This window comes from Bubalus bubalis, chromosome 24 (assembly GCF_019923935.1).
Source record: "Bubalus bubalis isolate 160015118507 breed Murrah chromosome 24, NDDB_SH_1, whole genome shotgun sequence".
Classification (NCBI taxonomy): domain Eukaryota; kingdom Metazoa; phylum Chordata; class Mammalia; order Artiodactyla; family Bovidae; genus Bubalus; species Bubalus bubalis.
In genome coordinates this window covers 7952190-8073177 of record NC_059180.1, presented here as the reverse complement: position 1 = coordinate 8073177, position 120988 = coordinate 7952190, and the positions used below count along the sequence as shown (strand labels likewise).

The 120988-nt window shown below is 53.0% G+C and overlaps 3 protein-coding genes and 1 long non-coding RNA gene across 11 annotated transcripts; 2 read left to right on the top strand and 2 right to left on the bottom strand.

The window, feature by feature from the left end:
• Positions 1-2716: 2716 nt before the first annotated feature.
• Positions 2717-35527, bottom strand: STYXL1 (serine/threonine/tyrosine interacting like 1). 7 transcript variants are annotated; one of them, XM_006057127.4, is made up of 9 exons: positions 35276-35527; positions 26569-26672; positions 25598-25659; positions 24756-24900; positions 21776-21921; positions 12923-13068; positions 10083-10180; positions 9417-9529; positions 2717-2958 (listed from the first exon to the last, which is right to left on the bottom strand). In XM_006057127.4, the coding sequence occupies exons 2-9, from the start codon at positions 26669-26671 to the stop codon at positions 2827-2829; spliced, it is 945 nt and encodes a 314-aa protein (XP_006057189.2). In that variant the 5' UTR covers position 26672; positions 35276-35527; the 3' UTR covers positions 2717-2826. The 7 variants fall into 7 exon arrangements, with proteins under 7 accessions (XP_006057189.2, XP_006057188.2, XP_006057187.2 ...); XM_006057126.4 differs by having other exon boundaries at positions 35302-35527; XM_006057125.4 differs by lacking the exon at positions 35276-35527 and adding an exon at positions 34524-34747.
• MDH2 (malate dehydrogenase 2) lies at positions 34883-47215 on the top strand. Its single transcript, NM_001290884.1, is given in 9 exon segments — positions 34883-34948; positions 38324-38492; positions 39985-40068; positions 40530-40639; positions 42044-42169; positions 44388-44465; positions 45289-45388; positions 45729-45880; positions 47084-47215. Coding segments are annotated over 9 exon segments (1017 nt in total).
• A 3080-nt stretch (positions 47216-50295) lies between these two features.
• LOC123331580 lies at positions 50296-52627 on the bottom strand. The gene is made up of 3 exons (XR_006548295.2): positions 52210-52627; positions 50837-51052; positions 50296-50352 (listed from the first exon to the last, which is right to left on the bottom strand). It is a non-coding gene; the product is annotated as an uncharacterized LOC123331580 (long non-coding RNA).
• An 11973-nt stretch (positions 52628-64600) lies between these two features.
• On the top strand, positions 64601-118500 carry SRRM3 (serine/arginine repetitive matrix 3). 2 transcript variants are annotated; one of them, XM_025275630.3, is made up of 16 exons: positions 64601-64850; positions 87088-87352; positions 92465-92566; positions 99188-99316; positions 99427-99507; positions 99983-100012; positions 100479-100541; positions 100645-100680; positions 102736-102786; positions 103343-103447; positions 104020-104197; positions 113955-114310; positions 114947-115162; positions 115253-115390; positions 115721-115800; positions 116975-117186. In XM_025275630.3, the coding sequence occupies exons 1-16, from the start codon at positions 64655-64657 to the stop codon at positions 117034-117036; spliced, it is 2088 nt and encodes a 695-aa protein (XP_025131415.2). In that variant the 5' UTR covers positions 64601-64654; the 3' UTR covers positions 117037-117186. The 2 variants fall into 2 exon arrangements, with proteins under 2 accessions (XP_025131415.2, XP_025131414.3); XM_025275629.3 differs by lacking the exon at positions 115721-115800 and having other exon boundaries at positions 64604-64850; positions 116975-118500.
• The last annotated feature ends 2488 nt before the right edge of the window (positions 118501-120988 follow it).

Here is a 120988-nt window from a genome sequence, read left to right as displayed (position 1 = left end):
CTGCCTGAAAAGCCCTTCAGTTCAGTTCAGTCGCTCAGTCGTGTCCGACTCTTCGCGACCCCATGAATCGCAGCACGCCAGGCCTCCCTGTCCATCACCAACTCCCGGAGTTCACTCAGACTCATGTCCATCGAGTCAGTGATGCCATCCAGCCATCTCATCCTCTGTCGGCCCCTTCTCCTCCTGCCCCCAATCCCTCCCAGGATTACAGTCTTTTCCAATGAGTCAACTCTTCGCATGAGGTGGCCAAAGTACTGGAGTTTCAGCTTCAGCATCATTCCTTCCAAAGAAATCCCAGGGCTGATCTCCTTCAGAATGGACTGGTTGGATCTCCTTGCAGTCCAAGGGACTCTCAAGAGTCTTCTCCAACACCACAGTTCAAAAGCATCAACTCTTCGGCGCTCAGCCCTCTTCACAGTCCAACTCTCACATCCATACATGACCACTGGAAAAACCATAGCCTTGACTAGATGGACCTTTGTTGGCAAAGTAATGTCTCTGCTTTTCCATATGCTATCTAGGTTGGTCATAACTTTCCTTCCAAGGAGTGTCTTTTAATTTCATGGCTGCAGTCACCATCTGCAGTGATTTTGGAGCCCAGAAAAATAAAGTCTGACACTGTTTCCGCTATTTCCCCATCTATTTCCCATGAAGTGATGGGACCAGATGCCATGATCTTCGTTTTCTGAATGTTGAGCTTTAAGCCAACTTTCTCACTCTCCACTTTTCACCTTCATCAAGAGGCTTTTTAGTTCCTCTTCACTTTCTGCCATAAGGGTGGTGTCATCTGCATATCTGAGGTTATTGATATTTCTCCCGGCAATCTTGATTCCAGCTTGTGCTTCTTCCAGCCCAGCATTTCTCATGATGTACTCTGCATATAAGTTAAATAAGCAGGGTGACAATATACAGCCTTGACATACTCCTTTTCCTATTTGGAACCAGTCTGCTGTTCCATGTCCAGTTCTAACTGTTGCTTCCTGACTTGCATACAGATTTCTCAAGAAGCAGGTCAGGTGGTCTGGTACTCCCATCTCTTTCAGAATTTTCATAGTTTATTGTGATCCACACAGTCAAAGGCTTTGGCATAGTCAATAAAGCAGAAATAGATGTTTCTCTGGAACTCTCTTGCTTTTTCCATGATCCAGCGGATGTTGGCAATTTGATCTCTGGTTCCTCTGCCTTTTCTAAAACCAGCTTGAACATCAGGAAGTTCATGGTTCACGTATTGCTGAAGCCTGGCTTGGAGAATTTTGAGCATTACTTTACTAGCATGTGAGTTACCCCTGGGCAAAAAGCCACTGCTTGAGGGCATAGGCTTCTGTTGGGGTGGAGGGGGGAGGGGGTGCGGGGGCACTCCTCCAACCCTCTGTAGAGTCCTAGCAGGCAACATGGCGTTCACCTGTATGCCTCGACCCTGTCCAGGTGGTGGAAACATTTGCTGAACGAACGTGGACAGACATGTTAAAATTCTCCATCAGTCCCCTTGTCCCTTGACTCCAGGCTTTTTTGGTGGGTGCTGCTGCCCTCACTTAGAAGCACATTTCTGAGGAAAACTCCCTTTAAGACCTGAGGAATTTCTAGAAACCCTGGCATGGGGTTGGAATGGAAACAGTGAGAGACTTTATTTTGGGGGGCTTCAAAATCACTGCAGATGGTGACTGCAGCTATGAAATTAAAAGACGCTTGCTCCTTGGAAGAAAAGCTATGACCAACCTAGATAGCATATTAAAAAGCAGAGAGATTACTTTGCCAACAAAGGTCCATCTAGTCAAAGCTATGGTTTTTCCAATAGTCATGTATGGATGTGAGAGTTGGACTATAAAGAAAGCTGAGCACAAAACTGATGCTTTTGAACTGTGGTGTTGGAGAAAACTCTTGAGAGTCCCTTGGCCTACAGGGAGATCCAACCAGTCAATCCTAAAGGAAATCAGTCCTGAATATTCACTGGAATGACTGATGCTGAAGCTGAAGTTCTAATATTTTGGCCACCTGATGCGAAGAACTGACTCATTTGAAAAGACCCTGTTGCTGGGAAAGATTGAAGGCAGGAGGAGAAGGGAACAACAGAGGATGAGATGGTTGGATGGCCTTACCGACTCAATGGTCAGGAGTTTGAACAAGCTCTGGGAGTTGGTGATGGACAGAGAAAGCTGGCGTGTTGCAGTCCACAGAGTCGCAAAGAGTTGGACAGGACAGAGCGACTGAACTGAACTGGCATGGGGGATGGGAGGGTGGGAATCTCTTCGTGGTAAACACAGCCAGGCAAAAATGAGTGGGGAGCAACAAAAGGAAAGATCCAGCCCACAAGCAATGGACCAGTGGGAGCACCGAGGAGCACTGGAGATGAGGCAAGGAGATGCCCTTGTTCCATGAGTCTCTCAAAGCTATGAAGCCTAGCACCTGAGCCAAGGCTGGGCTTGGCATCTCTGGGGCTGGGGATCTCCGCCAGTGGGTGGGCATTTTGACACCCCCTGTGGAGCAACACGAGGCTGGAGGAAGACTTGGAGCTCCCCCGGGGCAGCCTCCCAAGGGACCACATTATAGGAGACAGGCGGGGCGGCTGCTCTGGCAGCCAGATGCTCCTCCCAAGGCAGCCTCGGGAGTGCAGTGGGCGTGATCTGGACGCCCAAGGGATGGGTTCTTGATGAGTCTGAACACCTGCTATGTCGCACCAATGAGGAACCCCGGAAGAACCACGGCAGGAGGCTGGCACGAGGCTCCAGGCAGCAAAGGCCTTCTTATTCCTCGGTTACACACCCTGGCCCACTACCCACAAAAAGCCCCCAAGTCAGGTTCTTCTGGCCCCATAGCTGGACCACAGAATCAGTAGGGTGGATTCTGGATGTCCGTGACGATGTCTCCGAGGACAACCTTCTCCCACTCTGACAGCTGAGCCACCAAAGCGCGATTTGGACGCATGTTGTTTTTACACTTCTTGAGGTAGGCCCAGGACCTCTGTGAACCAAGGAGAGAAAAGCAGACTTCAGGGTTGGACCTGGGCCCCTTCCACTTTGAAGAGAGCCAGCTCAGGGGGGACAAGAGACACTTGCCCAGGTGCCAGCAGCAGAGCTTAAGGGCAGGACAAAGAAACAGCAGCAGCCTGCAGTTAACAGACTAGGGTGAAGGAGTCAAAGAGCTGGCTCCGCCTTGGGCAAGCCCCTCTGCACCTCTGCTACTGAACACAGAGACAGAAGTCACTCTTCTGTCAGATGGCTCCTGTGAAGGCTGAGAAAACATGGGAAACCTACTGTGGACAAGGAAGCACCATGCCCATGCCTGCCACTCAGCACTGCCTCAAAAAGATTTGCACTGGATTTCCCTGGTGGTCCAGTAGTTAAGAATCCTCCTGCCAAGGCAGGGTCATGGGTTTGACCTCTGGTCCCAGAAGATTCCACATGCCTCAAAGCAACAAAGCCAGCGCACCACGGCTCCTGAAGCCTGTGTGCCCCAGAGCCCAACTGCAGTGACATAAGAAGCCTCCGCAGTGAGAAGCCCACCCATGCACCACAACCAAGAGTGAGCCCCACTCGCCACATGTAGAGAAGGCCCTCAGGTAGCAACAAAGATCCAGCACGGCCAGAAAGAATCAGATCAGATCAGTCACTCAGTCGTGTCTGACTCTTTGCAACCCCATGAATCGCAGTACGCCAGGCCTCCCTGTCCATCACCAACTCCCGGAGTTCACTCAGACTCATGTCCATCGAGTCAGTGATGCCATCCAGCCATCTCATCCTCTGTCGGCCCCTTCTCCTCCTGCCCCCAATCCCTCCCAGCATCACAGTCTTTTCCAATGAGTCAGCTCTTCGCATGAGGTGGCCAAAGTACTGGAGTTTCAGCTTTAGCATCATTCCTTCCAAAGAAATCCCAGGGCTGATCTCCTTCAGAATGGACTGGTTGGATCTCCTTGCAGTCCAAGGGACTCTCAAGAGTCTTCTCCAACACCACGGTTCAAAAGCATCAATTCTTCGGCGCTCAGCCTTCTTCACAGTCCAACTCTCACATCCATACATGACCACTGGAAAAACCATAGCCTTGACTAGACGAACCTTTGTTGGCAAAGTAATGTCTCTGCTTTTCCATATGCTATCTAGGTTGGTCATAACTTTCCTTCCAAGGAGTGAGCGTCTTTTAATTTCATGGCTGCAGTCACCATCTGCAGTGATTTTGGAGCCCAGAAAAATAAAGTCTGACACTGTTTCCGCTATTTCCCCATCTATTTCCCATGAAGTGATGGGACCAGATGCCATGATCTTCGTTTTCTGAATGTTGAGCTTTAAGCCAACTTTCTCACTCTCCACTTTCACCTTCATCAAGAGGCTTTTAGTTCCTCTTCACTTTCTGCCATAAGGGTGGTGTCATCTGCATATCTGAAGTTATTGATATTTCTCCTGGCAATCTTGATTCCAGATTGTGCTTCTTCCAGTCCAGCATTTCTCATGATGTACCCTGCATAGAAGTTAAACAAACAGGGTGACAACATATAGCCTTGACATACTCCTTTTCCTATTTGGAACCAGTCTGCTGTTCCATGTCCAGTTCTAACTGTTGCTTCCTGACCTGCATACAAATTTCTCAAGAGGCAGGTCAGGCGGTCTGGTATTCCCATCTCTTTCAGAATTTCCCACAGTTTATTGTGATCCACACAGTCAAAGGCTTTGGCATAGTCAATAAAGCAGAAATAGATGTTTCTCTGGAACTCTCTTGCTTTTTCCATGATCCAGCGGATGTTGGCAATTTGATCTCTGGTTCCTATGCCTTTTCTAAAACCAGCTTGAACATCAGGAATTTCACGGTTCACATATTGCTGAAGCCTGGCTTGGAGAATTTTGAGCATTACTTTACTAGCGTGTGAGATGAGTGCAATTGTGCGGTAGTTTGAGCATCCTTTGGCATTGCCTTTCTTTGGGATCGGAATGAAAACTGACCTTTTCCAGTCCTGTGGCCACTGCTGAGTTTTCCAAATTTGCTGGCATATTGAGTGCAGTACTTTCACAGCATCATCTTTCAGGATTTGGAATAGCTCAACTGGAATTCTATCACCTCCACTAGCTTTGTTCGTAGTGATGCTTTCTAAGGCCCACTTGACTTCACAGTCCAGGATGTCTGGCTCTAGGTCAGTGATCACACCATAGTGATTATCTGGGTCGTGAAGATCTTATTTGTACAGTTCTTCTGTGTATTCTTGCCATCTCTTCTTAATATCTTCTGCTTCTGTTAGGTCCACACCATTTCTATCCTTTATTGAGCCCATCTTTGCATGAAATGTTCCTTTGGTATCTCTGATTTTCTTGAAGAGATCTCTAGTCTTTCCCATTCTGTTGTTTTCCTCTATTTCTTTGCATTGATTGCTGAAGAAGGCTTTCTTATCTTTTCTTGCTATTTTTTGGAACTTTGCATTCAGATGTTTATATCTTTCCTTTTCTCCTTTGCTTTTCGCAGAGAGAATATAAATAAATAAAAACAAAGGTTTGCATCGGAAGTGGGTAAATGAATGGAAAGAGGAAGAGAACTTGGGCAAATTCTCTGAAGAAGGAAAACTGAAGCTGCCTTCATTCACGTGCCCATCCCCAAATACAGGAAAGGTTATCACATGAAGGAAGGTCATCAGCTCGTCTCCATCTGATGGGGGAAAAAGGAAAAAGCGGTGCCTCAGCAGACTGTGGAACAGAAGGAAACTATCTCAACATAACAAAGGTCACATATTAAACAGTTCACATCATACTCAGTGGTCAAAGACTGAAAGCTTTTCCTGTGAGACTAAGGGGAACAAGGCAAGGATGCCCACTTCCACCACTTCTATTCAACATTGTACTGGAAGTCCTCGCTGGGGCAATTAGGAAAAAAGAAAAGAAAAGGCATCCAAATTGGAAAATATGAAGTTTTGCAGCTGTTTGCAGCTGATATGAACTTAAGGATCTCATATGTAGAAAACCTTAAAGAGTAAATACAAAAAAAAAAAAAAAAAAAACTACAACTGTTAGGATGTAACAAAGTCGCAGGATACAAAATCAGTTGTGTATCTAACAATGAACAATCTGAAAAGGAAGTTAGGAAAATTTCACTTATGCTAGCATCAAAAGAATAAAATTCTTAGGAACAGGGACCAAAATGAGCAGGGGGTGGAAGAAAGGAAGAAGCTTCCAGAAGGTTGGGTAGTGGGGAGTCAGTGAGTGAGTGGGCTTCAAAGCAGAGTGGAAGGCTTTGTGGCAGAAGTTACTACGGGGAAATGTTGAGAAAATATGAGGAAGGTGGGAGAAAACAGAATAAGGTGTTCTCATCACAAGTAGAGAGATGAGTGCTGTTCTGGTATGAAGTGCAGACTTGGGGAAGTGGAATCCCTAATCTGCCACAGGGCCAAAATTAACCTTTTAGAAGCCAGATGGCCCAGGGCAAAGTTGTACAAATAGTAACCATGTGTTAACATATCTGGAGAACCTGGAAATAAAAAGCATGTTCACACAGTTTGCATTTGCCTCTTAAAAAAAAAAAAAACTCTCAAAAATGTGTGTATCAAGGGGATGTACCTCAACATAATAAAGACCACACATGACAAGCTGACAGCTAACATCATACTCAACAGTGAAAAGCTGAAAGCTTTTCTCTAAGATCAGAAACAAGACAAGGATGCCTACTCTTACCACGTTTATTCAACATAGTTTTGCAAGTCCTAGACAGAGTAAGAAAAAGACATCTAAATTGGAAAGGAAGAAGCAAAACTGTCTCTCTTGGCATACAACATATTATATATAAAAACCCCAAAGACTTCACAAAGACACTGTTAGAATGAATAAACAAAGCAGCAAAGTTATAGGATACAAAATCAATATATAAAAATCAGCTATGTTTCAACATGCTGATAAAAAACTATCAGAAAGAGAAATTAAGAAAATACTTCCAGTTGTGTCAAAAGGGTAAAATACCTAGAAATAAATTTAACCAAGGAGATGAACAACTTGCACACTAAAAACTATGACAATGATGAAAGAAATTAAAGACACCAGTAAACAGAAAGATATCCCACGCTCATGGATTGGAGGAATACTGTTAGAATGCCCATACCCCCAAAGCAATCTACAAACTGAACACAAACCCTATCAAAATCCCAATGGTATCTTTCAGAGAAATAGAACAAACAATCCTAAAATTTGTATGGAACAAGACTTCAAATAGCCAGGGCAATCTTGAGGAAGAAGAACAAAGCTGGAGGCATCATACGTCCTGGTTTCAAACTATATTGCAAAGCTATAGTAATAAAAACAGTATGGTATTGGCATAAAATATAGACACATATATCAGTGGATCAGAAGAGAAACCCCAGAAATAAGCCCATACATATATGGTCAATTTAGGATAAAGAAGCTAATAATATACAATGATGAAAGAATGGTCTCTTCAATAAGTAGTGCTGGAAAACTGGACAGCCACATGCAAAAGAATGAAACTGATGGGAATTCCCTTGCAGTCCAGTGGTTAGGACTCTTTGCTTCCATTGCCGGGGGCCCAAATTCAATCCCTGGTCAGGGAACTAAGATCCTGCAAGACATGCAGCCAAAGGAAAAAAAAAAAAAGAATGAAATGGGACGATTATCTTACACCATACACAAAAGTCAATTCAAAGTGGATTAAAGGCTCGAATAGAAGACCTGAAACCATTAAACTCCTAGAAGAAAACATAGGCAGTAAACTCCTTGACATCAGTTTGGTGGTGACTTTTAGGAATTGACACCCAAAGCAAACAAAAGCAAAAATAAACAAGTGGGACTACATCAAACTAAAAAGCTTCTGCACAGCAAAGAAAACCATCAACAAATTAAAAAGGCAATCTGGACTTCCTTAGTGGTCCAGTGGTTAAGGCTCCACACTTTCATTGCAGGTAGGCACAGGTTCAATCCCTGGTTGGGGAACTGAGATCCTGCATGCCGTGCAGTGCAGTCAGAAAAAAAAAAAAAGATTACAAAGAAGCCTGTATATTGTCACCTTGCTTATTTAACTTATATGCAGAGTACATCATGAGAAATGCTGGACTGGATGAAGCACAAGCTGGAATCAAGATTGCAGGGAGAAATATCAATAACATCAGATATGCAGATGACACCACCCTTATGGCAGAAAGCAAAGAGGAACTAAAGAGCTTCTTAATGAAAGTGAAACAGGAGAGTGAAAAACTGGCTTAAAACTCAACATTCAAACAACTAAGATCATGGCATCCAGTCCCATCACTTCATGGCAAATAGATGGGGAAACAATGGAAGCAGTGACAGACTTTATTTGGGGGGCTCCCAAATCACTGCAGATGGTGACTGCAGCTATGAAATTAAAAGATGCTTGCTCCTTGGAAGAAAACTTATGACCAACCTAGACAGCATATTAAAAAGCAGAGACATTACTTTACTGACAAAGATCTGTCTAGTCAAAGTTATGGTTTTTCCAGTAGTCACATGTGGATGTGAGAATTGGACCATAAAGAAAGTTGAGCACCAAAGAATTGATGCTTTTGAACTGTGGTGTTGGAGAAAACTCTTGAGAGTCCCTTGGACTGCAAGGAGATCCAACCAGTCCATCCCAAAGGAAATCAGTCTTGAAAATTCATTGGAATGACTGATGCTGAAGTTAAGTTCTAATACTTTGGCCACCTGATGCGAAGAACTGACTCATTTGAAAAGACCCTGATGCTGGGAAAGGTTGAAGGCAGGAGGAAAAGGGGACAACAGAGGATGAGATGATTGGATGGCATCACTGACTCGATGGACATGAGTTTGAGCAAGCTCCGGGAGTTGGTGATGGACAGGGAGGCCTGGTGTGCTGTGGTTCGTGGGGTCTCAAAGAGTCAGACACGACTGAGTGACTGAACTGAACAGAGAAGGAAAAGGCAACCTAAGAAGTGGGAGAAAATATTTGCAAATCATATAACTGATAATGGGTTAATACTCAAAGTACATAAAGAAGTCATACAACTCAACAGCAAAAAAAAAAAAAAAAAAAAGAAAGAAAGAAAGAAACTAACAAAAAAAGTCCAAAGAATCTGATTTTTAAAAAGGCTAAGATTCTGAATAGATATTTTTCCAAAGAAGACATACAGATGGCCAATAGATACATTGCAGCAGCCAAAACACACCTCCCTTGGAGAGCCCTGAGCAAACACTAGCAGAGAGCTGGGCAGCACTGGGGGCCGTGCAGGTGGTCCTGATGGCCACAGCCCTGCCCAGCCTGTATCCCAGGCCTGCCCCAGGTGCCCAGCCTCAGGCCTCTAGCCCAGATCTTGGCACCCTGTCCTTGGGTGTGGTATGTTAGGTAAAGCCCTTGGCCCTTCCCTCTCAACTCCTCACCGTCAGGTAAGGTCCCGAGGCAGTGTTGGGGAGCCATTCCTTTGAGGTGCAGTTCTGACCTCACCTCCTGGACCAGGGAATACGTACCTTCAGGGTCTGCCCATTCCAATGCATAAGGTAGGCCAGGATGGCTGCACAGCTGCGGCTGATGCCCAAGGTGGAAAAGACTAGGATGACGGAGTTGAGCTCCAGGTGAATATCTGGAGAGAGAAGGAAAGGTGGAAGGCTGTGCGTGGCTTCCTTCCCTGAGGATCCAGAAGACGCCTGGCCTCAGTGGATCCAAGAGGAGGTTCAGAACCAGCACACCATGGTTTAGGCAGGTCACGTGACAGCTCTCGGATACTGTTTCATTGCCTGGCAAATGATGTGTTTAGCATCATCATAGAAAGGCCTTCTCTGAGCTATCCGTGCTTCCTTCCCAGGAAGGTCGGCCACTGGCTGACTTCCCCAGGTGGGGATGGAGGGACCATACCCCTCAGGCACCTGGGTGCTGACAGAGGCTGTGTAGCCTGATGTGAACCACAACCAGTGAGCGCTGGCTGTGGGGCTTGGGCACGCAAAGCCACCGTTTCCTCATCTGGAACATGTGCTAGCGGTACACTGCCTGCCTCATGAGGTCTTGCACCATGCTTAGCCCTGCCCCTTTTCTCCTGCGAGCTGGGAGTCACCGTCAGTAATAGGTACAAGGTGCCATGGCCCCCTCTGCTCCCTAGGCACAGGCCAGTTGGGGCCTGGTTGAAGAATGCCCCTTACCAATGAAGTGACAGAGGTGGCGTAAAAAGGGTGTAATGTTTGCTTCCAGGGAATCTTCTATCTGGATGTGCAGAAGCTTGTCGGCGTCACCTACAAAACTAAACAGAAGAAAAGCATGTAATCGGGCAGACTTGCCCAGAGCCTGGCTGTAGTGTCCTTCATCCACAGCAACAGGACCATAAGGGGAGGATGCTGAGCAGGGAGATGGGGGTAGATAAATGATCCCCTCTCAGAAGAAGAGCACCTGCCTCAGAGGGGTGTTGTGTAGATTAAATCAACTCATCTATGTACGGCATTTAGCGATCTGCCTGGCACATGACAGTACTCAATAAATGGGATATTATTATTATCAACCAAACCTGGTGCTTTCCTGGAACACAGTGCAGACGGTGAGGATGGAAATATGTAATGAGTCTGCTATGTTAAATGGAGGAAGCAAGATTGACAGAGAGTCAATTGACAAGACTGACAGAGAGTGAAGGGGCTCCTGTTTTAGATAGGGTGGTCAGGGAAGGCTTTCCTGAGGAGGTGATATTGGGAAGAGGTTTAAAGGAGGTGACGGGACAAGCCAGGCGGTTATCTGAGCAAAGAGTGTTCCAGGTAGAGGGGAATCCAAATGCAAAGGCTCCAAGGGCCAGGATATTTAGTATGCTTGAGAAACATCAGGGAGATCAGAGTGGCTAAAGCTTTATGAACAAGGGAGAGAGAAGAGGGAGATGAGGCATGAGGCACATTCCATGAGAAGATGCCTGCACGGAGCTTGGCACAATGCCCGGTGTGCAGTGAGCACTTGGTAAATGTTATTTATGAAGAATACAGCCTGCTGGGCATTCGCCGTGACATGCAGAAAGGTGCAGTAGATTCAAGAATGAAAATATTCTGGTTTAGTTTCTTCATGAGCATTTGCTGTGACAAATACAAGCACGATTCACCATGCATGCATGCATTCATTCATTCTGTCCCTCCATCCTTCCCTTCCCCTTCCTCTCTCGCTCCCTCCCCACCCGACCACCCACCCACCATCCACTCATCCATCTATCCCCAATCATCCATTCTTTCCCCAGACACTCGCTCAATGCCTATAGTGTACCAGACCTTGAGCTGGACCCTAGTGGACACAAGATGAATCAAATAGGGCCTCTCCCGGCTTCAAGGAGCTCTCACCCTGATGGGAGAGGTATACACACAAACACATGGCTAATCCAATCGGCTAGGCTTTAGGATAAAGACCTACACATGCTGCTGAAGAGGAGGGGCAGGGAGCTGGGGAAAGCCTAACATGGAGGAGACATCTGGATGGAGGAGGTTGAAGGATACAAGGTTAACATATAAAAATCAACTGGATTTCCATATACTAGCAACAATCAGAAATTTAAATGTTACTTATTTATTTGGCTGCACCGTGTAGCCTGCGAGATAGTTCCCTCACCAGGGACTGAGCCCAGGCCCTAGGAATGAAAGTGCCCCGTCCTACCCGCTGGGCCACCGGGAAATTCACATGACTGTTGGCAGGATTCAGTTTCTCACGGGCTCTTGGACTGAGGGCCTCGGCTCATCACTAGCTCTTGGCTGAAAGCCATCAGGCCCTTGCCATGCAGACCTGTCTCCAGAGGACAGCTGGTGGCATGGTAGCTGACTCCCTTCAGGGTGAGCGAGCACAATGCGGTAAGACAGACGCCACGGTCTTTCTGTGACCCGATTTCAGAAGTGCCAGCCCATCACTTTTGCTTTAGTCCATCCATTAGTGCACCTCAGTAAGTCCAGCCCAAATGCTGTGAACGGTAGGTGGTGGGGGGATCACCAGGAAGACTGCAAAGACATATTCCATATTCCCCTTTCGTTGATTTCTGTTGAGTCAGTCATCAGTCTGATTACTGTTCCTTTGAAAGTCATGTCTTACTTATCTGCTTCTTTTCACTTCTCTCTCTCTCTTGTTCTCAGCAGTCTCATTAAGTACCTTGATGTGATTTTCTTTAGATTTATTGATTTTCATATAGTAATTTTTATTACCAGATGCCTCACCGAATTCTTGTGTTATATAAATTCCCTCTGAGCTGAATTTTATTAGCTTTTGATTAGGAACTAGGGGAAGTAGAGGCCTTGGTGATCATGACTGGACATAGCTGGGAAAACACAGGCTGACAAGCAAGGCTGTAAAGAACTTTCCTGCTCCATGAACAATGGTGAGTGTGTGTGTGTCCGTGTGTGTCCCTAGCACCGGGAAAATCTGACGCATAACAGTTGCTGTATCCAATGTTTGTGTCTTCCCAAAATTTATATGTTGAACCCTGCCCTTGTAAAAGGGACCCCTAGAGAGCTTTGCCCCTTCTGCCAGGTGAGGACACAGCAAGAAGAGTCCATCTGTGAACCAACAGCAAGCCTTTGTCAGACACGGAATCTGCCAGTGCCTCCATCTTGGACTTCCCAGCCTCCATACCATGAGAAATCCCGTTGTTCATAAGCCACTGGTCTGCAGTATTCTGTTACAGCAGCCCAGATGGACTAAGGGAGGGGTCACTTCTCAGAGGGCCTGAGACAAGAAAAGCAGGGTAAAACAGGATTATTTTGCATCAGAATGTCAAAGCACCAAAAAAGCATTACTTTTGGTGAGATTTAAGTATGGGGTGTGGGGCAAGTGTAGGGTCTCAGTCTGGGGCAGAGGATGCTATGCGCATGCCGGGAAGTCAAGAGCAGGCTAGGAATAGATGAAAACAATGCAGATCCCATTCCAGTGTGTACTGGCTTCTAAAAGCCCTTTCAATCCTATCAGTGCATGACACTAGAAGGCTGATATAAATAAATAATACTAATATAAAAAAATCAGTGGTATTTCTACTTACAATGGCCCTGTCTCCATGGAGATGTTGACATGTGCGTTGATTTTCAAATCCTTTTGAATTTTAGGGTCGCAGGCTTGCTTGAAATTTCCCAGGTAGATCCTGCCTGGCATTATCTCAATAGGGTATGGCTGGAAGGCATCCAGTTCCTGAGGAGGGGATGGAGAAAAGTCTGCTGTGATAATAATCCCCAGAGAAGAAGCTGTTTTTGTTTTGTCTCTTGAGATGCAGCTCAGCAAACAAGCTTAGAAAGGCAAACTGGGATAGTGAATGAGACTAACCAAATGTTCATTGCAGCCCTATTTACATAGCCAGGACGTGGAAGCAACCTAACCGTCCAATATCAGGGGAATGGATAAAGAAGATGTGGTACATATATACAATGGAATGTTACTCAGCCATACAAAAGAATGAAGTAACGCTGTTTGCAGCAACAATGGATGGACCTAGAAATTATTATAACTAAGTGAAATAAGTCAGACAGAGACAGACAGACACTGTATGGTATCATTTATATGTGGGATCTTAAAAATATGATACAAAAAAAACACAAAAGAAAAAAGAAAACACACACACAAAAAAACATATGATACAAATGAACTTACTTACAAGACAAAAACAGACCCACAGACTTTGAAAACAAACTTATGGTTATCAAAAGGGAAAGATGTAGGGGGAGGGATAAATTAGGAGTTTGGGATTAACATACACACACTACAATATATAAAATAGATCATCAACAAGGACCTACTGAATAGCACAGGGAACTCTACTCAGTATTCTATAATAACCTATACGGGAAAGACTCTGAAAACGAGTGGATCTATGTATACACACAGCTGAGCCACTTTGCTGTACCCCTTTAACTAACACCACATTGTAAAGCAACTATATCCCAATATAAAATAAAATTTAATTTTAAAAAATTATGTCAAAAAAATTAAAAACAAAACTACCATTTGATCCAGCAATCCCACTTTTGGTATATATCTGAAGGAAATGAAATGACCATTTTGAAGATATATCTGCATCCCACATGATCATTTGAGCATTATTCACAAAAGATACAGAAATGACCTAGAAGTCCATCAATGGATGAATGGATAAAGAAAATATGGCATGTATATACAATGGAATGCTGTTCAGCCATAAAAAAAAAAGGAAATCTTGTCATTTGTGACCACATGAATGGAATTTGAGGGCACTATCCTGAGTGAATAACTAAAAAAAAAAAAAACATTGCATGATCTCATTCACATGTGAAACTCTGAAAAAGCAAATCTCATGGTATTTCCAGGGGCTGAGTGAGTGGGGAAAATGGGGAGACATTCAGTCAGTTCAGTTCAGTCGCTCAGTTGTATCCGACTCTTTGCGACCCCATAAATCACAGCATACCAGGCCTCCCTGTCCATCACCAACTCCCGGAGTTCACTCAGACTCACGCCCATCGAGTCAGTGATCTCATCCTCTGTCGTCCCCTTCTCCTCCTGCCCCCAATCTCTCCCAGCATCACAGTCTTTTCCAATGAGTCAACTCTTCGCATGAGGTGGCCAAAGTACTGGAGTTTCAGCTTTAGCATCATTCCTTCCAAAGAAATCCCAGGGCTGATCTCCTTCAGAATGGACTGGTTGGATCTCCTTGCAGTCCAAGGGACTCTCAAGAGTCTTCTCCAACACCACAGTTCAAAAGCAGCAATTCTTCGGTGCTCAGCCTTCTTCACAGTCCAACTCTCACATCCATACATGACCACTGGAAAAACCATAGCCTTGACTAGACAAACCTTTGTTGGCAAAGTAATGTCTCTGCTTTTCCATATGCTATCTAGGTTGGTCATAACTTTCCTTCCAAGGAGTGAGCGTCTTTTAATTTCATGGCTGCAGTCACCATCTGCAGTGATTTTGGAGCCCAGAAAAATAAAGTCTGACACTGTTTCCGCTGTTTCCCCATCTATTTCCCATGAAGTGGTAGGACCAGATGCCATGTTCTTCATTTTCTGAATGTTGAGCTTTAAGCCAACTTTCTCACTCTCCACTTTCACCTTCATCAAGAGGCTTTTTAGTTCCTCTTCACTTTCTGCCATAAGGGTGGTGTCATCTGCATATCTGAGGTTATTGATATTTCTCCCGGCAATCTTGATTCCAGCTTGTGTTTCTTCCAGTCCAGCATTTCTCATTATGTACCCTGCATAGAAGTTAAATAAGCAGGGTGACAATATACAGCCTTGACATACTCCTTTTCCTATTTGGAACCAGTCTGTTGTTCCATGTCCAGTTCTAACTGTTGCTTCCTGACCTGCACACAAATTTCTCAAGAGGCAGGTCAGGCGGTCTGGTATTCCCATCTCTTTCAGAATTTCCCACAGTTTATTGTGATCCACACAGTCAAAGGCTTTGGCATAGTCAATAAAGCAGAAATAGATGTTTCTCTGGAACTCTCTTGCTTTTTCCATGATCCAGAGGATGTTGGCAATTTGATCTCTGGTTCCTATGCCTTTTCTAAAACCAGCTTGAACATCAGGAAGTTCACGGTTCACATACTGCTGAAGCCTGGCTTGGAGAATTTTGAGCATTACTTTACTAGCGTGTGAGATGAGTGCAATTGTGCAGTAGTTTGAGCATTCTTTGGCATTGCCTTTCTTTGGGATCGGAATGAAAACTGACCTTTTCCAGTCCTGTGGCCACTGCTGAGTTTTCCAAATTTGCTGGCATATTGAGTGCAGCACTTTCATAGCATCATCTTTTAGGATTTGAAATAGCTCCACTGGAATTCCATAACCTCCACTAGCTTTCGTAGAGATGCTTTCTAAGGCCCACTTGACTTCACATTCCAGGATATCTGGCTCTAGGTGAGTGATCACACCATCGTGATTATCTGGGTCGTGAAGATCTTTTTTGTACAGTTCTGTGTATTCCTGCCACCTCTTCTTAATATCTTCTGCTTCTGTTAGGTCCATACCATTTCTGTCCTTTATCGAGCCCATCTTTGCATGAAATGTTCCCTTGGTATCTCTAATTTTCTTGAAGAAATCTCTAGTCTTTCCCATTCTGTTGTTTTCCTCTATTTCTTTGCATTGATCACTGAGGAAGGCTTTCTTATCTCTTCTTGCTTTTCTTTGGAACTCAGCATTCAGATGCTTATATCTTTCCTTTTCTCCTTTGCTTTTCGCTTCTCTTCTTTTCACAGCTATTTGTAAGGCCTCCCCAGACAGCCATTTTGCTTTTTTGCATTTCTTTCCCATGGGGATGGTCTTGATCCCTGTCTCCTGTACAATGTCACGAACCTCATTCCATAGTTCATCAGGCACTCTATCCATCAGATCTAGTCCCTTAAATCTATTTCTCACTTCCACTGTATAATCATAAGGGATTTGATTTAGGTCATACCTGAATGGTCTAGTGGTTTTCCCTACTTTCTTCAATTTAATTCTGAATTTGACAATAAGGAGTTCATGGTCTGAGCCACAGTCAGCTCCCAGTCTTGTTTTTGCTGACTGTATAGAGCTTCTCCATCTTTGGCTGCAAAGCATATAATCAATCTGATTTTGGTGTTGACCATCTGGTGATGTCCATGTGTAGAGTCTTCTCTTGTGTTGTTGGAAGAGGGTGTTTGCTATGACCAGTGCATTTTCCTGGCAAAACTCTATTAGTCTTTGCCCTGCTTCATTCCGTATTCCAAGGCCAAATTTGCCTGTTACTCCAGGTGTTTCTTGACTTCCTACTTTTGCATTCCAGTCCCCTATAATGAAAAGGACATCTTTTTTGGGTGTTAGTTCTAAAAGGTCTTGTAGGTCTTCATAGAACTGTTCAACTGCAGCTTCTTCAGCATTACTGGTTAGGGCATAGACTTGGATTACTGTGATATTGAATGGTTTGCCTTGGAAACAAACAGAGATCATTCTGTCGTTTTTGAGATTTCATCCAAGTACTGCATTTTGAACTCTTGTTGACCATGATGGCTACTCCATTTCTTCTGAGGGATTCCTGCCTGCAATGGTAGATATAATGGTCATCTGAGTTAAATTCACCCATTCCAGTCCATTTTAGTTCGCTGATTCCTAGAATGTCGAAGTTCACTCTCACCATCTCTTGTGGATGTGACTGGTGATAGAAGCAAGGTCCGATGCTGTTCTGGGGATCTAATGTACAGCATGGCGACTACAGTTAACAACACAGCATTATATACTTGAAATTTTAAGAAAATTTCTGGAAAGTACATCTTAAATGTTCTCATCGCTCACACACACATAAATGGTAATTGTGTGAGGTGATGGATGTGATCATTTTACTATGGTAATCATCTTGCAACATATGAAGTGAAAGTGTTAGTTGCTCAGTCCTGTCTGACTCTGTGGGACCCCATGGACTGCAGCCCTCCAGGCTCCTTTGTCCATGGGATTCTCCAGGCAAGAATACTGGAGTGGGTAGCCATTCTCTTCTCCAGGAGATCTCCCCGACCCAGAGATCAAACCCGGGTATCCTGCATGTCAGGCAGATTCTTTACCATCTGAGCCACCAGGGAAGCGGCAACATATATGCGTATCAAATCATGTTGTATGCCTTAAACTTACACAGTCTTATATGTCAATTATACCTCAATAAAGCTGGGGGGTTGGATCACAAAATTTGAGTGTTTCCAAGGAAAGATTATTAGAGCACCCATCAGGTGATTAGAAACAATTATTAATAAAAATAATTATTAAACAATTGTTAATGAGACTTATAAACAAGCCAGAGAAGCACACCAGTCCAAGATTGTTCTCAAAGCATGCCTCCAGAACTAATGAAAATTCCCCTAATGGTTCCTTGGGTGACCTCTTGTAGTTCAGATGTCTGTAATAAAACAGTGGATACTTGTTTATTGTTGGCATAGACTGAAAATTTACTTGTTATATTTAGTAATATAAAACCTAGGCATAATCTCACAAGAAAAAAAGAAAAAGAAATCCACTAGCATTGAATAAATTGATGTTTATTGAATATGATCTGGTGGTGGTGGTGGTTGTTCAGTCGCTGAATTGTGTCTGACTCTTTTCGACCCCATAGACTGTATGTAGCATGCCAGGCTTCCCTGTCCTTCACTGTCTCCCAGAGTTTGCTCAGACTCATGTCCATTGAGTCAGTGATGCTATCTAGCCATCTCATCCTCAGCTGCCCTCTTCTCCTTTTGCCTTCAATCTTTCTCAGCATCAGGGTATTTTCCAATGAGTTGGCTTTTTGCATCATTGGCCAAAGTTATTGGAGCTTCTGCTTCAGCATCAAATTTGGAAAACTCAGCTGTGGCCACAGGACTGAAAAAAGGTCAGTTTTCATTCCAATCCCAAAGCAGGGCAATGCCAAAGAATGTTCAAACTATCTAGAAACCCCCTTTTTTTCACCAGTTTTCCATAGTAAATGCTAACCAATATAATGTTAAAGGTTAAACCAGTTCTAAACCACCTGTGGCTCCAAGTTGGACTCAGAAACAACATCTTAAGACCTCAAGCTAGTGTGCAGTCCACCTGTGCCTTTCAGAGCCTTCTGGCTTCAGCACACCTCCCCTTCCAGTGACCCCACCACCAGCCCACATTCCTCCGAAACGTCAACCTCAAAAGCTTTTTTATCAATGAGCAGACACCACTCCGAGTCAACCCCTAAGTCTGTGAGACACTCGGCCCTTCCACATGTGGGCAGGCAGGCCCACCACCTGCAAATGTGACCCAAAGCGCTCCCCAGGGTTCAGGGTGACCACCCCCTCAGGACGCTCGCTCTCTGGGGCCAAGTGGACTCCTCCTGGTTTCACGTGGAAAATCTCACTCAGTCTCACCACAAATCTGTCAAGGATCTTCCTGATGCTTTCGAACCAGCCTACGTTCCCAGTAGTTTTAAGGGCCGTGGGGGAGCGGGTGTGACATGGATAAAAAAATGCTCTGCTCTAAACAGCCACTGCCTGTTAATTCTAGAGGACACAGTTTTGACAACCACGTCAACAAATGTAAGAGAAACCAGTATCACAAACTAACGTGTCCAAATTGAGCCCACTGCCTTCCCCCAACACAGCTATAGTCCATGGGGTCACAAATAGTCGGACATGACTTAGTGACTAGACAACAACATATAAAACAGGAAATTAGAAGTCACTCTGTGTAAAGTAGAGGGGCCATCTCAGAGTCTAAACTCCGTGCCTCCATCCCCCTGGTAGGAGTTCCCTGGGGAGCAGCAGAGACACGTCTGCTTCACAATGTGTCAAAACACATAACAGGAAGGGAGTGGGGCTTTCGTTCTTGCCCCTGAATTAGTAACAAAAGTCCTGAAGTAGGGAGAAGCCAATCTAGGAAGGTACATCCTACGAGGGCCTCGAACAAGCAGCATAGAACTCACCTGTCCAGGCCCTGCTAGATACCACCCCCATCCCTCTTCCCAAACTACCTAAGAAGACTGGGGCAAGGACCAGTCTCAGCGGTATACACGTCAGAACTGATCGAACTGTACATTCTAAATATGTGCTGTTTTAACCTACGCCAATTCCACCTTCCTAAAGCTTTAAAAGAAAATAAAGGGGCTTTCCTGGTGATCCAGTGGTTAAGAATCTGCCTGCCAATGGCAAGGACAAGGGTTTGATCCCTGATCTGGGAAGATCCCACGTGCCACAGGGTAACTAAGCCCATGCACTGCAACTACTGAAGCCCGTGCTCCGCAAAAAGAGAAGCCCCTGCAACGAGAGGCCCGAGCACCGCAACAAGAGCAGCCCCTGCTCTCCGCCCATGCACAGCAGCAAAGACCACTGCAGCCAAAAGTGAATATTAAAAAAAAGAAAAAGAAAGAAGGTGAGTTATGAGCATGTCATGTTTGCAGACAAGAAAGGCCCTCTCTTTTCCCTGCAAAGCCAGTAAGGACGCTCCTCTGGGAGAAAAGAGGGGTGCCTGGGGGGGCCCGGGAAGACTGGCTGCACAGCTGCTGAGCTAAGAATCACAGCTCAGTGGAAGGTGAGGAAGTGCCCTGGAGAGCGTCACACGCATACCCTGCGTTTGGGAACAGGTATGACCCCAGGCGTGGGTCCCCGCCTTTTCACACGGGTTGGCTGGAGCAGCCAGGCTGGCTGGAACAGCTGCACCAGCAAGGCCAGGAGCAGCCTCATTCCCATCATCACACCCTCCGGGGGCTCATTCTGGGCTTCAGGTGAAGGAATGTGGATGGGGTGGGAGGTCGTGAGCTGCCAAGGGAAGGGAAGGGACCTGGGGGCATTCCTGTCAGGAATTCTCAGCTGGCTCTCTCTGAAGGATCCTAGGTAACAGATGGAAAGGAAACCAGTCTCAAAGGCCATCATCCGTGGCACACAGAACCAGGCGGGGCAAAATGAGAAGAAAGCATGTCCCCACCACTGATATGCAGCCAGTCACACAAGACAGGGCCCACCCGGACCCCCAGCACCAAAGGGACCAGGACCGGAAGAGGGGAAGTAAGGAGGTATCCCTGAAGCTACCATAACTCCTCCCCATTCCCAGTCCCCAGCCCACAGACAATGGAAGGCTGCCCAGCTCCGGGAAGGGAGAAGAAAGAAGACCTGGGTTGAGGCTAAACTAGTCTAGCCTGTACTGGACTATTTTATTCCCTTTTAAAAAATTATTTCAAAAGTAGAGAGAATAATGTAACAAACCCCTGGATCTCTCACCCTTCAGCAAACATTCATTATCAACTAATGGCCCATTTCGTTTCATATGTACCTCCAACTTCCCGACCCTCCCCAGATTATTTTGAAGGACATTCTAGACATCATGTTATTTTAATTATAAATATCTCATTATGTATCTCTAAAAGATAGAGACTCCCGTTTTCAGAAACATAGCCATAATAATGTCATCACAACCTAAAAAAATATATAACAATAATTCCTTGTTGTTCAGTCGCTCAGTCGTGTCCGACTCTTTGTGACCCCATGGACTGCAGCACACCAGGCTCCCCTGTCCATCACCAACTCCCAGAGCTTGCTCAGACTCATGTCCATCGAGTCGGTGATGCCATCCAACCCTCTCATCCTCTGTCGTCCCCTTCTCCTCTTGCCCTTAATCTTTCCCAGCATCAGGGTCTTTTCCAATGAGTCAGCTCTTCGCATCAGGTGGAACTCCTTACTATCACCAAATTCCAGTTCCTAGGCACACTTCTCCAGTTGTTTTATAATATGATGAAACTGAAATTTTTCATAACCGAGAGTGGTTTGAAAGTATGGTATCGGCCCACGGTGAGTGAGAGCACGGCTGAAGTAATCGCTAGAAAGAATGAGACCCCTGCAGGTCCACATTCCACTTCACTCCTGACTCTTCAAGAAACCGGATGCTATGAAATCCCCCCAGGGAGCGCCCCTGTCTGCCTGTCACTGCCCCCCAGTGCTCACCTTATTCACCCTGTGGTTTGGCTCCGGACACCTTGTGTTAACACCTGGGCCACACCTTGTCACAACCCTGGTCTCCCCCACTAGACAAAGGAATCCTTGTAGGCAGGGGCTGCTCTCTCACCCTTTCGTTGTATCTTCTGGACCCAGCCAGGGTTCATGAGGCCACACGGCTAAGGATGGCCCCGCCTGTGTGGCTTTGACCACGGCCCATCACCCAGAACCCCCGCCGCGGATCCCTGCTCTCTAAACCGGCCTCATCGATGAAACGCCACACTGGCTCTGCCTCCATCTGGCACTTATAAATTCATCACCCTGGACTGGACTGGACCTCCTGGCTGCCTGAGTTCATTCCCAAGTCACCGTCAACACCTCTTCCACCTTTTCCATGTCGTCTGCCTCCTGCTTCTCCAGCCCTGCTCTCGACCCCTTCGGCCCCCAGGGAAAGGCCCCGCTCCCGCCCGAGCCTGGTGTGCTCAGTGCGCAGCTTGCCTGAGGCATCCAGATGATCTTCTGTGTCCGGAAGAAGTGATACATGGCCGAGAAGAGCTTGTAGCCTCCTCTCAGGATAAGGATGGGGTGGCGCGTGAGGTGGGTCAGGGCTCTGCCACACTCAACAGCCGCTCCAAGCACTAGTCCTAAGAGCAGAGACCAAAGAGATGACTGTCCCCTCTGTGCTCACCGTGTGCCTAGAGGCCCAGTGGGCAGGCACTCCACTCTGGAAAAAATTATCGAAGAAACTGAAGCGAATATAAATAGAGATGAGAGTTACAATTAAAATTTAAAAAGCGATTCACCACCAAGTAAGCTGATCTTTGTCTGTAAACTCCAAGATTTCCTTTTCGTTTCCATATTGTTGCAGGAAGGACGATCCAACACAAGTGAAATGTGCACGTGCCTATGTGAGTGACAGTCGCTCGGTCGAGTCCGACTCTGTGACCGCACGGACTATACACCTCATGGAATTCTCCAGGCCAACACACCGGTGTGGGCAGCCTTTCCCTTCTCCGGGGGATCTTCCCAACCCAGGGATCAAACCCAGGTCTCCCACATTTCAGGTGGATTCTTTACCAGCTGAGCCACGTATGTGTATATACAATACCATAAATGATATACCACACAATTCATCCATTTAAAGTATATAAGTTAATGTTTTTAATGTATTCCCAGTTGTGTAACCATCGCTGCAGTCAATTTCAGAGCATTTTAATCACCTCCAAAAGAAACCATGTACCATTTAGGGGGTTTCATTTCTCACTTCCCTGCAAACACTCAGCTCTAAGCAACCACTAACCTAATTTCTTGCGGCTTGACCTATTTTGGACATTTTATAGAAATGGAACTGAATAAATGTGGCGCTCTGTGTCTGGTTTCTTTCGCTGGGCACGATGTTGTCAAAGTTCATCTACGTTGCAGAGAGTGTCAGCACCCCATCCTTTTTCACAGCTGAATAATATTCCTCTGTGTGGCTCTCCATCTCTGGCTTATCCACTGATCTGTTGATGAATATTTCAGGTGTTCCCATTTTGTGGCTATTATCAGACTGCCAGGAACACCCATGTACAAGGTTTTGTGTGCACCTGTTTAACTTCTCTCTAGTATATACTGTGGACAAAGAATGTTGCTCGCCATATCAGTAAACAAAGAACACTGTGGCCGTCAAGCCACTGGCCACTGCACTTGTCCCTGACTGCGCAAGCTTCCCCGAGTAAGCAAATCATCAGTGTGTGGTTTTGGGTTTTGTTGTTCTGTGATTGTGATTTCTTACTGAGTAAGGATGGCGACTGCATAGTGCTAAAGTGAGGTCAGGTACAGAGTGTAGAGGGGATTGTTTTCACTGACCACCATTTCCTAGGACTTCGACAATCCTAGGATAGCAGACCAGGGATGAGTGTAGCGAAGAGGGGACAATTTCCTGGCTAAGGGCCTCCTGGGAAAACTGGAGTTATTACAGGCGGAAGCCTAACGCCACCCAGTGGCCACTGGTATGAGTGCCCAGCTCATGGAACTCATCCACCCCTATCGGTCACTGAGCCGGCAAGCAGCAGCAACGCGTGGTCGGCCCAAAGCAGGGGCTGAATGGAGAATGCAACGGAGCCTCAGTGAAGCAGACTGGAACTGGCCGAGGTCCGGCTCGAGGATGAAGTGACTGTTCTCCAGGATCACCATTCAAGCCGTGGGAGACCAGACAGAGCCAGACTGCCCAGGTTTGAATCCTGGCCCCACCACTTACTAGGTGTGGTGGTTTAAAAACTCTTCCCACAAACGCTTTCAAATGCTTCCCTTTAGTTTAATTCCCCTCTTCTGTAGGGGTTGGAGAAGGAAATGGCAACCCGCTCCAGTGTTCTTGCCTGGAGAATCCCAGGGACAGGGGAGCTTGGTGGGCTGCCAGCTATGGGGTCACACAGAGTCGGACACGACTGAAGCAACTTAGCAGCAGCAGCAGCAGCCTGTAGGGGTGGGCTGTACTCAGTGATTTGCTTCTAATGAACAGAATGTGACCTAGTATTTCCATCTCAAGACCAGGTCACAAATAGGCGCGTGCCTGTCCCCTTCTCTCCCTCTGTCTTGGCCCATTCCCTCTGGGGAAACCAGCTGTCCTGTCGTGAGGCCGTCTAAGCAGCCCTCTGCATAAGTTCGTGCAATGAGGAACAGAGGACTCCTGGCTATTCCCACGGGAGTGACCATCTCGGAGGCATGTCATCCTGACCCCATCTCACCTCGGGACAGCAGCCTGGCTGACGTCATGTCTACAGCCTCAGGATAGGCAAGGACCTCCCAGCTAAGTACTCCCGAATGCCACAGAAACAGACAGACAACTAACGATTATGGTATTAAACTACTGAGTTTGGGGTTAATTTGTTACACAGCAGTAGAAATCCACGGTCCCAAACATGGGGAACGAGTTATTTCACCTTCCTGGACTCCAATTTCCTCCTCTATAAAACAGAGACGTTACTTACTAGGAGACAACTCTCCACGGCCTTTCGTGTTTCTACGTGTCCTCTGAACAAAGGCGCTGGCTTTTCAAGGATATCTGTGTAATAAACAGCCTTGGATGATAGAGACAGTTCCTCCCTCCAGAGTCAAGGGCAGGCAGGCTTTCTGCATGTTTGTTAGAAAAGATCTAGGCCCCCTAAGCTCAGAGCTCTCTAACACCACCACCCACTGCCTTCTGGCTTTTATTGCTCTGAGAAATAAAGTCTTTTATCTCTGAGCCAGGAGCCTCAGGTCTTGCGCCAGCATCCATGAAACCACAGCAGGCTTGCCTGTCACCTTGCAAAGAAGGAAGCATCCCAGACCCTCCCCAGGTTCTGACACTGCCATGCCCACAGGGCTGCCCTGTAGAGGTGGCCCAGGCGGAGCTCCCGGCATGTGGCAAAGGTGCTCAGTAGCTAAGTCTCCTTCCTGTGGCCCTGGTAAAAAGGCGCTCAGTAGCTAAGTCTCCTTCCTGCTGCTGGTAAAGACTCACTGTGCTTGCGGTCGTCAGCGCTGCCGTCATCCCTGCTGTCGTCTTCCAGCATTAGCTCCAGGGAGATGGTGCTGCTATCGTATACCACACAGTATTCCACACACTCCAGATCCACAGACTCCGGGATTAGATATTTGCCTGCCCTCTAAAGAAACCACCGGAGAAGCCTGTTGGCAGGTGGTGGGTTAGGCTGAGCCCACATGCCCTGCACACCAGCACTGGGAGAAGCCCAGGTGAGACAGCTCCCCCTTCCTTGACTACACACAGGCCCGGAAGCCCTGAGAGTGGACCAGAGAGGCTGCCACGTTCCAAGAGTCTTCCACACCCATGGTCCCTCCTGGGAGAAGCTGTCCACGGCTGATTGGACCAGAGATGATAGCCTGGCCAAAGAACAATGGTCTAGTGACCAGCCCACAGCCGATTAGGAGCCCTGGCACAGGGGCTGAGAGAGCAGCTGCGGCCACTGGAACTACTGACATCCTCTGGAGAAGGGTGTGGGCGATGGAGACCAAATCCAAAATCTGCCGTGAAGAGGGAAGTAAGCAGACAGGCTTGAATGGACACAAGTCACAACCCCAGGGTCCGTAACATTGCCTGGCACATCAAAGAATTAAATAAACATTTGCTTAATGAAGCTGTTGACCATGGGGGACAGGGAGAGGCCTCAGGGAGTATGTGACAGTGTCAGAGACCCTTGTGGTGGACACACGGGGTCCTGCCCCTGCCTCCCACAGTGTCCAGTAGGAGGTGCCCCCTCCTGGACCTCGGATAAAATCTCCCATTCTTCCGGCCCTCCAGTAAGGTAGCCCATGCGCCCCACATTTGGACTCTTGTCAGTATACCTTCTTCACAAGGAGTGCTGTAATCACGTGGCTTTCATCATACTCCCGTTTGGACCGCACATCTGAAAAGGAAAAGCCTCGAATGAGTAACTGCTTTTGCAAAAGAACACGTGACCAATGAGAGCACTAAAATACAACGTTAAAGTAAAACAATGAGCCAGAAACAGAGATAATAGCTCTAATACAAATAACTAACAAAATCTTGTATCCAGAATTTGTAAAGAACTTAGAAATCAATGGGGGAAAAAAACTACACCTGAAGACATCTTTACCTTCAGAAACAGCTCAAGAGTACCTCCAAGGCTGACTCCAGCCCTTGTGAAGTGTCTGCCTGAGGACACTCAAGGCCGCCAAAGAACTTACTGCTTGCTCCAGCTGGCACCTGAAGACAGGGCCCCTGTCCCCCGCCTCTGAGGAGGGTAGAGCCTAACTTCGATAAGCACCAGTTAGCAAGCCCCCTTGGGTCTCATATGGTCCAACTCCCACCCAGTTTGTAGTTTTCACTTCCCTGACTCTGAGCCCCACGTTCCCCTTCTCTACTCCCTCATTCTCCATCGCAAAGGCCTCTGTGCAAACTGGAGTCCTGTTCACTCTGGGCTCCTCCCTTTTGCAATAGTACACTACCAATTAAATTAGATCATTAAATCAGAATTTAATGATCTAATAACAAAAATGAACTAATTACACTCTAGCTCCATGCAACAACATAAGTGAATCTTCATCGCATAGTCTTGAGCAAAGGTCAGAGACATGGTCTATCTGGCTTAAAAACAAGTGAAACTGGGATTTCCCTGGTGGTCCAGTGGTTAAGAAGCCCTCTTCCAAAGCAAGGGGTGCAGGTTCAATCCCTAAGATTCCACATGCTGTGGAACCACTAAGCCCACACACTACAACTAGAGAGTCTGCCCACCACAACGGAAGATCCCACCTGCCACAGCTAAGACCTACACACCCATAAATAAAGTACTTACCCAATAAACAGAGGTAGTTGGGTTCAGTTAATCTGGATAGTTTTGTGACTTGATTCAAGATGTTATAAAGCTCTGTTGGTTCACACAAAACCAAACCGGTCATCCTACAGGAAAGAATCGATAACGTATTAATAAAAGCTCAGTGAAGTGAAAGTCACTCAGTTGTGTCCAACTCTTTGTGACCCCATGGACTATTCAGTCTATGGAATTCTCCAGGCCAGAATATTATTGAGTGGGTAGCCTTTCCCTTCCCCAGGGGATATTCCCAACCCAGGGATCGAACCCAGGTCTCCTGCATTTCAGGTGGATTCTTTAGCAGCTGAGCCACAAGGGAAGCCCAAGAATACTGGTGTGGGTAGCCTATTTCTTCTCCAAGGGATCTTCCCAACCCAGGAATCGAACCATGGTCTCCTGCATTTCAGGCAAATTCTTTACCAACTGAGCTATCAGGGAAGCCCAAAAGCTTAGTACATCTTTCTATTTTAGATGAATGACTACCAAGTAAGATAATTAAACTTTCTTAACATGTGTTCAAACAAAGGTGAAAATAAGCTCCAAAGTGATCAAGGAAACTTCAAAAACTTAAAGTGAAATGTGTGTAGGGGAGATAAACATTGCACACAACATATCTGAATAAAATAGGTTGTAAAACAGTCACCAATTCATTTCTTCTTTCAGTAAATCATCACTGAACACCTACTACATGCCAGGCACTGGAAATAACTGTGGTTAACTACACCCACCCTCATGAAGATTACAGTCTAGCGTGGAATGCAGACATTGGACCGAAAAATACTTCGTTAAGCAGGGAAAGCATTATAAAAGGGTCAGCATCCAGTGTCACAGGAGGTGCCAACAGGAGGGCCTCACCTGGTCAGGGGATGGGTGGTCAGAGAAGGGCTGTCTGAGATGTGATTGCTGAGACAGGAGGTTAGGCAAGACTTAGGCAGGTGGAGGAGGGAGAGAGGATGAAGGAGGTGGGGACACTCCTGAGAGCAGGAGGGAACTTAGCACCTGAGGTTTCCAAAGGAGCCTGGGGTGACGACAGTGGGAAGAGAGTGATGATGAAGACCCTGGGGAGGCTGGTGCAGGTCCCTTGTGAGGGGCCTTGTGGGCTTATTGTAAAGATCGTGGTGCTTCGTGGAAGGTGGCGCATCGCTCACTGGCACTGACAGAACTGCCCGGCCAGCCTGGGCTGTGGCTCCTGCTCACAGGGCTGCTCTTGGTTCCTGGGCACGACGGTCTCTGCTGCCCCCTGGACACTGAGAGGGGAAGGCCTGTGCAGAAGCTTCCTGCAAGGAGGTTACCTTTTAGCCGGGGTGGGAGCAACCAGGAGCAGCCAGCAGACCTCTGCAGGCCAGTCAAGTCCAGGGACAGTCTTGCTCAAGTGGACAGTTAGGGTCCACTTCAGAATTATCAATACGATGCTCCCCAGAAAGGCTAACCGCTCGTCTTGGGCCCTGGAACCTTCTCGCCTCCTCCAGCACCTCAGTTCTCAGCCTCCCCTCCAACATCATCAGTTTCGGTCTCCATGTAGGTCATTGCCAGTGGCTCGCCAGCATCCTCCGTGCCTATCTCTGTTCCCTTTGTCAGCTGAGACCTTTCAAAAGGGATATGTCTACACAGCCTCCACTTCCTCACCTCTGAACTCTAGTCTGAACCCCTGTTGTGCCACTTATTCTTGGCTGCCTGACCTCAGGGAATAATTAGCCTTTTTGTGCCTCAGTTTCTGCCTCTGTTAAATGGGGGTAAAAATAATATTGCCATTTCTGTAGAACAAGGATAATAGTACTTGTTGTGTGTGGATCAATGAAATTACACACGGAAGACATTCTGAGCAGGGAGGAAGGGCTTGGTAACTGTTAGCTATTGGTACAAATTTCTCCCCTGGAACTTCTAACCCCAAACCACAGAAACTGCTCTTATCAAGGTCATCACAAATACTACTCCTGCCTAATCCATTTAGTCATTCCTCTGTAACCCACTTGAATGCCTCCTTCCACAAACACTCTCCGCTCCCAGGACCCACCACTCTCTAGGCTTCCCGCTTCCCTCTCAGATGGCTCCAACTCTTCCCACGAGCACACCCTCAGACACAGTCATCTCCTCTCTTCTCTACCTACACTCTCACTCTGGGACAGAGCTTCTCGGCCTTGGCACCACTGACATGTGAGGCCAGGTAATTCTTGGTGGTGGGGCTGACCTGTGCACCACGGGATGTTTAGCAGGATCCCCAGCCCCTTCCAGGAGAAGCAAGTACCAACTCCCACCCTCCAATTACAAGTGTTTCCAGACGTCACCAAATGTCCCCTGCAAGAAGGGCAAAGTCACCGTTAGTTGACAACCACCACTCCCCTAGAGTCTAGGGGATTCATCCAGTCCCTGGAATACCCCCTGTATACCAATGACTCCCAAATCATAGCCTCTACTTGACCTCTCCACTGAGCTCCAGGCTCCATGTGGATGCCTGATAGGTAGCTCAAGTATAATGTAGCCAGAAAAGAAGGTTTAAATTACACAAGCCCACATCTCCAATATCTTCTTGTCTTTTAGTCTTCCCTGTCTCAATAAACAGCACCATTATCCACCAAGTTACTCGAGGTCACATGTCTAATCCCTCATTTCCCTCCCATTAGCTCCCATCTATTAGCTCTACAACCTTAATATATTGGGCTTCCCAGGTGGCTTCGTAGTAAAGAATCTGCCTGCCAATGTAGGAGACGCAGGTTTGAGCCCTGGGTCGGGAAGATCCCCTGGCGAAGGAAATGCCAAGCCACTCCAGTATTCTTGCCTGGAAAAGCCATGGACAGAGGAGCCTGGTGGGTTATGGTCCATGGGGTCCCAAAAGAGTCGGACATGACTTACTGACTAAGCAACAACACCTAAATATATATATTCCAAGCCCATCTCCAGGGGGCTAGCAAAGTACTAGCATTCTAGGCCAAAGTACTAGCATCTCTCTCCCAAGGACGCAGTACATGCCAATTGGGCTTCTTGCTTCTGCTTTCTCCCTATAGTCTAAACTTCACATGGCAGTCAGGGTAATCTTTGTGAAGTATGAGTTCATTGTCTTCACCTGTACTCACTCATTTGCTTATTTTTATCATCAGTCTCCTCATAGTGGAACGTATGGCTCATAAGAGTGGGGACCTTGCCCTTCTGGTTCACTGCAGTATCCCCACACGGTGCCCAGGATTTCTGATGCAGACCAATGCTCAGTCAGCATGTGTTTAACCAATACATTATTACTAGTCACCATTCCTGCCTTCACCACTGGGCCCATCCTGACCTAATGCCATACACCTAGATGCCACACACAGATCCCTCCTAAAGGACCTCCCAACTCATCCCCCCAGGTCCTCCGCCTCTGAAAGTCCTGATCTCAGGCCATTTTGGAGGTGGTGAGCATCAGGGAAAGGGGATGGACTCTGTGTCCAGTCCCCAAACTTTACGAAGCCAACCTAAAAGCGGGCTCCTAACATACCTGGTTGATCACTCAGAGTCCACCCTCACCCTCCTACCTGCTTCTCCCCACGACAACCTCCATCTCTTCATTCATTAGCTAACAGACTGTCTCTGGGCTTTCAGGTAAAAGCCTAGTCTAGCCCCAGGAGTCAACTCCTTCTGACAACTCTCCTTCCCAAAGGGTGCACTCCCACTTGTCAGGCAAGATCTGCCTCACCTGCTGGCAGACCTCAGGAGGGTGTGCACCGTCCTGCCCCTAACAGCACACTCCTGGGGGAAGACGAAGCCCTGTGAGCCACAGTGAGGAGCGCCACTGGACTGGGCAGGCAGAGGACTGGACACAGCTAACAGCCCTTCCAGCGCAACTCCACACTTGTTTTTGTTTCTTTTTTTTGGCTACACTGAGCGTCAGGAGGCATCGTAGGTCCCTGACTCAGGATCAAACCTGTGCCCCCGCCAGTGGAAACATGGAGTCCTAGTCACTGGACCACCAAGGAATTCCTGCTCCAAACTCTGAAGGGTATGAGAGGTTCTTGGCTCCACCATTTAGGTCCTAAGAATAATTTGATATCAAACTTTGATATAGAACCATAAAACAAATACTGATGAGGTGCTGTGCTCAGCCAGGCTTGTGCCCCACCTTCTGCTCCTGACATTGGTTCCTGGATATGCCCAAGCTCTGGACCCAGCTTTGTTTTCATTTCCCTGACCTCTGCAGCCAGAGGGGGACTGGAGCCTTTTTTCCCAACTCAGAACTGCCACCATCAGCATCTCAGCTCTTGGGAGCTCCTGGCCAGCAGCTTTAGGCTGCCTCTGCAGTCACCAGTCCACCACCTCCTAGCTGCTCTGCTGGCATGTAACTTGGAAAGCCAAGTCCTTTGATGCCCAGCAGGGATGGGCCACAACTGAAAATTAAGCTATATAAACATAGTTCTGTTTTAAAATGTATGTCCCCAATTTCCAATATTCCAGGGTCCCTAGAAGAAAATAAAACTCTCATACAGGTTGGACAATAAACATCTTTCTAATTCTTCATTTTAGCTCCAAGGATATGAAAGATTTAAAATACTTCACTTGAGTAAAATACTTCACTTGTGGTACAATTTTAGGGTTGAAGAGAAGATAAGTTAGCACAGAATATGTGCACCTAAGAGCAAAACTTTGATAGCTCATGACTGTGGTCCAAAGCCTATTGCAAGGAACAAAATGGTCAGTATACGTGCATATGCGTGGCTCGTGTGTGGGTGCAGCAAGGAGGGTATCAGTGTGTTTCCTACATTGTGCATAAAGATATACAATGAAGAACTAGAAAAATTAATCCATAGTGATAGAAATCAGGAAGTCAGGTATTTCTATTTTCTGGGGGACTGGGACATAAGGGAACTGTCTGGAATAAAGAAAATGTTCCTATAGCTTGCTTTGGGTGGTGGTTACAAGACTACAAACTGTCAAAACTATCAAACTGCACACTTAAGATCTGGACACTGTATCGTATGTAAACTATATGGCAATTTTTGTAATCCCCTGAAATATGAGGACACTTCTCTACTTTGGGTGGGGATGGCCCGATAGAGAATTTGGGAGGTAGGGGTTCCCTGCCCTGGAGATGCTGACAGGAGCTGACTGACTTGGCAGGGATGGGGAGAAGTCCCACCCCCAGATGTAGCAGTGAACATGAGACTCTGACTCAAGTTCCTCTCCTGCGGCCTCAACTCTCCCCTCTACAGGGACAACTTCAGCCCTGGCCTCTCTCAGGGGTTTCAATCCCGTACTTCCTCTTGGAGTAATCCCCCAAGTGTCCACTGATATTTTTATGTGGACAATTCATCACCACTTCCAATTCAGCCCATCTAAAATAGAGTTCTTTTTCTCCACACAGCTCTCCTTCCACACAACTTTTCTCAGGCTGAGTTCTCACAGCACTTTTATTTAAATCCAGATAGGCACAAACAATTCTTATCAATTCTTTCCTCTCCCTCATTGGCCCCACTTCCCCATTTCTAAAACTACCATCAAAACTCAGATTATTTATCATCTCCTAAGACTCTTGCTGGAGAAGGCAATTGCACCCCACTCCAGTACTCTTGCCTGGAAAATCCCATGGATGGAGGAGCCTGGTGGGCTGCAGTCCATGAGGTCGCTAGGAGTCGGACACGACTGAGCAACTTCACTTTCACTTTTCACTTTCATGAATTGGAGAAGGAAATGGCAACCCACTCCAGTGTTCTTGCCTGGAGAATCCCAGGGATGGGGGAGCCTGGTGGGCTGCCGTCTCTGGGGTCGCACAGAGTTGGACATGACTGAAGACTCTTGCAGCACAGAAGCTGCAAGAAGAACAAGGTTAGTCTCTCAAAATACTATGGAAGATAAGCCTCCTGAACAACCTCCCTACCTTGCACATTTTCCCCTTGGAATCTTTGACATACCAAGGTCAGTCTAATCTTCCTCAAACACAGTTCTGGTGGCATCACAAAAGCCTCTGATAAACACTTGCTTCCCAAGGAATAAAACACAAACTTCTCAGCTAACATGCGTAAACCCTGCACAATCTGGGGTTTCCAGTCTTGTATCTAAAACCACTTGACTCTCCCCAAATTCAGAAACCCACTCTCAACCTGGTCAGGTGCTGGACAATAAAGAGATAAAAGTACCTGACTGCATGATGCTTTCAGTTCCAGTGGTAAGATACAGGGGTAAACAATTAACAAGAGAACACAGTCAGTGATACAATAAAGGACACTGTTCTCATGTCCCAACTCCCAGCAGAAATGATCTGTTCACTGTCCCCTCCTCCAGGTTTTCCTTTGGGCTCTTTTCCCTTTCTTTCTCATCTGAACACTTTCTATTGTTAAATGCCCAACTCCCAGTGCCCCTCCTTTGGGAACTCCAAAGCCCATGAGCAAGGATCTCTCCCTCCTGTGGTGCTGAATGGTCTAACTCTTGTTCTTCCTTTACATCTCAGCTTAGATGTTTCATCCTCCAAAGTCCTCTCTCACATGGCCCCCACCTCCACCCCAAATCTGAGTTAGATAGACCTCCTTTTTGAAGGAAAGCTACAGGGCTCAAAATAGCCTGGAGTTAAAACTCCCCTCCAATGGTGGGGTCTCCCCCACCATTCTATACAGAACAAAGAACTCCCCGACCCCCCCTCGCCCCCCGAAGGAAGGAATGGACATTAAGATTGATTACGTCCAGCTCCCAGCCAGTCCCAGTCTCCAGCCAGTCGCAGGAATTCCTTGCCCTTGTTGTTAAAAGTTAACTAATCCAAACAATCTTGAAGAAAAACAGCCCCCTCGAGACAATGTATTTCTGCATCTATGTTGCCTATATATACCTCCTCTTTTCTCCACTTAGGGCAGCAGCTCACTCATCTGACTGCTGCCCCTTCTCACCTCATTAAAGGTGATCTGTTCCTGTAGAACCTCACTTTCTCTGACTCCCTTAACGTACACTTTGTGTTCCCACAGCCCCTCATAATTCTCTAGTGTAGCCCGTATCATGCTGCTTGCAATGTACCTGTCTCACTAGACTGTGAGCTCCTTAAAGGCAGAAAATGTGTGGATCCTTGCTCATCTGTGAAGCAAGTGATCTTAGTAGCTCAATGAACAAATGGAAAGGAGGCAGGCAAGAGTAAGCCGGTCATCACGCGCACCCTCCTACTTGTATGTTCGTCAGTACTTGGGCTAACTGTTCTTTTTCACCCCCTGCTTCCCCATTCCCAGGTAGGCTGTCATCGGTTCCCCCTCACTGGGTTTGCACACTTCTCCAAGGTAACAACCTGCAACACACCGATCTGCCCCACTTGACCCTGAACTTTTGAAGGGCAAGGAGGTCTCTGCACCCCCAGAAAATAACAGCAGGACAAATGAGCTTCTAAGTATACTGATACATTTGAATGGTAAGCTTCCAGTGAGCAAAAACCATGTCTTCACTTTCTCTGTGGTGGACTCTGAACAAACCCACTTTAACTCTGCTCAACATGGTTTCTTGGCTCCTAAAGCTGAAACGATGTGGCCAGGTTGACAGCATTGCTGGGCCGACCAGAGGTGAAGGGACGGCGTGACTTTGCAAGTTTTATCACCTGGATATCTGTTACCGCATCTATAAACTCTAGCGATGAGTCAGTGCTCAGGGTCTGTCATTCTCGGGAGTGGTGTCCCTAAAGCTTTGTAAACTTAATAGAAGGTACTGGGCATCAGGAGGAACGACAAGTGGACGGACTGTGTGTGATCAGGGGTGGTGCACAGGACTGACAGATTAGAGGAGCCCCCATCCTCCACCTCAATCCCGGGGCTCTCTGCCTCCCCTCCCCCATTTCCTTTCCAGAGTTTTCCAGAGCTCGGAACCCCTCCAGTCCCCAGGGACAACAAGATGGGTGGGTTTGGCAGAGCTGGCGGAGGGGAAGAGCGGCTCCGATCGCACCCATTCCGTCGGGCCTCCGACCTGACCTCGGCCGGTCGCCCTGTCAGAGCCTCTGTCTGGGGCCCCACCTGCAAAATGGCTCCTCTAAGGCTCTCCAAGCCTACAGCCCGTCTTCTTCCACCTCTCGAGTGCGGACTCTCCCTCCCACTCTGGCCGCGTCTCCCTCACAGGCCGCACGCAACACGACCAGCGCTATGACCCAGCCCAGGACTGCGCTCCGGGAAGCACCCTTCTACGGGCCTCCTAGAAAGCCCGGATGTGCCGAGATACCGCGAGAGCTGGGACGTGGGGGCGCCGGAAGCAGCGCCGCTCTCGCGAGACAAGGCGGAGCAGAGCCGGGAGGTCTTGTGCAGTGTGGAGGTCGTTGGAGTCACTTGTCTGGTGACAGCTCCTTTGCCCGCCTGTCCGCGCCCCGCCCGTCCCAGCCATGCTTTCCGCCCTCGCCCGGCCTGCCGGCGCCGCTCTCCGCCGCAGCTTCAGCACCTCGGCCCAGGTAGGCCCCGCGAGGGGCGGCCTGCAGGTGGAGGCTCCCCGGCCTAGGCCACGTGTGTTCCTGGCTCGCGAGCAGCCTTGTCCCCGGGTCAGTCGGCTTGGACCGCAGGGCCGCCTGGTGCAGACCCGCAGTTGTGTCGGCTGGGTCGGCCCTGATACTGGGCGGGAGGTGCGCGGGAGAAAGTCCCGGAATCAGGGAGGTGGGAAATAGTCCAGCTCCAGTACCGGGGCGCTTCTCCGAGCCTGCCAGTTCACCCCCAGAGTCTGCTCTTGACCTGTGCTCCTTCAAGCTTGAGAAGCCAGGGCTGTAGGGCTTAAAGTAACTTACCTTCCGTAGTATTTTGAGAGACTAACCTTGTTGTTGCAGCTTCCGTACAAGCATTGTGTAATTTTTAACTTGATAGTGCAGACGGAGCTACCCAGGGTAGAACACTGGTCCAAGGTTACACAGTCGTTTGGCCAGAGGATTAAAATTCCCCTCTCCTGACCACTGTGATTTTTTTCTTTTCGAATCACCAAGCCTTCCCTCTAAGAACCCGAAGACTCTGCTTCCTCTTAAGGATCTTTTGAAGGCTGCTGCCTGCCGTGGGCCGCCTGGGACTTGGCCTGGGACTGCTTAAGCCTAAGCTATTTTTAGCCGTCTCGGGCAGCGATTCCTAAACTCGAGTGTGTATCAGAATCACCAGAATACTGATAAAGATCAGAGACAGAGAGTCAGTGAAGGAGGTAGGACCTGCTGGGCCTCTGTTTTTACCAAGTGCCCCAGGTGATTCTAATACACCCCAAGTAAGAGAACCCTGGAATGCCCACATCGCCTCTTAAGTACCTTGCCCTAAAAGGGAGGTGATTGTTAAATGAGGTTCTGCATTTCTTAGCCTCCACCTTTCAGACCCGTCTCCTGTGTGTTCAGTTCATTTGGAAAATAAATACACACATAAGTACCTTTGAGTATCTACTTGTCCAGAACTGTGTTGGGTGCTGCAGGTGATACTGGGATGAGTGAGAAGCAGCACTTACGCCAAAAGTGAGTAAGCTTAGGACCCTAGGACCTGAGGGGGTGTTGAAGAGTGACACTGAGGAGTGGGGGAAGGGACCTAACTGAAGATAAGACCCATATTTGCTGCTATGATTTCATGAGGGGTATTGAGAGAAGAAGGAACATGGAGAAAACCAAGGCTTTGGATTTTGCAGTTGAGTTGCTAAGGTAGGAAAAACTGCTCGGAAAGAGTGATGGGAGTTGGGGGTGGTATTGATATCGGGAGCTCAGGTTTGGATATGCTGAGTTTAAAATTCCTACTGGACATACAGACAGAGTCGTTGAGAAGGCAGGTGTAGAAGTCAGAAAGATGAGCTTGAGCCAGATGGTGCATTGGCCTAGAGACTTTAGATCCCGTGTCATTAACCGGAAAAATGGAGTGAGCATTCAACCTGCGTGTATTTATGTCTCTGTATGTACTAATGTTCTAATATATAAACACAAGAAATAAATTTAAAAACAAGCTGTTAAATAAAGTTTGTTATACAGACTTTAAAAAGCAAACTTGTGAAGGAAGTGTTACTATATATCCATTTTCAATGCCCATTGCTAAACAGTGTGCCAAACACTGGGAAAGGATGTGAAATCTGGCAACAGCTTGTCAGGAAGAGATCAAGCGCTGTCCTGCAATACCAGAGATTCATCTCACTGTAAAGATTCCACCATTTACAAGTTATGTTTTTATAAATATTAGCCGAGCTGATGAAACCTTATACAAAAAGTAACATGGCCTCATTCCACTGAGAGTGTGTTGCATTCATCTTGTTTGTCACACGGGACTGATTGATCCAAGGACCCTAGTTGAGGACACCAGGTCTGTCTGTTTCTTGGTAGATATGAATTTTTTAACTGTTAGATAAAAATGAAGACATAATCTTTGACATTTCATCCCGCACACCAAGGGGACTGTGTTGTGCTCCCCGTGTCGGAACCCTGGTCAGTCGTGGGAGCCAGGCTGAGAAATCTGGGCATGAGGAACTTGAAAGGATTTTTGAGCAAGGCAATGATGAAACCTTTGAATTTGGGGGAGGATGGTCGAGAGGTAGAGCTGAGGACCTAAGTTAGACAGTGGAATCACAATGGAAATCAGGGGCAGGTTAGGAAGATGTTTGAGATACCAGCTCCTTCTTGTCTTAACTGGGTGTCTCCAGTAAGGAAAGAGGCAGAAGATAGGAATAAAGGTTTGAATGTGGATGAACACAGGTGCCATTTGGGGACAGGGATGGGAGAGGTAGCGAGGATAAATTTATTTACACATCTGGGTTAGTGGGACCAGTGGAATGCCTAACAGAACTGGAGATGTGGAGTTGGAATCTGGGAGTCCCTGGGATTCAGGACAAGGTGTGAGGGTGATCATTGAAGCTCCAGAGGTGGGTGAGATTCCAGACTTGAGGTTCTGGGTGGTTGGTCCAGCTACTTTTCTGTGAAGTCAGGGGTACAACTTTAAAAAAAAACACGTGAATTTGAATCTAACTTGTAGTATATCCCCTTTCGAGTTTTAATTTCTTCAAGCAGATCACACTGTGTGTGAGGTGGTTTTTTGAGGGCTTTTTTTTGGTTTGGTTTGTTGGGTTTGCTTTTGTTGACAGAAGTCCGGTATTGTGGCTTCGGTTGCTAAGGAACACGACGTGCAGCCTTAGTGTAGACGCTGCCCTCCAGGACTGTGTACTGGCCTTCGAACTCCTGCGGAGGCTCTTTTCTCAGTTTGTCTTCTTCCTGGCCTGCTTGCCAGGATAGGCTCCCCTTCTCGTTTGTGAGTTTAGGCTGGAAGCAGCCTCCCTGAGGATGGCTGGGGTTTGGGTTAGGCCCTGCGTGAGACCTAGAGGGGAGAGTGCCTCTTGTGTAAGGGGAGTGAGCTTTAGGGCAGGACTTCGCTTCAGGACAGTTCTTTGCCCTCAGCTCCTGGGCATCTCACTGCCTGGCTACTCGGGAGCTGGCCAAGGTCTGTTTCACTCCTACAGCCCCCAGGTCCAAGCACTGGCCCATTGGTAGGATTTCAGAAATATTTGTTTATAGTTTTTAAAACTGCACGTTGCAGGCGAGGCTTCTGTTAGCAGTCCAGCAGCCGCGTGAGTAGTCTGCTTGTCTCTCGAGGGCACGGGAGAAGTGTGCCCTGACGCTCACAGCACCTGAAGGCACAGGTTGTCCCCCGTTTTCCTGAGGCATGCCTCTGAACTTCCGGAAAGAAACAGGGCTTTGGGGTGGTAGGAATACCTTCGCCTCTTCGTTTGGGACCACTGCAGTAAAAGAGGCCAGGGGCCGTAGTCTGCAGTTTTTAACGTGTGAATCCTTTTAATGCTGATTCCGTCTTCAGAGTCCTCTCTCTGTGCCTTTTTCTAGAACAATGCTAAAGTAGCCGTGCTGGGGGCCTCCGGAGGAATTGGGCAGCCACTTTCGCTTCTTCTGAAGAACAGCCCGTTGGTGAGCCGCCTGACCCTCTACGATATCGCTCACACGCCCGGAGTGGCCGCCGACCTGAGCCACATCGAGACCAGAGCGACCGTGAAAGGTACTGGGCCCGCTGACCCCACAGACCTTTCATCTCTTCTCTCCAGGAGACCAGGATCCAGGTTTAGAGGGAGATTCTTGGGTGGAACTAGGTGTTCAGAGACTTGGGATTTCCGTGTCCATTTTAGAATTAACTTTTATGAATTATTGCAGCTTTTTGCACTTGTCTCTAAAAATGTAACTAGTGTCTTTCAGAAAAACAACAGTGGCCTGATCTTCCCATTTAAAATTTTTTATGATTTAAAATAATAGGAGGGTAGGGGTAGGGGGAGCCTCCTGCAGGGACGTGGGGGCAGTAAGCGGTGCTGCCCCTGGTGTGCTGCCGGTGCCTTCCGGGCTGGGCCATCCCTCCACCCCAGGGTTTCCTCCGCCAGCTTCTTCAAAGCACGGCCGCCTTAGGGAAATCTGAAATGAATATAGGTATATTATCCAAGAAGTCATTCATAATCACGTACAGTTATGTATAGCCTGCTCATTATAGCAGCGTTTATCCACGTCACCAAATTCTTGGTAAAATCATTTTTAAAGAGGTATTGTAAGTTACAGTTTATTTATTGTTATACCCATGCTGTTGGCCATTGAGCTGTTGTGTTGCGCTGTGCTATAAATATTTATGTAAGCATAAGCGTCTTGTTATCTTTACATTTTGTTTAGGATCGTAAAAGTAGAATGAGTAAGTACGGCTGCTTTACAGCTTTTACCGTAGAATGTCAGATTGCTGTGCAGGAACCTCGTACTGCTTCCTGTCTCCACTGATGGTGTGAGGCTGCCGATGGTGTTTGCACGTGTCTTCAGTGGGTGTAGACAGTACAGAAGGTTGACTTGTCAGGTCACATGCTTGTGTGCCTTCCAAGGTCCCTGTGCATTAGTTGGCTTACTTTCTCTTGGGCTGTATATTTTAGAGTTTCCAGAAGCTCACACAATAGGGACAAGTCAAATCAAAGCAGATTTTGGTCTTTGGAGCCAATTCCCCTGAGATGTTTGAAAGTGAACCTTCTTCTCCTCAGGTGATAGGAGTAAACAAAGCCGGTGCTAATGTGTAGAGTCCCTGTGTGTCGTGGATTCTCTCTCCTGGCCTCCAGTGCACCTTCTGGTCTCACCCCAAAGTCGAGCTTTTGTTAGGATGACCGTGATATGGAATAAGCAGCTCTTAGCAGGAGCTGAGCAGGACTCCGAGGTGCTGGCAAGTCGCGTCAGATAAGGCCAAGTGGCTGAGTTGGATGGTTATGCCGTTCTGTAGGGGGGCTGGGCCATAGAGGCTCTGGAAAGTGGAGTGAAAGGGACTGTCCTGCCAGCCGGAGTCGTCCAGACCATGGCGGTAGTTCTCAAGGAGAGGAACCCCTTCACAGATAGCCCTTCCATCCTGTCTTGAGGCCTGTGGTCAGATTTGGACCTGGGTGGGGCTGTCCTCCTGGGCTCTGTCTCTGTAGATGTGCTGGCCTTTGCGGGTCGAAAACTGTGAAATTGCTCACTTGCGTGTTTTTTTTTTCCAGGCTATCTCGGACCTGAGCAGCTGCCAGACTGCCTGAAGGGCTGCGATGTGGTGGTCATTCCGGCGGGAGTCCCAAGAAAACCAGGTGTGTGTTGAAAGCCTTGCCTAGTGTCTCCCTGAAAGTCAGCTAAGGATGTGGTTTTCCATGAAAAGCGGAGCTGGTTTTTTCTCTGCTGCAGAAAAGATTCCAGGCTCCCAGATGCCTGTGGGGTGCAGACAGAGCCCTGCACGGGTCACTGGGTCCCCTTGCCCAGTCTCTTGGGTTTTCTGCACGGAACGCCCTTTCTCCACGCATCTCTGCCTTGGAAGGCTTACTGATCCTCCTCGGGTATAACCCCCTATCTCCCGTCCCTACACTCGATCCACACCGACCTCTGTCTTGGCACTTGTCACACTGGGCCGTTTTCCCTACAAGACGGATTTACTTGACAGGGACCCTGTGTCACTCACATTTGAACTTCTTTAACAACAAGCACACAGCACTTGGCGCGTGTTTGGAAATTCGTCCTGTGCTCTGTGAACAATATTGAATTGGATCATTCTCAGGTATGACCCGAGATGACTTGTTCAATACCAACGCCACGATCGTGGCCACCCTGACCGCTGCCTGTGCCCAGCACTGCCCGGAAGCCATGATCTGCATCATCTCAAATCCGGTAAGTGCCTGCCGCTGGCAGGTGGGCGGCCGCAAGTGCCGCCTGAAAGCTCAATGTGCGGCTGTGCTTAGAGTGGAGAATGAGCAGGTTGATGTGCTGAAGTGGATAAAGGGGATGCATGCTAAGAGGCCTTAAATTTATTTCCTAAGGATTCTTTCTGGCCTACACCATGTGAGTGGTAACCTGAATTTCCCATCAAGCATGTGCCTTTGGGCAGGTCACTTCCCCTCTCGGTGTCTTAGTCCTTCCACCCGGAAGGCAGGTCCGCTCCTCAGGCTGCCCGTAGCCGAGATTGCAAGAGCCTGTCAGCTCCTTTCACTGTGCTCCACTCAGGCTCTGCAGTTCCCGCCACTCCGGCCTCTCCCTCCTCACACTCACACCTGATCACGTACACGGCCACCCCCACTTGCCCCTCCCCAGGCCCTGCTCGCTGGTTTTTGCAGGAAGATTGTTCCTCAGTTCAGAAACTCCGGGTCGGGAGCTGTGTCCCCCTGAGAAGTCAGCTAGGGCGCGCATGCCCACCCCAGCAGGGCCCCTGGTTGCATTTGACAGCAGCCTCCTCCGTCCCTCCCTCCTGATTGAATCTGGACTCTGGTCTCCGAGTACGAGAAGGACCCGGGTGAAGGGTGGGGACAGTGCTGTTGACTGAGGGACATGGCCACAGGTGAACACCCCGAGCTTGAGGCCAGGGCCTTTTAGAAGGGGGTCCTGCCCTTTCCAAGCAGCTCCCCTTTCCTCAGGGGCCACTGGTCAGAAGTTGTTGGGGAGCTGATTAACCGGTACCTGATATAAATCTTGCTGGTTTTGTCTTATTTCTTTCCATGTACCAGGTAATATGTTAAGCATTTGCCGTACATTAAGATACTTAACCTTCATAGTAACCTCATGAGGTCGTTGTCTTCCATCTTTACAGACAAAGAAACTGAGTCCCAGGGAGTTGATGTAATTTGCCCAGAGTTAAGATGCAGAGTGCCAGAGCTGGAACTTGGCCCTGGGCCATCTGAGCTTGAAGCCCTGTACTAGGCTGGTTTTTTTTTTTTAAGAATGGTCTTTAGGGCCTAAGGCCCAGCTGGAGCAGAACCTGGCCTGCGGAGCCTTCGTTACATTTTTAAGTTGACTGTTGAAGGGTCACGTGCATATGTGAACTTTGGGGTCGGAGGTCACCAAGGGGAAGAGTGCCCGCAGCAGTGAAGGGCTTCTTCTTTCACATGGCAGGGTGGGGGGCGAGGGCACGAAACAGTCTTTTAGAGTAGGGGGCCTTCCATGGTGAGGCTCAGTTACCAGACAGGGCAACTTAATGTGACACCTTCGGGCTTGCTAATAGTCGGATGAGATTTTTCTTTTTGTCGCATGGCTCTGCTCTCAAAATGCAGGTGAATTCTGCCTTTCTCTTGGATTTACTAGGTTAACTCCACCATCCCAATCACAGCAGAAGTTTTCAAGAAACATGGAGTGTACAACCCCAATAAAATCTTCGGGGTGACAACCCTGGACATTGTCCGAGCCAACGCTTTCGTTGCAGAGCTGAAGGTAAGAGCTGCATCGGGCGTCTTTCATGTGGCCTTTCTGATCCTCCATGTCCATCCTTGGCTCACTGATGGGCGTGGAAGACACCAGGGCCCCGATAGGCCACGTGTAACCGGAGGGTAGTGTTAAATGTCTTCAAAGCTCACCGCCTTCATGGGCGGCAGCTCTCACGTTTTCGTGGGGAATGCAGATGGGCGCCTGCGGGCTGAGACTGGCCAGCGCCTGCGTTGACCAGCTCGGTCTCCTCCCCGCGGCATCCAGGGTGCAGGCTTTCCCGGGGTCTCTGGCTGACTGTAGCGGGTTGTGCTCCTGGTACTCTCCGCCTCTGATAACTGGCCTTTGCAAGATTGACCTGCTCATCATTAGGCAAATGATAAGATCAGCAAACAGGATGGGCTTGGGCAAGCTCCTGAGATAGTGTCAGCGTTGTTACCCCAGTCTGTGTCCTGATTCGCTTCTCCTCGGGAACACTGGTGACTTAGACTCCCCTCTGCTCTCGCCAGCTGCTGGCTTCTTCCTGAGCTGCCTTTGTCCTGGGCTGGGTGTGGCACCGGCGCCAGGTCCGGAGTCCTCAGTGTGTTTCACAACTCACTGTCTAAAGTCCCTGGTTGTGGACCCTGCAGAACCACTCCTCCCTCCCTAGTAAACATCCCTCCTGAGCTTAAGGCCGTTTTTTGTGACTCCGCAGAGGAGGTTTCCCATCCTACCTCCCGCCAATTAGGAATAATTGCCGTGCACATGGCTTGGAGAGTCGGGCAGGCACAGGATTTGACCTCCACCTTCCGCCCCTGCACTCAGCACCTCTCTCCACTGCCATTCTTGCTGTGGCGTGTTCCTCAGCCTCTCTTCTCCATGGGGCAGATCCTGAGACGTGGCCCCAGGGCCTGGGAGCTCTGTGGAGTGAAGTGGAAAGAAACGCTTTAATTCCAGAGACAGTGAGTTTGAGCAAACTCTGGGAGATAGTGAAGGACAGGGGAGCCTGGCAGTCTGCAGTCCATGGAGTCGCAAAGAGCTGGACATGATTGAACCATAACAATTCCGGAGACAGTTGGATTGAATAACCAGTTCAGCACATGTGTGTTTGGAGTGGGATTGTTGGTGCCATGTCCCAGGTGCCCAGCCTGGCACCCTATGCAAGCTCCTTGCTCCGTTAGCCCTCTGCTGCTGAGCCTGCCCACCCTTGTGACTGGGCTCCCCTTGCTGGGTGAAGCGGGTTCCTGACTCTGGGCATCTCTCTTTAGGAGCTGCAGCATTTGGGGACTGCTAACCCCTCTCCCCACTCCAGTACTCTTGCCTGGAAAATCCCATGGATGGAGGAGCCTGGTGGGCTGCAGTCCATGGGGTCGCTGAGGGTCAGACACAACTGAGCGACCTCACTTTCACTTTTCACTTTCATGCATTGGAGAAGGAAATGGCAACCCACTCCAGTGTTCTTGCCTGGAGAGTCCCAGGGACGGGGGAGCCTGGTGGGCTGCCGTCTATGGGGTTGCACAGAGTCGGACACGACTGAAGCGACGCAGCAGCAGCAGCAACCCCTCTCCCATAACTCCCACCAGTGTCTTTTTCTGTGATAAGAAATATCTGATTCGCAGATTCTCGGCGGGAGGTGGGAGGCGGGCAATCATGCCTCAGGTTTAACAAGTGAATCAGCCGTCGCAACAAGCCCCGCTTAACCAACTGTGGCGTTGTGACCCCTTTCCACATGGTTCCCTCCTTTTGGTTCCAATCACTGAGCTGACAGACTTCTCAGCCCTGGCTTTTCTAGAATCTCGCTCTCGTGTGAGGGAAAGAGAATCTGCTTTGTTCACGGTGAACACTGTGGGCACATGAGTCTGGGCTGACGCGGGCGTGACGGCAGGTGTGGGAAGGAGGGCTGCCGTCCTCTGGTCCCAGGAAGCTGTCAGGCTGAGGGGGACCAGCTGGGACCCTCCAGGGAGGCAGTTTCCAGCCCGTTGTGAAGGGAGAACCTTACATGTCCTCACCAGACGCCGAGGTACTCCTCGCTGCACGTGTTCAAGCTGATGTCAGAGCATGCGGGCGCGGGGGCTGGTGGGAGAGGTGAGCGTGGCCAGAGCCGCCCGCGGCCTCTTTCCCGGCTCCTTTGTTTTGTTCTTGAGTTCTGTGGATTTTCCCAATGTTGGTGCTTTAGGTGCGTATGACGTGTTTGACACTCAAAGTGCTTGTTTAAAAATTAATCAGACTTCACGCTTTTCCTGACCAGGATTTGGACCCAGCCCGAGTCAACGTCCCCGTCATCGGTGGCCACGCTGGGAAAACCATCATCCCCTTGATCTCCCAGGTGCGTGTCATGGGTGTGTGTCTCCTCGCCCGGAGGCCCCCAGCCCACAAGCGCCCTTCAGTGGCTGACGGTGGGGCCCTGGGGCAGGCAGACCTCACCCTCCGTGGTTACTGTGAAAGGATTCCCACTGTGGGTGCAGCCCCACCCCACTTGTCTGGGGCCTGGGGGCTGTGGGAGCGAGTGCAGCCAGAAGGTGTTAGAACAGCCAGCTCCCACACACTGAAAACTGCCGGTGGAAGCACCCCCTGCCTTCCCGGTTAGGTCAGAGCAGGCAAGGTCTCTGTATAAAAATGAGGAGACGAAGTAAACACCCCCGAGAATGAGATAAATCGCCTTGTGACCTGGGAAGGAGATACTGAGGAAAGACTTTAACTCTGAATTAATGGACATCCCTCAGAGCGAGCGTTCAGTGCCGTGGGCCCTGCCAGGACCCAGAACAGCAGAGGGAGGTAGGGGGACAGTTGGTGACCAGTGAATACAGTCTGTGGTCTAGTTCATCACGCGTGATACTGATTCCCTGCTCTTCATAACTGCATCCTGGTTACGTAAGATGTTAACGTCAGGGTAAGGCAGGTGAGGAAAATCTTCCTGCTATTTTTACAGCATTTTAGTAAGTCTAAAATTAGTCCAAAATAGAACAAGTTTTTAAAAAATGAGTAGGGATCTCACTGCACCTCCCAACAAAGTCAGCTTTTTCTTTAAAGAAAGGGTCCTGATTTCCCACATGACTGCAATGCCCGGTCCCCATGGGCTGGGGCCTAGGAGGGCGCGGGACCTTGGAGCCTGGCCCTGCTCACGTGGTCCCTGTGGCTTCTGCTTGCAGTGCACCCCCAAGGTGGAATTTCCCCAGGACCAGCTGACCACCCTCACCGGTCGGATCCAGGAAGCTGGCACAGAGGTGGTCAAGGCGAAGGCCGGAGCGGGTAGGTCTCGGGTGGCCCCAGGCCCTGGTTAGAGTCTGAGCTTAAGACACGACCGCCCGGCGAGGAGCAGGGCCTATTCTCAGTTTCACCTCCATCCGCTTGACATGCCACCCCCCAGTCAGAGGGCAGCTCAGCCTGCTGGGCGGTGTGGAGTGGTGTCTGAGGTCAGCAGAGCTAATTCCATGCCATTCATGCATTTGTCGGGTCAGGGAATGCTGACATACATTCCTGATGACTAGAAGGCTGGAGGTTACACAGGTGGATTTTCAGCTGGCGGGAAAGTGCGCCTGGATCTCCAGGTCGCAGCATTGGCGTGGCTGACCCACCTGTGTCCTCCTAGGCTCTGCCACCCTGTCCATGGCATATGCTGGAGCCCGCTTTGTCTTCTCCCTCGTGGACGCAATGAACGGAAAGGAAGGAGTTGTCGAATGTTCCTTCGTTAAGTCCCAAGAAACGGACTGTCCGTATTTCTCCACACCGTTGCTGCTGGGGGTACGTACCTGGGGGCCGGGGCTTGGCTGAAGGAGGAGCGCGTTCTATAGTGGAGAGTCAACTGCTGCACCCGGAGCCTTCGCTCCGTGATTTGGATATCCATGAGCAGGGACTGTCCCGCCACCTTTGGAGGGTAGAAGCGCCACCGAATCAGGAGCAGGGAGACACCTCCATCTGTGGGGCTGGCGGGCTGTCATGGCTCCAACAGCTGGTTAGCAGTGACCACCAGGGCAACCATCCTAACAGGACCCTCGTGTCCCGAGGCGGCTTGCAGACAGCTCCCAGTAGCGGCTTCCCCACAGCAGCCTGCGCTTGTCCTGAGCCCAGGGCCTGCCGAGGCCTGTACCACTGTTAGACCTTCAGTTCCGACGTTCCTGGGCCGCTGGGACAGGGCCCTTCTAGTCAGGTTGCTGGCTTCAGCCAGGCTGGTTTGGGCAGCTGTCCAGTCTGCTTGACTCCTGCCGGGTGTTCAGGGAGCAGCTTGCCATGTCTCATCCGTGGGCACCTGCTGGGATCCTTCCTCTCATGCCCAGAAAGAAGCCCTTCCCATAGCCCCCTGGTGTCCACAATCCCCGGGACTCATTCTGAAGAGGTCAGTCCCGGAGCCCATTGAGCAGGTGTGTGTGGCATGGTGAGGCCCCGGGCTGATGGTTCTGACCAGGGAGCATCTGAGGAGGCCTGGATGCCAGGCTGCTGTCTTCCTAATAACCAGTGTTTACCTACGTATTTACACTGGGTTCTGGTGGACATTTAAATGTTTCTTCAGTCTTGAACCAACTTGGGAAAGAAACTAGTCCCAAGAAATAAGCTCTGAGTTGGGGAGAACAACTCGTGTTACTAATTATTGACTTCTTTGTGTACCAACTGACCCAGGTTTGTCCTGGCAGCCTTCTGTGAGGCAGATGAGGAGACAGACCTGGCGTGTGAGCAATCGGGCTGCATGCACAGCAAGTTCCAGGGCCTGGCCCCCAGCCCGGGGCTGGCTGACAGCAGCCTGAGTTCCCGGCACGGCTCACACCCGTCCCTTCCTGTCCTGTCCCATCCCCGATGCGTGTGACTCCCTCCGCAGGCTGCCCAAAGCCGCCGGCCGCTGGTGTAGACAGGCTAGGCAGGGCTGATGAAGTTACAAGCAGGCTCTTCTGTAACAAACTCATTCAGGGAAGCTTTCTTGTAAAACATTACCATCTCCCCTCTCTCCTTCAGAAAAAGGGCATCGAGAAGAATCTAGGCATCGGCAAGGTCTCCCCTTTCGAAGAGAAGATGATTGCTGAGGCCATCCCTGAGCTGAAAGCCTCCATCAAGAAAGGAGAGGAGTTTGTCAAGAACATGAAATGAGAAGGCGCTTAGCGAGCAGTCGGTCTCCTTAACTTATTAAGGCATCACGTCACTGTAAAGCCGTTTCAGATACTTTTGTCGTTTCAATTTGCTTCTTTGAGGAGGATTGTATTAACGAACCACCCCTTGCCAATCTCGGTCAGTCTGTCAGTGCATCAATAAAAGCAGGCTTTGATTTTCTTTTTCAAGGTCTCCTCCAGTTAAATACTGTGATTTCTTCCCCATTAGAGCCTATTGCAGAGTGGCATCTCTCCCATCACGAGTCAGAACTACATGTTATTTAAAATTTAGACTGAAGCATCCTGGTCTCCTCAGTAGCTGCAGGTCTAAAATCTCGATCAGTAACTGCTTCTCACGCCTGCACTGTGAGCTGCCACGCCCCCGGGCGTGTGAGCTGGGCAAGGCCCGCTCAGGCCTGATTCCTTCGTGTCCTCTCCCCCACTCACTGCTGTTCAGTGGCCGCCACCAGGCTGCTGTCTCCTGTCCCGTGGTTTTTCTGGCCCGGCAACCAGCTACCACTGGCTGGATTTCATCCTCTTCTTGTTGAGCCCTGATATTCAGTGGCAGTGACAGAATCGTGAGGAAGGCTGGGCAGGGGCGGGAACAGCCAAGCCAGAACACCAGCTGCCGCCACAGGGCCGCGGACACCAGGGGGGTTCCTGTCCTCGTCAGGAGCCGGAAGGGGCCTTGTCTCATAAGCTGGGCTTAGCATAAGTGTGGGGGATTAAAGGGAGGCCCGACTCCCTTCAGGCACAGGCTGCTCCCCAGAAGCCTTGGCCTCTGAAATGGAAACTGAGCTTTGGCCTCTGAAATGGAAACTGAGCTCCGTACCTAGGAAAGAACCTCCTGACGACAGGTGATGACCTTCAGTGAAAGGCAGGTGGGGGGTGGAGCTTCGCCCAGTGGACAGACACTCTATCTGCAGCTTTCTTGTCCCCCTAATTAAATGTCAAGTATGACATCGCTGTTTTCTTACACAAGTGACAATGTTCATTGTTGAAAACCTAAAATGTAAGCCAAATAATAAAGCAGGAAATTATCACTGATGATAGCATTTATGCCGTTAATTTTGCATATTTCAAAAGCAGAGATAATGCTTGTGCCACGTGCAACCTGTCCTGCTGGTTATTACTCTGTAACAAGCACACTGTAGTGCAGAATTTCTCACGACTCTGTAGTTAAGTTTCCACCAGAAAATTCTGCTCTGCTAGGTTTAGGGGCCTGGCCAGCCCGGCACGTTCAAGATGATGTCTCGGGCTCACGGCTGCTACTGGGGGTGATGAAGGGACAGCTGGGCCCCATGAGGCCCCCACAGTGGGGTGCGCGGGTTTCTTCTTGATGGCTCAGGGTTCCCAAAAGTGCAAGAGCAGAAGCTGCCTGGCATTAAGGCTTAGGCTCGGAACCAGCACAGCATCACTTCTGCTACATCCCTGTGGCTTCAGCAAGTCACAAGGCAAGCCCTGGTCCATGGTGGGAAGAGCCTCAAGGGCCTGAGTACCCAAGGCCTGGTCCTGTGGGAGCCAACTTTGGAGATCAGCCACTACATGTGATTCTTTTCTCTAAGTATATATGCATTTTCCCATATCGCCTGCTTAATTGCTGGGTAATCCTTAAGGTGAATGTACTATAAGATATACTCCACTCTTGTTGGGTAATTAGGTGGTTTGGGTTTTCACTCCTAGGAAGAGCATGGCTGTGAACCTCATGGTGCTGCTGGACTAATTCCTCCCGGTGATTCTGTATGTGAAGCACTCTGCCAGCTCTCTTTGGGGTGTGTTTGCTATTCCCTGGGATCCTCGCCGTGACCCTGACAGGCAGGACCTAGTGCAGATGACTCAGCAAGTTGTCTTGGTTTAGGATGGTCAGGTCAGTGCCCATCTCCATACACCAGGGGTTACCACATAAGGTCGTCAAGAACTTTGCTTAAAATGCAGGTTCCTCCCTGCTGCGCTGTTGGTGGGAGTGTAAACTGATGCAGCCACTGTGGAAAGCAGTATGGAGGTTTCTCAGAAAACTAAGCACGTGATCCAGGCTCAGCTGGTAGAGAATTCGCCGGCAGTGCAGGAGACCTGGGTTTGATCCCTGGGTTGGGAAGACCCTTTGGAGAAGGGATGGGTACCCACTCCAGTATTCTGGCCTGGAGAATTCCAAGGACTGTATAGTCCATGGGGTCGCAAAGAGTCGGACACAACTGAGGAACTTTCACTTTCCAACAATCCCAGTCCTGGGCATATATTCAGACAAAACTATAATTCAAAAAGATACATGCACCCTTGTGTTTGTAACCACATTATTCACAATAGCCAAGACAGGGAAGCAACCTGAACATCCATCAGCAGAGGAGTGGATAAAGAAGATGTGGCATGTGTATGCAGAGGACTAGTACTCAGCCATAAAAAGAATGAAATCATGCCATTTGAGCAACATAGATGCAACTAGAGATTATCCTACTAAAAAAGACACATACCATATGACATCACTTATTTGCAGAATCTGAAATACGATAGAAACGAACTTATCTACATCAGAAAGAGACTCGGACATAGAAAACAGACCGTGGTTGTTGCCAAGGCGGAGGGGTGGAGTAGGAGATTGGGATATAAACTATTATATAGTTTACATTAGAAGATGCAAACTATTATATATAAGACGGATAAACAAGAAGCTCCTACTGTAGAGCACAGAGAACTATATTCAACATCCTGCGATAAACCATAATGGAAAAGAATATTAAAAGGATGTGTGCGTATGAATAACTGAATCACTGTGCTGTACAGCAGTGATCAACACAATATTGTAAATCAACTGTATTTCAATTAAAAAAAAATTTTAAGGGAATTTCCTGGCAGTCCAGTGATGAGGACTCCATGCTAAGGAGTGCTGGGAACTAAGATCCCAGGCACACTGTGGCCAAGTTTTGATTTCTCTATTTTTGGCTGCGCTGGGTCTTCACTGCTGCATGGAGGCTTTCTCTAGCTGGGCGAGCGGGGGCTACTCTCTTGTCACGGACAAAGGCTCTAGAGCATGCAGGCTCAGTAGTGGTGCATGGGCTTAGTTGCTCCTCGGCACATGGACTCTTCCCAGACCAGGGATTGAACCCGTGTCCCCTGCATTGGCAGGCAGATTCTTGAGGAAGTCTGTCAAGTTTAAAAAAAAAAAAAATTAATGCAGGTTTTCTGTGCCCACCCGTCAGAAGTTCTGAGAGCAAGGACCAAGCACCTATAATATTCCAGATTCTCCCAGATTATTCCGAGGGGATGAGGTGGTCAGTGACCATGTTTCGGACACTGGCTGCCCCAGAGTTCTTTTCTCTAAGGGTTTTCACAATAAGGCTCCTGCCTTTTAGGGCTTACAGATAAGTCAGGGACGAGAGAATCAGTGAGAAAAATGCAGATCAAGTACCAAATGACTCCAAAGAGGACAAGGTTACTTCTGCACGTCTTGGTAGAGGCCAGGACCGGAGGAGACTGCCCATCAAGATAGCCAGGAGGGAGGAGGAGACGCCATCAGACCTGGCCCTGCAGGTGGGGTAGGATTCCAGCTGGCCGGAAGGGCAGGCTGGAGCCTCCCGGGCTGAAGAGAATGGGCTTAAGATGGGTTTGAGGTATGGCCAGTGCTCACACGACGAGGGGAGTGAGGCCATTCAGGGTAGAGTCGGGAAGTCTTGAATGCCAGGTTGCAGAGCTGGACCTCGTCCTGTGGGTGTGGGAACTGGGAGGATGTCAAAGGCACTGAGCAGGCTGGTGACAGGGTCCCGGGAGGAGGCTTGTCAAGATAGAGATTGTGACCCAGGAGCCTGGAGAGGGATCCAGGTGATGTCTTTGCAGCCGGCCACACCTAAGGAAAAAAGATGCCACAAGGACCACTCCTGTGACACTTGGCAGCAGAATGGGCAAGGACCAGAGCATGTGGCAGGGAGGCAGAGGGTGACGGGGACATGGAGGAAACAGCAGCAGCCTCATTTCCACCCTCCAGCAGTCCATCAGCCCATTGGCGGCGTAGGTTCAACTAACCACGCTCCCCACTTTCAAGTTCCAATTATCCGCCTCGCAGTCTGTGAATTGGCTGCCAGCCCCTGCCTTCTGGTCGCCTCCTGACACACGACTCCCATCCAGCTCAGCAAGGAAAAAAACCCGGGGACTGAGTGGATGGTGTTAATGACCATGATGAGCTGGCTGAGTCTTTGCTGGGGGAAGCCAACAACCAGTCTGTAGAGAGCAGAGAGGAGGCTCTGGGGCACCCACTCGGGGGTCATTAGATGGCGACAGAATCGGTCCTGCAAAGAAGCTCCTCTTTAAGTCCCGGGTAGACCCAGCCATGTGGGGTAATTAGAAGGAAAGCAGAGTCTTGCCTCCCCACTGCTAAGGCAGAGGGGGTGACCCCTTAGCTCAGAATGAGCCTGACCTCGCAGGAGGGAGGCCAAACCTCCCAGGTAGTTCTCCCAAACTGCCAGCAGAGGGAGCTGGAGGCTGGTGCTGCAGCATCAGTCCTGGGGACAGTGGGTCAGGCGGTGGCTGGAGGGTCAGCTTTCCCCGTGGGTCTCGGCTCTGCTCACCCCGACTGGAGTGGGCAGCCACCTTCGGCCAGGGGTGATGGAGGTGGGAGAGAGTCCAGGGAGATCTGGAAACTGGCCTGGAGACACAGAAGGGTTGAGGTGGGGAGTTTCAAAAGAAAACCCACCTCCACCCCTGTCCTTGGTGGCTCAGATGGTAAAGAATCTGCCTGCAATGAAGGAGACCCAGGTTTTCCCCTGGGTCGGGAAGACCCCCTAGAGAAGGCAATGACTATTCACTCCAGCATTCTTGCCTAGAGAGTCCCATGGACAGAGGAGCCTGGTGGGCTACATACAGTCCATGGGGTTGCACAGAGTCAGACATGACTGAGCGACTTTCACTTTCACTACTTTCCACCTCCCCATAACCATAACCCCGTAACTCAAAGCCACAGGCCCCACCAGAGGAGTAGGCGGAGAATAACTTCCCACTTACGCTCACCGAGTAACCATTGGCTCCTCCTGTCTCCAGTGCCCTGAGTGGGCAGTAGGGACAGGCCACTCTGTCCAACACCCCGAGGGGGTGGGGATTAAGTAACCCAAACCCAGGGTGGACTGAGCCACTGGGTGGCCGGAAGGGAAGGCCTAGCCTGTGGACACCTGCAGCGTGCCTCCTTCGTTGGGCCCTGGAGGGAGCTGGGCCAGGCCCTGCCTGCCTCTGAGTTCCCGCAGGGTCCTTTCTCTACGGCTCCGCTTTCTAATCCTCTAGGGCTTGAGATGGCTCTCTTCAATTAACCCACTTTAAGAGGCCACCCACGTCCTCCCACTGCCTGTCATCCCCGGGCCTGCAGGCTCACGGCTTGGGGCAACCTCCCTAAAGCAGCCCGGGTGTAGATGTTTAATTCAATTCCCTCATGAAGCCGAACAGGGTCACCCAGAACCGGGCACCGAAAGGCAGAGCCAGACGGGCTGATCTTTGACCGGTTGCCCCAGCTGACCTGGCTGGGAAACACTTAGACCACGTAATCCACAGCTGCTGCCCCTCTGGTCCGCCCCATGGTAAAGAGGTATCACCTGGCAGCTTGGCGTCTCCCAACCCATTAGCCAATGCTTGCATACTTCAGCACGACTGTGGTATGAGGCGCCTTCTGTGGGGCTGGGGAAGGCAGTCCCAGAGGGCAAGCTTCCCACCCCCAGCAGAGCCCACAGGCCTGACACCCTCCCCTCACAGCCCCCCACAGCCCCCCACCACAGCCTGACTTCAGCCAGGGGGCAGGGTCCAGAGGCGAGGCTTTGGGGTGATTCCCAGCAGTTTTACCCCTTCTTCCTTCCCAGGGCCTCCCAGGTGGTGCAAGCAGGAAAGAACCCTCCTGTCAATGCAGGAGAAGAAGTAAAAGATGCGGGTTTGATCCCTGGGTTGGGAAGATGAGGGCATGGCAACCCACTCCAGTATTCTTGCCTGGAGAATCCTACGGACAGAGGAGCCTGGGGGACTACAGTCCATAGGGTCGGACACAGCTGAAGCAACTTAGCATGCACACACTTCCTCTCCAAGGAAGCACTGATCTGACAAAAAAAAGAGAAAAAAAAAAGCCTCTCCACAATCTATTGCTGCTGCTGCTAAGTCGCCCACCAGGCTCTTCATCCATGGGATTCTCTAGGCAAGAAAACTGGAGTGGGTCCACAACCTATTACATGAAAACAAATGGGTATTATATGATTTCATATACCATAAAAAAAACCTACCACCAACAACCACTCCCCCAAATGAATTTGTGTTTGAGTGTAAACGTCCGTTAACTTGGTTCACTGTCTAGAACGGGAAGTCTGGTTCCGTGTCTTGACACCAGACCCTTGGATTTCTTGGATTGCTGACTCTCCATGCTCTGATGTCCCCTATGGGGAGTTGGGGGTTTCCCCGATGTCCACCCCCACCCCAGGAGACAGGATCTTGGGGGCACTCCATAGAGGGTGGGGGGAACACTGACCCCAGATCAGGGCTGATGGAGGGGACTGGCCATTCACAGAGGGGCTGGTGTCCCCTCAGGAGGTCACCCTCTCTGCCACTGCCCAGCTGCTTGTCTTGAGGCCTGATGGGGAAGCACCGCCCTGCTCCCACCCTCTGTGTCTGTCTGTCTGTCTGTGGGTGGGGGGAGGAGCCATCAGCTCCCACAGAGCCTTCTCCCCACTTTAGAGCCATTTCACATTTTCCCAGCTGGCAACCCGGCCCAGCGGGACAGCTCCTGTAGGAGATCTTGGCAAGTCTCTTTCTCCTTCTCTGGGTCCCCTCCCCTCCTTCCCGAGAGAGCCCAGGGCCAGCCTGGTCCCTCTTAGGAAAGGCCACCCCTTAATCTAAGCACTACCCCCCACCATCACTCTGTGAAGCCCCCTCCTCCCGAAGCCTCCAGCCCAGATGACTACAAACCCCACCTCCGTTGCCTAAAAATAACTCCTCCCAGCCCAGCCCGCTCCCTCCCGGGCTCCTGCTGGTGCTAATGCTCTCCCAGCCAGGCGGAGAGCCCCGTGCCAGGCAGACCACGGGACGGTAATTAGGTTAACTCCACTCCTGACCAGGATGGTGATCGGATGCTTGGGCTGGGGCAGGGGTGACTGGGAGTGCTTCTTGCACGGGCCTGGGTGATTTTGTGTGGTGTGTGTGTGTGTCTGTGTAGGTGTCTGGTGTGTGTATACGTGGGGTGTATGTTTTGAGTGGCAGGCACTGCATAAGATGCGAAAGCAGAGACCGAAGTTGGGTGTACCTGGCCCAGACTGGGGGAGGGGGTCGGGGGAGGAAATGTCTGGCTCAGGAAAGGAGGGGTGGGGGAGGGGGGAAGCGATGCGACCCTCAAGCCCCTCCTGCTGCCCATTGATGTTGACCAGGCAGTGCCTGCTTGCATTACCTAGCATCTTGTCCTCACCCAGAACCTTCCACGTCTGCCATCTCACAGCTGTGAGGAGGCCCCCGTTACAATCAGGGGAGCAGGGAGGGGCTGCCCAGGAGCCCCCGCCCTGATGAAAGCCCGGTGCAACTTTAGCCCCCTTTTACCCGGTGGCGCTCGTGATAAAGAACCTGCCTGCCAGTGCTGGAGGTGAAGGAGGTGCAGGTTCGATCCCTGAGTCAAGAAGATCCCCTGGGGCAGGGCTTAGCAACCCACTCCAGTATTCTTGCTTGGAAAATCCCATGGACAGAGGAGCCTGGTGGGCTATAGCCCATGGGGTCACAAAAGAGTCGGACATGACTCACGCGACAACATGCACGCACGGGCCAGCTCCTCTGTGCCAGGCACCTCCTGGGCACAGATACAATGTGGGATGATCAGTAAACTGAGGCTTCAGTCATGGGATCTTGCAGGTGGTGATTGGCAGGTGGGACTGAGTCCCCACTGACGCTTGAGAAGACCCCAGCCCCGGGGCACTTTCCACGGCGAGGAGCAGGGTCATCCGTGGCTGCTGGAGGGGGGCTGTCCCAGCAGCTGCAGAAGAGACCGCAGGAGGAGGCCAGGCCTCTCCAAGGGACCCTGATTGGACTTCGGACATTTATCGTGACGAGCATCTCAAGGTGCAAAACCAGAACATCAAGCCTGCCGCACCCTGGACAGCATGGCTCAGACAAGGCTCGGCACAAACAGGAAGTGATTTCAAGAAAGAGTTAAATAGCAGCACAGAAGGGGCTCAGAGGAACAAAAATGTGGAGCTGGGACCAGAATGGCGGAATTTTCCCTGGCATCTTGCTACGCTATAAATTTGACTCCAAGCTTCCCAGTGCCACAGAGCCTTCCAGAAGGAGAGTCCAACAGGACTGGTGTAGTCTCAAAGGACAGCCTGGGAGATGAGGCTACTGGAGGCCAAGAAGGGGTCGCCTCACTCCAGACCCCAAACCTCCTCCCCACGCTCCATCCCCAAAGCTGTGGCACCTGGATTGTGGCCATTCCCCTGCTTGCTGAGAGGATTAAGTGTCTAAAGTCCTCATCGGGGGAATTCCCAGGCAGTCCAGTGGCTGGGACTCTGCCCGTCCACTGCAGGGGGCACGGTTTCTTTCCCTGGTCAGGGCACTAAGATTTCATATGCTGCACAACATGACCAAAAAATAACATTTTTAAAAAAATTTTTTAAATAAAATAAATAAATCAATCCACAACCCACAGTGGGAGCTCAATAAATGGTGATCATCTTTTTCCATGTTACTCACTTGGTGGTCAGGGCTCTCCTGGGACCCACGAGGGAGTCTCCGGGTCTGAGGGTGGAGGCTGCTGGGAGGAGGGGAAGCTGGGGTCCTGGGGCAGCCCCAGGCAGGGCACAGGAGCAGGGTCCCCCCCACCGCCATCCTGCAGGTCTGGGCCAGCCTGGCTTTGTCTGAGCTGCCGGGATTCAGGAAGCAGTTTCAGGCTGCTGGGGTCCCTGGAGGGATCATTAAAGCAGGGCCAGGGGGAGAAAAAGGAGGCTTTTTGGTAGTGTGCAATTAAATGCATCATATTTATACCACCGCGTGTACACACATACAGACACACGCAAGCAGGTCATTCCCAAGTACCTCCCGCTCCCCCTGTCCCACCCAGGCAGCCGCTCCCAGGCCAGCGGCCCCCTCCCCAGAGCGCAGGGTCACATGCAGTGGTCCAGGCCCCTGGCTCTGCCTCCCTGGCCTGCCCCCAGCTCACTGACTTCGGCTCCAGCTGGGGTGGGGCCTGTGGCCTTCTCTTGGGCCACTGAACAGCCAGGAAAGGCCCTATGAAATAAGTGGGGCCTGGGTTAAGACCCCCCCCTCAAAGAGACCCTCAGTGAGGGTGGGGTGGGGAGGGGGATGGGAGGGAGGTCTGGAAGGGAGGGGACACGGGTGTACCTGTGGCTGACTCTTGCTGATGTCGGACAGAAAGCCACAAAGTTTGATAAAGCAATAATCTTTCAATCAAAAAAATAAATTGAAAAATAAATTTTAAGAAATAAATAAAATGGAAAGAAAAAGAGACCCTCAGTGGCTCCCCTCCCACCTCTAGGTGCGGGGGTGGGGGGGTGTCAGGTTCAGCGTGGGTGTGCCCCTCCCATCCTACAAGCCAGCTCTAGCCATCTGTCCCAGGGTCTGAGGTGTTGGTGTGTGTGTCTGTGCGTGGATGCACGTGTGCGGGTCGCATGTTGATGTGGGAGTATGTGCGTGCTGCGTATGCCAGGAGTTGTGTGATGTGTGTGTCTGAGGTTTGGGTCATCCAGGTGTAGAGATGTAACAGTGTTCATGAGTGTGTGTGAGTGTGTGTGTGCGGGGGGGCACGTGTAAGGGGTTATGTACGGGACTGCATGCATGTGACATGTACATGGGGTACGTGTGAGATGTGTATCCAACGTGTGTGTTTCTCATGGACGTGTACGGTAGGTTCAGGTGATTGGGGATCACTTCTGCTGGCAGAGGAAGGCTGGTGATGAAACTGGGTCACAGCCTCAGCTGCCATCTCTGCGGCCGCATCCCTCCCTGCCCTCCTCAACCTCGCCCGCCCGCCCTGTCCTGGTGTGAACACGTGGAGCCAGGTGTGGCGCTCAAGGACTTTAAGAAGAGTTCACTGCACACTCCTTGGGGATGAGGGACCCAGGCCAGGGCACCTGCCCCCAGGGATAACCTGGATTCTCTCTGGACCCGGATGCAGTCGGCGCCCAGTGTGGGATGGTGAGATGATGGGCGACGAGGAAACAGGAAATGTACATCCCAGGCCACAGTGACGGGGGGAAGGGGCAGGGCTGCCCTCTGCCCGCCCATCCCCTTCCTTTGTCCCTCTGCTGCATTCCTGTTTTCTTTTACTCTCTTTATCTCCTCACCCTGACCCTCCCTTCTCCTAAGCATCTAAAACAAATTTTTTTTATTAAAATAAAATATACATAGGGACTTCCCTGGTGGTCCAGTGGTTAAGACTCCGCATTTCCACTGCCGCAGTTGTTGGTTAGATCCCACACATTGCATGGTACAGACCATTCTAGAGGAAATCAACCCTGAATATTCACTGGAAGGACTGATGCTGAAGCTGAAGCTCCAGTACTTTGGCCACCTGATGGAAAGAAACGACTCACTTGAAAACAGCCTGATGCTGGGCAAGACTGAAGGCAGGAGGAGAAGGGGATGACCCAGGAGGAGGCATCTCTGCAGCAGCTGAGCGGAGGAGCCGGTGGCTCAAGTCATCGCCCAGGTCACGTATGAGCTGGGTGGCCGTGAGCAGCTTTGGACCTCTCTGAGCCTCAGTGTTGTCATCTGTGAGATGGGACATTGATCCCTGGCCCAGGGGCTCGTTGGGAGGTTCAGAGGGAATGAGGCCAAACGCTAGGATACGGCAGTGCTCAAAGTGCAAGTCCCTCTCATTCCTGCGCCCAGGCCGAGTGGGACCTGGGTCTGCGGGTGAGGCCTAGGCTGCTGAAGACAGGCCCCCAGCTCCAGCCCAGGGTGGGGCTGAACCATTGAGCTGCTTGTGAGGCCTCAGCAGGGAGGGGAATTCTCATGAAAGACTCTAAGGCAGAGACAGGCAGGGCCCGCAGCCTCAGAGCAGAACCCCCTTCCTCTCTACACTATTACCCCTGCCCCACCCCGACCCCCCACCCATTCTAACAAAACCTTCTTCCCTTCACACTCCCACAGCCCAGGGACTTGCCCCCCTCCAAAAGGAGATCAGTCCTGAATGTTCACCGGAGGGACTTATGCTAAGTCTGAAGCTCCAATGCTTTGGTCACCTGATGAGAGGAACTGACTCATTGGAAAAGACCCTGATGCAGGGAAAGATTGAAGGCAGGAGGAGAAGGGGACGACAGAGGATGAGATGGTTGGATGGCATCACCGACTCGATGGACATGAGTTTGAGTAAACTCCAGGAGTTGATGATGGACAGGGAAGCCTGGCGTGCTGCAGTCCATGGGGTCACAAAGAGTCAGACACGACTTAGAGACTGAACAACAGCAAAAAGGACCATAATGGGGGCAGTGCTTAACCCAGAGCAATGGCCCCTTATGGCAGATTTACAGGCGAAGGACCAGAGAGCCCAGGCTGGAGGGGAGCGCAGGGGAAGCAGGCGGGGGAGTGGGAGGGAGGCTGCTGCCTCTGCTCATTTTTTATTAAAGATCTGCTTCAAGGTCAGCCCTGCCCATCTGCCGCAAGGGACTCCTCAATTTCCCAGGCTCTGCGGAGAGAATGAGAGAGTGATGCGCTGGGAGGAGGAGAGGGAGACAGAGAGGAAGAGGCCTGGAGTGGGCCAGGCAGAGAGGCATCGAGAGAAAGAGGCACGGTGGTCCCTGAAGGCAGAGAGGACCCAGCAGAGTGCTGGGCTCCAAGCGGGCCGTGCGACAAGGAAGGGAGCAGGGAGAGAGAAAGGACAACAGGGGGAAATGCATTTGGGGTTGGATCAGGAGAAGAGTGAACAGCTATGGTATTGGGACCCTGACGCCCGGGTTTTGTCATTTTCCAGATAAAGCAGCAGAACATCACTGGCCTGTCACCTGCATCACCAGTTCGCTGCAGCCTGTGACCACGAGATGCTCTCTAATTAGGAAAGGCGCATAACGCTCAGAGACAGGCATTGCTGGCCCCATTTTACAGATGAGGAGACTGAGGCTCAGTGAGGCTTAAATCACTTTCCTAGATCCACAGAGCTAGTCAGCAGCACACCAGGGCTTCAGGCCTGGGTCTGACTCCAGACCCCACTCCTCCCACTGGGTCAGTTGCACGTTCCCCACCCTTTGGACTCAGCTCAAGACTCTCCCTCCCAGGGTGCTCCAGTAGCTGTGAGGCAAAGCAACAACCCAGGGGATGAGGAGGGCAAGGTCTTGGGCAGATGAGGGCCATAGCCTTCATTTTTCAAGGTCAGGAGCACAATTGTGGGTCTACCCCCAAAGGGTGTGACTCAGTAGGTTTGGCAGATTAAAGACGGCCACCAACTCCTTGCCCATCACGAGGGGCAATCTCTGTCCCCTACCTGTGGATATGAGTGAGGAAGCACCACCACTTTATTTTTATTTATTTCTTTTTGGTCACGCTGGTTCTTCGTTGCTGCTGGAAAGCATGGGCTTTCTCTGGTTGCAGCGAGCAGGGGCTACTCTGTAGTTGCGGTGTGTGGGCTTCTCACTGCGATGGTTTCTCTTGTTGCAGAGCACAGACTCTAGAGCATGGCTCAGTGGTTACGGCGCACAGGCTTAGCTGCCCTGCATGTGGGTTCTCGGGGGTTTCCAGGTGGCTCAGTGGTAAAGAATCCTCCTGCCAATGCAAAAGACACAGGAGATGTGGGTTTGATCCCTGGGTAGGAAAGATCCCCTGGAGTAGGAGATGGCCACCCACTCCAATATTCTTGCCTAGAAAACCCCATGGACAGAGGAGTCTGGCGGGCTACAATCCATACAGTGATAGAGAGTCAGACACGACTGAGCATCCATGCACCTGTGGGACCCTAGTTCCTGGACCAGTGACTGAACCCACGACCCCTGCATGGGCAGGCAGATTCTTAACCACTGGACCACCAGGGAAGTCTGTGGAAGCACTGCTTTAAATGGAGTGGACTCTGTAGCTGCTTTGACTAGTAGGAAATGGGGAAAGTGATGTTGTGTCTGCTGAGCCTTGCCCTGCCTTAGAAGTTCAGTTAATTTCTACTTCCTCTCTAATTTCTACTTCCTGTCGTTTGGAACGCTTGCTCTCAGAGCCCTCACCCGCTGTGTAAGAAGTCTGACGACTCTGCTGGAGACACCATATGGAGAATTCTGAGAAGACTCACGGAAGGAGAGGAGTCGAGCTGAGCTCAGCCCTGCCAGCTGTCCCCACCAGGGCCCCAGACATGTGAATGAAGAAATTCTGGCCCTTCCAGTCCACAACCCATCCATCAGCTGAAAACCACCCAGTGTCCCCATTTAGTGCCTCGTGGAGCAGAAGAATCCTATAGTCAAGAACTGCCCAAATTTCTGACCCACAAACTTGTGAAATATTGGTTGTTGTTTTGAGTCATTAAGTGTTGGAGTGTTTGTTACACAGCAGTAGATAACCATTAGAGTAGGTCTGGAGAGAGACTCTGTTACCAACACATTCAATAAGCACTTAAGGTGGTTTCGATGCAGAGAGTGGAAAAAACACTTTGAGAAGTGCCAGAGGAGAGGGTGCTGGCTCCTCAGTCAAGTGCCCCCAGGGGGCTCATCGTACAGAAAGATAAATGGAAAGAGACAAGGCAGACCCAGAGAGAAAGGGAGGACTCCACTGAGGAGTAGAGAAACAAACAAAAACAAAAACAGAAACAAAAAAAAAAAAAACTGAAGTGGGAGATGGGTGTGGGGAACAGAGAGCAGCTTGGAGATAGAAAACCAGACAACTCAGCTCAGTAAGCAATGATTCTTGCATCCTCCAAGCTAGAGTGGGTGATGGGAGGTGGGCACAACACAGCCCCACCATCATGGAATTCACGTTCCAGACGCAGCTTGGCACTGAGAGAGGGTGTCAGAGACAGGGCAGAGGAAAAGAGAAAGTGTTAGTGGCTCAATAATGTTCAACTCTTTGTGACCCCACGGACTGTAGCCCGCTAGGCTTCTCTGTGCATGGAATTCTTCAGCAAGGTTACTGGAGTGCATAGCCATGCCCTTCTCCAGAGGATCTTCCCAACCCATGTATCGAACCTGGGTCTCCTGCATTGCAGGTGGATTCTTTACCTTCTGAGCCACCAGGGAACCATAAGAGAGAAAGGGCAGGGCCAATTATGAGGTCAAAGCCACTGTAAGTCATTCTCTGGCCTCGGAACTTTGGTGAGTGAAACACCACAGCCTGGCCCAGCCTAGCCTCTCATCTCAGGGTCTTTCCTGCTATGGAAAACAGTATGGTGGTTCCTCCAAGAATTAAACAGAGAATTACCACATAATCCAATAATTCCACCTAGGTATTAACCCAAAGAATTGAAAGCAGGGACTCAGACATGTGTGCACCCATGTTGACTGCAGCATTATTTACAATAGCCAAAAAGTGGCGACAACCCAAAAGTCCACTGATGCTACGACATGGAAGAAACTTGAGGACATTCTGCTGAGTGAAATAAGGCAGTCACAAAAAGACAAACACTGCATGATTCCACTGACATGAGGTCCCTAGTGCTGTCAGGTCCACAGAGACAGAGAGTAGAACGGAGGGTACCAGGGGAGTTTCACGGATAGAGTTTCAGCTTGGGTTTGGACGATGGTTGTACAACAATGTGAATATACTTAACACCATTGAATTGTAAACACTTAGAATGGCCGATTGATGTCATGAATATTTTACCACAATAAACTTTTTTAAAGGAGAATAATAAAGAACGATAGTGTGGGACTGGGAGATGCTATTTTGTGAGGTTCATTGGAAGGGTTCATTGATTGAGTGCTAGCCAAGCAAAGATGTATGTTTCAGGGGAGAGTGAGTGGGGAGGGAACAGGCACTAGCCGGCATCCAGGACCCAGGCTTGGGCCAGGCAGACACCCTGGTGGTGAAGAAAAGACACAGTTCAAGGAGGTAGAAGGTCTGCAGGGAGAAGGGGGAATTGGAAAGCTCAAAGACTCACAGGGTTCTGACTTAGAGACTGGACTTAAGAGGGAAGATGATGGGCCAGGGACCCAGAATGAAGTCACCAGCACTTACAAAAGTTTAATGGAAGAGAGTCTGATGAAGGGACTAAACACAGAGATGGGGTTGGGGATAGGAGAATGGACCAGTGAGGGACAGAGAAGCACCCAGCAACTTATCACAGCGGGATCCATTAGCACCTCCAGGCCTGAAGTGCCACCGGGAGGAAACTTAATGCCAGAGCTTGCCCAGGAGAATGGAGAGGTGGATGTGGGGACACTGGACCCGAGCTGGAGAGGAACTGGGCAGGGGAATAACACCTAACCTCTCTCCTCCCGCCCTTCGTTCTGCTGGGGATGCGTCCCCTCAGATGAACCCAGTCGGCAGCCAAGAACAAGGGAACCTGGGTAATCAACCTGCAGAGGTCAGCCTCCCAAGACCCAGAAGAGGGCAGAGAAGGAGGAGCAGGGGCCAGAGGGGCAAGCAGAGGAAAACCAGCGCAGGTGGCCATGCCATTGGCTGAAATAAGTAACACAAAGGAAGGGGCTCCTTTTGGAAAATTGGCAGGCTGGTAGGGAAACCAAGATAGAGGTCCATTCCTCTGAACTGGGAGTACAGGGCAGAGGGGGTGACTGGGGCTAAGAGGCTGCCTAGGTTTCCAAGGCTCCGTCATCCCAGGCCTGGTAGAAGACAGGGCCCAAGGCAGCTGGGGAAGCCTGCTTACAGGTCCCTCTGCCCTTCTCCACTAAAGCAGTTCCCACTGTGAATCCAGGGAGCAGGGGCTGCAGAGGCAGACGAGGGGAGGGCAGGAAGAGGATTGCCCAGCTTGGAGCAGTGTGTTCCCAGGCACTAGCCCCAAACAGAGTTGAGGCTGGCGCTGGTCAGGAACCGAATCATGTGCAGTGACTGATTTCAAAATACTAACGTGACTTCACTTAAGGCAGGGGCTTCACCCTGGGAGGGTGCCGCACCCCCGTTCCTCCTATGGCTTCCTTTACCCTCGCCCCTCCACACACCCAGCCATGGCTCCCCAGGCAAGGGGCCCTCTCCCAGCCCTTGATCTGCCTACTCCCGGCTCTGCCTTGGGAATCCCAGCCAGGCAAAAGGGGGCAGCCCCCTCCCAGACAGGGGGAGCAAACACACTGGTGCTAGGCCAGCTCAAGGCCCCAGCATATGAAATATTCATGCAGCCAGAAGGCAAGAGACCAGCAGAGGACTCGCCCCTGGGGCTATGGGGCTGCAGTAACGGCAGCAGCAGCTGTAGCCCGCCCTTCTCCCCTACCCCCAAGCTTTGTTCTGCAGACCCAGTGGGCCTGCAGTGCCCGGATCCCAACCACTCACACACAGACCCCAACATACACTCCAAAGACATACAGTAGGTGAAGAAACCTGGGGGCAAGGAGAGGGGAGGGGAGGAGGGTACAGACGGAATACAGAAGAAGACACACATATATACAGATGGGCACACACACACACAAACCCGTGCAGATTCACAGCAAACATTTACTTGGGTGACTCTCAGTGTCATGCAAAGGTGTACTTCTTCTTCTTTTTTAATATTTATTAAATTTTGGCTGTATCGGGTTTTAGTTGCAGTGTGACGATCTTCCACTGTGGCCCACAGGCCTCTAGGTGCAGCACACCGGCTTTGTTGCCCCAGGGCATGTGGGATCTTAGTTCCCTGGCCAGGGATCAAACCCCGGTCCCCCACACTGCCAGGCGGATTCTTAACCACTGGACCAGCAGAGAAGTCCCACAAAGGGCCTTCTTATAATCTGCACCCCAAGTATCTCCCTTGCCTCGCGCCGTCCCTCCCCAGCCTGCGACCTGCTCTGGGACTTCAGCCCTGCCTCCGAAGACAGCACAGGGTCACTGCTCGTGGCTCCAAGCAAAAACTTTGTCCTTCCTGGCCTCCTCCCACGACAGAAAGTCCTCCGTGCTTCCAATGCTCCTTGCAGAGCCCGCCCCACCCCTGAGTTCCCTCCACTCAGCCGGCTCACTGTCCAGCCAAGGAAACGCAGGCGGAAGCTGCAGGATAACAGGCTTCCAAGGTCACGAAGAGAGTAACCAAAGGGGGATTTGAACTCAGGACTCCAGACAGCCAACGCAGCACTAGGGAAGGTCCAGAAATCCCGTTCTCAAAAACCTCCCTCCTTTGGGATGTCTCCCACCACCCCGCCTGGCCTCGGTCAGGCCACCAGGATGCACGATGAAAGGGGGCATCCCAGCGGGATCTCTTGCCCCGCCCCCGACCCCTAAGTCGTGGAACTGGTCACTGCAGTGGAGATTCTTTCTCCCAATCCCCCCTCCTCCACGACAGACTCCCAGTCTCTTGCCTCGGAGGCGGGCGGCCTCCAGCCTGTGGAGGGCGCTGTAGGTGCTGGGCCGCTCTGGCCGGCAAACGGCGGGCTGGGAGGCCGCCTCCATGGTGGTGCGCTGTCCAGCATTTCAGCAATCGGCGGCGGCGCCCGCGGGGAGACGGAGGGCGCGGGGCCGCGGGGGCCGCGGAGCTATCCTGCCGAGCCGAGCCGAGCCGAGGAGGCGGCCCGGAGGCCACCCAGACAAGCGGGACCAGAGGGCCTGGCTCCAGCACCCGGCGGAGCTCAGCAGTCAGCAGGAAGGTGAGAGCCCCGGCTGGGGCGGGGGCATTTCCCAGAGGGGTTGGGGCTGGGTTGGATCTTGGGCCTCTCCAGCTGGGCCAGGGCCCAGAGTCCACGGAACCCAGAGCGGACGGTAGTGGGTGGGGGACTGTCTGTGTGTTTGGTCGGGGGGTGAGTGGCACCTGGGGAACAGAGATGAGGAACGTTGTTCATTTCACTGAGAGGGATGGAGAAAGTGAGAACCCTGCCGGGTCACAGGCAGGACTCCACTGAGCTTAAATGACCACGGCCTGGTCCATAAGGATGCTAGAGAGGCACCCAACTGCAGTCTAATTGTCCTCTCGCAATTGAGAAGAAGGACCTGCTCCCTAGGGAAGGGAAAGACCAGTGAAGAGACCCTGTGGAGATGCTGGTCACTGGGAGGGATGAAGGGAGCAGGCCCCCACCTGAATGCTGGGCTTCTGTCCAGCACAGGGTGGCAGCATCAGGGACAGTCTGGCCCCTTTCCCAGCTGCCCAAATGCCCCTGGGGAGGCAGAAGCTGGCAACAAGAACTGGGTCTCACACAGGATGGCATTTACTCTCTCACTGGGGAGAAAATGAAGGACACAGAAGAGATAATAACCATTAGGAGTTTGGGAGGGGGGTTCTCTGTGGTCTCTCTAGGTGCCCAGGGAGGGTTTCTGGGGCTCACAGTGAGTTCGACCAACCCCAGAACAAATTCTTGGTTTAAAAAGAGAGAGAGAGAGAAGAGATGCAGCCTCTTTCTTGCCTCCTCCTCACCCTCCCTGCCAGAGCTCCTGCCTGGACAGTCGAAAGCCTCCTGCAGTTCCTGCTCCTGGCGGCAGGTCCATTGTGGGGATGGGTTTGAAGGGGAGCAAGAGAAGGGCACCCCAGGTCTGACCTGGTACTCCAGTGTCTGTGCTCTATCCCAAACATAACTTCTCACTCTCCAAAGACCTCACTCACTCATCCACTTCTGGCCTCAAGGGCCCTGGGTTGGCCTTTTGTCCCATGACAAGAGAAAAGGCAGGTTCTTCGATGGAGACCTGAGCAGGGTTTGGAGAATTTCTCTGTAGAGGGAACATCTTAAGGTCATGGTCCCAGCAGGTGTCAGATCCTTCCCCAGCCAGAAATAGGACCAAGCTGGCTCAGAAATTGCTCCCACACAACATCAGCTTTTCGGTTCCCTAACTTTACGCCCCATCCCACTCTCCTGTGAGCAATGGAGGAGGAATTCTTGAAGAGCGAATAAAGAGTGGTTTGGATTTTAAAAGGTAGAGCTGAGTGGGTAGAAAGTCATGGACTTTGAAGTGTGAGAGACATGGGTTCACATCTAAGCTGTGTGACTTCAGGTAAACCACTTAACCTTTCTGAGCCTGTTTCCCAATTTGTAAAACAGGTATAGCATTAACAGTATCTACTTTGGCGGTCAAAGAAATAATTCAACTATTTATTGGATAGGAAACTAGTTTTAAGCTGTGCAATGCTGGGCAAGTTTCAGCAAATCAAATGCAAGTAAGAATTTTTAAGGAGAAGCTACGCAAAGAGGGAAAAGTTTTCAGTATTGTTTGAAGCATATCTTCCTTTTCCCAGAATGGGTGGACACTGGCTGACGGTCTCATATCAGGCACCATATAGGCTACAGTTAACTCAGCTCATCCTCATGAAAACTTAACAAGGAAGCCATCAATGTCCCCATTTCACAACTGAGAAATGAGACTTGAATGACTTTCGCAAGGTCATGAAGCCACCCAAGCTGTCTTCCCTGGGACAGGAGTGGAGCTGATATCCTGTCCTGGCCCCTTGATATCAAGACCCAGCTAAATGTCAGTTTCTTGATTCATGACGCCAGCTTTCCAGGTGAGAAGCCTGAGGCATATGGGTGAGGAGGTGTGATGCAGTGAGGAACTGACTCCCCCAAGGTCGCTGGGATATTTGGAGGTGGAACACGCTTTGAATTGTCCAACTGTGTGCCCCCACCACAACCCACCCCTGCCACCCTGCCACCTGCCAGAGAGAGAGCCTGGGTCTGGCAGGCCCATCTGCTCACTGCCCCACCCACTCTCACCTTTTCTGCCTGCCAGCCTCTTGCTGACCTCGGCAAGCCTGTGGCCGCCTGTTCCTCTCTGGGTGGTCAGCCCTCATCACTGTGATGAGGCCATGGTCCAGAGAAACTGCCACCATTGCTGGGGTCGGCCTCCCCTACCAGCTTTTCCTTTGCCTTCTTCTTGCTGCCAGTGGGGCAGAATTGTAGTTCCTCCTGTCCCAGCAGCCAGCCAGGGTGCCTCTGAGGTGATGGGGGAGAGCCCCCCCACACCGCCTTCCTTAACTCCTACACACACTCTGAGCCCCTGCCACGGGCCTGTCACTTCTCACGCATTATCTCATTCCGTGCTCACATAACCGGGTGCCAAAGCTGCCACCATCTCCCTTTCACAGAGGAGCAAGATGAGACCTGAAGGTGACGTGATGTTCCCAAGGTCACGGAGCGAGGTCTTGGCGCAATCCCAGGCTACGGCCTCAGGGGCCCAGGTGGCTCCCACAACGCCACTCTGTCCTCCATTCCCAGGCTCTCCTGCGTGAGGATCAGCCAGGGCACTGGGGCTTGGCAGGGGGTGGATGGGGGTGGGGGAAGGGGGCATGTGATGAAGTTCAAGGATCTTCTTTCTGGGCCCATCTCTGACCCTGGCTCCTTGTGTGAGCTTGAACAGGTTCCTTCCTGTCTCCGGGCCTCAATGTCCTCAACCATAAAATAAAAGGGTTTGACCAGATGACACCCCACCCCGGCCCCCTGCCCAAGGCCCTGCCAGCACTAAGATTTTAAGATCTCTCTGCTCCATAAATCTGTGTGTCAGGAACCCTGTGATTCCATCAGCAGAGGTAGAATCCACCCCCAGTGTATGAAGGTTAGGTTTATTCATTGGAACTGAGATTTAAAATTCACCCATTCCCATCCTAGGATCTTCCCAGGTAGCACGAATGGTAAAGAACCTGCCTGCCAATGCAAGAGATGTAAGAGAAGTGGGTTTGATCCCTGGGTCGGGAAGATCCCCTGGAGGAGGGCATGACACCCCACTCCAGTATTCTTGCCTGGAGAATCTCATGGACAGAGGAGCCTGGCAGGCTATGGTCCATTGGGTCTCAAAGAGTTGGACGTGACTGAAGCGACTTGGCCCATGCACCCACATCCCTCCAAATTACAAACCTGGGGTCTTAACTCAAAAGTGGAAAATGTGGCTGGAAGAGGCCCAGTGGTTCACCGGGAGATCGTGGTTCTGTGGCTGAGCCAGGATGAAGCCCTCCTGGCCCAAGATTTGAGGTGACCCCCAGGGACACTAAAGATGCTCTCCACACTCCTTCCTGAGTTGTTCAGGAAATCCCAGGAACCTCCCCCAACAGGACACATATACATGAGTCCTACATCCAGGGGAGCAGCTGGGGTACAGTGGTGGAGGCTTATTTTTAGAATCTTGGGGAGAGGAAGAGACTTTGCAGCTGACGCTCTAAAGAAAAGCGGCAGAGCCCTGCCAGGGGAGTGGGTCGGTAGGGCCTCTGGTTCTGGTTCAGGCTATGTTGGGGGAGGAGCAACCGGGCAAGATATGGGGGAGTTCCTTCTCAATTCCAACATCTGGGCTCAGTGAGAGGGGAAAGGGATTGAGGAGAGAAAGGAAGAGGGCCCCAGCTGAAGGCAGGCAACTCCGTGTGTCACGGAGGCTCAGGAAGGGGGAGGAGGTGCAGGGAGGTGGTACTCAGAGAAAGGAGGGTAACCATGAGTGGAGAGGAGTTAGAAGAGGGGAGCGGGGCTCAGTAGAGGGGAGTGAGATCAGAGAGGAGGAGGGGGTTAGAGAAGGGAGGGGGCAGAGTGAGAGCGCAGGAGGAGCCCGTGATGGGGAGGGACTGTTACCGACAGTTACAGACCCCAGCCTGGCCCAGCCGAGGTCTTCACTGGGGCCTCGTGCCCGCTGACACCCCTGGGTTCCCCTCCCTTCACCTTCTTCTGGGTCATGAGAACAGGAGGGCGTCAGCTCTCTTGACTCTGTGTCATCCAGGACAGGGTTCTCAGGGGGCCTAGGCAAGTGAGCCAGGCAGGCCCCAGCTGCCCCTTGTGCCCGAGAGAGAGACCTCAGTGGCCACGTGTGCCCGGGCTCCAGAGCAGCCCCCCAACCCCCAGGGTCTCCTCGCTTATAGCCAAAAGCCGCCCGCCCATCCGTCTGTGTCGCTGCTTCCCCGGCAGTCAGCCTGGCCTCAGCATCCTGCCGCCCCCGCCCTGGCCTCCTGCCCACTGCAGAGGCTGCTGTGCCAGCTGGAGCATCCTGCCGGGGCCTGGGAGGACTGGAGGGGGACCTGAGCCCAGGGAATCGGACCCTGAGGCCCAAGCAGTTTACTGAGCTGAGGTGGGGTGGGGTGGGAGGGGGGTGCCCTTAGCCTGCCCGTTTCTAGCATCCAGAATGGATGGCTCTGAGATCTCTCCTAGGACTGAGCCCCATCCCCACCCCCATCCCCCCAAACTCCCTAGGATGGAGACAAGTAAGTTTCGTTGAATTCTTCTGATGTTAAGAATGGTGCATCCTCATTGGGTTAGACTCAGGAGATAGAAAAACCAAGGAGAGAAAGGGCATGTGTGGTCCCACTGTGAACAAACGGGTCCTTCCTACCAGGACTTTGTCCGTGTGATCATAGATACATAGCGTTAAATAACTGGGAACACCCTGTTGAGCTAAGTGGGCGTGCTATTTTTCACTCTATAGTGAGAATTTTCTGATATCTTTAAAGATTCTGCAAAAAGCCTACTTTTCCAGGCCAGATGAACACTGGGCACTGGTGGAGAGCTTCACAGGGAGCCAGGGAGAGCTGCGGGGGTGGGGAGGGACTTGCTCTCCTCCTACCCTCTTGGGTGGGGCACACCTTGGGGGTCTGCTGGTCATGGGTTTCCCTTGGGGAGGATGACGCTGGGGCCTGTGCCAGGGTCAGCTGGGGACTGGGGCAGGGAGGGGGGCCTGCCTCCCTCTGCCAGGGACCATGGCAGGGGAGGGCCAAGGCTGCCGGGGGAGGTGGAGCAGGAGACAGCCCTACATCCCCTGGGCGGGGTGAGAACCTGGACCCACTCAGACCTTAGAAGAAGGAGCTCAGAACTGGGAATCAGGCGACTGCCAATCTCCTGGGCTCTGGTCACATCTAGACACTCACCTCCACAATCAGGTCTGTTTCCCTTCCCCGTGAAATGGGCATAATAACACCAGGGGCACGCTGACAAGAGATTCGGGTGGTGAGTGCCAAGGCACCCAAGGAGGGACAAGACCCAATGCACTGCCCAGAGGTGGCGGTCACTTGAGTGAGACCACACCATTAGCATCCACCGAGTGCCTCCTATTTTCCCGGCATCGTATGAACAGCGGGGACATAGCCATGAAGCAGACACCCGCCCTCACCTTGAGGAGCTCCCACGCTAGTAGGAGTGGGAGGCATGAGGGAACTGAGGGATGGCCGTTGAGTTTCTGCTAGGGACTAAGATGTCCACAGAGATGTGGACAGCCAGAGGAGGTGCTAGGGAGAGAGACCTTCAAGTTGGGCTTTGGAGAGAGACAGAAAAGGTGCCAGACAGAGAAAGTCAAGGTAAGGCACTCCTTATAACAGTGGGGGCCACGGCCCAGGGATGAGAAGTCCCAGTGAACTAAGAGGACAGTCGATGATCTAACTTAGCCATGGGATGCCTGAAGCTAGAGGGCAACCCCAGGGGTGTGGCCAGCCAGGTCTGGTCTTGAAGGACCTTGAAAACCACTGTTAGTGCTGGGCGTTGGTTTGGAAAGGGATGGGAGTCAGAGAAGGCTTTGAAGCAGTGTCATGATCAGACCCGCACTTAAGGAAGCCCGATCTGGCTGCCTTGGGCAGGAGGATGATGGAGAGAAAGACCAAGGGTAGGAGGCCGGGGTTAGGGGGCACAGCTGCAGTGGGGCGGGTGTGGGGGATGTGCCCCCAGGAGGTTTGACAGGGGTGGATCTAGGCCAGGCTTACCAGGGGGCAGGGGTCTGGGCATGGTCGGAGTTGGAGTGGGGGGCGGGGGGAAGTGGCTGACAGCTGTCAGCACCGAAGAAGCAGGCTGGGGAGGTGGGCTTCAGGCCGGGCAGAGGGGCCCAACCACCTCTTCTCCCAGTGGGTGGCCAGACTGGGATGGAGCGGAAGCTGGGACTTGCAGCAGGTCTCGCCTACAGGCAGCCCTGTCTCCGCTCCCTGCCTGACAGAGTCTCTCTTGTGCTCCCTTGTTCTTATGACCCATCCCTTATTGACCCCAGAACACCTCTCTTCCCTGCCTCCCAAATTCTCTCTTCCTCTGTCCTCTGCTCCTCATACATCAGAAAGTAGGGACGGTCATTCATTCATTCATCAAACATGAGCTCAGCAGCTCCTCTGAATTAAAACACTCAGTTATCATTGTCATCTCCAAGCCCTGTGCTCAGCACTGGAGAAAGGCAGGAGCCACCCTCAGTCTAGTGGGGAGTCAGGCCCAAGAGCTGGTGACTATTTGAGGATGGAATACAGGTTATGTGGGACCATCCAGAGAGCTTCTGGGGCACTGGCATTGAGGGCAGGGTGGCCCACCTGGTTGATGTTGGAGCCAGCTTCACAGATGGTCCCCAGAGGAGGACAGGTCTGCCAGGGGGAAGAAAGCGGAAGGGCATTTCTGGCAGAAGGAACAGCCTGGAGGCAGGAAGAGTCCCGGGCACTTGGGGAAGAGGGTGGCTGGAGAGGCTAAGGAACATGGGGTCAGGCGGGAGAGGGAGGCCTCGTGAGGGGCCTTAATGCCAGGTTGCAGAGTCTGGGCTTTCTCCTGCAGGCAGCAGAGAAACCAAGAGAGGTTTCCCGCAGGTAAGCACATGGCCAGAGCAGTTTCAGGAAGGTCATCTCTGAAGGGCAGGCAGGACTGGACAGATGGAGTGGACGGGGGCCGGCGGTAAGCTTTCAGGACACAGATCATGTGGCCTGGGACCTCCCCTGCCGCAGCTGGGACACCCAGAACAGCGGCAACCACGGTCTCCAGGTGCAGAGTTCTGGCCTCGGTATTTCCAGAACAGTCCATGAACAGCAGGTTCCTGGGACCCGCCCATGTAGAGCCTGATTGTAGGGCCTGGGCGGGGTCTGAATTTTTTTTTAACGTTTGATTTTATACTGGAGTAGAGCCGATTAACCATGTTGAGATAGTGCCAGGTGGTCAGCGAAGGGGCTCCCCGGGGACTACCCATGCTAGCAGTGAGAATCGGGGCCTCTTTGCTTTGCAGATGCTCTTTCCTTTGCCTGCATGCTCTTCTTTCCGCTTTCTTTACCTCCTTGACCTTCAGTCTCTGCTCCCGTGTCTTTTGCACCACGCCTTGTTCCAAGCCCCCAGGTGCCACCTCTTTCTCACCCCACCTTTTATACTCTCTCCTCCTGGCTGCCTCCCTTGGTAACCATCGGGGGCACCCATTTGGCATCTCGCATGTGCCAGGCACCGTCGCAAGAGTTTCACACGTCCTAACTCATTTAGTCCTTGCAACGTCTTACAACAGAGTCAGGTCACAGCGGAGGCTATTGAAGCACAAGAGAGGTTGTTGATGTCAGCAGCGTCACCCAGCAAAGAGGCTGTGCTGTTCTGTGACATCCCAGATGAGGAGCCCTTTGAGGGCAGCGATCCTGTGCAGTTCCTCGTCGCAGGTGCCCAGAGCAAGCACAAGGCCTGGCACATGGGAGGTGCTCAGTTTTCTCATCTGTAGAATGGGCAATTCCCCTCCAAGACTGCTCCGCAGCCAGGGTGCATCCAGGGCCCTGGTGGGGGTTGTAAACTCTGAGGTGTACGGACTGGGGTGGGGCCGGGCATGGCAGCAGAGGGGGACCTCCTTGCTTGGACTTTGGGGTGGAACCATTTCCCGGACAGGATGCCTTTCTGCCTCCTCTGCTGTGCTGAGATTCAGCCTCTCATAGAATCAGACTCACTCAGATCTGGCCAGGGGCCGGGGAAGGGGTTGTGGCCAGGGTGGGGTCGAACCCCCTGATGAAGATTCTGGGGCCCAAGGCAGAGCCAGGTGGGGACTCGGAGAGGCCGCAGCTGCCAGAGTGACCCCCATTCTCCCTGTGAACTTATGAGGCTTGTCCTTTCCCAGAGCAAGGAGGGCCCCCCACACCCCCCTGCCATCCCTGCCTCCCACCCACCATCCCTTGAGAGCCATAGGTTATTGTCAATGATGTTGTTAATTAACTGCTTAATTAACTATTTAGGCTAATCAGATTAATTGACATTAATTGGCTACCATTTGTCAAGGGCCCTGGAAAGCAGTGCCTCTCAGAGTTGAAGCATGTGACTGGGTCTGGGCAGGGGCGTGGGGCGGACTTGTCGGTGCCCGGTGGGGCTGGGGGAGCAGGCAGCAGGCAGGGGCAGGACGGCTGCCCAGGTGCTGCCTCTCCTGGCAGTTCATGGGGATGGTCCTCGGACACCTGAGCCCTGGGTCTTCATGCTTTGGGAATTGCAGCACCTCTTCCTTTCCCATAGTTGCATTTAAACAAAACAAAAAGTCCGATCAAGTACCAGAGGCAAGAGTGAGTACTTTCCATCCCCAAGGGCTGCAAAGACCTCAGAGTGGGGAGAGACCTTAAAATCCTAAATAAGCCGTGATATAAGTAGGTCACCACCTAACAACTGTGGGGATGACGTGCACACATTCGGTTTTTTAAAAAGGGAAAGATGAAGCAGTATAGGGTATATCAACGATGCAAAATATTAAACCGTGATAAAATGATCCGATTTGCATTATTTAGTCAATGACAGCCCCCAAAACCCACAGTACATTTTTATACCTGTTTTAAAACACAACTTACAGTTTTAAATTATAGCACTTGAAACAAAAAAGAAAAAACTACTATGAAATGCATCCTACGTTTTGGAGAAAGAAAAAAAAAAAAAGGCAACCCACTCAAAACTGAAAGTGTGAATTTGTCTTCAGAACCATTCTTTCAAGATTAAATGGCTCCCACATCTAGTCCGATGCTGAGCTGGAAGATGGTAGCCTGCAGCTGCATCTGGACTTTTTCACTGACCACCCCCCACCACCACCCCTGCTACTCCAGAGGGTCCCTTCTCCTCTCTGGTGAATCCCTGGCCTAGCTTCCTGATGTGCTTACAGGGGGGCATAGGAGGTGTGGGTTTCAAGTATTCTGGAAATGAATACAAATGTGAGGGGAGAAAGAGGTCCATTTTGGTGGGAGAGTCAAGCTCCCAGGATGAGGGGTCCTTCAGGGCGTGAGGAAAGCTCCCGGCTTGATGACAGAGATCTCGAGCTTGGTAAGGGAAGACTTAGAGAATGAATGCGGGGTCTCTCTCCCCCTTTACTGCCCGATCCTGCAGCCCCTGGGGAAAGAAGGACCAGAAGAGACTGGAGGCAGTTGCCTAGCAACGAGAGGCGCATCTGGATCGATGGGAATGGCAGACGAGGCTCCAGCCCCCAGCCCGACTCTCTCTTTGATCTCACCCGGCCCAGCAGAAACCTGGGGGGGATGCCCAGGGCAGCCTGCCTGATTAAAGCTGAGTCAATAGAGGGAATTTTCCATAATGAGATTGTGTGGGCAGCAGAGGCAGCTGCCCTGTCTCCCTGCTGTACCCTCCCCAGTGGGTGGAAGGGGCTTTTCTGTCTGTCTAGCACACGCCCTTCCTGCTGATAGCTCCAACAGGGGCATGGGGTACATCGTCACCCAGCTTGGACTCCTCCAAGTATTGGGCTGCCGAGAATTCAGAGCCCAGCCCTGCCCTGGCCCCACTAGTATCCAGGCCCCAGTGCTTAGTCCAGATGGAGAAACTAAAGCCTGAAAAGGGAAAGAGATCTGGTCATACAGCTTCTAGCCCATCTTCCCTTTCCTTAACCCAGCCCTCAGGTGTGAACCAGGGCGGGTCTGACCTTTGTGGGGAGAAGAAGCGGGTAAAAGAAATAATGAAGCTGATGACATCTCGGGGCACCTCTGGTTTTACTCCAGGCCTCCCCCGATGGCTCAGCTGGTAAAGAAGCCGCCTGCAGCGCGGGAGACCTGGCTTCACTCCCTGGGTTGGGAAGATCCCCTGGAAAAGGGAACAGCTACCCACTCCAGTATTCTGGCCTGGAGAATTCCATGGACTTTCTAGTCCATAGGGTTTCAAAGAGTCAGACACGACTGAGCTACTCTCACTTGCAGCCCTAGAGGCCAGCTTGGGAGAGTCCTCGGAGAGCATGGTGTCCTGACACCTTAGGTGGCTCTCTCTAGGACACCACCCCAAGGCCATCTGGCTTGGACCCTCCCCAGGACACAGAGGTCACCACTTCCCTGGCAGCCCAGGCCATCAGCAACAGCTCAGCCATGATAAGGTTCTTTTCTCAGTCTCCTCCCTGCAACCCCAAATCTCCATTCGAGCTCAGGCAGCCACAGGGAATCTGTGGCTGTCTGTTCCCTGTCTGGAAGTCTACAGTTCTCTGAAGGCCACTGAGGGCCGTGAAAAGAAATAGAGTGGGCTGGGTGGGGGCAGGGATTCCTTTGTTCCACTGAAACACAGGGGAGGGGAGACTAAAACACAGCTTGCTTGTCTGATTCCAGCACTGGTCTGTACAGGCAGCTTCCTGGATTGACCTGGTCTGTATTGTTTTCAGTGGCCAGTATAGTGAGTTCTCTCTGCTCTGCATTGGTCTGCATTGGTCTGTGGGTTCCCTACGTTGTTGTTATTCAGTCGCTTAGTCGTGGCCCACTCTTTGCAACCCCATGGTCTGCAGCACTCCAAGCTTCCCTGTCCTTCACTATCTCCCAGAGTTTGCTCAAATTCATGTCCACTGAGTCGGTGATGCCATCCAACCATCTCATCCTCTGTCATCCCCTTCTCCTCCTGCCTTCAATCTTGTCCAGCATCAGGGTCTTTTCAAATGAGTCAGTTCTTCACATCAGGTGGCCAAAGTATTGGAGTTTCAGTTTCAGCATCAGTCCTTCCAATGAATATTCAGGACTGATTTCCTTTAGGATGGACTGGTTTGATCTCCTCGCAGTACAAGGGATGCTCAAGAGCCTTCTCCAACACCACAGTTCAAAAGCATCAATTCTTTGGTGCTCAGCCTTCTTTATGGTCCAGCTCCCACATCCATGCACGACTAGTGAAAAAACCATAGCTTTGACTACACAGATCTTTATCAGCAAAGTAATGTCTTTGCTTTTAATATGCTGTCTAGGATGGTCATAGCTTTTCTTCCAAGAAGCAAGTGTCTAATCTGAACTCCTGGTTCCTCTATGGCCTGTCCTGGGTTGCAGTGATCTGCACTGGTCTCATTTAGGCTGTCTTGCTTTTACTGTGGGTCGCTCTGTAGGGAGCAGACAGCTGAGGCCTCTTTGTCCCTGGGGACCTGCCATCCAGGCCCTCTGCTCTAGGAACTCAAATCAGAGCCAACAGGAACAAAGACAGGGCCCAGGGCTGGTGGGCAGGAGCCTAGTGCCAGGCAGGGCCTTCCTATCCATTGAATGACAGAGCTGGACTCCAGGGCTTACCAAGTATGTGACCATGTGGCCTTTGCAAATATCAACACATGTAAAGTCTGGGCATAATGAGAGTGGTAACCAGGAAACTTTGCCACCGAGGTCCCCAGAGATGGAGGTGGTAAAAAACAAACAAACATACAAAAAAAAACACAAGTAGTGAGCTCCCCATCAGTACAAACACAGGCTGGGTTTCAACAAATGCTCACAGATGGCTGCTTTGTGCCAAGCTCTGTGCTGGGCAATAGGGGCGCAACAATGGACACAACCCAGTCCCTGCCCTTAGACAGCCCTCACCAGGTCAGGGGGCACATAGTCACAACAGAGCAAGGTAAATATTGAGGGTGGGGACCACAGGGTGAGGCTCTGGGAGGACCACAGAGGTGCATCTCCCAGTGGAAGTCTGGGAGGGCTTCACAGAGGTGATGCCTGAGCAGAGTCCTGTAGGAACCAGAAGGGGAAGAGCACTCCAGGCACAGGGAGCAGTTGGCCAGCATGTTCTTGGGTGGCTCAGAGCCCCGTGTGTCTGAGATGCAGGGGGGCTGGACAGGTTGCCCAGGACGCAGGTGCCAGCTAAGCTGCCTGGCCCTCTCCTGCAGACAGCAGGCATGCCCTTCCTCCCTGGCTTCCCTCGGACACCCCACCTTGGCTCTGGGAACTTCGCCAACCCGCTGCCTCCATTCCACAGCACAGTCTGAGTCTGCAGGGCAGCAGACAGCTCCAAGCCTGCCTGCCAGGCGCAGCTGCCCCCTCCGCCCCACCCCACAGACAGCGCTGGAGCAGGGCGGGTGGGCAGGAGTGGGACATGAGGGCTGCTGTCCCTCCGACAACCAGCCCTCCCCCCAAGCCAGCCAGACCCAGCCCAGGGGCTCTAGCCAGCCTTCCCCTGGCTCCAACAGGAGCAGCAGGAAGCTCCAACTGTTGAATAATTGAGAAGGCTTTCAGCTCTCTCCCTGCCCCCTGCAGCGTCTTCTGGAGGGTTGGGTAACAAACAGCGGTGCCAGCGCCTCCCGAGAGAGACTCCAAGGAGGCTGGGAGGAAGCTCTCTCGGCTAACCCTCTCGCTTCCAGCCTTCCTCCCCGGCCTCGCCCCGCAGTGTCTTTTTCCCTGTGAACGCTGGTCTCTACTGGTCCGTGTGGGTGGCAATCTGCTGGTCTTCACAAGCGGACACTGATCTGATGCATTATCAAACACATCAACCTCTGATTTCTACTGTACGTCTTCCTGATTAACTCATGCCTGTAGTAGTTTAGATGAGCTGGTGTTGTTTATGGGTAGTATATCACCAACTCAACGGGCACGAGTTTGAGCAAGCTCCGGGAGTTGGTGGTGGACAGGGAAGCCTGGCGTGCTGCAGTCCATGGGGTCGCAGAGTCGGACCCCATGGACTGAGTGACTAAACTGAACTGATGGGTAGTCCAGACACTAAATACTTCTACACAGAACTTCCTAAGGTCCTGGGCACTGCCACACTGGGCATATGTTCATTCCCTCACCTCTAATGGCAGGGGGTGCTTGGATTCACCCCATTTTACAAATGAGGAAACAGCCAAATGAGGTCAAGTCGCCTTAGGGCCCATAGCGAGTGATTTGAACCCAGGCCGGCTCTTTTGTCACTTGCTGATCCATCTTGGTTAATGCGGACCGAGCTGTCCCTGAGAGTCAGACCTTCTCCAGGGCAGAAGCCACCATCGAAGGCTCCAGGCAGCCAGAGAGATCTTTCTGAACTGCAGAGCTGACCGTGACCTCCCCAGCCCAGCAGCCTTCATGGGCTCCCCACGGCCTGCAGGTTATTCCTAGCTCCTGCGGCCCCTCCTGGCCCACTGTGAACAAGCCAGGGTTCTTCCCTTTTTCTCTCCAAGCCTTCTTCCCACACGCCCCACACTCTGCCCAAGACATCCTTCCTCCCCTTCTATGTCCACTAGCTCCTACTTATGTTTCATGATTCCTCCTCCAGGAAGACCTCCCAGCTACGCTCCTCCGCGAACATGCTCTAGCTCAGTTGATGTCTCTGCCGCCTGTCCCCTGCCCCAGCTGTTATCTTGCTTCTTCACCATGCCTCTTCCCCTGCATCCCCTCTGGTGAGCCTCAGATTCTCAGAGTAGCTGTGACATGAATAAGTGACCTGCCCTTAGGGCTGAGAGGCCATCTCCCATAACTCCCCAGCCCCACTGCCTGGGGCAGGGAGGGAGCACAGGGACGTTTGTTCTGGCCGTGGCCTGATTACCTCTGCCTCCTGCCCACACCTCAGAGAGGTCTGGAGAAGGGTCCCCACAGGAAAGGGAGGGGTTGGCTGGAGAACCCCCCCACCGGGCACTCTGGGGACACTTACCAGTATCACGTGTGCAGCTGGCTTCAGGGCAGGGACTGGGGCGGGGAAGGGGCGCACCCAGATTCCTCGGACATACTGGAGATGGATTTTCTTTGCCAGATTCATCAAATATCTTGACAAAAACCATTGTTGTTACACACTCATTTCTACAAAGACCCAGACTTAGTTTCACAAGCTAAGTGCCTGGTTTCTTGTGTGTTTATCAGTTCCATCACCTTTGTGACAGTTACAAAGGATTTGTTTTTTTTATCTCCAGGAAACTCAGGAAGCAAGTCCCTCCCACTCCCTTACCTTGCTCCACACTGGACTTTTTCTCTGGAAGGGCTAACCCTGGGTTTGCAGTTCCCACTTCATGGGCAGACTGGTCGCCATCACACACCCCGCTCCATCCTGACCCTCTTAATCCCAGGCCCCCGGGCCCCACGATCCCTGAGCCTTCAGCCTGTGCCACACACCCCCCCGCCCCTGCTTGGACCACCCCCTTCCTTAGACTCATCCTTCACAGGACCACTTCAAACACCTTTGCTCTTGTGAAGCCTTCCCTGACCATCGCAGGCAAAGACAGACCCACCCTGGTCTCTTTTTTGCTCCCTTGGCATGGGACAGGGTGGGGATGGAGGTAATCAGGATCTGTCTTCAGAACAAGCTTGTCACTGAAAGAATGAATGATCCCACCACCCTATGAGGGAGGGAATTTTGCAGCATGTGGAATCTTAGTTCCCTGACCAGGGATCAAACCCGTGTTTCCTGCATTGGAAGAGCAGAGTCTTAAACAATGGACTGCTAGGGAAGTCCCGAGGTAGGGACTATTGCCTCCATTTTATGGATGAGAAAGCTCAGGCTCAGGGACGTTTGGTAACATTCCCTGATCGCCCAGGGAGAACTGGTAGAAGCAGAACTCAAGCTCTAATCTTCTGATCCCAAACCAAATGCTGCTTGTTCCTGAGACAGTGGGAGACAGCAGAAGGACCTCAGTGGCAAGAAGGTGGTTGAATTGTGTGTGACCACGAATCGAGAGTTTATGGGAAGCTGTAGGAACCTGTACCTTTGAGGGTGCGAAAGCCCTGCATCCTCCCATCATCACTGGGGAGCTGGGTCTCTGGCCAGCAGCGGGGTGGGGAGAAGGAGCCCCCGGGGGAGTGATGCTGCCTGCTGGGGGAGAGATGTTTCCAAGCTTCAGGAGCAAAAGGGGTCCCTGGGCTGGTGCCGTGTGGGCTGGGGACTGAGACACTGCACGTGAGATGGGAGATGTTTGCTGAGGCCAGTGGCGGGGCGGCAGTGGGGAGATGGTGGCCCAGGTCATCCTTGCCCTGGGCTCTGGCGTCTGCCCTCTTCTCCCCCCACAGTCAGCAACCTTGCTCACCCTTGGGTCTCAGTCCCTAGCCCTCAGTCATAGCTCAGCCTTCCGGACATCTGGATGTCCAGGGGCTCCTGGCCCCCTCCACATCCGGAAGAGGACGGTCACCCCTGACAATCACCACTGCTTATGAGGCATTCGCGGCATGCCAGGAGCTGTGCTAGCGTTCCACACGCATCAGTCCTTTACCATGGCCCTACAAGGAGGGTGCTGTTATTAGTTTCAGGTCATCAGCAAGGAGGGGCTTCCCTCGTAGCTCAGATGGTAAAGAATCTGCCTGCAGTGGAGGAGACCCAGGTTCAATCCCTGGGTTGGGAAGATCCCCTGGAGAAGGAAATGGTAACTGACTCCAGTGTCCTTGTCTGGAAAATCCCATGAACAGAGGAGCCTGGTGGGCTGCAGTCCATGGGGTCACAAAGAGTTGGGCACGACTGAGCGACTAACACTTGTGACTTGTATGATTAGCAAGGAAACCAAGGCACAGAGTTTAAGCTACATGATCAAGGTCACTCAGCTCATGAGTTCCCAAAGGGCACAGCCCTGTTTCCCAGCCTCAAGCCAGGTTCCCCAGGGCAGGACCCAGTCTCCTCAGATGCATGCGTGGCCCACTGTTCCCTCTCCCCCGACCTGGGCCAGTCACTCCCGCCCTAAGCATCTACCCCTCTGAGCTCCAGGGTGAGTGATGAGCTCATTAACTCAGAGACCTCTGTGCCTGTCAGCAGGCTGGACCCTGCAGGACAGATGGGCTGTTGCCCCATCAATTAATGTCTACCAGCAGGGCTGGACTTGCAGGTACCAGCCGCCAGACTGTGTTCCATCCTGTGCTCAGCCAGGCCTGCTCAGGGGACCCAGGCTGGGGTCTGAGGGAAGGAGGCAGGCCCAGGGACTCAGCTGTGAGGCTTAGAAGTCAGAGCTCAGGCCTTTTAACCACTTCCTGGCTGGCAGAAGGGAGGATGCTCCCCCTTCCCCCATGACTTAATCTGCACATGGGTTTGGCTGGCCGGGCATCTGGCCTACCCATGGGACCCGACCCAGTGCTGGGATGGCCCCAGGCTGAGCTCTGGGCGGAGTTGGTGTGGCTCTGGCCACTGGCTGCAGGGAGGAAGCGGGCTGAAGGCTTGGCTTATACCTACATTGCTAGTATAACCTAGACTTCCAGAGCGGGACAAGACTTGTGGGGTCTTTGAGTCCAGCCCCTCATTGTCCAGTGGTGAAGCAAGGGTCCAGAGATAGAAACAGACTCATTCAGGGTCTCACAGCCAAACGGGTAGAGAAAAGACTTCCCATGTGTTGCCCTGTCTCCAAGGAGACGCAGTGTCAGTGTCCCCAGGCATCTTAACAAGTCAGGGTCAGGGTCAGGGTCAGGGTCATGGCTCGAGACCTCACAGCTGCCTGTTTGACCCCAACAAGCCCTTAACACAGCTGAGTTTGTCCTCCATATTCTCCATCACAGCAAATGGCTGCACCCGGTCACCCAAGCCAGGGACCCAGTATCATCCGAGGTCCTCCACCCCACACACAGTCTTGCCCTGTCAGTCCATTTATTTCTCGAATCCTGGTCAGGCCCCCGCTGCTCTGGAGTCCCTGTCTCCAGCTCCTTCCACCCGCTTCTGGGAAGCCTGCCCGGACCAACCGCCTGGAGATGCAGACTCTTCTCAAATTCTCTTCTATCACACTATGCTGCGATTACCTATGGTTTCCCAAACCAGCTGGTGAGCTCCCAGAGGGCCAGGATGGGGTCCTGTTTGTCTCCAAATCTCCGTTTGTTGGTGGGGGAGGGAGAAGATGGCAAATGAGTGTGTGCTGTGTTTGCTGAGTGAACATAATAATCTATCTCCTATTTAAGCAGCTCCTATAATGGGAAACTCACTCATCCTGGGATGAGCCACCTAGCTTTTATTTATATTAAAATATTTATTTGTTTGGTGGCTCTGGGTCTTAGTTGTGGCACATGGGATCTTCCACCTTCCTTGCTGCATGCAGGAAATTTTTTTTTTTTTTTAGTTGCCGAATATGTGGGATCTAGTTCCCAGACCAGGGATCAAACCCGAGCCCCCTGCACTGGAGTCTTAGCCACTGGACCACACAGGAAAGTCCCCCCACTACTTAGTTTTTGTAAAATTTTGATTGTTAGGGGGGAAAATATCCTATCTTGGGCTTATGTGAAGTCCACTTCCTCGCAGGAGTCCTGGCTTTGCCTTCTAAAACCATCCAGTTTGGCTAGGGACTAGCTCCTTTGAGTGGGGTTCAAGGTCCAGCAAAGAGGAAACTTGTTAGAAATGCAGATTATCGGCACCCACCCCAGATCTACTGAGTCAGAAATTCTAGGGCTAGACCCTGGCCATGGGTTCTCCAGGTGGGTAAAGAATCCACCTGCCAATCAGGAGATGTGGGTTCGATCCCTGGGTCAGGAAGATCCCCTGGAGAAGGAAATGGCAACCTACTCCAGTATTCTTGCCTGGGAAAGCCCATGGACAGAGGAGCCTGGCAGGCAACAGTCCAAGGAATCTCAAAAGAGTCGGACACGACTTTAGCAACTAAACAACAAGACCCTGGCCATCTATGGTTTAACAAGCCCTTCAGGTGACTCCACAAATAAGATTTGAGAACTGCTGTTCTAGACACTGGCTCCCAATTGCTGTTCCACAGATGGTCTGTATCAGAATCACCTGGAGAACACGGACAATTTCACCCTCAGAGATTTTGATTCAGTAGGTTTCGATAGGAATCATATAAAATACAAGACACTTAGTTTAATTTGAATTTCAGATAAATAATGAATAATTTTTTTTAGTATGAGGATGCCCCAAATATGAAATTCATGAAATTCAAATTATTTTAGCTGTGCATCCTGTATTTTTATTTGCAAAATCAGGCAACCCAACCTACTTCTAACAAGCTTCTCAGCAGACTCAGCCAGGTTTGCCCTAAATCCTCCGACCACTTGTGTATTCTTATCACTTCCCCCTTTCAGACATTATATTTTTGTTGATGTGGGCTAAGATAACATGTGCTTTTGGCAGCCACATTATGATATTGACTCAAATTGAGCCTGTGACCACTGAAAACCCCTAAATTCTTCCTAAATATGCTCCTTCTAACATATGTCTACCTCACTCCAATTTTAGAAAGTTCATTTGGGACCCAGCGTCAGGATGTAGCATTTCTTGTGATCCGGTTTCACCTTCTCAGACTCCTCCCATCTTTTCTGTCTGTTGAGTCTTTTTAGATTCTGACTCTGAATTTCTGAACCTTCCCAAGTGGTGGTCTCACTGAATCTGGTCATCAGGTTTTCAAAGTTCTCTCCAGGCAATGGTGAATATACTAGATCGGACATGGGTGAAGACGGAGCCCCGCGGTCCTACCCTAGATACCCCCATCTGATGTGACAGGGACCCATTCATCAGCTCCCTCTGAGCACAGGTTAATCCGCCCACCAATTAAAATAGCACAGAATGTTAGTTCCCACCAACACAGTGTCTCTCTCTCCTTATGAAATCTCACAATAATTCTGTAATAGATAATATCAGATAAGGGCTTCCCTGGTGGCTCAGATGGTAGAGTCTGCCTGTAATGCGGGAGACCCAGGTTCAATCTCTAGGTCAGGCAGATCCTCTGGAGAAGGGAATGGCAACCCAATCCAGACCTGATGTCTGCAATAACTTCCTGGTCTGCTGGTCCAGCAACCCTGACTCGGAAAGAAGTGGGCTCAGCATACAATGATTTGGTCTTAGGGGCCTGGCCGCTCCACTAGGGGCTCAGGGGTCATTCTTTTAATAACGTGCCTCAGATTCCTGCCTGGCGCCCTCCATTACCAGGTGAAGCTGGCAGAATTCACCATCTGTCCTAGTGGAAACCCAGACAGCATCCATCTTCTGTCTTCTCACCCCTCTCCTTTCCTTCAGTAGCTTCTGAAAGACTGCCCCCAGCAGCCTAGCCATCTCGGCCAGGCGTTCTCCTAGTGCTGGCGATAGGATTTCTCAGGGTGTGGAGACCTGAGTGCACTCAGAACTGCTCCCACCAGCTTCCCCTGCCCCGCCCTCAAGGAGCTCAGGCCAAGTTCTTGGCTGGGGAGCCTCGCCCACGTCGAGGGCAAGCATGCAGAGCAGCATCACTGAGAACCTGTCTCCACGGCTCTCTCAGGGCCCGAGCACTTTGCTCCCACAACCCCCAGTGCATCTTTGGCATTGCCAGGCGCTGGGTAGGCTCAGGGGAGCTGGAATGAAGGGCTGGTCCCCTCCCCTCGAAGGGCTAGACCAGGGGTCAGACGCAGACAATAAATTGAGCCTCAGTATCTAAAGAGGTGAGGACAAAAGCTGTGGGGGCACAAGGAGGGAACAGCTCATCCTTCATCAGAAGCAGGGAAGGCTTCCGGGAGGAGATGACATTGGGACTGGACTCTGAAGGACGTGCTGGAGTTCCCCAGATAGGGAAGAGAAGCAGTGGAATTCTAGCACTGGGAACCACGTGGGCAAAGGCTCAAAGGAGTGGGAGTGCATGTTTGGGGACAGGTGACCCAGGCTGAGGAGCTAGCTGTTGGCTTCAGGATAAAGTATAGCACTGGATAAAGCTGCAAGATTGTATAAGAAGAAATACAAAGGGGTCTTAAAGGCTGTATCAGGGACCCCACCTATAGTCCTCAGTCCTATCTCCCTTTTTCTTCAAACTTTAAATTTGTACTTTGTATGGGGGTATAGCCGATTAACAATGTTAAAGCAGTTTCCGGTGAACAGAGAAGGGACTCAGCCATACGTATACAGGATCCTTTCTCCCCCAAACGCCCCTCCCATCCAGGCTGGGCCATAACACTGAGCAGAGCTCCAGGTGCTATACAATAGGCCTCTCTCCCTGTTTGTCTCTTTATTCCGCTCATAGGCACCGAGCCCCCTGTGTTTCAGACGCTTTGCTGGCACCAGGAATTGGGGCTAAAAAGCCCTCGGCCCACAGGTGGAGTGAGACCTGTGAGCCCACAGTGAAGCGAGGGGGAGAGCTCCAGAGAGTGGAGGAGGGAGGCCCGCAGGAGGTGGCGATGCCTGTGAGCAGTGACTTTGAGGTCATGCCAGAGTCAAGTGCAGAGCATCCTAGGGAAGGGGAGCAGTGGGGGGGTCGGGGGGCGTGGCTGGATGCAAGAAGGATGGAGAAGCTGTGTGGGCATGGCAGTGGACAGGTTGGTCCAGGAAGCAGGTCCAAGCTGTGTCAGGACTGGGAGCCAGGGTGACCGGAAGCCACTGGAGGCTGTTAACTAGGGCATGACAGGGTCTGATTTGCTCCTGGCCCAGTCTCCCAGGTTGCTGATGGAAGATGAACAGAAAGAGGTCAGGGCAGGGGGGTGGGCAGACAGGATGCTGATGCCAGAATGGACCAGAGGCAGAGGCTTGAACTGAGGTGGTAATGAGAGAGAAGGAGATGGGTAAATGTGAGCAATGTCGAGATGGAATATGGGACCAAACTTGATGTTGGTGAGCTGTGGTGGGCCAGGACAATGGAGGTCTCCAAGCTCCATGCATGTCCCTGGCTCAGGGCATGAGACAAGCAGAGCTCTGTGTGGGGCTTGGTGAGTGGGTGATACTTGTGACTTACCCTCAGAGAAAACGTGGTAGAGCTAGGGTTGCAGGGCTGGGGTAGGGACAGGCAGGAAGCAGGCAAGGCTTAGAAAAACAGCTTTGTTCTGTAAAGCCCGAAGAGCCTTCCCGAAGAATCTGGATGATGCTTCCAGGCACAGGTTGAGAACAGATGCTCAGAGAAGGGCAGGAACATCCTCAGGGTCACACAGCAAGGCATGGAGAACCCTGGCCTAGATCCAGACACTTGGGCAGATGAACATATGAAAGGAGCTTGTGTTCCCATTACCACTGTCACCTCCTGTCACTGTCCCGTTCAAGGCCTTTTTCCCCTCCTGGTCCCCCTCTCTCTTCTCTGCCTTTCATACTCCATGGCTCTGGACACTTTGAGGCCAGTGAGGAGAGTATGTGTTTTGGAGGGTGGGGGGTATTGCAGGAAGGCCCCATCTGGGATGTCCAGACATGCCCGGTTCCTTCTCTTCCCACCTCCCTCCACCCATTCCCTCCCTCCCATCCCACTCCCTGGGAAGGAGGCCTCCCTGTTGCTTAGCAACTAGCAGAGCCTTGGAGAAAGGAATTGGAAATAGCTCAGGAGGTGCCTCCCCTCTGTTAAGATAAGTCCTTGGTGTGCATGTGTGTGTGTGTATACGTGCGTGTGCAGGGTGCATACAGGTGCACGCTCTACTTTGGGCCGTGGAGCCACCACTTCTCACCTTCCAAGCCGTGCTGGCTCCCAACCCACCCTGAGCTGGCGAAAGGATGTAGCTGCCTGGAAAGTTAATGTCAGTGCCACTTTTGGCCATATCCTCACAAGCGATGTTTCCAGAACAAAGGAGGGGACGGCCCTGTGGGCTTCAGCCCAGATAGGGCCCCACCTGGAATGCTGACTTTGGAAAAGTTAGCCAGATCGAAGTAGGAACCGAAAATTGCATCTGTGGTGGGAATGGAGCTGAGCCTGGAGAAGGTTCCATCTTCTGGTCTCTGCATGGCTGTCCGGGAGCAGACTGGGATGGGGAGCACGTGTGGTCTGTGACTCCAGGGACCAGAGCCAGAAAAATGGGTACTGGGGAGTGAGAAGCCGGTATTAAACTTAGCCTGAAGGAAAAACAAGAATAAAACCTGGGGAACTGCCAGGAGGTGTGCAGGCAGGGAGCAGGCAGTGACCAGGCAGTCAGGCCCAGGCATTGGAACCGGGGCAGAGAGCTTTGTCCTGGATGGTTACTAGGTCCCTGAAGGCGACAAACCTCCTTTAGAGGCCATCTAGTCCGCCTTGAATCCACCCCACGTTACCGATGGGACAGCCCAGTGTCCGATGCCCCCTCATGCCCTGAGGTGTGACCCACAGATGCAAACCTGCCACTGCCCGGCTCTGCAGCCAGAGTGGAAGCGGATTAGAGCCATGAGTGGGCCTTTAAATCTCCAGGATTAACCCGCGCCGAGAAGAGCTTAGAAGGTGGCCGAGAAGTGACCATCCCGCCGGGTGTCTGTGTCTGTCCCGCAGGGCCGAGGCCAGCCGCTCCAGGGGCAGCCACTATGTCATCCACCGTGAACAACGGGGCGGCCAGCGTGCCGTCCCCGCCCGACGCGGCGAACGGCTTCCCGCAGCCGGGCGCCTCGTCTGGGGCCTGGCCGCGGGCAGAGGAGGAACTGCGCGCCGCGGAGCCCGGCCTGGTGAAGCGCGCGCACCGCGAGATCCTGGACCATGAGCGCAAGCGGCGCGTGGAGCTCAAGTGCATGGAACTGCAGGAGATGATGGAGGAGCAAGGGTGAGCGGGGAAGGGGGCGGGGCGGGGCTGTGGGCGGGGCCGGGAGGGACTCGAGGCGGGGCCAGGGCGGGGCCAGCGTTGGGATCCCGGAGCCTGAAAGGTCAGAATCTGAGCTATTGCAGGCCCAGTTGAACTTTCATTCATGTATTACTTTATTCTACCAATAAGCTGTCTTGAACTCCTGCTCTATATAAAGTTCTCATCTGGGCTTAGAGTCACAGCAGCCAAGGAGACACAGCCCATGCCTTCGGGAAACATCCAGTCTGGTGTAGGAGAGGGGCATGTAAACGTTAATGACAACTCGAGGCCTCAGTTTTCCCGTCTGTAAAATGGGTGGCTCGAGCTGCCTGATCTAAAGCCAGGTGCGGCAGCCAGGCAAGAACGCACAGCGGGCTCCTACTACGTGTGAGGGGTGCCTGTGATTTCAGCAAGGGAATTCCAGCCAGCAGCCACACCCAGAAGCTTAGATTTCACCCTGTCTAGTTCGGAGAAGGCAATGGCACCCCACTCCAGTACTCTTGCCTGGAAAATCCCAGGGACGGAGGAGCCTGGTAGGCTCCAGTCCATGGGGTTGCTAAGAGTCGGGAACGACTAAGCGACTTCACTTTGACTTTTCACTTTCATGCATTGGAGAAGGAAATGGCAACCCACTCCAGTGTTCTTGCCTGGAGAATCCCAGGGACGGTGGAGCCTGATGGGCTGACGTCTATGGGGTCGCACAGAGTTGGACACGACTGAAGCGACTTAGCAGCAGCAGCAGCAGTTCAGAACCAGGGGCACACAAGTGGGCCAGATACTGTGCTGGGCAACACTGGTCCCCAGAGCTGAACTGGAGTCACTTTCTCAAAGATCCCTCTCCCAACCCCTATTCCTTCCCCATCTCAGAAGGGAAACAGGCATGTTAACACCAACTCCACCATAAAATAGGTTAGAATAAGGATTATAGAGAGGACAGCAGGACAGGAAAGGGTCAAGTGCTTCAGGAGCTCGGAGGGGAGATTCTGAGAGAAGACATTTGAATGGGCCTTGAAGGATGAATAAGAGTTTGTCAGGCTGAGAAGGAAGGATTGTGCATCAGTCAGTAAGGATTTAGGGACCTCACCTGAAAATCCAGTGGAGATGGGACAGCCATCATATGTGGAACTGGAGGCAAAAAAAAAAAAATAGAGAACAGAGTCATTCCCATTTCTACCTCTCCAAGGAAAACTGGAGTTCCCAAGGCTCCTTTCTGCATCTGCCTGAGTACTTTGAAACTACTGGGCTTGCTGTTGAGGGAGTCAAAGTGGGGAGCAGGGCCTGCCTAACAGGCTGGCACTGTCAGTGAGCTGAGAATCAGAAAGGCCCAGTGCGTTAGTACCTGGAGCCACCTGGGAGCAGACCGCCTGTGTACAGCGGTCCTTCCAAACCACACCTTTGTCTGTTCATCCCCAAGAGGCAGCCAAGACAAGGCTCACTCGTCCCTGCGGAGCCCAGAAGACACTGAGGCTCAGACAGAGATTGTCACTGCCACCACAGGCCCTTAGGAAGGCAGGGCCAAGGCTGCCAGGCAGGGCGGCTTGTAAGAAAAGGGCGCAGGAATTTGGTGTTCACCTCCAGCTGGAGACCAGGTCGGGGTGGGGAGGATCCCTGCAGAGAGGAATGGATGGGTGGAAGGCTGTTGGAGACAGACAGAAAGGAGACTTCCAGCTGGTAATGAAAACAGGCTTGATGAGCTGTGGATGTGACCGAAGAAATGAGATCCCCGGGGGTTAGGGTGGGGAGTGGAGTATCCTTATGTAGAGAGAGTCCCAGACCTTAATTAAACCTGCAGATCCTGCTGAATTGAGAGACTCCGGGAGTGGAGGGAGTGTGGGCGGGTGGGCGTTGCTAGGGAACAGACGCCTGGGACAGATGAGAGCCAGCCTTCCGTGCTTCGTTCTAGGAAAATACCCCTTTCCCCACACAAGCCCCGCCCCTTCTCCCTCACAGAGCCCTGCCCACTTCCCCTCACAAGCCCCGCCCTCTTCGCGCACAAAGCCCCGCCCCCCTTATGGGGCCCTGCCTCCTTCCTAAGCCCCACCCTCTTCACCTAACTTTCCCCATAGGAAAGCCCTCCTCTCCCCAACCTTTCAGAGAACTCCTAAAGGCCCTCACTCATGGCACCCCCTCCCCACAAGTCCCCTATCTACCCCTGCCGTGGCAGGCTTATTATCCCAGGGGGGCAGCTTCAGGTGAAGGGGGATGGCACTTGACCATGTCTTTGGTATCTAATCCCCTGGCATCAAAGGCTCTTTCCTCGCTGGGATGTTCCCAAGAGGTCGTCTCCAGATATTCCATCAGGGGCCCTTCCGCCACCCAAGCCCTCACTCCAGGTGGTCCTTAGACTGGGGTCTCCCATAAAGCCAGCTCTCCGGTTATCAACCCTCTCCCTCTGCCATCTCTTAGCGGCTGCCGCGCCGGTAGACGCCACAGCCACTCTGGAACCCAACAGTCGGGGCTTCCAGCTCTGGCCTGTGACCTTGGGCAAGCCATAGCTACTGGCCTGTTAAATAGGGGGTTGTTCTGAGGAGCCTGTGGACTAAGGCAAGTACAGGGCTCCTGCACCCTACTCCAGTCCCCAGAAAGTGCTCCACAAACGCTCTGCTAAAAATCCAGTCATTAATATCCGTTTCTAGAAACACTGGTTCATTCGCATTTATTTACCAGGTTTGCAGGCATTTGACAAATATTCTCGCTAGTCATGGAAACACACATTCTTTGGCCCCATTAAAAAGCAATCCCTTTCTTAATACTGATGGATGCTGCCTTTGGTGCCATCTTCCTGGGCAGTCTCTATGGGCAGCCCACGGTCACTGTGGAGGCGGGGACAAAGTCCCCAGCCTCTAGGAGGTGATGTTCCAGGCTTGGCCCCAAACATCCCCCTCCCCACATCCTACCCACCATGCCCCTTCTCATGAGGACCATTGAACTGGGCTTGGAGCTTTGAGCCCTCCCCTCTCGCTGCTCTATTTCTCCATCTGTAAAATGGGCCACTACCACCACAACCATCCCCCGCCCCCCAGAGCCGTGGTGAAGATCAACTTAATGACCAAGGAAGTGATTTTCTAGGAAATGCTGGATCTGGGCAAAGGCAGGCAGAAGGAGACATTTTCCACTCTGGAGACCTCTTTTAAAATGTATTGTCCCCTCACCCCACCCCAGCCCCAAGGGCAACCCAAGAAGTCCCCAGAGCAAAAATGAATTTGATGCATTTTTCCCAAATGGTGGAAGTGGTAGCGAGGGAGCCAGACTGGCTGGGGAAGCAGCTGAGCCAGGAGGCTGGGGTGCTGAGACAGGCATCCTCGCCCTGCCTACCCTCTTCCCCGTCCGAACCCTTGACTGTTAGCCAGCCGGGCCTCCTGCATGCCCTTGAGTTGGCAGGTGCTGCTGCACCCACAGGGCATGGAAGGTTTGGGTACCAGCCTCCTTCTCCATCTCAGCCTTTGCCTCCTGGGAGAGCAGAGGGGAGAGGTTCAGGTGATTCCTGGGCCAGGACCCTGCTGACCTGGGAGGGGTCTAGGGTAGAAAAAGGCACAGAGCCTGGGACAATTAGACCCTCTGTCCCCATCGCTCTGGGACAAATAATCCTCAATCACCACCATTTCTTGAGCACCTACTGTGTGCTAGGCCCTGTGCAAAGTGCTTTTACGTATCATCTCCCTTAATCCTGCAACAATATTGAAAGGCAGGTTACTATCCCATTGCACAGATGTACAGACTCAGACTAAGAGAAGCATGTGGACTTGTCCAAGGTCACAGATCTAGAAAGTGGGAGCACTGAGATTCAAAAACTGTCACGCCAGAATTCAAAAGCATTTTTGGAGGCCCCATGTAAGCAGGCAAGGTGCCAGATGCTGGGGACACAAGGTCAATTCAGACAGACAAGGTCCCTGTCCTCGGGGAATTCCCAGGCCAGTGCAGGATGCAAAAGAGTAAACAGATGAAGACTAGCCCAGAAACCACCCCTCCAGGAGGAACCTGGAGGCTGAGGTTGCTATGGAAACACGAATGTTAGCACCTAACCTGACTGGGGAGGCAGGAGGACTCGTCCTGCTGTAAACTTCCCATGAGTCACATCTTTGTGTTCAGCCATGGTTATTTCCACAGAGTAAACCTGGAAGTTAATTTATGAATCAAAAGCTATATTCCTTTTTTTTAAGGTTTTTGAAAAGAATTGCGAAATTGCTCTCCAAAAAAGCTGAATCAATCCCAAATGCTCGTTGAAGGAGAGGAGGGAAGAAGGGAGAAAAGAGATGGGGTCCCTGACAGGGAAGGATGTACCGTTTTCATGGATAGGGTTGGGGGGGTGGGCTTGCTGTGTGCACAGAGAGCTCATAGCCACATGAGAGAGGAGGTGGGACTTCAGTTCCTATTTGGCCACCATGGTTTCTGTCCAGGGCGGCCCGGAGGAGGAGAGGGTGGGAACTTAGGAGACAAGACTCAGTCAGCAACAGCCACTGACAGCTGGTGTGTGCTGGGCACAGGGCCAGGGGCTGGGTGAGCACAGACGCCCCAGGGGTCAGCATGGACATGGGCTGGGAGGCCTGGACAGCTGTCACACTGGTGGTGTGAGAGAGGTGACAGCGACCCCAGGATGCAGGAACAAAAATATGGAGTAGATGATTCTGGGCTTTGGTCCCCAGCCTGAGACTGGGCTCAGGGAGGGAGGGAGAGCGGAGGAGAGAAGTCAGGAGCCTCCATCCAAGGCCCAGACTACATCCACCCACAACCCCATCCCAAGCTGGGAAGCCATGGATCTACCCCTGGGATCCTGGACTGGCCACTTGGCAGCCTTGACCTTGTAGAGGCGGGGATGCGGTGAGGACCTCCCCAGGAGGTCTCCTTACCTCTGGGAACACTCCCTTTGGTTTGCCTGGTTGTTGGTTTAGTTGGTTGGTTGACTGGTATGGTGCAAAATGGGTTGGCTTTGAGCTTCCCCAGTGCTGAGAACCTTGTTGGTGGTATGACCTTGGACAGGTCCTATCAAGCTGGAGAGTGCCCACATGACTGAGAGCTGGGAGGAGAGGCTGGGGGGGCAGGTGGGGAGGAAACCAGAGCCCAGACTGCAGCTCTCACCTTCCCTGTGCCCCACAGGTACTCAGAGGAGGAGACCCGGCAGAAGGTCAGGACTTTCCGGCAGATGCTGATGGAGAAGGAGGGAATGCTCACCAGGGAGGACCGGCCTGGGGGCCACATGTGAGTGCTGCCAGGGTGGGGAGGCCCAGGGCAGGGGAGGGTGCAGCCTGCAGCCAGCCCTGGGCAGCCTTTCCCAGGGCTCACTCAGGTGGTCAGGGCTAGAGGTGGGAAGAAAGAAGAGGAGGCGGAGAGGGCATGGATCTTGTCCACCGGAAGCTCTGGCCTGGCCCAGGGCACTAGGCAAGAGCCACTGGGCACCTGGGCATCACTGAAGTCCTCTCCCTGCTGCCTGGGGTTCTATGTCTGGCCCAGCGGTGGGAGAGAGAGCCCAGATCTCATCTCCGGGAATCTTGGGCTGCAAACCAGGAGACTCGAGAAGTGTTCTGTCCTCAGTGTTGTTATTGGCTGATAGAATAATCCCTCCGCCCCAACTATTATCACTTAGATAGTGGTCTGTGGAGTAAACACGGATGCTGGAGAGAAATGACCAGCGCACCAAAAGCCATCACTGGCTCGGCCAGAGACCCATCCGGTAAAGAGAGCACAGGCTCTGTAGGGGTGGCATCTCTGCAGCTGTCACAGGACAGGAGGAGCACCGGGTGCTGTGGGCTTCAGATAAAACAGGAGGTTACAGGGAGGCAGACTTCATCTCGGAGAACCATCAACCACTCGAAACCGTATGAAGTGGGGCAGCTGCCGTAGGAGGGCGGGGCCGGCCTGTCCCTGCAAGTGTCCCGATGTGACCGCAGGGTGGGCATCTTGCTGAGACCCTAAGTCCCTGGGCACCTTTGTTGGCAGGAAAGTAAAACAGCAGCAGCGCCTTCTGAATGCTTTTCCTTGCTGTTGTCTTGAGGGCAAACAGCATTGCAGAAGTAGATGGACCTTGAAGACAGGGAAGCCCAGCCTATAGAAATTGTAGACTATTTCGGGTGGGGGGGTTCCCCTGCTAACCACACTTAGCCTCACTTCTCTGGCTTGAGCAAGAGCGCGAAGCAGAGTTGGTGATGGTGATTTTCCCTGATGGTCCAACGGTTAGGACTCCACACATCCACTGCAGGGGGCACAGGTTCAATCCCCAGTCAGGGAACTAAGATCCCAGATGCCACGTGGTATGGCCAAAAAGGGGGAAAAAATCCAAAAACCAGAGTCACGCCAGCCTCAGGCTTGTGGGGGTTTGTGAGTGCTCTAGGGGAGCCGGGCTCAGCCGGCCTGCTCTCTCCCCACAGGGTGGGAAGAGGTCACACCACTACCACCGTCTCCCGAGCCTCCCAGAGCCCACAGCACCCCCTCGGCAGGGGCTGTGGCTGCCTCAGTAACACCCCGCAGGTTCATCCCCGCCCCCAGGCCAGGGTGAGCTCCTCCCTTCCTTCCCTTCTCAAACCTCCAGACAGCCAGATCTGTCCGCGCTGCCCGTACCACCTCCAAAACCATCAGGTCCTGCCTGTCTGACCCGTGCCCCTTCAAATGCCCCCCAGGGCTCCTCTGGAAAAGCAGCCACCCTCTCCCCTTCCATCCAGTGTGAGGGCAGGAGGCCTCTTCCAGAACCTGCCTTTGCCACCTTCTCAGGGCCCTTCCAGTGATAACCGCCCCTCCAGCCCACACCTGCTGCTCTACCCTCCCCTGGGCTCCTTCCTCTTAGTCGGCTTCCGGTCCTTCCCCAACCCTGCTTTCTCCTCCAGCCACCAGCCCACACGTTTCTCTTTTCTCCATCAGATTTCTATAGAGCGTGTGGTACACGTTGTCTCCACTTCCTTAAGCCACGGAGATCCGGCTTCTGCCCCCATGACTCCCTTGACCTGCTGCATCTGTCTGAGTCTTGCTTGGCCTGGCTAGGGCAACTCTGCAGGCCTGGCCTCTCCTGGCACGTGCCACCACTCCATTTCCCTTCTGGAAACCTGCTTTCCCTCTCCCTGGCTTCCAAGAGTCAGCCCTTTGTGACTGTCTTCCTGCCCCTCTGATGGCTTTCTGCTCCTCCCTTCCTCCTGCCCACTTCTCAGGTCTTAGCTCCCCACAAGGATCTGCTAGGTCCTCAGGTCTCCTTCCGTCTTCTTCCTGGGGATCCCATCCATCCCCAGCTGGAACACTCTCCTGTTAGTGGATGACTTCCAAGCTTTTTCCAGTTGTCCTGATCTTCTCTTTCCTTGAATGAATGAATAACGCATTTGAGAACCAGGACATGTTGGGAAGGAGGTCACAGAAAGGTTCCATCGTCCGAAGAAATGTCTTGAGGGTCTGTGCTGTACACCCAACCCTGTACTGGTGCTATGAGGTGGGGAGGGAAGAAGAAAAAGACACGCTGCCTGCTCTCTGGGTGGAAACACAAAGCTCCAAGGAGGACTCCTGCTCTGGAAGCAGGGGAGAATAGACTTGGCAGGGTCCCAGGATCCTACTAAAATGTCAAAGACATAGAAGACAAGTTTGTTAGCAGTTTGGTTGGTGGCTTGGACAATAAAGAATCCACCTGCAAAGGAGGAGACCTGGGTTCAATCCCTGGTTCGGGAAGATCCCCTGGAGAAGGGAATGGCAACCCATTCCAGTATTCTTGCCTGGAGAATCCCATGGACAGAGGATCCTGGTGGGCTACAGTCCATGGCGTTGCAAAGAGTCTCATATATTTGCCCTGTGCTATGAGGAGCTATAGGAGAGGCCCCAGGCCTGATTTATCTCTGTTCCTGCCACCCTTGCCCCCTCCCCCCAGCCCCAGTAGGCCTGGCACGCAGGCTGAGTGAGCAGAAAGGGCAGCCCCTTTGCCTGGAAGCCTCCTTCTCCTCTGTGTGAACTCAGTCATCTGTCAATTGGCCATTAGGCTCCTGGCAAAAGGGAAACAGAACTAGTTAATTAGTGAAACTGCTGTCAGGAGGAAGAGCGTGTGACAGGCATCTCTTCCCAGGTCAGAGCCCTTCCTGGGAGCAGCTGGTCTAGCAGGAGTCCTGGGTGATGCTGGGTTCAGCCCCGATTGGCCCTTGGTCTCTCTGCAGTGGACTCTGGCTGGGCCTGCTTTGGTCAGCTCTGTGGGGCTCGGTGTGTTCTGTTGCTGGGGAAGAACGCCTCCCCTGCCTATTCCACAGACGTGGTGAGGAGTAAACTTGCTAACAAATGTGAACTTAAGAGCAGAAAACACTAAACAGATCTAGAATTCAGTGCAGACACTCACAACTGTGTCTACAAAGCAGGGAGGAGGCGGCTGAGCTAACATCCACAGTGAGGAAGCCCAGCCAGTAGAGTCCAGGGCCGGCCTGTGTGCACATGAATCTCAAAGTCAATTGCTTAGGTGAACTTGCATTCTTAATCAAAGATCCCCAAACCATAGGTATTTCTTTCCCTCTCTGGGGCCTCAATTTTCTCATCTGTGAAATGGGATCATGCAATTTCTCTAAATCAGGAATTGGTTCTGAACGGAATGTGAACTATGGAGAACCATTTATACATTAGAGAACATTCTCATGAGTGGTGTTATTTATGATATATATTGTATTATGAGCCAGGAAGGTCAGAACAGGAGAACCCACTGTTCTAGCCCTGAGAGAGCCTCCAAAGTGGACGTGGTGGCACCAGCTACACAAAACCAGCGGTAGAGGCCTCAGCCTAAGTCTGTTTACATCCGTGGAACTGCCAGGACAAGTCTTAACCAGAAGGTTCTGAGACCTTGTATGTCTCTCCAAACATGCATCTCCTCTATGCCTGTCCATTTCTTTAAAATTTTTTTTATTTATTTGGCTACATCGGGTCTTCGTTGTGGCACATGGGATCTTCATTGCAGCATGCAGGATCTTTTTTTTTCTTTTTCTTTAGCTGCAGCATGTAAATTCTTAGCTGTAGCATGTGGCATCTAGTTCTGTGACCAGGGCTTGAACCTGGGCCCTCCTGCATTAGGAGCACAGAATCTTAACCACTGGAACACCAGGGAAGTCCCCATGCCTGTCTTTCAATGCTTCCAGCAGATAAAAGATCCCAAGTCAGCCTCTTAGAAAGGTCTGGAAAGTAAGAGAGATCAAACGATAAGGTCTCAGGGAGGGAGGATGGGGTGGGGCGGGGGTGGGGAGCCCTGTCCCCAGCACAGGGGTAGAAAGGAAGGATGTGTCTAGGGGTGCAGCCAGCACAATAAGAAGGGCCCAGTGAGGGCCTGGACTCAGTGGCTAACCCAGCTCAATGTCAGAAGGCAAGAAAGGATTCCCTGCCTTCTGTCGGGATCAAGGGAAGTTCCCTCCTCCCATCACCTCACCCACACAATGTTTGTGGTGCCCTTAAGTTTTGCCAAATGGGATTTCTTTGGAAGGAATGATGCTAAAGCTGAAACTCCAGTACTTTGGCCACCTCATGCGAAGAGTTGATTCATTGGAAAAGACTCTGATGCTGGGAGGGATTGGGGGCAGGAGGAGAAGGGGACGACAGAGGATGAGATGGCTGGATGGCATCACTGACTCGATGGACGTGAGTCTGAGTGAACTCCGGGAGTTGGTGATGGACAGGGAGGCCTGGCGTGCTGCGATTCATGGGGTCGCGAAGAGTCGGACACGACTGAGCGACTGAACTGAACTGAACTGATGGTGTATGTGTCAGGCATTTGTGTGGCTGAGGGCTGTGTGGGGATGATGGGCCCTGGGACAGGCTGTGGAGTTGGAGATTTCAGAGACAGGAAGTAGGAGGCCCCTGGCTTCGGGAAGAGGAGCATGGAGAAGAGAGGAGAAGTTTGAATGAAGGGATGTGCGGGTGTTTGGCTCTGCGGGAGCAGAGCAACGACATGACCGTCCATCCCCCCAGAAAAACCTCTCATAACACCTGTGTGACTTCTAGGCTGCCAAGGCCAGGATGGTGTTTGGGATCCAAATAACATTCTTTTTTTTTTTTTTTGCTGCACTGTGAGGCATGTGGGATCTTGGTTCCCTGACTGGGAATCAAACCTGTGCCCCTTGCAGTGGGAGCAGGGAGAATGGACCACCAGGGAAGTCCACCAAATGACATTCTTGACAGAAGCCTCAAGGCTAGCTAACCTTGACCAATTTGGGTTACATTCTTCTTTCTTTCTTTTTTAAATACAAAAATCAGTCTTCAAAGAGCTATTTAGTGGGTGCTCTGCTGGAGTTTGTGCCTAAAAATCTCACCTTGTAGCTGTGATCTTGCCCAGTCTCTTTAATGTGTCAAAACCACTTTTCTCCCTGGAAGAGGAGGTGTTGGTGTGTGAGTGTCCGACTGTCTAGCAATGGTGACTGACTGTGCAGAAGACCACAGTCGTGGGCCAGGCCTCCTGTCAGGAGCTTCATAGCCAGACTTGTACTTAATCCTCTCCTCAAAGCTGGGCTATTCTTTTCCCCATTGTATAGATAAGGACCCAAAGGCTCAGTGAGCGTGGTCATGCCTGGATTCAGACCTGTCTGTGTGAATCCAAAGCTCATGTCACATCTTTAATGCTCTGCCATCCCAGCCCTGGCCTCCCTTGCTCTGGGCAGGAAAAGGATGAGCCTGGTGAAAACAGGCTCCATCTGGGAGGGGCGCTGTCTGAGCCGGCGCAGGAATGAAAAATGCAAGATGAGGGACCATCACCCTGGACCTGGGCCTTTGGAGGGTCAATTTCTGGGCGTGTCCAGTAAAAAAACAAATTTGGACAACATCGGGACTTCAGGGAATTGTCATAACCATCCTAGAAGATAATTAGGATTCTCTTGTTGAAAAAAAGAGGCTCAGAGAGGGAGCGAGTGTGACAGGCACTGGGACACACAGCGACTCAGGGACAGTGCATAATTAGGACACATGTGCAGCTTCAAAGCTCCCACCCTTGCCTTAAGCCCAGCAGCCTTTAAGGACAAAGCACCCGCTTGTCCAAGTGCCCTCCGGGAGCAAACGTCGGTGGCAGAAGATGGCTGGGGGCTCCTGAGCCCGGGAGCGGGGACCAGATGCCGCGGTCCCTGCGGAGTGAAGGGGAGAGCGCGGCAAGATGGATGGGGAGCCCCGGAGGCGGGCAGGGTGCCGAGGCCGGCGCCCGCTGCCACTGGGCAGTGATTGATGACAGCCCGGCAGCGGGAGAAGAGCCGCCAGGCCTCCGGAGGCGGCCGAGAGAAGGAGGAGAGGCTATGAATATTTCAGAGAGGCAGCGGGGCTGGAGGGAGGACCGGGCTGGGGGGAGGCGGGGAGGGGGCGAGGGGACCGCGGGATTAAGGAAGGACAGATATCAGAGACGGGGGAGCTCAGAGAGGGGGAAGGGTCTCAGAGAGAGAGCGGGGCTCGGCGGCGGAAAAGGGGGGCTGCGGAGGGGAAAGGGGCTTGGGACGAGGCCTCTGGGGTTAAGGGTGCAGGGGGGCTCAATGAGGGGGACTGAGGCGCAATGAAGGGGACCGAGGGGCAAAGAATCCGTGTCGGGAGGGGCCTCAGCGAGGGGAGGGGCCTCACTGAGGAGGAGGGGGCGCCCAGAGGGTGAGAACCTAGAAGGGGGGGCTAAGTGAGGGGGGAGGGCTCGGTGCTCCTCTTTCTGTTCTGCAAAATAGGGCACGGTTGGTTGGTTGAGGATGGGGACAAAATAGAGCAGCGCTGAGGCTGGCGCCCTGTGAGGGAGGCTCCCTGTGTGGTTCCCCAGATCCACCCCCCCATGACCTTCGAGGGGTCGGGGCCATCCCCACCTCGCCGCCCGGGTCAGCGGGAAGGCGCGGCCGCCGAGCGGCAGGTGCTGAGCGTCCCTGTCGCCGGCAGCGTGGCGGAGACCCCGCGGCTGATCGAGGGCACCGAGCTGGGCCTGGAGTACGCGCCCTTCGACGAGGACGACGGCCCGGTGGACTGCGACTGCCCCGCCTCCTGCTACCGCGGACACCGGGGGGACAGGTCAGCGCCCGCTGCGGCGGGGAGTAGGGGGTGGGGGCGGGGCCGCCCCTCCCCCGTCACCTCTGCCCTCACCCCCTGCCCCGCCCCACCCCGCCCCGCTTCTCACCCAGGACCAAGCACTGGTCCAGCAGTTCCGCGTCGCCTCCTCCCAAGAAGAAGAAGAAAAAGAAAGGCGGCCACCGGAGAAGCCGGTGAGAGCCAACCCCCTCCCCACCCCGCCCCCTGGGCTGGAGGCGTCGGGAAGGGCGCGGGGCCCCAGGTGCCCATCCCTGGGCGGGCAGGGCTCTGACACCCAGCACTGTGGCCCCGCCCCTCAATGAGCCCCTCCCCTTCACCAGACCCTTTCCCCCACTGAGTCCCCCCTCCCCACCCCAATGTCCAGCCACCCCTGAATTGCACAGGCCCACGACCCAGCCTCACACCTCGGACCACCTGCTCTTGGTCCCCAGCACCCTCCAGCAGGGGTCCTGCACCGCCGCCCCCCTTCCCCCGGCCCCCTGGCAAGTGCCAGCGGCAGGGGAAGAGGGGCTTGGCTGGGGTCACCTATGGCTCCCCATCTCTACACGCGCCTGCTCCCCTATCCTAAGTAAGGCCATAGCAAATTTCTGGAGCCCACACTAATCCCATCCAATTGTCTGTCTCCCCTTCTTTCTGCCCCGCCCTCAGCAAAAAGAGGAGACTAGACTCTGAGTGCAGGTCAGTGATGAGGGTGGGGCAGGGAGGGTCCAGCTGGGCCGGGAGAGGATGTCTTTGGGTGGGAGAGGGTCCAAAGCCATCCCCCAGAGGCTGGAGGCTTGCAACTCAGGGCCTGGGCACCAGCCAACATGCCAGCGCTTCCCTGCGGAGGCCAGAAATCCCATCACTGGAGCCTCTAACCTTTGGGTTTGAAACAGTCCTGGCTCACAGTGCCTAGGGGCCTGGAAAGGTGACGAGGGGACAACGCAGGCAGCTCCATCAACCTCTCTCAGGGACCTAGTGGACCCTCAGGGCCTTGATTCGCTGTAGGATGGCAGTTGGCTTGAAGCCCTGGAATCCCCTTTCCAACTTCAAGGCCCCAGGTGCCCGGGCTTTCCCAGCCATCTCCACCACCATGCCACCCCCACCCATCCCAGGGCCCCAGTTCACTATACACACCCACCCACGCCTGTCACTATGTCCGCAGCTGTGGGAGCTCCTCACCCCTTCGCAAGAAGAAGAAGAGTGTGAAGAAACACCGCCGAGACAGGTACCCTCTGTCCCCGGGGGCCTTCGCTCACTTCCGTGGGACCGCCCCCCACCATGACCAAGGCTGTGCGTGGGCTCAAGAGAACCTTTCTGTGGCCCTACAGGTCTGAATCTGGGTCCCGGAGGAAGAGGCGGCACAGGTGAGTGGCGCCCCATGGATGTGGGACCGGAGGACATGGACAGAGGCCAGTGGCTGCCCTGCAGGGCCCGAGGAAGCCACAATGGGAGGAACGTTGCCAGGGTCCTGTCCGCTTCATCTTCCCACACCAGGGACTCCTCCCCAGAGCCAGACAGAGCGCTGGAGGGTGGGGGAGGAGGAAGGCCATCGCAACTCTCATTTGCCCCATGAGTCAGCCTTGCCTTGGGAGCCCCAAGAATGTCCAGACAACACAGTATATCGATCCAGTGTCCAAGGGATATATCTGTGGAGGTGCCAGTCGGGAAGGCAGAAACATCAGGACCCCAAATTCGCAGAGAAAGGGCCTGCAGGCAAAAGGATCTCCCTGAAGTAGAAAGGCTCAGTGAGTAGGAGATAGGACAAGCAGGCTGTGCCTACATGTGAAGTTTCTGGGGGGCCGGTGCCAGTGCCCAACAGGCCTAACTGCCAGACTGTGAAACCTCCACTCTGTGGGGCTGGGAGCCAGCAAGGGGCTCTGAGCACGACAGCAGGACAGTGACTTTTTCAGGACGCATTGCAGAGAAGGAGGCGTAAGGCCAGAACCCAGGTAGAGGCAGGCATGTGGAAAGTGGAAGAAAACTCAGCGCGGAGGACAGGAGGCTGTGGGGCAGTCACATCCCCACTGTTGGCATTGGAGCCAGACCCACCACCCCCCAGCACCCCTGAGGAGGGGCAGAGTTCTCAGTTCCATTTCCAGCAGTGAGCATTTGCCCATGGCCACACCTTAATCCCAGAGCTTCCCCGGTGGTTCAGCGGTAAAAGAATCTGCCTGTGTTGCAGGAGATGCAGAGATGTGGATTTGATCCCTGGGTTGGGAAGATCCCCTGGAGAAGGAAATGGCAACCCACTCCAGTCTTTTTGCCTAGAACATTCCATGGACAAAGGAGCTGGCGGGCTATAGTCCACGGGATCACAAAATAGTGGGACATGACTGAGCGACTAAACACCACCACCACCTAATCCTGGCTCTCCCAATCCCCCGGTTTCCCATCTCCCCCCTCCCCTGCCCCCCTCCAGTCCTTCTGGGCCAATGGGGGCCCCTCCTGCCCCTCAGTGGTCAGCATCAGCTTGCACAGATCCTCTGTCCCATTCCTGTCAGTCCTGGGAAGGACCTAGAGATGAGCTGGAGCCAGACCCGCTCCCCATGGGGAGCCTGAGGCCCAAAGCAGGCAGCCTGGGTTCTAGAACCCAAACCTCTAGAATCCTGGGCCTGCCCCCAACCCACTCTGCTCTGAAGTGAAACACATTCTGGCATTTCTTAGCATCACCTTGTTTCTGGTCAGAAGGAGGCATCTGTTCAGGGCTAGAGGGATTGAGCAGGAGTCTGGTGACATCAAGGAGAGTGGGGCTGAGAGACCAAAGGGGTGAGACCTTAGAAGCCTGAGCAGAAGCTTCTTGGTCCATCTTGGTCCATCTCAGTCAAAGGCAGAAGGACCTGGGCTGAGGGGCTCATCCCAGAGAGCAGGATGAGATGGAAGAGGATCCAGAAGAGTAATCCCAAAGCAGGAAGATCATTAAGCCCAGGGGAAAGCATTTCTTTCCTAAGCACCAGGCCTGGACCACATAAGACAGAGGGGCAGGAGGCCTGGACTCTGCCCTAGAGAGCCCAGTCCGAGGGAACCTGAGGCCCAGGGGACACAGATGAGGTCTGGAGGGGCCACCCTCACCATGGCGACTCATCAGAGGGGCCTCTCCCAAGACCAATGCCAGAAGGAAAGGGCAGGTCACCCCTCCTTCTGGGGCCATGGTCACGTCTCCTATGGCACTCCTGGGGAACAGAAGTGGGGCCCAGATGCAAGGTGATCCAGGCCAGGACTTACAGGAGAAGGAGGGAAGAAGGCCTGGCAGAGTAACAGGGACCAAAGCAGTGGGGTGGGGTGGGCGGGTCCACACCAGCCCAAGAGAGGAGCACACCTCAGGACCACACCTGGACACAGCCCAGGGCCCCCAGGCCCACCCTCCCCAGGCCAGCTCCGGGCTCAGGCTGTGCTGTCATGGTAGTCTCTGCTTTCTGTAGATCTCGAAGCCCCAAGAGCAAACGAAAAGAAAAGAACAAAGAGAGGAAAAGGTGAGTACCCTCTCCCACTCTCCAGACCCTCAGCCCGCACTCCCATCCCCCTCAAAAAAAAACCCCTGGCCTTCTTGAATCACAGAATCAGGCCCTTGAAGATAGCTCATTTTTGTCCCTGCTGCCCAGATGGAAAAATTCAGACCCAGAGAGGAAGCGGAGAGTGCCCCCTCTCCGCCCCCATCGCAGTCATAATACCAGCTGAGGGCCGAGTGAGATCCTGGGAGGCTGGGATTGCCTAGAGAGAAGGACGCCTTTTTCCTAATACTGACAAATGACCCACATGGACTAGCTCTGTACCCAGGATGGGCACGGCTTGTGTTATTTTTGTAGGAGACTATGTGGGGGGAGGTATGGGGGCCACAGGAGGAGAGGGAGGCTTTGGGGGTGGAGGTTATGGGAGGGGAGAGTATGGGGGTGCCCCCCATGGGCTATGGGGGCAGGGGTAAACTACATGAGGGGGGTCAGGGATGGAAGCAGGGGCTTCCATCAGGCCTTCACAGGGATCCCCCAGGGAGATGGGGCAGAACGTGAGGGCAGCCGATTTCTCTCCCAGGCCGCACGCAGAGTCCCCAGGCCGCAGGTCCCATCGTCACAGCAGCGGCAGCTCCCACAGCCCCTCCCTGTCCTCCCATTACAGTAATTCCAGATCACCCAGCAGGTAGGTGCCAGGCTACCAGGGGGCTCTCAGGGGTGGCTGAGCTCCCTTTCTGCTGGAGAGAGGGTGCCTGCAGTCCCCAAGGCCGGTTAGTGGCACTGGTGGACAGACAGGAACAGCATCAGTGGGTAAATTTACTAGGACAGCTGTGCTGAGCACATGCTAGGTCGCTTCCGTCGTCTCCAACTTTTTGTGACCCCATGGACTATAGCTTCGCTATAGCCCCACCAGGCTTCTCTGTCCATGGGATTCTCCAGGCAAGGAGATTGGAGTGGGTTGCCATGGCCTCCTCCAGGGGATCTTCCCCACCCAGGGATCGAGCCCTCACCTTTTACATCTGCAGCTTCGGCGGGCGGGTTCTTTACCCCCAGCGCCACCTGGGACCGTGGTACTGCCCTTGCCCAAAGGCGCCCCCGACTGTGATTGGGGACCAAGGCAATGTGAGGGCTGGCAACTTGCTCTCTCCCTGGAAGGGTTTCCCGGCGAAGGGAGGGGGCGGGGAGGGGGTGGGGGAGGAAGGAGGGAGGGGCGGGAGCTTGCAGACCGGGCGTCCCACGCCGGCTCCCCCCATGCAGGCTAAGCCCCAAGCACCGAGACGACGGGCGGAAGACGGGTAGCCAGCGGTCCAGCGGGAGCCGGTCGCCGTCCCCATCCGGCGGTAGCGGATGGGGGTCGCCCCAGCAGAACGGCGGCAGCAGGCAGCGGAGCGGAGCGCACGGGGGCCGCCCGGGCTCGGCGCAGAGCCAGCTCGATGTACGTACGCTCGGCTTTGCGGAGGGTTCCCGCGCCGCGCGGGCTGCGCCGAGCGGGGTCGGGGGCGGAGCTGGGTCGCGCTGGGTCGCCGCGGGGTAGGGGCCAGTGAGTGCGAGGGGGCCGGCCGCACCCCCCTCCCCGGGGCCCTGCCCACACCAGCGCGGCCAGGAAGGCCGGGTGGTTTCGCCCAGTTGGCCTTAATGTCAGGGTGAGGGGGGTCTGCACCCCTGACCTTGGCACACTGAAGGCCAGAGCAGGTTGACCACTGGGGCATCAGCCAGTTGGGTAACGAGCTGAAAAGGAACCCAGGCCTTCGCCTCGCTTCCCGCGGGCGTATGGGGGTAGGAGAGGGCGTGGACTGTGGTAGGGGTCGCAGTTGGGATACAAGGTTAAAGAGTCAGGACCGCCCCCTCCCACCCCCCGGGCGTCATTGGCGCCCTGAGTCTCCCTCTCCCCACCGATTCCTTTCCTCCTCTGGAGAGCCCTTCCTTCCTCAGCCCCCTCACAGCCCCTCTCCCTCTCTCAGATCCCTCCCTCGTCTGTCCCCTTGCATTTCTGCAGTCCCTGCTCCAGGGAAAACCTGTCCTTTTGTGGGCATTGCTTAGACAGGGGTCTCAAACCTGCAGCTTCACTCCCCTCTGTCCATCCTTCCTAAGGCACCTCCCCCAACACACGGCTCCCTCAGAGGTGCTGTCCCCACCCAACCTCTAGGAGGCGCACAGACTCCGGGAGACCCATGGGCGATGTGGTGACTGATGAAGAAGCCTTTCCTGGGTGGATGGGCTGGGCCAGGGTGGGAGGCTCTCCCAGGTCCCCCCAGAGGCCCACATCCCCTTTTTTGTCTGTCCATCATAGAGTCCAGGGCGGAGCCCCTCACAGGGAGAAGGGGACTGCAGTGCTGGCAGGGGCACCGGATGGGCACAGGGGACTTGGGGTGGGTAGGCCAGCAGGTCCCCCCCGCCCCAGACCTCAGGTCTCAGCAGCAAACATGTACGTGTCGGTCAGTTTCATTTTTATTTTTGACTGTTTCCTTTCACTCCTTTTCTTTTCTCAAACACCCTTACTCCTATGGCCTCAGCGAGCAAAGCCAAGGGCAGCTGACAAAAGGCTCTGAGTCTCAAGATCGTTTTTATTTAAGGACATCCCCTGTCTTGAAACCGCCCCACCTGGACAGGGTGCCAGGCTCCTGGGCTCCGAGGGGACTCGTTGGGCTACGTGGGGAGGATCACTCCCGTGTCCCTGGGTCTGTCTTGGTGAGGGGAGAGGGCTCACAGAGGTAGCTGAGGGCGGCCAGGAAAGGGACTGGTGCCACAGGCCACAGAGGAGACATCCAACTTGGACAAACACCATAGAGCGTCCCCATCCCCAACCCCATGGGCACAGAGCTGGATTAGCACAGCGCCCCAGACACCTTCTCCTGGAAACTTCCTATCTTCTGACAGGCCAGAAATGCAGGTTCTCTCCATCAGGGCCTTCCATCTCCCCTACCCCGCTACCCCTGGCCCTGGAGGCCCGAACAACAGCCAGAAAGTGCCCAGGGCCCGCGCAGACTTAATGGCCAATTAAGTAAAACCCCAGGAGAGGACAATCATGGAAGGCCACCTGGCTTCCGGCCATGGGGAGGAAGCCTCTGCAGCACTCCAGTCCTGTCTCCCTATCAAACATAGGAGTTGGCACTGCCCTGGGAGTTTTCTAGAAGACAACACTTTGTTACTCTTCCCGCCAAGCATGCCCCCCAGATCCCCTCTACCCCTTGCGTCCTAGGAGGTCTGGGACTTCGGAACATCCCAGGCCTCTCCCCCAAACCTCATCCCCTCTTGCCTGCAAATCCTTTCAGAGGAGTGAAATGACATTTCTCATTCCAGGGAGGTGAGGTGGGCTCTGAGGTCACAGACTTTGGCCAGTAACCAAAAATGTCTTTGGGAAAAAGTACCAGAGGGTGGGGTGGTATTCTTGGATGCTACCTTTAAAAAAAAAAAAAAAAAAGAGAGAGAGAAGCAAATGGGAAAAGAAAAAGCTCACCGTTTTTTAACCCCGTCTATGTTTTTGTTTGTTTTTTTTTAGCCTCCCATTTGAAACGTGGTAATACTGTGATTCCATTTCTTGTTTAGCCGGCAAGGGGAGAGGGTGGGGAAGTTTATGTAATTTTTCCTGTTATTTTGTTTTTCTTCGTATTTCCTTTCTTTTTTTCATTTTGTGACATACAGAAATGCAAAGCATCTCTCGGGGTTTTTTTTCCTCTATCTTCTATGTTGTTCTAGAATTTTGCTTTTTTGTGTGTTTCTGTGGGGATTGCTCCTTCTAATGCAGAGATGGTTTTTGAATCTCAAGTGAACATTAGTCATATACATATCTATATTTTTTTCCTTTGTAATCAGGATTTAAAAGGGAAGATAACTCTTAAAAAAAAAAAAAAAAATCCTGTACCAACAGCTCCTGCCAAACCTTGGGCACCAGCCAGCCCTCCCCTCCACCTCAGGGCATAAGCTGGGACTGCTTCAGCTTTTAAATTAACAAAAGATGGTGCATCCATGTCTCAGTCTATAAGGAACTTTGGCGAGAAGCTGAGAAACACAGAGAAGGCAAGAGGTCATCATCCATTGCTTCCCAGAGCCCTGAACTTTCTCAGTTCCATTCCTTCCAGGTCTCAGATCCTTAGGAGGCCCTGGAGCAGGGAGCTGAAGACACACGATAGAGTTTAATTCAGGTGAGGGTTGCAAAGCCAGATACTCTCAGGCAAAAGAAAAAGTCCATCCTGGGCTAGACTGAGTGCTAAGCTCCCAACACATCTCTTAGTCGTCCCATTCCAGGGCAGAACTGAGCCCCAGAGGGATTTCTGGGTTCTGCTGTTTATTGTTCCCTGCGACTCAGAGAGTGACCAGCTCAAGGTCACGCCGCTTTTTAGAGGTTGATCCAAAAGGAGACCGTAGCCTTCTAACCTCAAGACTCCCAGGCACAGCCAAGATGTGGGAGGGTTGTCAATAGAAAACCCACTCCAGGAGCCCTAAGCAAGGGGAGGAGGACGTGGGAGGTGGCTGCTGGGTGTCTCAGCTCCTGCTTCCCTCCCTGGGCATCCCACCAGGTGTCAAGGCCGGCTTCCAGCTCTCTCAGCTCCCCAGCACGGGAGCCTGCCTGCACCAAAACCAGGCTGTGGGTGGGTCCAACATTACACAGCCCAGTTCTACACAATTGGTGCCTCAGAGACCCACAGAGCCCTGCGCCCCCACAGTTCCCATACATGTGGGGAAATAAACAGGCACAGAAAGGGAAAGGAGTGACTCAAAGCATGCTATGTGGGACAGACGAGGAAGATCACTTCACGGGACAAGTCCTTCCACCCTATCTCACCTGCCTGCCTCCACCCCCAAGAACATGCCTGCTAGCTCTGCTCTCCCCAGCACACAGGCTGCAGGTTTTGCAGCCTTAGGCAGTAGGGCCACCTGCCTTGGCTGCACCTGCCCCTAGTGTTAAAGGAAGCCTCGCTGTTTGGTGAGGATGGCAGAGGACATCGGGAGCAAGGCCCCTGGCCTCTTTCTGGCCTCTGCCTCGGGCTCAAGTCTCATCATCTAATAGGTGGCCTAGAGTGACTCCAAGAAAAGGTGCCCGTGGATCTCCCCAGCCTGCCTCATCTCAGCCTCCCCCTCCCACCCTACCCACCAGGAAAGAGCAGTGACCACAGCTGTAGGGCGGCAGTCAGGATAGGAAGGGACATCTTGGCATTTCTTCCAGGATGAAGACAGAAGGGATGAATTTTGCTAAAATGATACTGAAGCCAGGGGTAAAGGGGAGTTGAGGCTGAGCCAGTCCTCCAAATTGAGTCCGTGGTTGCCTTCCCTTTTAAATGCATGATCCCTTTCACCCCATCAGTCCACTCTGATTGGCCTTGTTTAAACAGCTTTTCTCTTCCGTCTGGGTCCACCTTCCCCTCTGTCTTCCCCGCTCTGTCTGTGTTTCCTTCTGCCCTTGTTTCTCTGTGTCTCTTGGTCTGTCTGTCTCTATGTGTGTCTCTCTGTCTCTTCCTCACCACCTCTCCCCCTGACTTGGGCCTCTCTCCCTATACGCTGCCAGCCCCTCCTTCACCCGTGCCGTGGTTCTGTTCCCATCAGCTGCTTCCTGCATGCCCTCTGGAGGTTTTCTGTTGTTTAAAGAGTTAAGGAAAGGTTGACTCTTGGAGCGCGTGGGTTAAAAAAAAAAAAAGCAAACAGAAATGGCTGGGCAGGATCTCTCTCCCATCCCTGGGACTAGACCGAAAGCCGCAAGGCTGCCCCGTGCCTATTCAGAGGGGGAGCACAGCTTAGCGTCACTGTCTTCCCGGATTCTGCATTCCCAATGCGGAGACCTTCTTTTCTCTTTTATTATTGCATTCCCGTCCCTGACCACTGAGAAGGTAGGTATTCCGGCTCCGCTGTGCGCCGCTCCCATCTCCAGATAAGCCCCGCCACTCTGCTTGGTTTGAATGTGGTTTTCTTTCTCTCTCAATCTCTCAATCTCTGGTTGGTTTTTCTGCCCCTTCCATTTTCTTTCTTTTAGTGACTACTCATTTGTAACTTGCATTTTCTCCAAATGAGCTGCAAAGCTGTGTTTCCTGGTTTGTCCTTTAGTTTTCTTGACTTTCCACACCCCTCACCCCCACAGCTTTTCTGGTTCATTCTACCCTCCTTTCCCACCTTCCCCTTCTTCTCCTCCATCCCGCCCCCAGCCCCTCCCTCATGGCCCTCTCTCTCTCTCTCATTTTGTTGTCCGAATGCATTTCTGTGTGGTTTAGCATTCTGAGTTTGTGTTCCCTTCCTGAATTGTATGCTGCGGTGGAGCCAACTTGATTTCTGTTTTCTGGAGTAGCTGTTAAGCCCCTGACCCTTCAGCCCTGCCCATCCCCGGAGCCACCCTGGGCAATGAGCAATGTTGGAGGGGATCTGTGCTGGGCCTGTTGGCCTCCAGATCCTGAAAGCAGCTCTGGCTGAGGTCAGGTCTAAGGAAACAGCTCTGTCCCACCCTCCAGGGCCTGCTGGACCCCTTCGGTCCTGCCCTGGCGGCAGGTGGAGCTAGCAGGGAGCCACAGACTCAGGTGGTAGCTGGCATCAGGGCTGAACTGCCTCACTGCTGTATCTTCCGGGCATTAAATGGTAGCTGAACTGCAGGGGCAACACCAGCTGGCCAGGAACAGGTGCCGGAAGTACACAGTAGGATGCCTGCTCGGCAGTCTCTGTGGGGCAATCTGAGAGATGGAGAGGATGACGCTCAGCTCACCCGCCCACTGCCTTGACCATAACCCAACCAGACCGGGGCTCCCTCAATCCCCCAGCGTCCTTCCATTCTTCCAAATTTGAGCTAAATGTGGTGCCCCAGTGCAGATGATCCAGAAGGGACAGTCAGCAGGGGCCAGGGTCCCCCCGAGATGCTGAGGCAGAACTAGGCCTCGATCCGGGGACCTGGGACTCCCAACTCAGTGCTCATCCAGGCACACGGAGGATCAGGAGTCGGTCCTCCCAAACTTGCCCTTGACACTGTCTCCTGTCCCACCTGGGAGCCGCTGCAGAAGTTTGATATCACAGCCCTTGGGAGGCCTCAGCAGGGCTCCATCCTGAACTTTTGACAAGAGAAAGGTTGCCTATTCATCCTCTCCTTCCCACCCCATGTTGGCCCCAGAGGTAGGTCCTGGGGAGGTCACCCACCAGAGCATCCCTCATTCCTGGGTGGTGCTGGAGGGCAGAGAAGGAAACTGCTCAGGGAGGGAGAAAGCACTGTTGGTCTGCTGGAGGAGACTCTGTCCCAGCCTCATGGGAGAGTGGAGGCCTCACCTTCAAGGAGTATCCGATGTGACCAGGGCTCCTGAAATGGGATTTTCAGATGCTGAGTTAGAGGGGGTAATGGTTTCAGATGCTCACTTGTTCTTGTCCTAAAGGATACCAGGATCAGATGAGCACCCTCTCCCTTACTATTCTTGTCTTTCCCCCGCAAAATGTCTTACATAATAAGCAAAAGATGGCAGGTAGCAATTGGTACCAAGGAGCAGAGAGGCTCCTGAGAGCAAGGCTCAGAGGCAGGTGAGGTCCTTCATTCCTGCACGCACACACTAGGCCAGCACCTGCTGACCCTCCTCCATGCTGGGCCCCATCTGGGTGTCCATGCCAGGGAGAGGCAGGCCGACCTGGGTTCACAGCCCCCACCTGCCAGGCCAGAGGACTGACAAAGGTCACTCAGAACGATGCGAGGGAAGAGATGAACCATGGATAAGGAGCTAGTTCCTGCTGGTCATGGTACCCCCAGCCCTGGCACAGCCTGGCTCAGTCCACACCGAGGGAAGGAACAAGTATCTGTGGGATCATAGAGGAGAGCACCCAACTCAGGGTGAGGATCAAGAGAGGCTTCCTGGAGGGAGTGGTCTTGAGCTAGGGTAGAGGACTGATAGGAATTAGCCGTGCTGTTGCCTGGAGAATCCCAGGGACAGTGGAGCCTGGTGGGCTGCCATCTATGGGGTCACACAGAGTTGGACACGACTGAAGCGACTCAGCAGCAGCAGCAGCAGCAGCCATGCTGTAGGAAAGAAAGTGAAGGGGAAAGAGGCAGGAAGGGACAAGAGTCCCTAAGAACAGGCTCCTGGAGATGTTTGGAGGTCCTTGGCCCCCAGTTCTTCCCAGCTATGAAGTTCCATGGTGTCTGGACTTGGATGTCCCTAGACTCCTGGGAAGAATGAGATCCCAACTGGAGATGAGGCTTACCCTCTGGCAGGATCAGGGTGATTCTTTCTCCCCGGCTTCTGGAGGCATGGATGGATCAGGGTGAGACGGGCTCTAGAAGTCTCCCCAGGGAGGTGCTATCTGCTACCCTGTCCAGCACAGCCTTCCTCCTATCCTCCTCCATCTGGGGACTTGGGTGATACCACATGGGACCCCAGGCCTCCCTGCCCTGCTCTGACCATATTCATCTGTAAAGGGACCATGAGTCATTTGACCTCTGAAGAGAACCTCTCAACCCCTGTACAGGCCTACCAAGCAAAGATCCACTTATCCCCCACAATAACAACAGAGAAACTGAGGTTCTCAGAGTTGACCACTTCCTTAAGGTTTCGTCGCAAACTCAAATCAGAGCTAATCCCAAGGTGTTCCACCTTGCCGGTTAGTATCATCTTGGGCTCTGGCAGCCATTTGCCTTGAAGGAGGTGAGAGGGAAGTGGGGAAGAGCTTGGACTTCAAGACATGCTAAGCGGAAGGCATCCAGATCCATGCCGGGGTCTGGTCCAGGGGCCTGGACCTTAGTGGTTAGGATCCTGGAGACGTCTTTCTCATTTGCCTCCTCTGGAAGGAAAAGGATGCTGGATAACAGAACCTAGTTCTGGGAGCTTGGGCGCTGGGGTGGAGGGGGGTCTGTGTTAGAAGAGACGAAGGTCTCCTGGTGATGTCTACTGAGAATGGACTGCCATTTCAGAGGGGCCATGGCCGAACACTCCAGTCTCCATCTCTCCCAGCAGAGGTGAGCTGGTGATCAGGAAGGTCAGGGTGCTCAAGGGGCACCCCAGTCCCCAGTGATATCCACTCTGCCTGCCTATGCCTGCCTCTGCTCTAAACAGAAGCTCTCCCGGGCTTCATGGCCCATTTGGCTCTGAACAGCTGCTGTCCCCACTATGGCTGGTGTTCACTGACTGCTGCACCCACCAATCACGAGCTAGCTACGCCCTACCCCTAGTGGAGCTGACTTCTTGGTCGATGGGTTCATGCTTGCACAGAGAGGTCTTGACACCCCCAATCCCCCACACCGCCTCCATCCGGAAGTACTCAGGGCCATACCAAGGAAGCCACACTCCTTCTGGTCCCTGGCAGCAAGGTGCCCTGAGACGTGGCAGCTGGTTTTGCCTTTTCCTCCAAAGAGGCTGCCAAAGGAGCTTGGCCCAGAGCCTGCTCCTTTCCCAGGACTCCCTGGCTGGGCCCTGGCCCATGTAAGCGCCTGACTTCCTACCTCAGTAACTTGTATCGAGGCCCTATTAGATGCCAAATTCTGTGATAAAAACTGAGGTTACAGGGGACTTCCCTGGTTAAGTAGTTAAGATCCTGCACTTCCAATGCAGGGGGTGCGGGTTCGATCCCTGGTTGTGAAATTAAGATCCCACATGCTGCTCAGTGTGGTACAGCAAAAAAAAAAAAACTGAGGTTACAAAGCTGACTCCTACACCAAATTGGCCCTGAAGGTGCTCATAGTCAAGTTGGTGCTGGTGACTGAGGGATGGGGAGGAATGAGGGACAGACAGACTCACAGACAAGTACAATCAACTGTTACTGGCCAGAAGCCCAAGGACAGGAAGAAGGGTCAGTTCTGTGGAGGGAGGGGGATGCAAAGGGGAGTCAGGGAATCCTGGAACATTTGCTCTGGAAGGGACAGCCAGAAGCAAAGTCTGACCCTGTCATTTCGTGGATGGGAAACTGAGGCCCAGAACGGGCAAGCGACTTGGCCAGGGTCACTCAGTGAGGTCGGTAGCGGCAGGCTCTCAGAGCCCTGGTTCCCAGCCAGGGCGCTTTCCGGTTTTCTGTAGCCTGATCCTTGTGTCCTGAGTCCACTTTCGGAAAAAACATTCCACATCTCTATCCAGCGGTCGCTCCAGAGGTGACCCCTGGGCACAGGCCCAAGGAGCCCGGCGCTGCCGATCCTTCCTCCAGAGGCGGCGTGGCCTCCTCCCGGCCTAGAATGGGGTGGTTGCGTTTCTCTCTCTCTCTCTCTATCTCTCTTGCATTTTTGTGAATCTAATGATGAACTTACGCTACCACACTTTTCCCTTCTCTTACACATCTTACCTACTAAAGGAGGAAGTGCCACTTTATTGGTAAGTGGACGTTAACCAAGAGGGACTTAAAAAATCAGAACTTAAAAAAAAAAGAAAAAGAAAGGAAAAGAAAAGAAACAGAAAGACAGTCGGGCGCTACTGACAGCTGCACAGGTCTCTGCAGGGTCGGAAAACAAAGAAAAAAATGTTAACAGGAAAATGTCAGTTCCCCAGGAGTTCAGACATTGTTTTTGATTTTTGGTATCTAATGACATTTGTGGATTTTTTTTTAATTTCTGTTTTTCCTCCCTTTCTTCGGTTCAGTTTTGAGTTCCGTTGTCCCGCCCCGCCCCCACCCCATCTGTGTGCCGTGTGCCCCCCCCCCCACCCACCCCCACGCGCTGGGCGGCCTGGCCTGGTGGGCTGGCCCTAGCCCGGCCTCCCCGGTGCCCGTCCTCTCTCTTCTCTCTGCCGGGATCCTCCATCCCGTCGAGGGGCGGGGGCAATGCCAGCCCCCCCCATCCCCCGTGCCCGTCCTGGATGGCCCTCCCTGTCAACCCCCCCCCCCCCGCCCCCACCGCTCCGTCCCTCTTGTGTTTGCATGCCGAGAACCTTGCATGAGCTGCACTGTTGAGGCCAGAAGGTGGACACTCAGGAGAGGCAGAGGCAGGGCAGGCGCGGGGAACCGTGTGTGCGATGCTCCGGGACTGGCAGGCCCCCGGCCCGGGCCCGGTGAAAGCTCCCTCTCCTTCTCTCCCCCCACCCCACCCGCCCTCTCTCTCCCCCTTCTCCCTCTGGTTCCTCCTCTGGATCTGCCCTCTCTCTCCGTCTGTCCTCTTCTTTCTCTCTGCTGCGCTAACCTCTCCCCTGTCTCTCCTCTCTGCTCGGCTCTGTCTGCCCCCCTCTGGACTCTCCGTCTCTGCCCCGTCTCTGCCCGCCCCTGTCGCCCCCGCCCCGTCCCCTCTCCACCCCGCTCCGTGCCCTCTCTGCCTCTCTCCCCGTCAGAAGCCCAGCTCGCCCTCGCCCAGGGTCCGCGACCAGGCGGAGGCCGGCGCAGCCACGCCGCCCGCGCGGGGGAAGGAGAGCCCGAGCCCGCGCTCGGCGCCGTCGTCGCGGGGCAGAGGAGGCCGCGCGGCGGGCGGGGCGGCCAGGCGGCGGCGGCGGCGGCGGCGGAGGCGGCGATCGCGGTCCTCGGCGTCCGCACCCCGCCGCAGGGGCCGCCGGCGCGCCCGGCCCGCGCCGCCCCGGGGCTCGTCGCGCTCGTTCAGTAGGGCCCGCTCCAGCAGCGACTCGGGCGGCGGCGCCCCCGGCCCCGGGCCCGAGCCCGACTCCGAGCGAGGCCACGGCGGGCACGGCAAACGGTGAGCTGGCTCGGCCCCAGGGACCCGCCCGGGGCTCCCCTCCCCGCACTGAGCACTTACCCCCGCCAGCCCCCTTTCCCCACCAGGCCCTCGCCCCCGTCATTCTCCACGCACCGAGTTCCCCCCACCCCGCAGATCACCCTCCTCCGACGGAGCACTGCTCTCCCCGACGGAACACCCTCCCCCCACGGAGCCCTCCCCCTTCCCTGGTGGTCCTCCCTCCCAACGCACTGAGTGCCCCTCCCTCCCCCTCCCCCAAGCAGACCTCTTCCCCCATCTCCCCGCTAAGATCCAGGCCCTCTTCCCACGCTAGCAAACCCTCCTTCCTTACTTGCCCCTCCAACCCCAAGATCACTTTCCCTCGACGGCACGGAAAGGCCTCTTCCTCACTGATTTCCTCTCCCCGCACCAGAGCCCCGCTCCCTCCTCCCGGAACCAACTCCCTGCTGCTCCCCTAACCCCCTAACCCCCGTCCCCTCGCCAACCCCACAGAACCCCTTACCCTCCCAAGACCTTTCCCCTCGAGGGGGCCCCCCTCACTCCCTTTCCTGTCACCCAGGGCTCCCCCTCCCCTGCTCAGGGCCCACTCTCTGCCAGCTGAGCGTCCCCCTCCTGTCGCCGTGCCCCCTCCTCCAGGGCTAAGGAGCGGGCCCCGCGCGGCCGGCCCGCCAGCACCTCGCCGTCCCCGGGCAGGCACGGCGGGCCCGAGGGGAGGAGCTCGTCGCGCAGCCCAGGCCAGCACCCGCGCTCCTGGAGCTCCAGCCGCTCACCCTCCAAATCCCGCTCGCGCTCGGCGGAGAAGAGGGCCCGCAGCCCCAGCCGCTCGCCGTCGCCCAAGAAAACCCTGGGTCGGTAAGTCCGGGTCCAGGGGTGGCGGCGGCGACGGCGGGACCGGCCGGGGGCGGCCGGGCCGCGTCGCTCACCCCGGGCCGGGCCCCGCAGGGACAAGGACGGGGAGAGCCGCGCGAGGCACGCCGAGGCCGAGGCCGCCCGCGCCCGGCGCCGCTCCCGCAGCTACTCGCCCATCCGCAAGCGGCGCCGGGACTCGCCCAGCTTCATGGAGCCGCGGCGCATCACCAGGTAGCCAGGGGCCGGGCCGCGGGGGTCCCCCACCTGAACCTGGTGCAGGGACGAGGGGGCGCCGGAGGAGAGGAGGTGGGGGTTGGGGAAGGGAAATGGGGGGTGGGACCCGAAGACTGGGGCAGGCTCGGAAGGAGGGAGGCCTCCGGCCGGGAAGCGTCCGGGAGGCCTGGAGGGGAGGGGCCGGTACTCGGTCTGGGGACAGCAGCAGGCAAGGAGTTCGGCTCTGGAAGATTCCAGCCATCCCTGTTGGAGCCCCTCCCTCCTCCTTCCCGCCCCTCATTTACCTCCTGGCAATGATGTCTCTCTCCTTTTCTCCTTCATCTTAAGGTCCAGCCTGCTGAGTGGCCTGTGGCCAGCCTGGGGGCCGGGTGGACCCCCTCTCCACAGGCCGCAGGGGAGATACCCATGTGAGCTGACTGGCTCTGTTCAGCTGTCTGCCTGCCTCTCCTTTTCTCACTAACCCTTTCTGCTCACTTCTCAGCCCGCCTCACCCGCCGGGGGGAATTTGGAGGAGGGGGCAACAGCAGTCTGGTCTCTGGGGCAGTTGGGAGAGGAGCCAGTCCCTCCCACTGTGCCCACACAGTCTGTCAGGACTGGGGCTCTGGGCCTGGGTCTCCAGGTGAGAGGATGGTCTGCATTTGTGAAAATCACTCTGCAGCCCCAGGTCCCTGACATGGGATAAAGGGCCACAGGCAAAATGCTGAGGCTGCCTCTGCTCTAGCCTTGCTGGGCAGCCTTAGGAGATAAGCCTGCCTCTCTGGGCTTCAGTTCTCCTGTCAGAGCTAGAGGCCAGCCCGCCAGGCTTGGGATATCCCCCCCAGTAGATAACCCACATAAGCAGGGTGCCCAAAGACAGCTAGACCTCCATGCCTTCCACCTGGCACCCACTTCTGCCCGCTCTCAGGCTGCCTCCTCCTCCCCTGCCAACTAACTTACACCTGTTTTCTTTCTCAGAATTAACCCCACGCAGTGGGACGCTGTCGCCTCCTTAACCCTATTTTCTTTCCTCTGGGTCACAGTCTCCTGGCTTCAGACTAACTCCGGGCCAGGGGGAGGTAGTGGAGTAAGGTGTGGGGGGCTGGGGGGCTTGGGCTAGGGCCTTGGGCCTGGGCAGCAGTGGCCAGGGGCCTCCTCCTGTTCCCTCTGAGTGACCTGAAAACCAAAATCCTCAATTCTTTGGAGGAACAAAGAAGCAGGACTGAACCATATTCACAAACCCTCCCAGGCACAGAAGCCGCTGCTTAGCTTGGCTGATGTGAGTTGACTATATTTAAAAGTTTCGTTTATTCAACAAATATTTATTGAGCACCTGCTTCAATCAAGCAGAGACTTGGTCCCCTTTCCCTGCAGGAAAAACAAAGTGATCAACATGAAATTGGCTAGGAACCACTGCCTGTCTAATCCTGTGGGGGGCAGGGGTGGAGGTGGAGGCGGGGACAATTCCAAGGCCGAGATCAGAGGAAACTGAGGCAGGCAAGCCCTGGCCACTGCTGGGGATGGGCTCAGGGCCAGAGTGAGGGCCCGGGACTGGCAGAGCTCAGGGCCCCGAATGGCCTGTAATCGGCTTTTCCCTCCTGGCAGTGCCCGGAAGCGTCCCATCCCCTACTACCGACCCAGCCCCTCGTCCTCCTCCAGCTGCCTGAGCAGCGACTACTCAAGCCGGAGCCCCAGCCACAGCCCCAGCCCCGGCCACAGCCACGGAAGCTATAGCAGCCGCAGTCGGACCCGCAGCCGCACACGAAGTCCCTCCCAGACCCCCACTCCCAGCTACCACAGCCGGAGCAGCTCAGAGAGTGGGGGCTTCTGAGCCCAGCGAACCCAGCTTCATGCCCCCTGGCACAGGGCAAGGCGAGGGCCCCAGGAGCCATGGGAGGCGGTGGGGCCTGCACCCCACTGCTACAAAGAGGTCCCGGGACTGGGGAAGACCTTGAGGGTGGTGGGTGCCCTGAAGACAAAGAGGAGCTGGATTCTGCTGCTTCTGGAGGGTCCCCACCCCACCTCCTGCTCACCCACGCAGTCCAGGGAACAAAGAGCCGTTTCGAACACAGGGATCATCACCCTTTCCTGCTTGATGCCAGCTCACCAGGCTGAGGACCTCAGTCCAGTGGAGCCAGGGACACCCTCTTAAAAGTGCCAGACCTGGGAGCCTCCCCTGCCACTCCCTAGGGCCCTCAGTTCCTCTCCACCTCTGGGCGGACACGGAGTGGGACAGCAGGCAGGAGCTAAGTTAGACAGAAGGAGGAACGGCCTAACCCTCGGTGCACCACCCTCCAGGCTGGGGAACCCCCTCCTTCTGAGCTGGCTGCAGAAGGACCCTGGCTGCGGGCTAGAGGCTGGCCCCACAGCCTCCACAAACCCCTTCCCTGGCTCAAGAGTGTGCAGACTCCGTGGGGCCCCTGAGCCTTAGCTCACCCTTGGTCCCACCTCTTCAGGCCAGGCTCTCCCCTCCAGCCGTTGCCCTGTGCTCTTCTGGGCCAGGGCTTCCCCAGCCAGGCCATCTGCGTGACCTGAGATGGGGCCAACAGACCCCAGACCCCTGACTCTGAGATGAAAGGGGTCAGGTCAGGAGGTGGAAGAGAGAAGGGGGGGATGGAGGAGGAGCCTGTGGGGGGGAAAGCAGTGCAGTGGGAGTACTGAGCAGGCTCCGGAGTCCCTGCGTGCCCAGTGGCTGAGACCTGGGCCAGATGGCACGGGCATAGGATAATGTGCACTCCAGGGCATGCCCACGCGAGCAGGGAGCCAGGGGGAGCACTCGTTCCTCCTCTCCCAGATTGGGGTGCTACAGCCCTTCGAAGAAAGGGTAGACTCTAGACTGAGGGCGGTGGCCTGGGGCACGGACGGACGGACAGACGGATGGGGAAGCAGTGAGCCCCCAGCCCTCTCCTGCTGCTCCCAGCCCCCTCCTCCTGGGGCCCTCAGGGATCTCACAAAGTCTTCCTTGGCCCAACAGGGCAGATGCCCTGGGCTCCAGTGGGGGGAGGGGTCTGGGGTCTGATCCGGGTTTCCTCCCCCCACCCCCACCCCCAATTTCCCCTTCCTTCTCCGCGGTGCGGATTGAAATCGGACTCTAAATAATAAACACTTGGAGCCCGGACGGCAGGTGGTGAGACCAGGCCTCTGTGGATTTGAGTACCTGGGGCGTGCAGGGAGGGAAAGGGGGGTCCTGGGGTCCTTCCCTCTGAGAAATGAGAGGGACCCAGGAGAAGAGCAGGCACCGAGGAACCAGGGTGCAGCACCTCCACCTCATGCTTCCATGCATGAGTCTGCAGATTGGTGGGGAGAAAAATGGGGCCCCCAAAAGGCCTTCTTCTTCCCAGACTGGAGGCCCTGTGGGCTTTTTTTTTTTTTTTAATATTTATTTTTATTTATTTGGATGCTCCGGATTTTAGTTGTGGCATGTGGGATCTAAGTTCCCTGACCAGAGATGGAACTTGGGCCCCCAGCATTGGGAGCACGGAGTGTCATCCACTTTACCACCAGGGAAGACCCACCCTGTGGGCTTTGAACACCCCTGTTTCCCCGACCCCCCAACACCTGGCCTCACTTCAGCAGTGAATGGGGAAGCAGGGTCCACATGCAGGACCTTCCTTACAGGTAGGGTGTTCAGAACAGCTGGAACACAGCTCAGAACAACACTGGCTGTGAATCCGGGCTCCACGCGGGGCTGGGAGGAAGACGAAAGGGGGGATATTGTCCTGAAAGTGCTTGGCACAGGGCCTGCCTGCCATACAGCAAGTCACCCATGGGTGGCCACTTACAGAAAACACTGTGTGTCCAGCCCCGGCTGGGGGCTAGGATGGGGATTGAAAAGGGAGAGCTTGGTGTGGCTTTTTGCTGTTGTTTTTAAGCTACTCACATTGTATTTATTTCTTTTACTTGTATGTGTGAGTCACTCAGTCATGTCTGACTCTGCCACCCTATGGACTGTAGCCCGTCAGGCTCCTCTGTCCATGGAATTCTCCAGGTGAGAATACTGGAGTGGGTTGCCATTCCCTTCTCCAGGGGATCTTCCCAACCCGGGGATCGAACCCAGGTCTCCCTCATTGCAGGCAGATTCTTTTATGTAGATCTAAACACACACATTCTGCTCATCTTCTTTCTCCTCTTAGAGTGACAGATTCTAACCTTGCTTTGAATCAGCTGCTCTTTGGGAATCTGAAAGGAGGCCGTCACGCCCGCATCTGCAGGCAGCTTGGTATCTCACAGACACTCTGCAGTCCTTTAGGGCCCCACACAGGAGATGTCCTGGGTCTGGACTGGCTGCAGAACCGGGGAGGGGGTGCCATGCTCTGAAGCCTATGGCTGTGTCCACACATGACCCCTCTCTAGTTTCTTTTCCCTCAGGCTGGAAGGGGCACCTGAGGAGGCCTTTGGCCACTGGCTCTGTTTCTGATCTGAGGAAGCTGTTCAAAGAAGCACTGGTGATCTCCTTAACCCTTTACACGGGTTCAGCAAGAACTGGGCTTTGGGCAGGGGTTGGGGCTACAGGGAGAGCAAACTTGGTCCTACTCTAGAGATGCCACTTTTTGGAGGGGGCGGGCGGGACACAAAACAGACTGAAGGTGGGCATGCAAGTCCAGCCTGTCTCCCACCCAGCTGTCCCTGCCCCTCCGCCTTCCCCCTTCCCTTCCTTCCCTGCCCAACCTTCCTCATCCACACCCCACAGCCAGGCTGTGACCAGACAATAGCATTCCCTTTTCTACCCTGCCCCCGGCTCCTGGCCTCTTCCCATGACCCCTCCTCCCATGCCCACCTCCTCACTAGCTGGCCTGCCCCTTCCATCCCTGCCTGCCCCTCCCACCATATCTAAAATGCCAACCTGACCCTTCCCTCACTCCTCCCAACAGGCTTATTCAACACCTACTATGTGCTCTGAGGACCCAGTACTGGAATTAATGAAGCAGAACTCCCCGCCCCGAGGATCCGAGGACCATGTCCACCAGGCGTAGGGCTTGGAAGGCCTTCCAAATGGCCCCGGCTGAAACTGCCATCCTTTCTTCCCATCCCTTTCCTGGAATCCCTGGATGGTCCCTCAGCCCCCCACATGCCCTGTCCTCCGGTTCCCTGGGAGCTCCCGGTTTAGGTCCAGCTCAGCTGCCTCCTTCTCCAAGGAGACTTCCTGATTGCCAGCTGCAGTGGCCACTCACTCCCCCTGGTTTCCTCCAGCCTTGGGTCTGTTCCTGCCTTTAGGGCATCAAGCAGTTTGGGTTTTTGTTTTTGTTTTTGTTTTGGCAGCACTGGGTCTTTGCTGTGGTACTGTTGTTGCTTAGTCACTCAGTTATGTCCAACTCTTTGCGACCCCGTGGCCTACAAGGCTCCTCTGTCCATGGACTTTTCCAGGCAAGAATACTGGAGTGGGTTGCCATTTCCTTCTCCAATAGGACTTCTTTGGGGGCCTGTATTCTGCTGACCACAGAAGGGAGGTGACAGCCCAGGGGGAACGCGGGGTCTGGGCAGACGGGGTTGCACCCCCATCCAGCTGCACCAGCCACTAGCTGGGAGACCACGTGCCCTCTTGGCCTCGTGAGGTCAGTCCTCTGCTGGTGGTCCCTGTACTCCAGCCCTCAGCTCCCAGCTTGCATCTTGGCTAGAGCC

What these genes read in the sequence shown, in the direction of transcription:
- STYXL1 (XM_006057127.4), bottom strand. Translation starts at nt 26,671, where the DNA reads ATGACCGGTTTGGTTTTGTGTGAACCAACAGAGCTTTATAACATCTTG. An exon ending in CGCTGACGACCGCAAGCACA is followed by an intron (nt 21,922 to 24,755) that starts GTGAGTCTTTAC and finishes CTCTGCTCTTAG; the next exon opens with GACTAGTGCTTGGAGCGGCT. An exon ending in GGAATGGGCAGACCCTGAAG is followed by an intron (nt 2,959 to 9,416) that starts GTACGTATTCCC and finishes CTTGGTTCACAG; the next exon opens with AGGTCCTGGGCCTACCTCAA.
- SRRM3 (XM_025275629.3), top strand. Translation starts at nt 64,655, where the DNA reads ATGGTGGTGCGCTGTCCAGCATTTCAGCAATCGGCGGCGGCGCCCGCG. An exon ending in GAGATGATGGAGGAGCAAGG is followed by an intron (nt 87,353 to 92,464) that starts GTGAGCGGGGAA and finishes TGTGCCCCACAG; the next exon opens with GTACTCAGAGGAGGAGACCC. An exon ending in CGCGGACACCGGGGGGACAG is followed by an intron (nt 99,317 to 99,426) that starts GTCAGCGCCCGC and finishes CTTCTCACCCAG; the next exon opens with GACCAAGCACTGGTCCAGCA.